Source organism: Anopheles coustani, chromosome 3 (assembly GCF_943734705.1).
Source record: "Anopheles coustani chromosome 3, idAnoCousDA_361_x.2, whole genome shotgun sequence".
NCBI lineage: Eukaryota > Metazoa > Arthropoda > Insecta > Diptera > Culicidae > Anopheles > Anopheles coustani.
In genome coordinates, this window is record NC_071288.1 from 7,407,815 (window position 1) to 7,530,000 (window position 122,186).

The 122,186-nt window shown below is 46.2% G+C and overlaps 13 protein-coding genes and 2 non-coding genes across 20 annotated transcripts; 9 read left to right on the forward strand and 6 right to left on the reverse strand.

Moving 5' to 3' along the window:
- The first annotated feature begins 324 nt into the window (after positions 1-324).
- Positions 325-19,543, forward strand: LOC131260511 (uncharacterized). Its single transcript, XM_058262252.1, has 3 exons — positions 325-480; positions 14,348-15,394; positions 15,896-19,543. The coding sequence occupies exons 1-3, from the start codon at positions 325-327 to the stop codon at positions 19,541-19,543; spliced, it is 4,851 nt and encodes a 1,616-aa protein (XP_058118235.1).
- A 3,294-nt stretch (positions 19,544-22,837) lies between these two features.
- On the reverse strand, positions 22,838-27,993 carry LOC131260516 (integrin alpha-PS3-like). The gene is made up of 5 exons (XM_058262257.1): positions 27,800-27,993; positions 25,452-26,551; positions 23,993-25,097; positions 23,002-23,926; positions 22,838-22,928 (listed from the first exon to the last, which is right to left on the reverse strand). Exons 1-5 carry the CDS (start codon positions 27,991-27,993, stop codon positions 22,854-22,856), a joined length of 3,399 nt encoding a protein of 1,132 aa, XP_058118240.1. The 3' UTR covers positions 22,838-22,853.
- Positions 27,994-30,731: 2,738 nt separating this feature from the next.
- Trnav-aac (transfer RNA valine (anticodon AAC)) lies at positions 30,732-30,804 on the forward strand. The gene has a single exon. It is a non-coding gene; the product is annotated as a tRNA-Val (tRNA).
- Positions 30,805-33,751: 2,947 nt separating this feature from the next.
- On the reverse strand, positions 33,752-85,352 carry LOC131272309 (ubiquitin-like protein 3). Of its 5 annotated transcripts, none has more exons than XM_058273995.1 (5): positions 85,307-85,352; positions 83,678-84,617; positions 38,701-38,809; positions 35,099-35,263; positions 33,752-35,016 (listed from the first exon to the last, which is right to left on the reverse strand). In XM_058273995.1, the coding sequence occupies exons 2-5, from the start codon at positions 83,705-83,707 to the stop codon at positions 34,952-34,954; spliced, it is 369 nt and encodes a 122-aa protein (XP_058129978.1). In that variant the 5' UTR covers positions 83,708-84,617; positions 85,307-85,352; the 3' UTR covers positions 33,752-34,951. The 5 variants fall into 5 exon arrangements, with proteins under 5 accessions (XP_058129978.1, XP_058129975.1, XP_058129980.1 ...); XM_058273992.1 differs by having other exon boundaries at positions 85,200-85,343; XM_058273997.1 differs by having other exon boundaries at positions 83,678-84,296; positions 85,161-85,343.
- On the forward strand, positions 35,422-35,493 carry Trnaq-cug (transfer RNA glutamine (anticodon CUG)). The gene has a single exon. It is a non-coding gene; the product is annotated as a tRNA-Gln (tRNA).
- Positions 85,353-86,280: 928 nt separating the features above from the next.
- On the forward strand, positions 86,281-88,252 carry LOC131261335 (zinc finger protein 569-like). The gene is made up of 3 exons (XM_058263344.1): positions 86,281-86,465; positions 86,523-86,701; positions 86,766-88,252. The coding sequence occupies exons 1-3, from the start codon at positions 86,337-86,339 to the stop codon at positions 88,171-88,173; spliced, it is 1,716 nt and encodes a 571-aa protein (XP_058119327.1). The 5' UTR covers positions 86,281-86,336; the 3' UTR covers positions 88,174-88,252.
- A 57-nt stretch (positions 88,253-88,309) lies between these two features.
- On the reverse strand, positions 88,310-90,565 carry LOC131261334 (DNA-dependent metalloprotease SPRTN-like). Its single transcript, XM_058263343.1, has 2 exons — positions 90,077-90,565; positions 88,310-90,001 (listed from the first exon to the last, which is right to left on the reverse strand). The coding sequence occupies exons 1-2, from the start codon at positions 90,476-90,478 to the stop codon at positions 88,310-88,312; spliced, it is 2,094 nt and encodes a 697-aa protein (XP_058119326.1). The 5' UTR covers positions 90,479-90,565.
- Positions 90,566-93,873: 3,308 nt separating this feature from the next.
- Positions 93,874-96,365, forward strand: LOC131259057 (RUN domain-containing protein 1). The gene is made up of 3 exons (XM_058260472.1): positions 93,874-95,634; positions 95,700-95,797; positions 95,865-96,365. The coding sequence occupies exons 1-3, from the start codon at positions 93,874-93,876 to the stop codon at positions 96,067-96,069; spliced, it is 2,064 nt and encodes a 687-aa protein (XP_058116455.1). The 3' UTR covers positions 96,070-96,365.
- Positions 96,366-97,570: 1,205 nt separating this feature from the next.
- LOC131258435 (low molecular weight phosphotyrosine protein phosphatase 1-like) lies at positions 97,571-98,270 on the forward strand. The gene is made up of 2 exons (XM_058259756.1): positions 97,571-97,703; positions 97,768-98,270. The coding sequence occupies exons 1-2, from the start codon at positions 97,667-97,669 to the stop codon at positions 98,214-98,216; spliced, it is 486 nt and encodes a 161-aa protein (XP_058115739.1). The 5' UTR covers positions 97,571-97,666; the 3' UTR covers positions 98,217-98,270.
- Positions 98,271-98,470: 200 nt separating this feature from the next.
- LOC131259875 (DNA topoisomerase I, mitochondrial) lies at positions 98,471-108,123 on the forward strand. The gene is made up of 8 exons (XM_058261482.1): positions 98,471-98,943; positions 101,692-102,011; positions 102,089-103,268; positions 103,434-103,540; positions 104,552-105,681; positions 105,754-106,004; positions 106,106-106,287; positions 106,359-108,123. Exons 1-8 carry the CDS (start codon positions 98,896-98,898, stop codon positions 106,459-106,461), a joined length of 3,321 nt encoding a protein of 1,106 aa, XP_058117465.1. The 5' UTR covers positions 98,471-98,895; the 3' UTR covers positions 106,462-108,123.
- A 3,236-nt stretch (positions 108,124-111,359) lies between these two features.
- On the reverse strand, positions 111,360-113,103 carry LOC131258463 (protein BCAP-like). 2 transcript variants are annotated; one of them, XM_058259788.1, is made up of 4 exons: positions 112,742-113,103; positions 112,481-112,650; positions 111,691-112,409; positions 111,360-111,590 (listed from the first exon to the last, which is right to left on the reverse strand). In XM_058259788.1, the coding sequence occupies exons 1-4, from the start codon at positions 113,038-113,040 to the stop codon at positions 111,504-111,506; spliced, it is 1,275 nt and encodes a 424-aa protein (XP_058115771.1). In that variant the 5' UTR covers positions 113,041-113,103; the 3' UTR covers positions 111,360-111,503. The 2 variants fall into 2 exon arrangements, with proteins under 2 accessions (XP_058115771.1, XP_058115772.1); XM_058259789.1 differs by having other exon boundaries at positions 111,687-112,409.
- A 242-nt stretch (positions 113,104-113,345) lies between these two features.
- On the forward strand, positions 113,346-114,120 carry LOC131259022 (uncharacterized). Its single transcript, XM_058260432.1, has 2 exons — positions 113,346-113,406; positions 113,475-114,120. The coding sequence occupies exons 1-2, from the start codon at positions 113,393-113,395 to the stop codon at positions 114,118-114,120; spliced, it is 660 nt and encodes a 219-aa protein (XP_058116415.1). The 5' UTR covers positions 113,346-113,392.
- Positions 114,121-114,298: 178 nt separating this feature from the next.
- LOC131258914 (kinectin-like) lies at positions 114,299-116,030 on the reverse strand. Its single transcript, XM_058260309.1, has 4 exons — positions 115,619-116,030; positions 115,394-115,563; positions 114,628-115,319; positions 114,299-114,547 (listed from the first exon to the last, which is right to left on the reverse strand). The coding sequence occupies exons 1-4, from the start codon at positions 115,915-115,917 to the stop codon at positions 114,458-114,460; spliced, it is 1,251 nt and encodes a 416-aa protein (XP_058116292.1). The 5' UTR covers positions 115,918-116,030; the 3' UTR covers positions 114,299-114,457.
- A 268-nt stretch (positions 116,031-116,298) lies between these two features.
- LOC131260543 (uncharacterized) lies at positions 116,299-118,133 on the reverse strand. The gene has a single exon (XM_058262294.1). It carries the CDS (start codon positions 118,131-118,133, stop codon positions 116,361-116,363), a length of 1,773 nt encoding a protein of 590 aa, XP_058118277.1. The 3' UTR covers positions 116,299-116,360.
- A 1,572-nt stretch (positions 118,134-119,705) lies between these two features.
- Positions 119,706-120,145, forward strand: LOC131259354 (uncharacterized). The gene is made up of 2 exons (XM_058260826.1): positions 119,706-119,820; positions 119,893-120,145. The coding sequence occupies exons 1-2, from the start codon at positions 119,726-119,728 to the stop codon at positions 120,143-120,145; spliced, it is 348 nt and encodes a 115-aa protein (XP_058116809.1). The 5' UTR covers positions 119,706-119,725.
- The last annotated feature ends 2,041 nt before the right edge of the window (positions 120,146-122,186 follow it).

The window sequence follows — 122,186 nt, forward strand, 5'->3', positions numbered from 1 at the left end:
TGCCAAATGGACCAGTTTCGGCAGTCGACTCCATTCAACCACACTGATACCCGCGTTATGACACCGAAAAGGGTGGTGAAAAAATGAGGTCATAGACCATGTCACCAAGGCCGACACAGGAAGGACCAGATCGAAGAGGGTTCAACTAATCCTTACTAAAGAAACGTCACCTGCTGCCGGAACTAGCACGATCGTCTGCAAGCATGGTTTTCTGAACGAGGAAGCGCTGATTAAGATAGAACGATCTTCTAGGAGCAGGATCCAGAAAATAGTGTTGAAAATATCCATTGAAGCATTCCTGTACACCCCACCCCCCGGTCAAGGATGTACGAGTCCGATCTCCGGCTGACTCCCCACGATGGCCAGTTCTGCCGGCTGTGCTTTAGCAAGTCGGACGACCTCTGCCCGCTGTTTGCCTCGGCGAACAACATGCCGAACAAAGTGCTGCTTCATAAGATTTTCGACTGCACCACCATAACGGTAAGTGACGTCCTCTGGCCAAGAAGTAGTTCAAACGACGAGCATATTTTTCTTCGATTTGCACGACTAGCAAGAAGGAAAGAGACAGAGAGAAGACACAACACAACCGAGATAGCGCTATTACAAAAGTGCTTCTTTAATGGGAGTAACAGAAAAACGATCATTTAAATTTGTATTTTTTTAAACTTCCCTTTTACAATGGGCGTCGGTGTTGGTGGTGATGATGACGGTGCATAGATTAGACTTTTAAAAAAAAAAACTATACCGGTTTTCTAGCTCGCATGGCCCCGCCAGCTTACACCACTTCTTTCTGATGGCAATAGAGAAGTTTGCGTTTGTTCGCCTTCCATGCCGAAAGCGAGCGAATGCGGCGCATACTTGGGCATGCCTTGTTCTTGGGGTTTCCTTTTTTGCTGCTCCTTTCTTTCATAATAAATACACACAATGGACGTAGTAGTTAACGCGAAGCACAAAAACCCTGGGCACCTTTAAGAGAAAAAAGCGAGATGAATGAGCGGAAAATGATTTTTCGAACAAACCGAGAGTAGCGAGAAAAGTCACAATTTCCAATTCACCTTTATTATTTTTATTCCTCCGCCCCGCTCTTCAATATCGCCCGTTTCCGCTCCTTAAATCGGTTTGTTTTCCAGGGGTTTCAAATCATTGTGCAACATTGATAGTGTCGCGATCGCGTTCTCGCCGTCGATCGCCGTTGTTTGTTTGTCGCAAGGCGCCCGTCGGCCAAGGGGGTTGGCAAAGGGGTTGAAGCTGGGTGGGTGGGGCCGCCCCTTCTGTGGGGCAGGAAGAAAAGACGCGGGAGAATATATATGATTCCATCTCGACGAAAAAGAGTACGAGAAAACGAATGCTCACCAGCTGAAAATGACAAGATAGCGCGAGAGAGAGAGGGAGAGAGTGAGAGAGAAAGAGAGGGAAGGAGCGCGAAGAAAAGACGGCACGAGAATATGAATAAGGGAAATGGATAATTCAAAGTTTAATTGCCTGACTTGTTGTTTTTTCTATCTTTCGTAAGAAGGCCCCCTTGTGTGGAATGGAAAAAATGCACGAAATCGTTATAAAGACGGGGTAAATAAAAAAAGTTTCAACTCTAGCAAGTCTCAAGGAAGGCGAGAAATAGTGAACCTATCTATACACGGCACGTTGCGTTGTGTGCTAGTGGTGGTAGTAAGTAGTAGTAGTGGTAGTAGTTTTATGTATGTATTTTAATGCCATAGATAGATTGCGCTCGATCGAGCCAAGAAGTTGGCGTGCCAGCAGCCCGACGACTACTACGATCTGTGCAGCTCTCGATAGATGGATAGATAGTTGGAAGTAGTTTTAAGTTTATGCTTTTTTTTTCTTTCCCCCATTTTAAATTCTTTTCCGTGTATAATGATGTTCACAGAAAAGGCTAGAAAAAAACATGCAACCACATGTGTATGCGCGCGTGTGTGTGTGTATGTACGCAATAGTAACTCTAAATGATCATTCCTTTTGAGAAACGCTCCACCGTGCAGGTTTAATTTTTCATTCTCATTTTGGTCCGACGTTTCTTCACGTGCTCCATGCCGCCAGCTCGATGATTCCAGTTTTCCATCTTTGAAAACATTTTGAAGAATCCACACAAATGGAGTTTCTTTTCTTTTCAGGTTCTTTTCGCTTCGGCTTTAGCATTTTGTGTATTACTTGCCTTCCTTTGCCCTGGCCAGTTTTCCAGAAATGTGTCGGCTGGCCCGTGTTGTGGAGTTCAGCTTTTTATCTTGCTTGCCTTCCGTTTGGTTTCTCCGCAGCAACCCGGGGGTTGAATCGGTATGGCGGATGCCCTCGACGGACAATTGAAACCAGAGCGCGAGCCGTCGTCAATTGTCGTCGTCGTCGTCGTCGTCGTCGTCTTGGCTTCTCGCGGCTTTGGTTACGTTCCCATTTTTACACTATGTTGTGAAAAATATCGCTATATTGCTACAACCCGTTCCCCATTCACGGTTCCTCACTCTCCCGTGCTCCTCGTAAGTCTTTTATGTTGCACTAAAAAGCATATCAACCGGCTGTTGTCTGTATGTGTCGGTGACGGAGGAGGAGCAAGGGGGGACCATTCCGACGGTATGCCATAGTAATGATGGGGTGGGAAAACATACTGCCAGGGAACCCGGTCAAAAGTATCAATTATAATAAAAATACATGAAAACTCTTTTAGTCCTGAAAGTTTTCATAATGGAAAGTAATGGAAAATCAATAACTGTATTTAAGGTTGTGTTTGAAAAAATTGTTTCATTATTTTTTAAAGTTAATTGTGTTTTATAGTTAATTGTATTGTATTTATAATTTTTATAACAACTTCAGTTTTTCTAAGTATCATCTTGTCTTGATACAAATGTTCTATTTAATCTATTTGGCATCTGAAGCAACTTGTTTACATGTTCGTTCTATTTGAATAATCTATTTATGTAGAACCACGTAGCACGACTGATTTCAAAACATGCTCTCGTTTTAGTTTCATACCACTCCATACCTGATGGCTATAAAATATAACTATACATGAAACGTATTCAGACTCTTTGAGGTGAAGTGCAAGCCTAGCATGTGAAAAAGAAACACACATCGACTCAAAGGCATTCTATCTTTTATGCCAACTCTCTCAACTAGCCCACTCCATCCAGCCTCCGTCCCCCAGCCGGGTTCTGCATTTCCTTCGCCACTCCACGATCGCCTTCCTGCCTACACTTTGAAGTGTGCTGTAGTGTTGTAGCGCTGTCAGTCAGTCAGACAAACGTTAAGTTAGTCAGTCACAGTTAGTCCGTCACATCGTTACCATTCTCCATATTTGCTCAATTCACAAGAGCGTACCACGAGAGGCACCATCATCCAGTAGCACGACAACCCATCCAACCCTCCCCTCCCCGTACGCCCGGTCCACGGACTTATGCTATCCACTTAAACAGCAGCATAAAATCCCTCCCTCCGTTTTCTGCTTTGCATCATCATGCTTCTTCGACCCGGCCGCTAATACCGACGCAAATACGCTCATAACTCCAATAGCCCATTTTCATGAAGTTACAAAAGTGTAATTTAGTTTCATGAGTTTTTGTAAAACACTCGCTCGCTCGCTCCCCCTTCCCCCCGCCAGCCCGTCCGTCTTTCTGTCTAACCCACTACCGGGGGCATGGACTGGTGTTGGTAAAAAGAGTCGATACATACACTCAGGTTTATGTGTGTTCAAGTGCGTGAATGCTCTGGGCATCCATGGCATTAGACTGTGTTGTACAAATAAAACAAAAAAAAACAGTCAGAAACTAGAGACCGAGGATAAGGAAGGACGCCAAGGAGGCAAGCCGGGCGGTGCGAGCGAACAAAACAGAAAATATGTTGCATCTGGCGTCTCGCTCGCGTCTTGCGGTAACGATTTACCTCACTTGATCTTCCATCCCGCCTTGCTTCCATCCTCTCCACCAGCTCCGACGTCTTGTCTTATGCTCCGGTTTCATATTTCTCGCGCTCCGATTCTCCGTCTTTACGAATCCATCGTGTCTTTCTCTCAGGGAGTTGCCTTCTTCAAAGTGATGCTTTTCGGATTTGTTTTGCTTCTCCTTTCCCAAGGCAAAGCACAGACTAGGATGACGCGCGTGGTAATCGGATAAGCGCGAGAGAGCGAGCTGGCCGCATGGAGCGTGTACCATCGGTTCATCCTACTCTAGCATTATTTTTTCCGTTTTTGTTGTATTGAGGCAAAGAAAATGTGCATTTTATAGACGATCATTAATCTTCGTACTTCTCTCGACTCATGTATTCAGGTTTTTTCAACTTCTATCTGTGTTTTTTTATGTTTTTTCTGTTTCCATACACACTAGCACCGCGGTACACAATCTACTTCTCTATTTCGTACGTCGTTTTTTCCTACTTTTTCTTGTTTTTCATTGCCCGTAGTCTCTTCTCAGTTCAGTGCTCTTTTTTCCCTCTTTTAATACCAACAATTTTACATTCCATCGGGAAGTTGTTTTTTTATATTTTTTTACTTTCTGCTCGCTCCTCGCCTTCAATCTTCTCGTATTAACGTAAATTGAACTTGGTCTTTGCCAGCAGCGCGCAGTGATGATGATGGTGTATGGTGCGGGAATGGTTTTTTCCGTTCTTAACGAGTTTTTATTTTTACTACCAACCCGTGTATTCTTTCTCCATTAAAAACTCCTCCGTCATGTGAACGTCATTCGCGCCGTGAATGTTATGTGTGCTACTTCTTTCTTAGATTTCCGTTCTCGCTACGAGTTCCGCCAGAATTCCGTCTCAAATCACACCAATTTAGCTCTGGGGAAGATGAAGTTTCTCGCGCATATCTCGATGAGACCCGCATTGTTAAACTATTCTACTCGCGCTTATCTAGGAATATCACCCGCTTGATTGTGTGTGCGCACACATGCACACTCCTCGAACACAGCGCAATTTGATGCTGGTTTCGAGTGGTAAGTGAAATAAATTGCTCGAACTTCATTCCGTGTAGATGTGTTTGTAGAATAATTGACATCAATGCGCGTTTGTTGATGAGGATGGAAATAAAATCGTTAAAAGCCATATCCAGGACACTCGTTTCGAAAATATTTCATTACCCCCCCCCCCCCCCCCCCCCTCCCCCCTCCGCGCGATCTTTACCAGCGTCCCATTTCGAAGCAGGACTTCGCACACGAAAGCGCTCCGGAAATGATCATCAATTTATTCCGCCTTTTTATGTACCAACATGGCATGAGAGCATGAGAGGAGCATAACAGAACATGGTGAGAGAAAGGCCCGTCAGAGCAGGCGAGAGCGAGGCGAATTAGAAGAAAGGTCAAAGTATGTCATATTTGTTTTATCGTCGTCTCTGCTCCCCTCCGCGATCCTCTCCTCTTCAACCTTTTCAAGGCGCTCTCTTTTTCGCGCATGGTGTTGGGATGCTGTGCTCTTTTTCTTTCTCAGAGAGGGAGAGAGAGGGAGCGCAGAGAGTCCGTTTATTGCATCCCCGGCAAAGTGTCATCGTTCGACGTCCGTCGTCGTCGTCGTCGTCGTCGTCGTCGTCGTCGTCGCCGCGGGGGGCTTCTTTTCCGCTGGATCTGGATCTGTCCGTCTAGCTACCGTCTACCGTCGCGCGTGCTTCCCTTCCCTTCGTTCCCTCCGCCCACCCGCAAATCCACCCGAGAGAATCGGTTATCCTCGGCGATTCGCTTCTTTGCGGCGGACTCCGCTAGCCAAGCATAGAAAGAAGGTGCATTCATGGTGCAACACATGGCGTTCTCGTGCGCCTGTGGTTAATTTTATGATGCACAGCAGAACGCCGTTAGAGATCATCCCCTCATTCGCCCCCCGCCACCTTTGGCCATACCCGTCAGCAGCGTCTGCACGATCTTTAACAACTTCCACTTGATGAGAATCCATGTATTTGTTTGTGTGCATGCATGCATGTACCCTTCCCGATTCCATGAAGGGGTACAATAGGTTTTTACAAGATTCTTTCCCATTCTCTGATTTGTTCCTCCATCGTTCATTGCATTGATTGAATTGATTGGATGTTGCTTTGCTGTTTTATTTTTAACCCCCGTTCGCGCGGATGTGGTTCAGTCCCGCTGGCTGTTACCATTTGTTGCGAAGTGGTTTCAAATTCCATCTTTATATCCTTTCCCACTATTGCCATCGCTATTAGCAACATCAACCGCGGTAGCAATAATACTGCTGTGTGCAAAAGGCAGCATAGTAAGCGGTGCGCAATACGAAATGATGGTATTTGCGTTTTCTGGTCCAACAAAGCGTTGGTAGTGGTGTTGGAATCACACTGGGTGTTTGTAGTTTTCTTAGGAGATTTAAACATCTGTTTTGAATAAAAACGCCTTTACGGGCACGTAAAGCGGACACGTAAACAGCTTAAAGACATATTTTTCGATAAACTGCTCAACTTACCTTGAAACTGGGCATGTAAATTATATTCGTATCTAGCAAACAATGATTGTCAACCAGGATCAATTAAATTGATCAGCTTTACGATAGATTGGTGGCGTCATTTTTTACCGTGAAAACTTAAATTGCAATGTAAAATCGTTATAAGTAAAATTTTTATTTTTTAATAATCACACATGATAATTTTCGTAGTAAACTATCCTATTTAACGTACGACACCCATATTGAATAAAGCCATGATATGGAAACCTTTTATGAAACCCCCCTAGGAACCCCCTCCCTTCCCATACATATCCCATTTGCGCGTTGTGTGTGGCAATGTGCGCGTTTCTATTGCCGGTCGGGCATATAACAGCCATTTTTGTACAGTTACGGATTTTTATTACTATCATCATTTGCTTTAAGGCCCTCGTCACGGCATATACAGTATTATTTCTGTGTGTACCTTTCCTGCTGGTTACTTTTGTCCCCCTATCCCATCCCCCCTCCGTCCCTACGGTCTTCACAATCGCTCGACGAATGCATCTAAACTACACCAATAACAACTCTCAATTGTACTGTTGCTGCCGCTGCTGGGTCGATAAATGGTGCTTCTAAAGTTTCATCCCCTCCCCGTGGGGCAACCTGCCAACCCCTTGCTGTCCTCCAGGCCACCCCGCCCGAAGCACACGTACATTTGGCCATCAAGCCCACAAACACAAAAGCACCCAGTGAACTGTTCTCGGACATGCTCTTGTCGACAACTTCTCGTCAATTTCTTTCCGTACTTGGCAAGTTGTTTCATTTATACAATTTCTGTTTCCTTCTTCATCTCTCAGCTTCCCTCCCGTTCGCTCATTAATTGTATATTCCATGCACATTTCCCGTAGTTTAAATAGAGAAAGACGGAGAACGAGCATGAAAAGAGGGAGGCGGTCCACCTCTTTCTCTCTCATCGATTCACTTCCGTCTCTCTCGCTCCCCCCGGGTGGTGCTCGTTTATGTCTTGTCGTCAGCATAATCAAACGGCAGTATGATCAATATCATAATTGTGGTGTTCGCTACATCATCTCTTCTCTGCGCCCGTCCGCCTCGTATTAATATCATGGCAGTATGTTGGGAATTGAAAATGTCGATCTGTAGGAATGTTTTACTATGCTTTTTTCGTTTTTAAATCCCATCAATCCCGAACATGGTGCTGCGCGGTGTGAATGTATGCGTTTTTGACGCGCGTTGCTTTGATTAATATTTTTCCCTATCCATCAATTCAACCCCCAGTCCCTTAGTCCCTTTCCCCATGCACTATTATTACATAACATGCCCGGTCGTTCGAATTCGATTTATGTCGCCATGTGAATCATCCTTGATTCGGTTTGGGTAGCGCGCTCCCTCCGTCCAAATGTTCGCCCAACATAGAGTGCATAAGCGGACGCGAAAGCAGGAGCATTAAAGTGGACACAGACAGTCGCAAATTCATCCCACTTTTGAACGGACGATCAGCATCGCACCACCATCCCGGGGGCAGGGTTCGATGGAGGTTCGTCGCGCAATCAATCGATGTTGTGTGGCGGATAAAGTGGGCGCCCAAACGGCATGTAAATAGTATCGCTAATAGCAATAACAACACCGCGAACGGTAATAATAATCATAAAACAAACCGTCGAAACAGACTCGGCACACACAACGCCACGTGCCTACGACACCGTGGCGACGAATCAAAATCACAACGACCACCGAGCAAGCGCTGGAAGCAGTGATTCTCAACCGATCACTTCGAACCAATAGAACTGACGTATGTTGCAATGAATACAATTGGCTTAATTGAATAAGTATACTCTCATTTGATAAATTTTGTTTTGATGTACTCGATAATTTAAGAGTGTCATATTTTCAAGTGATGCTAGTACAACAATCATCTAGTTTACGATGTATTAATTTACGATTTCAATCGTCTAGGTATGAGTGAAATTATCTAAAAACTTTGAGAATCATCCCTGTCTCGTATTGTGTAGTCCAATGTGTGTTTTTTCCATCTTACTAAAACTTGTTGACAGATTGTTTGATAAAACTGGTCAAAGCTGCATGAGAAAAATGCTTTTAATTTGCAGTTAACCTGAAACATTTTTTACAAAAAACAAAGATGAAAAAAAGTTTGAACAATTTGAATTTGTGAAATTGTCTATCCATTTACGAATTTATGTATCTTGTTGTTTACGATGAGAATCTCTGCGAACGAACGCGAATCGCGAACCGAATTCATCGAACACGGATGAACCGGCAGGTCGTCGCTCGCTCGATGGGAAGATAGAAAAGGTGAAGAAGCTTTCGAAAACAAAAATAAAATAAAACATGAAAATCATAATAAGCGTGTGCTTTAGCCGATCTGGCCGGAGTTTGGTGGGTGGTACAGGAATATTTAAAGTCTCTGAAGAAGGCGACAGGAAGAGGACGGGGGAAGGGGGCCGATTGATGAAGATTGAAACGATGCCAGGGGGATGGGTTGTGGCCGCTGCCGAGAGTGGTGTTTGCAGAGAGGTGTTTCGATACATACGGAAAAAGCGAACGATAGAATACATTTCGAAAACGAGAACATGGAAAAAGTTCGAAAAAATAAAAATGGGGCCATATGGAAAAACAACAAGAACGAACAGACAACAGAAAAATATAACACTCACAGACACACACAAACCCACACCATACAAACAGAAAAGTCAGAAATGAAAATAAAAGCATCATAATGCTTTTCGTCCAAGTATGTGGACCACGACGACTACGATGACGACGATGGGTGGTGGTGATGATGGGCGCGCCCGGTGGTGGGGAGAGGACGAGTCAAATTTCCTTTTTCCACGCCCTCGTTCCGCCACCATCCTCCTCGGTCAACCCTGCCAGTATGAGAAATGATGAAATATTGCTCATTTTTATTATGTACGGAAATTCGAGACTTTGACGTTTCGGCTCGTCGTTTGCCTTACTTTCTGTTCTCTGTTTGACTTTTGAACAATTTCTTTTCATTTCACTCCCATAGCTCGGCCGCTGCTCTCTTCCGAGGCCAGCCTTGTTCTTATTATGGTTTTGTAAATTGTTGAAACGAAATGGGTGTTTCTTTTTTTTACAAAAAGAGTCTCAAGGCTTCTTTCGTGCTTTGAGATTTCCTCCGCGTTGCAAAACAAATGGAAGCATCGCCCGGCAGTTGGTCCGTGGCTTGGTTTAAAAAGTCAAACGTTTGGTTGCTGATTGCCCATCCACCGGGAGCAATAGAAAGGATGGCTCAGCTTTACGTCGAAAATAACACATCTCGACCGGTTCGCCGATTTGTTCCATTTTTGTTTGATTTTGAACAACGTAAAAGCACACATTAAATGATGCTTGCTCGCTTTTGTAACAATCTTTTTTTGAATGTGTTATTTCTCCTCATTGTCTTTCCTTTACGGTATGTGTGTATTTGTGCGCAATGGACGTACTACATAAAAACCGTTGTGTGCTGGCGCACTGTTTATGGCTGCGCTGAAATAAATTGTGCCTTTAGAGCGAACGGTGTCTGTTTGTCTTATACTTAGCTCGAAGTTTTGTAATGCAAAAATGGAAAAACATAGAGAGAGAGTGAGAGAGAGAGGGAAACCATGGAGAGAACGTACTCTGTGGCGGTGTGAGGGAGAGGAAAAGCATAATAAATTGGCATTCCAATACCAGCCCTGGCGGATGGATGGCGAGGGGGTGGACCAGGGGCTGGTTGGAGATGCGATTGAATGCGATTGTGTGCTGGCAAATGGCAACATATTTTCACAGACAAACACGCATTGGCCCAGCACACCGAAAAGAAGTCAGGAGGAGGTGTACTACCTCCGGTTGGTGGTACGCACCACCCGACAAGCATCGCAAAAACAGTAACGAACAGAAAAAGCACGGAAAATGCAAATCCAAACCTCATACAGGCGCACACACACACACACGAAAACGAAGCGCTAGCCAACATGCACATCTTGTAGTAGATTGAAGCAATCTTCAACCATGTCTTGAAGATCTTTCCACTAGCCTTCGGTTGGTCTAGAATATCTTGTTATTCGTCTTTGCGTTTGCGTTTTGAACATACATCGTCCTCCTTACCGGGGACCGGGCCCTCACCTCGATGCCGCCATCCCGCCAGCTCGAGCCACACAATTGGACGTGACTTAGCATTTTGCATCAGTAATCGTATGCTGGAACCCCCTGGGCCGATGGTATCGACGTAAGCGCATAGTTCAACATTTTCTTATACAGCTTTTTTTAAAAGTGTTTGTACTATCGAAACGTTTCCGTTCGCTCTTTGGAATATTCCAGCCAGCTTCTTTCAAGCTCCAGCCTAGTACTAGCACGCCTTTTATAGATCGAACGCAACCGAACTAGATCGTGTGCAGTTGGTTTTGCGATAGTTGAAGAAAGGAAAGAAAAAGATTAGCGTGTGTAAAAATTGCGCAATGCTTGCTCAGCCTTTTTTCTGCCAGTCGGAAGAAACTTGTGATGGTTTACACCATTTTCATAGATGATCTTCATATTGTTCGTTTGTATTTTCCTCATCAGAGCTTTTAATGTTATAAAGGGGGAATAAGTGGCGCCACGCATTTCCCTTGAAAACATACTAAGTATATTTGAAAACATACTAAGTACGTGAACAATCTTCTTACTATAAAAATCTTAAAAATTGCTGCGCATCGCTGCCAATGAATATTATTTACAAATCTACCAGAAACCACTCTCGTAGCCAGGGTTTAGTCAAAGTCCATCTGTTCATCTTAAAGTCTTCACAAAAAGTGAAGGTCAGCCATCTTTTTCTTTCCAGACTAAGCCATTAAACTCTATTCCGGTTTCTACACGAATCGCTTCAAACCGTGGAAAAGAGCAAATACCAGCCAAAACCATAAAACTATTTGCTAGCCGGAGTTATTTGTGTAACAAAGGAGGATTCGTGCTGAAGTAAACGTTGTTGTCGAGTAAAAGTTGAACGACTTCCAAACAAAAAAAAAGTAAAAAATTAGCCCAGAAAAACAGTGCGCTGGAAAGCGGTTGCGGAAAACGCGCATTTAAGAAAAAGTTTATATTTTTACGATGAAAAATGGCGCCAAAATCGATCACAAAGTTCGATACTAACGCAAATTTCCATAGTATGGAACCAAGCTTAGCATGGAAACCAACTTTGAAAACTGAAACTTTGTGGATGAGTTGTGGGATTATTTTGCATCGTAAAAATATAAACTTTGTTTTTGTTCCTGTGTGGTTTTGAATCAACTATATAGTACATACTTTTTTTTCCCCAAAAGTTATTCAAGTTTTTCTCGACAACAAGGTTTACTCCGACTCGATCATTTTTTTGTCTTTTTAACGAACCAGCGCGCAATGACGCAAAATCATGCAGACAAAATAATTACATCACTTGAAGGATTCTAAATGTACCTTTTAAATACCATTTGAAAACCTTGAAAACATCTCGAAAAAGCCTAAAATAGTTTCACCAAATTGACGCACTCGGTATAATTAGATTTGCATTTGTGTGAAGGTGTAATTAGAGATAGTAAAAACACATAAAAAACCCCACTCATTTAAATAGTTGATATTTCATTCATATGAGGCCGAGAAATAAGTTAATTTTTTCTTTCGTATGCGCAATGTCTAGTTTTATTCAACTGTTATGTAACGTTGTCCTTATCTTCAACTCGTTTTTTTTTGTGTGAAAATAAATATGTTTCTTCTTGTATTTGTTAAACATTATTTTTAAACTTATCTTTGTGTTTTGTGGAAAACCCATAGCAAAATCATTTCTCCATGTGCTTTACGTTAAAAGCAAGAATGAAATACTATGTTATCAACAAAACAAACGCACTGGCCTTACAAATATTTGCTGATAGTATGCGAGTGGCCTATTTTTTTTTTCCTGTACGAAATAGGATAATAGTGAATTGAGGTTCGTTAAAACAGCCATAAAATTATGAACGGTTTCTTACCACCTCGTCTGCACACACTACCACCAGTTTTATCAAAACATTTCCGGCCATTCGAAAACATAAGGGGTGAGATGAGGAGAGGGAGAGGGGGTGGGGGGGCGGGTGGTGAGGTAACAAAAATGTGTATGATAAAAGGCGATCTTTTCTAACGCTCGAAGAGTTTGTCATTGTGGGTTTTTCGATATTTTTTTCTATGTTTTCATGGGACTGCTTAAAGGAATAAATTCCTTTAATTGGGACGAACAGCAGTGTTCGAGTTCAGTTGTTGTTTTTCTGCCGGTCACTGTACCTCCTCCATTCACGCATACCACGGTGGCGCCCGGTATGCCAAGTCTTTCTTCAGTGCCTTTTTTATACGCCAGGAGAGCGATAAACATATTTTTACCTACACACACAAACACACAAATCCATGAAGTGATCGATGTTCCTCGTCGTTTCGGAGCGGATTAAAAAGTTGATTATATTTCTTTCTTGAGTATTATTTTTTTTTTTGCGATTCCCTTGCGCCCGCTGCTTTCTATCACGGGTTTTCGTCTCTGTTTTTTGTGAAACAACCGAGTATAAAATTGAAACGTAAAACCGAATGTTCGATGTTCGGTTCGGTTTTACGTTGCACAATTAGCGTAATTAGACGAGTCGGAGTAAAAGAAACCAACAACGGTGGGAAGGGGGTAAAAACACAATTCATTTGCATTAGATAGAGCGAAATAATAATCGAGTGCGGTTTGCGTGGCGGGGATGATATGTGTTGTAATAGTAGGAAGCATAAAATCGGCCAACCGCGAAGAAGCTATACGGTGCCTCCTGGTTTCCTTCTTCTTTCGCTCTTGGTCTTCTTCATGGCGTGCATAAATAACACAGCCAGACACACACACACACACACGATCGGAGCCCATCGGAATAGCTGGCTGGCTGGCTGACAGGCTGGGCATATCTCCCTTTTTGGATTGGAGTAGATTTTCATGAAATTCTAGATGCGGCCGGTGTTCGTTTCGAGTCCGTTATTCAAATATACCCTTTTTCGCTCGCCTCATGCTCCTCGTGTCGCGACATGCGGTTCGTTTCCGAATCGATATGTCAATATTTAAATAGAGAATTCATCGTTACGCAACTGCAGCGCGACACCCAACGTAGCCGGTTCCAACCGATCTCCCCTCACGGCACCCTACTCCTGGGGCCGTTCCCAGCAGGTTACTATCAAGTGTAACTGTGTGTAACTATGGGCTGATTTTCTATTACGTTTTTTCTTGCGTGTACCGTGGCATATTTTTTCAAATAAAGATTGATTCTTTTTAATCATTTTTTTTTTTTGTTCGGATGTACCGTACCATCATCACACACACCCCATATCGCCACCGCTTCAGAGCTGGCAAGTCAAGCACACTCCCAAAGAAACGGCGACAGCAATTCCCTTATCTTTTGAAAGAAATCTTACAATATCCCTCGTCCCTCCGGCAGACGTCCCTATCGGACGGGGACCATTCGCTACCCTCTTCGCTCCGACGGTGTTCCATATTGCGTTTACAATAGTATTGTTGTCTCGGGGTGGCGGCCAAACGCTGATTGACAGTGTTAAAAATGCCCAATACTCCAAAATTATCGCCCTTATTTTTTCGTCTTTTTTTTTGTTGGATCCCAAGATCGGGGTTTTCGTTTTTCTTTTTCGGGGTGTAGCTGTACAAGTTGCCCAATGCACACGCTTTATCTCTATGCAAACGATTTTAGAAAACCTCTTCACTTGCTGTGGCGGTTGGGAGTGGGAAAAGGGGGAGGAAATAAGTGAAGCAACGTGCAAGATACCCATAATATGATTTATGATTTGTGTGACCCCGCTGTAAACTTCTTTTGTAACATTTGTTATCTTTTCTTTTTCAAATCTTTCTTCCTTCCACAAACCTGTGGAACCAACCTACCATCTTGTGCCATGTGGTGTGTGGTAACTCGATCCCTTGTCGTCACCATGGCGACGGCGCTAACATGGTTGCGAAATGCAGCTCAGCTTTCGCGACGATCACGATGCCAACATCTGCGCCAACTGTATCGTCAGCATCGAGGCCTTCTACAAGTACAAAGCGAAGTGCGTGGAGAACGATCGGCTGCTGCGCAAGAAGCGGGTCAGTTTCTTCGCCGGGCTAGGCCTGGCCGTGGGGACGGATCCCCACGGTAACGGGGCGGAAGAGGAGGCCGATGCGCGCCAGCAGATCCTGGCCCAGTGTAAGCGGCGTCGGTTGAGCGACGGTGACGATGTGGACCACCGAAGCCACCGCGGTACGGTCGGTGGTGAAGCGGGGAAGCCTTTCAATGGAACCGGAGGAGAAGGAGGAGGGGCGGACGATGGTTTCGATGACGACGAGGAAGCGAATCGAGGGCAGCCCCGGTATCGTGTGAAGCAGGAAGTGATTGATGAGCAGGAGGAAGCCATTGGCCACAAGCACGAGCCGCAGCAGGAGCAGCCCGAGGGGGAAGAGGACGACGACGAGGAAGAGTTCTTCAATCCGAACCAGTTCCTGGCGCAAGAGACGCAGATCGACGAGGGTGAGCACGAGGTCAGCTCCGACGGTGGCGTCGGTGGCGATGGGTTGACGGCCAACGGGAGTAGCAACGATGAGGCGGCCAGTTCCGCGTCGTATGATCGTCCCTGGAAGACGACGGAATTCGCGCCCCAACCGGGTGCGTCCGGGCTGAGGACGCTCAAGATTACCGACTACTCGAACGTGACCGGCAAGCGGGGACGTCCTCAGCGGTTCGAGACGGGTGACATGCTGCCGGCAGGTGGTGGTAGTAGCGGTAGCAGCAACAACCTGCTGGCGTACCACCAACGGGAAGCGGTCTACCGGGAGCTCCAGAGGTTGAACGGGATGGTTGCGAGCGGAGGCGGTGGGGTGATGGGACGGATGGCGATGGTCGTATCCCCGCAGGGACCGCACCGGCGTGCCAGTGGCGGAACGATCGAGCCGACGAAGAAGGTGCAAAAGTTCCTGGACGACGGTCTACGGGAGCTGATTTATAATGCCGGCGCACCGAATCCAAACTACTCTCGGGTACGTAAACTACCAAATGTCTTTCACACTCAAATTTACTTAAGGTAGAGATCTCGATTCTGTCTTTCAAGCTTATACAAATTTGCTGTTTTGCTTATTGCTGTGAGATCCATAAATGTTTATTTGTAAGAAGAAGATGAATATGATAAAAACAATATATGAAATACTATTTGAAGATCATGAAGAAAATGGTACCATAATGTTCTAGTATCAGCACTTACATTTTTGCAGCAACTTTAGTAAAGCCATGAACATTTATCATTTTCACGAAGGAAACCTGTAAAAGCGTGATCCCTTGAACAAATAAAAGCAAAGCAACATTTCTAAGATTGAATATAAATGTAACTTTTAAATCAAATTAAGAAAAACTTAAATGGGAAAAATGAGTATAAATATCGCATAAACCGACCGTGATTGAAAAAAAAGTATAGGAATACGAAATTGTAATACTGTATTTTAAAATCCATGGCAAACACTGATGAAATTTCTCTCCCTTTTTAGGATGGAGGATCGACCAACTTCATGGTAGTGAAAGCACGCTTCAACTCGTACAACATAATCTTCGACGACAATCGGTTTCTGCGACGGAACAAATCGGTCAGCGGGTTACCGAAGTGGTACTGGGCGTGCAGCGTCACCGGATGCCCGGTGAAGATCTGCAGCTACGCCGGTCGGTTGTTTAAAACCAACGAACTATCGCACACCCACCCGCCGACCGAACCGGACGCCGACAAGCGCTACGAAACGATCCAACCGGATCCGCTCGAGGCGGAACAGCTCCAGCGGCAACTTCTCCTCCAGCAGCAACAGCAGCACCAGGCGCAACAGGAGCGTCTGCTCCGGCAGCAGCAACAGCAGCAGATGCTTCGCCAACGACAGATGGAACTGGCCCAGCGGAGAGTGATAGCGACGGCTGCGCTGATGGCCGCAGCGGCCGCATCCGCCAACCACAACGAGGAGCTGGAGCGTTTGAGAAAGGAATCGCTAGCTGCTGGCGCTGAAGATCTTGCTGACCGGAAGTGCCACTACGAGCTTCGGAGGGCGGACGATGGTACGGAGCTGCTTATTTACGCTGGCCACAGCCACGGGTTGATCATGACGCGCAAGGATGGTGTGCGGATTTACCGGTGCACGAGCGACGGAGAGCAATCCTGTACGGACACCGTATTCCTACGGCCGGACGGACGGGTGGCAAAGGTTTGCAAGGAGACGAACGTCAACTACGACATGGAGCTGCCGGACGAACGGAAGGATGACGGAGCAGGTGGGGAAGGAGCCGTGGTTACCGAAGAGGAGGACAAAAAACGCCGACCACAGAAGATCATCGTGTACGAGGGCTACCGATACAAGTACTGCCACGCGCGCCCCGAGGGCAGCTTCTACTGGCGGTGCGTCCTGCGCCACGAAAAGGACTGCCTTGCGTCGATACAGACGAAGCGAAACCTTGAGTTTCTCAATGTGAACGATCAGCCGCACAATCACGATCCTCCGGATCCGTCCGAGCCGCACGAGAACGCAATGCTGTGCGAAATCCGCCTACCAGCGAAGGGCGAAGAAGCGGAAGGCTCGACCGACTTCAAGCTGGTTAAGAGTGGCCAAAAGCGAGAGTTTCTCATCTACAAGGGCTACCGGTACTACTTCCAGTACGAGTCGAAAAACGGTCGACGATCGTATCGGTGCACGATGTTTAAAAACTGTCCCGCCGGAGCATTCCTGCTACCGAACAGCACCATTCAGGAGGCGAAAAATTTCATCCACACCCACCCACCGGTGGAGGACATGGAGAAGTACATCACGAAGGATAGTTTAATAACGAGCCCGATCAAGCTGTCCGTCGATGGTGGCGATCCGGCTGCAATGGCCGCGTGGAAAGCGGCCCAAACGGCAGCAGAGAGCGGGCCGTCCAATACCGGACCGTCGGGTGGAGTGGAGCCGCTGAGTAAGGACCCGGAGGTGGCCCGAAGGAACGGCTATCGGATCATCAAAAACTACAAAAACAAGGAAATCATGATCTACCTCGGTTGGCGCTACTTTGAGGATTACAAGAAGAAAAGTGGTGGCCAGGTGTGGCGCTGCTCGTCCCATCGGTTGTGTCGTGGCTCGGTACATCTGTTCCCGGATGGTTCAATTAATTTCGCCAAACTTGTCGATCACAATCATTCCCCGCCGAAAAAGATCCTAAGCCACTCGTCGGTGGGTGGTGGCGGGATGGGCAAGGCTGATGACCTGGACGGTTCGAACGAGCAGCTAGATAGCGCGGGGGGCGATGTGTTCCCGCGTGGCGGTGGCATCGGTGGAGCTTACCATCGGTACATCACACACCAGGGTCATCGTTTCCGGTTCGCGACACGAAAGCGCGAGGGAACCATCTACTGGCGGTGCGCAATGAGACTCGAGACAAAGTGTCCAGTGTCGTTCCATACGCGAGAAGACTCGTACGAGCTGGTGAGCACACGCAATCACGAACACAATCATCCCATTCCGACGGTTTGGCCTGAGGTGGCCGGTGGGCAGATCGACGAGGAGCTACCGAAGGTTCGGCTCCCGGCGGAAGAGATTGGCACGACGGATTTCATCCTAACGAAAAACTCGAAAGGGCGCGATTTGGTTATCTACCGAAACGGCCGGTTCTATCTCGACTATTCGCGCAAGGATGGTAAAATTGTGTTCCGCTGTTCGGCCGTGTCCGGGTGTCGGGCAACGGTGCTTTTGCTCCCGAACAAAACGCTCCAGGTTCCGGAAGACTTTAGCCACAACCATCCCACGGTGGACAGCTGGGGAGCCGAGCAGGGCTCGACCGCTACGAACCGTGCGCAAAAGTCGGAAGAAGAGGAAGAGGATGTTGAGGAAATAATAGGCAATGGGGTCGGATCCTTCGAGGGTGGTTTCGATCGGGCTTTGTCGAAGATCGTCCTTCACAACGGCTTCCAGTATCGTTTCGTGACGCGCCACCCGACGGAACGGAGTGCATTCTATCGATGTTGCAATTTCGATGTCAAGAAGCAGCAGTGTCACGCGTCGCTCTACACCGACCTAAACGGGGTCGTCATCCAGGCGAGTCAGCAGCCGCACAATCACGCCCCGGGTGACTACCTTCAAGGGCCGGCCAAAACACCCAGCCCTCAGCAACAGCAACACGACACATCCGATCTGATCGGGACACGCGATTACAAGATCGTGAAGAATTGGAAAAATCGTGACGTGCTGGTGTTCCAGAACTGTCGCTACTTCCTGCACTACGTGCGCAAGGACGGTCGTAAGGTGTGGCGATGTTCGGCCATTCGGAGTTGCCACGCAGCGGTGTATCTGAACGCGGACGGCACGGTCGATCAGTTCCGTGGACAACACGTGCACGAAATACGTCCCGAGGGTGAACCACGGCGTCGCCGGCGCAGACGCAAGGCCGAACTGATGTATCCCTTTGGGGCGGCGGTCAGTGGTGGTGGACCTACCAGCGTGTCCGGTGCGAATCGAGCGGCCGCTGCTGCTGCGATGGCTGGAATGTTTGCCAATGGAGGGATGGTCACACCGGCGGAACTATTGGCTCGCACAGGAGGAGGAGCAGGAGGGGGGTCGGCGATGAATGGCACATCGGGTGCGCCGGCAGGCATGATGAACGGAGCGTCGATACAGGCAATGGCCGCGGCGATCAATGGTATCACAAATGGGCATACCGGTGGTGGGGGGAACGAATGGATCGATTACAGCGATTACGGTATACAGATGAGTGCCCCGGACACAGCCCATGGTCAGACAGGTGGTCGGTCGCACGAGGAAAACCAATCCCTCTGGGATCAGTTCCATCCCCATCAGGGAATGGCGGAGAATAGTGGGGAGGGCGAGTCGTTCGACTTCAACTACCACTCGGTGTTTGGCAACCAGGAGGCCTTCAATTCCTACACCGCCCATGCCTTGGCGCAACATCATCTTCAACAGCAGCAGCAGCATCATCGCACCATACAACAACAACTTCAGCAGCGAATGCAGCAACTGAACGGCGGTGGCCCGCACCAGCAAGAACCGTCGCAACCCTTACTGATCGACAGCAGTGACGCGGAGGAAGAAGATCACGCACCGTCGCGGGAGGAAAGTGACGACGATCAACCGATCATCGTGCCCGAGGTGAAAATGGAAACCGACGATCTGTGATCTATGGCTTGCAATCGTTCGTCCGCGCAAAAGCAAGCGCAGGCCGCCACATGAACTTTTAATGCAATAATCAACATCACTAGGCATGACTGCTGCTCTTGTTCTACTTCAAGTAGTTCTATTCAGCTAAAGACAAACATGCCGTGGCCCCCCTTTTTGCCACCATCACTAATAAGCAAAGCAATGCAAAGCTTGAACGAAAGTATACGCGCCGTACCGGGCGGCAGGGAGAAAAGATAGATAGATCGTATAGACGATGGAGATCGTGCAAAATTCGTCAAGTGTCCTTCCGTTTTCCGTGGATCATTTTATTAGTTTCTTATATCTCTAAGCTAACACACGAGCCATTTAGTAAAATTACCCTTTAAGGCAAGAGCACAGCAATATACTTCCCTGTAGAACCATTCCGCTTGGCCAAATCCAGTCAAAATTAGTCTATCGACGAGAAGGTGGTAGAAGATACGGACGCAAGGTAGAAGAAGGAAACATAAATTTTACACACTACGCAGGGGTCCTTTAGAGTAATTTAGTTAGTGTCTTTTTATTGTTTACCTCCTCTGGACAAGTTGTTGCATTGTTCGTAAAATCTTTATGGAGACTGCTCGCCCCAAAACTCTCCATCACGGAACATTAGAGATTAGATGAAAACTGAAACTTTTTAAGGAAAAGAAAAACAATATTCTAATAAGCTATACATTTAATAGGAGCTCCCATATTCCGGGCAGACGGATTTGCAGTGGATGCGTATTTGTTTTCATTTCTTCCAGCATATTTTTAAATAGGTAATTAATTCTAGCCACATAAGCTGCAGAGACAACTTTCGCCTCTGCGTGTTTAATGCCAGTGAGACTACTAGAGAAGACAGCAAATAGCCATTTAGTAGACTGTGTTTCGGGAGGATGGGTGTAGCAAAATTTGTTATTCTAATTGGCTTCATTAACGGGAGATATTTATAAAAGAGTGAAGGTGATCACTTTCTGAATCCCCATATCGGTTTGAGACAACGGTTAGGGAATTGATAAGGGATACACGAATGTTTAAATTCTCCTTTGGAAAAGTTGTTATGTTATGTAAGTCTGAGTGTTCGTGCAGTGACAATGTCCTTAAGAAATTCATTTTTTTTTATGTACACCGTAAAACGATTCATTATTGAAATACATGAGGCTATGGGACGACACCCAGTTCAAGGTTTGAGGAAAATTGTTACTACTTTGTATGGGAATGGGAAACGAAAGTGGCCAAACGGAGAGAGAGAGAGTCCCCTACATTTAGGTATTTAGAAAGGACGTAACACAGAATTCCTATTTTATGATTTATAGTTCGAAACTAAAGTAAAAAAAAATACACTCCCGTATGGCTAGTAGAAATTATTCACAAGTTGAAGCAAAAAAGCATTAGAAAATATGTTAGAAATATATAATGAAATTGGAGCAAAAAGTTATATCTTAGCAAAAGAACGCAAACAACACATTGTGTTTGAAGTATGTGGCAATTTTTATCGATTACATTATATTGTATTTTGATTTTGACCTTTTAGTGAATTCAAACGACACACGCAAAGCCGAGATAGCTCGGGAAGCGCAACATAACCGAGAGTAGCAATAGGATATGAATGACAGAAAAAAATAAACCTAAAGTAAATCAAAACATGTTCAAACCATGTAAGAAAAGACACTCAACCTGCTGGTAAGGGGAATAAAAAAAAACATACAGTAAATACCCAGTGACACAACTCTTCCAAGCGTACACGCCTAAATATACTCAAACAAGCGACAAGCCAACAGCCAACGTATACTCGTAAACTCACCACCAAGGCGCACTCATTTAATAGTACGGGACATCATTCACCTTATCGAAACACTGCTTGCAATCGTAAATGATAACGAGAAAACGTACATTCTATAGATATAGTGGTCGTTCACGCCAACGAGGCCAACCCCTCCTAGAAGTAAAAGAGAATGCTACAATGTACTTTGCGAGTATAAGTGTACTAACTAATGCAATAAAAATAAGGGATGAGAAAGAAGACAAACTGAGTCGAAAACGATCGTTCCACTGTGAACAGCACCTCATACGCCGTAAAACATAGAACTATTAACTAACAGAAAAAAGCAAAACACAATAGTAGCAACATAAATACACCAACGTCTACCATTTCTACTTGACAACAGCATAATAGCAATCAAATAAACCTTAAAACATCAGACAAGAAGCCGATATGTAATAGGGTTAGAGTTTAGAGTAAAGCAGAGGCACACGTATTAAATTATGAAAAAGATATACAAATATACATATATATAAAACATATATAGTGCGATGTTTACAACATGCAAACAAAACAATAGCAACGGCGAAAGTGGTAAACAGACACTGAAATAGAAAAAGAGAAAAACACAAATAAAAGGTATTTATTATTAATTGTGTGTTGATTTTATCTCCATTTGTGCAAGCACAGAAAGAATAAGTATCAACCACGCAAGCTGTACGAGAAAAGGGTGTCTTTTTATTTCATTTCTTACAGTTTGATAAAGGTGAAGTGTAACCATTTTTTGACACGACATTTTGAAATGGATAACTGTTTATAATCTTTAACACAGCTTAAACGCTTAAGTGTTGGTTTACCAATGATTTAATATTCCATGGAGCGAGCAATGCAAGGTGAGTTCTGTGTCATAAAACCTATGCTTCTACATCACGCTACACTTTGTTACACAATCTCATAAGTTTCACTCTAACTCGAGCAAAGATATGAAGGCGGATGATAAGATTATGAATCAGCACATTGAGGTATTGGTGTTGTACAATTTGTTTTCGTATTTCAACAATGCACTCTCCGCAACTCTATAGAAATAATTTATCGACCAATGATAACATTTTTTACAGCTAAACGATGCGTATATCATAAATGAAATATCATACAACAAATAAGTTTAAAAGCAAATCTAGACTAGAAAAAATACTACTATTTAAACTGTATGCGTTTGTTCATACATTTTTTTCTTATTGAATCTGCTAATCGTCGTATTTGTTTAGGTTTAGGTAGTAAACCGAAGCAAAATCTCAGTGTAGGAGCGCCATTCGTAGCGATAAAATATATATTAAGCTAAGAGAACATGTAAACATTTAGCTACCTAAACATCAGTACAATTATGAATCAGTACGCTGTCAATTCACATGGAACCATTCGCTTCCTTTTTCGGAAGTCTTCTTCATATTGGAGGATGTTTGATTGACTGTTGTGTACCATTAACTAAACAAAATTCATTTTGGTATCGGTAAAATGCAAACAGTGCAGTTTGCAGAATGGGGCTCAGTTTGAACGCAGCTCCGCGGTTGGCTCCGATGGCGTTTGCGACGTAGGTTCCGGTTCGTTCAAACGAGTGCTCTGTGAATGGAGTGAAAGGGGACGTTATTTGTAGTACGTACGGACTAGTACGGATTTTTCGCCGATGACTTACCTCACGATATTGCTTCTCCATCTCCTCCTTGGTGGCCCGTTTGAAGAACCCGGCCCGATAGAGACCGTACGTGATCGAGCCGAGCAGCAGTAGGCCACCGAGTGCGGACACGATGTACACCCAGATCGGTGTACTGGAGGTGGAGTATCGGTAGACGACGGTGAACGGATTGGAGCGGGTCAGTTGGAACGTGGTGCCGGATGGGTCGTCCTTTTTCTGCACGTCGGCCGCCATTACCAGGACGAAGATGTCTTCCCGCTCGAGGAAGGCCTCGTTGATCGCATCGAGATCGAGTGGGAAGTTGATGGTGATGCTGATCGGCACGTTGGTCGGTCGGAAGATATCGACGAGCACCGTTAGCCGGGCACACTCGATGGCGATCGAGTCGTCCTCGGCACAGCTGAAGAACAGCGTCCGGTTGCCAGGGAGTCCCTGAAGGATGGCACTGTTCATCGGCGCCAGGCTACGGCGAACACGCGAATGCTCCTCAACCTGACCAAGGTATCGGTTGAAGTCGGAGGACGCCTGACGCCTTCGACGGCGAAGACTCATTGAGTCGTGATCCATACTGCCCCCGGTGGAGAGAAGATCGAAGTCACTCGGCTGCCGATGGAGTGCATCGACGTCGACCGGTCCAGGATGGACGGAACCGTGCTCGATCGGGTTGGGCAACAGCGTGACGTCGTTCTGCGTCCATTCATACTCGAGCGTTTTGTAGCTATATAAACCCTGCACGATGATTTCGTTGAAGTTGATGATTTTGTAAGATTTTCCCGAGCTTGGTTTGTGGTAAATCAGTGGAACATCCAGTGTGAAGGTCAGATTCCGGAACATGCTCGGACCGTTACTGTGAACTTGGATCTCGTAAGAGATGTTCTGTATTCCGGACTGCTGTTCTAGGTACAACTCGGATACGGAAGTTTTTCTGCAAAGAACCAAAACAAGGGAAGGTCATTCTCAATTATCACGATCAGCTAGCGACTGAGCTTACCCTATAATCTCGATATCACTAAACTCCTGCAGGGTTAGCGTTTCCTCGAGGAAGTTATCGTCCTGTGCCGACTCCTCGCTGGAACTGAGTGCCTCGGCTCGGATCTCCGCACTTGTCCCCTCGAGTCTCGTCATATCCAGGATAAGCGTATACTTGGCAGTATGGGACGCTCTCAGAGGCAATCCGTTGTTCAGCTCGCACAGAACGTTCACAAAGTCGTTCGTTTCCGTCTGGCGACACTCGGAAGTCAGCCTCGCCAGTTTGAGGCGGGCCGGTGTAAGAGTGACATTCAGCTGCGGCAGGTACGCATTCTCACCGCCGTTGTACACTTCGAACTCGATCGATGCCTTCTTGGTGCTGCCAAGAACGTACACCGGCGTAATGTCCAACCAACGGGAAGTTAACCGTAGGTCAGACACACACACCTCACCTAGACAGCCGGTCTTGAAGGAGATCTTCTGGAACACGCGATTCGGCACGGTCGGATCGAGTAGGGCACTGTGCGAGTTGAACTCACCAAGCCCACCAGAATCTCCCGAGTACGGTTGGGACACGAGCTCGTACACAAGCTCCACTACCACCGGCTTATAGATGCTAGCGGCGGTCGCCTTCAGACGTGCCTCGATACGCTGACATTCGTTGGTGCTGGTCACGGTGACGGTATCATTGCGATGTCCTCCTACTCCTCCCGGCAGCGTCACGCGTCCAACCTGTGCGTCAACACTCAGACTATACCGCAGCTGCACGTCGAACGGAGTGCCGGCAGGAAAGAGTGCCTCCAGGCAGATGGCCAGCTCGAACGACGTGTCCTCGAGGGTTAGTTCACGCTTGGTGGAGGACACTTCCGTCGCGATGCGTACCACCGGGTACGTGCGGTAGACATAAACTTTCTCGTCGTTTGGAGAACCGATCGCCAGATCGTTGTAACCATTCGCGTCAATATCGCTTCCACGGGAAATAGCATGCCCGAACATGGGCTGGGGTGTGAGGAGTTCGTTCGCTGGAGGCGTCAAACGTTGGCTCGGTTTCGACTGTAGCCCATCGGCGGAACCCAGGAATATGTACACGGCGCCATTCTCCTCAAACGGTGCACCAATGGCAATGTCTGTGGAAAAAGGGTGAACAGAAATAACAGATTATAACCAAGCCAATATCGTACTCCATATCTTAATCTGAACAATAATTAAAGCACAATAAGCTAGAGTCTTCAGCACAACGTCCCTTGCCTCTTCGAAAGATATGTAATACATGATCATGGACTCGTAACTCGTTTCCTACGAGATAAATGTATCAAAGAACTAGTAATTTTGAGGAAGACATATGATTCGAATGCCTGACATCTGATACGTTTGATATTTTCTTCGGACCCCACACTGATACATCATTGGTGAGTGGTCTCGGACATACTGAAAAAGGCTTATCTTGGGTGCGATTTCGTTAGATTTACAGTTCAGCTTACCATTGTATCCATCCCGGTTGATATCGCCAATCTTCGCCAAGGCCGTTCCGAATCGTCCGGCTAGGTCGTATCCAGAGGAAAGTTTGGTCTGCAGCTGAAAGTTTAGCTGACCCTCGTTCAAGAACACATACACGACGCCATTATCATAGTCCCCGTTGCGGCTATGCATGGGTGCGGCGATGGCCAGATCCGGTAACCCATCGGCGTTGAAGTCCTCCGTCAGTAGCGTGTAACCAAAGTACTCGCCCTGTTGCTGGCCAGGGAACGTATAGTACACCTTAGTCTGCGTCTCGACAAAAGCCTCCGTGTTGATCAGATCGAAGATGAACACTTCACCGACCTGCCCGGCCGATTGCGGTGCACTGGCCACGTACAGTGTCTTCTCAGCGTCACCCAGGAAGCGGGCCGAACTGACCGCGTACCCAAAGTACGAATCATCCTGCAGCGTGCTAAAGAACGGGTTCGGCACGTCACTCACGTACTGCACGATCTGCCGCCGATGGCGGTTCGAATGGTGGCCCCCCTCGACCGCATCCCGTCGACTGAGGCCTCCCATGTCATCGCTCACTCGTTTCTTGTATCGCACCACCGTGCCGCGCCAGTTGAAAACCCCCGGTGCCCCGATCAGCACCTCCTCGCCGTCGTCCGTCACGTGCACGCTGACACCCTGCTCGCCGTACATGTAATTGTAGAACTGCACGGACCCCAGCTTGTACAGCTGCTTGTCCTTGGCGCGCAGCGGGATGATCTTGCGCACATCCTTGGGCTCGCTGTAGATCGGTTCGGTGCCATCGGTAATGTAGCAGATACCATGGAGCAGGTAGTAGTCTACCAGCTCGCTGATCGCCTTCGGGGCGCACACCACGAACCGATCGCCATCCGTACCGTGCCCGTCCATGCTGGCGCCCAGCATCTGGAAGTCCTTCTTCTCCGAGTTGTACGCAAAGTCCGACTGCTCCGCGAAGGTGTTGCCCAGTTTGTCGAAGTAGTACGGGGCGCATACGCCATCGTCGAACCGGCACCGGTAGATGGCACCGGTTTCGTTTACCTTTCGCTGCGCGGCCAGATCCGATTGGGCCCGTGGAGCGCCGATGATCACTCTGCGGAAAAACGGAAGCGCAAGTGAAAGGATTAAAAATGAATACATATAGTTTGTTTTATTTTTGACGGAATGTTTAAAAACTCGGCTGAAGGTCGAGGAATTTAAGAAATTAATTTATAAACCAGTGACTGGTACTCGAGCATTTATCATAGCAAATTAACAAAGTATAACTGTGATGACCACAATTTAAAAGGCCACACTTAGACACAATTGTGTAAATTGCCTATCGACCATCAGACTAGAAAGTTTCCTTAAGGTGTAAATAATGCCAGCATCTTCACCAAGATAATTTAAAGCAGTTATTAAAATGCGTGACCTTCAAACTTACATCCACCGACATTGTTGCATTTTCATAAGTCGTGGTTTTGCTACATTTTTGTGTTATTGTTCGAAAAACTTTCGACTGTAAATATTAATCTTATATTCTTGAAACAAGTCAAATTTGTTTTTAAAACATTGTCAATCCATTTGTTCAAGTTTTTACGTACTTTCTCTTTCTGTTGACGTCAGTTAACATTTCATTTCTTAGTCGACAGATAAACCCCCTGCTTTCGGGGGGAGTGTCTTTAATGTTTCGTTCCGGTTTTGTATGATATTTTGCCGGTGCTAATTTTCCATTGCGTAATTATTTTATGTTAATAAAGCCAGCCAGTCGAATTTGTCGTGACAATCACCCGTTGGGGAGTTGGATTGAAAATGAAAGCGAGTGTGGCGCAAGAGGTGGTACCGGTCGTCGTCGTGCAAATATTATAATTTCCACAGGGACAAGACACGTTCGTATAAAGGTGAATCGCTACAGAACCGAGGCTGACGTACACATACCTTGCCAACAGAATATCGAGAGAAATACAGTGGCTTTGATGGCAACTGGTGGTATCCGTAATGTCCTGTACGTCTGTGTATTATAAATAATATGGGCGAAGCAGGAAACTTACCGCATTGTGTTGTTTCCAACACTCGATCATGATCAATAATTTCAAGAAAGAAACCATTTATAATAGCTTTTCATTTTTAAAGTCCTTTTGTTCCTTCTTCCGCCATGGCCCAAGGTCACAAAGAAGCATTCAAAAGAAGATGCATCCGAAGGATTCCGTGACCATTCGCTCCTTAAATAGGCATGAGTCATTAGCGAGTCCTACCTCGTTACTCGACCGCGTAATCGAAACAAACAAAGACATTCCCCTTGAGAAGCTTGAGCCGGGTATTCCCTACGCCCACCCACCCACCACCTCTTCGTACTACTTACCCTCCAGGTCGTAGGTTGAGCGAAAATCCAAAGTACGAGCTGCGCACTTTCTCCATGTAAATCGGCAGGGTCGGCTCCCGGAACACGTAGTTCGGCAGTGGGGACAGATTGAAACCATCGTTGGAGCCCACAAGGAGGGCAACCAAGAAAGCGGCAAACGTCACGGCCGAGGTGATCCGTGTCGGTGACTTCATCGCGAGGATCGCCACTCTCGCACACAAATGGTGATATTTAAATTTTGTTTATCTCACTCACTATGGAGATTCGTCTCCGTCTCCGCTCGAAATGTGTATTCGAAGCGTATTCGAAAATCAATCAACTTTCGAAGCGGGCGCCGTTAATTGAACCGATACGCGGATGAATTCGGTCACGGTTTGCTGATGGGACACGGCCTGATTTTTTCCACAAACTTTATCTCACAGGCACAGGCACTGCTGGGCAGCGTCGCACATGGCTGAAAGGGAGAAAACAACACCTTTAATTAACTTCCCATCAATCCACCGGAACAAACGACACGGCGTTGTTTGTCCAAACCGCCCAACGATTACTGGACCAAGTCCTCTCGGAGGTCTTAGTGGGCAGTGTCGGCAGTTTGGACGTTTCTCCGCTGACGACACGGATGACAACTTGATTTGCTTCGGTTTCGCTTAGGGCTGGCCTTTTTTTTCGAGTGCGCTAGTGTATTTTGGTTTGCTGCTTTTGTTTGCGACATGACTCCGTCCGACTCGCTTTTCAATAGTCTTTCGGTAGCTGAGTGTTTTTTCTTTTCTGCTTGGCGTCCTAATTGAAATATCACGCGCGCCCGAAGCCAAGTGAATCACGCAACAGCGATGTCCCTTGGCAACTTCGCGGGTTAAGCAAATTCGTCATTCGTTCAGGTGGTCAGTGAAGATATGCCGAGGAAAAAAAACAACTGTCGGACAGGGAAGCATATGCTAGGGAACTCGTGAATCTGTAGGGTCCACACGTCAGGGTGGGCAAATCAAATGAGTCACGGTGCGAGTCACTGCCAAGGAATTACGTTCGAAAACTTCGCATGACCACAGAACCAGAGAGAGAGTAACATTTGACCATTGAATACAAGAACGGGAACGTTTAAAAAACAAAGCATGCTAAATTTCAAACCCGGAACGGAACCGGATACCATGGGGCATTGGCATGCTGGTAGGGATGGGGGTCACTGAGGAAACAGAGGTTCCGTGGACGAACGGTGAATCGATGCTTGGATAAATATCATCGCGAGGGCAAACACAAACGCATGTACACAGATTTCCGTTTTGGGTTTGGTACGCCCAAAGTAGATTTTTAAAAGCTCCTTCTTTTGCTTAAATATGATGACATTGAACTCACTTTGCACTAGATTTTTTCCATGCTCAACTTGCAGACTTGACTCAACGGGACCACACCTTAGATTGTGCTGCACTTTGGCTCGGAAAAAAGCACCTTGCAATGGAGTCCCACTCCACGATAAGACACTTTGTCACCGGATAACGCAAATAGCAACGTTGCGATAGCACACACCGAAGGCCGGCTTCCGGCAATACACACGCGCGCCTGTGTCGGTTCGCTGTCGAGGAAAGACAACCCCGCGCGTCGAGAAAAACACGTCCGCCCAGGTCGATGTCACCGGTACAATTGACCAAACAACGTGCCACGAACCGAGCGCGAGAGACTGCCGCGCGCGTGGTCAAAAAGCGCGATATGTTTCGGCGAGCCTTCGGGTAGCGAGTTGGTGAGGCTGGATATCGCAGCCAGTACGCAGCCCTAGCGGTGTCGTGACGTAAGATCGCGGCGGATCGCCTTGCGGACGTTCGCTGGAAACCGGTTTGGTTCCGTCCGTGACGTACGTTACGGGGATCGTGCTGGTGAGCAATCAACCTCGATAGATGCTCCCATCCACACCAGAGGAAGGACTTTCCCCGGCGGTCGACTTACCTTCCGCGAATTCCGCCAGCACACAGATGATTCATCTGGGAGCGCCTTAGCGGGGTGCACGAGTAAAATACCCCCCTCGGATCCATGTGGTGCAAGTGGAAACAACATTCTTGCAGGTGTTGTGTGGCATTAAGGGGACAAACAACCCGCTCGAGGGACTGTGGCTGTGTGGTACGTTGTTAATATTGATTCGGCTTTATTTGGGTGCAGCTGGTACTGTATCGGACTGTACCAGACTAGATGACTATATTTTGGAGATAGTGTGGTGATAGATGACGTTATCTGATGGAGTAGCATAACATTCCAACGTCGGGTTTGTTTTGATTTTATGCAGTTATGCAGAGCCCCCCGCTGAAAACAACACTTGATCGTGAACAACAACAATACCAACTTACTAGTTTCAAGTGTCTAATCAGGTTTATTAATTACGGAAAAAATAGTTGGATATGCAGCTTCGCACGTTTTTTTGTCTCTTCTAATGGTTCTGATTGGACTCTTCAGATGATTAGAACTAGAATTAGAATTTAAAAATGTTCTAGCAAGACTTAAGCAAAGCTATCCGAACGCCATTGGAAGATAAAACATGAGGCATGCATACGTACTCAAGCGTGTACATGCAGCACGTAGTGCACTCTTCGTCACATCAGTTTATCAGTATCCGGTTTCGATAAGCGGTTAGGGTTGATTACATTCGGATGCTTTTCGGAAACAAATTCTTAAGAGAGAAGTGAAAATGTGAACAGCACACGCAGTAACATGAAGAATCACAGTAAATGTGATGAAAAAATTAGCCTTTTTTTGCGCGATGGGTTTTATATTTCATGAAGTATGAAATACGTATTTCTGCCTACCATATGTAAAACAAGAGAGAAATCGAAGGAAAAAATTATGTTAAATATGTTTCAACAAAAATTATTAGAATGAAAATGAAAGAAAAATCATGATTTGTATCGATGCTAACATACTGAACAGTTTATAATGCCCGTCACTCATAGCTGTTTCCGTGGTGTAGTGGTTATCACATCCGCCTAACACGCGGAAGGCCCCCGGTTCGATCCCGGGCGGAAACAGGGAAACTTTTTACAATTTTTTTTGTTTTTCAGCATAGCATATGTAAACGAAATTCCCAAGTAACCGAACTCGAACCGAAATCGTAACCAACAAACATGTAACTCAAATATATTATTACATTTTTCTTTCACTTGCTTCATCAATATACATACATCGGATTTAACAATACATCTTCCGCTTTTATTATATACTCCTCCACACTGTCTTCCGGTAGTTTTTCCGCCACAAATGGGTTTCGTCCTTTTTATCGGTTTATGTGTGTGTGTGTGTGTTTGTGTCTGAATGTGTTGTATCCTTCATACCACATCTTCTTTACGTACGTACACTTCTCTGCTTCATCATTTCTGCTATCATAATCACGTATTTTAACGTCGTCCGCCCGTCCGTGGCATACTCGTTCTACATTTGCTACATTTTCTTATCACTTCTAGACGCAGGAAATACGTTCACGTTTGAATTTTTTAACATTTGTTCCTAACACATTTCCCCTCGCTTGTTCCATTTTCCGCCTCCTGTATGTATATATCTGCCTCTAATTCTATCGTCCCGTGCAATTCGTGAAGTTCGTCCCCTGTTCTCTCTCACTCACCTTCACACACGTCTAGCTCCATCGGTTTTTGTTTGCTTTGTTTACCCCCCAATTGTTTTTCTCCACTTCCGGTCGTTTTTATTTTTGTCTGAATCTAATTTTAAAATATCGCGTATTCTCTCGCCTGTCCACACTCCTCTTCACATCACTAATCGCTAAACGAAGTAAGTGTACTTTAATAGTTTGTTTCATTCTTGTCTGTTTGATTTATGTTAGCTCTTTCGTACTGCTGCCTCTGGCGATTAAAGATGCTGCCCATTCTGCTAGGAAATAGTGTTTGTTCTTTAAAATCTGAGCAAAACACAACGGAAACTACAACATTCCCAACTAGGCTTTCCATGTTGGGAGAATAGAGCAATTGGTTGAAAATAAGGTATAATATAAAAGGACGAAAGGAAACGTGAATGTTTTTTTTGTTGATTTCTATCTGTGACGTTAAGAGAAATGGATAGAGTAAAGATGCAGAGCAAGACAGAGAGAGAGAGAGAGAGAAAGGGTGTGATTTCGATGACGCAGAAACATGCGGGGGATCGGCGGTCTTATGGTCCTGGGAAAATGTGCATTATCGTTTAAAGGGGTGAGGAAAAAACACAAACATAAAAACTTTGAGATTTTGATTTACATAGATGTTCATCAGATTTCAGCCGAGATTGACCCTTATAGCTTCCTGAAAGCAGCGCACCTGGACAACCTTTCAACAGATTGGTCTCAGTGGAGTTTCGCTGTTGTCTGTCTGTTCCTTGGATTCATGTGGCTTAGTAGCTTTTGCGGTAATGAGGGGCCATGAAGTGGCGTGAGTGAGTAAATGTATCCCGTACTGTACTGTCCCGTCCACCCCCGACAGTACCGACTGGTAATCAACTGTAGTTATCAAACTCTATCTGTAACTGTCTGTTATATTTTTGTTTGTTTGTGAGTTTCTTTGTTTGCGCTGCTGCCTGTGTTGGCTTTATTTTAATGAGTTCGTAAATTATCTTGCGCGTTACGTCAAGAGGATAATAATTTGGTAGAGTGTGGGTATAGATGTGTTGTCGATACGAGCACCCAGCAGAACTGTAATTATGCTTGAATTGATTCGGAATCCTGCCTGTTCTGAGTACCGTGGTAAGTTAATGGTAGTAGATTTCGATAGTAGTTGCATCTGTTTCGCTCGCCCTAGTACGCACCGAGTTGCCATCGATCCTTTCTTACGTCTATGCTACCCGCAACAAACAGCGCAGATCTCGCATCTTTTGCCCACTTCACTTCAAGCCCACTGGTCGCTATGAAATACACCATTGCTTAAATACTAACCTAAACAGAAGAGAACAAAATAGAATCCTTTCTTTTCGCCTAAGTTAGTCAGTTTCTCAGTGTTTCCTTCTTCGCACGCGGGTCAAATTTATACCATTAAACTATTGGTAGGTTTGTTGTCCATCCAACATTCACCGAACAGGGGGGACACAACAGTGCATGTTGTATACAGTGGTATAGTGATTATTTTTGCAATTGGTTTGTTTTTGTTTTTCACTGTTTCTGTCGATTTTAAGGTAATTATATTCATACCACCATCAATAAGCTTCAGTTTTGTTATATATATGTGTTTGTGTGTGTCTGTGTGTTTTGTTTTCATATAACTACATCCATTCTACCATTCCTTGCTGGTTCGCTTCCAATAACTTTTACTTGCAGCTTCCCTCCATCTATACTACGCACCTGTACTGCAAACAACTGACTAAAGTCGTTTACGAACGCTTTCTTTGCTTTACCAAGCCCGTCCCACCTTGCCACCGTTTTTATTCCATCCCAAACTCTACACAATCGCTCATTTTCACTACAATAACAAAACAATAGCATCTAACTTACTTAACACATACGTAAAACCCACTGACTGGTGGTGGTACGATGCCTCAGATTCGGTTGAGCGGGGAGTTTTGAGTCGAGTAGAAAGTGGCAAACTTTGGCGAACAGAAAAAAGGGGAATTCAGTTCCGGGTCCGCAAAAAAACCCAAAAGATAACTAACGCTGGAGGGTATATCTGAACCGGGCGCGCTCGACTCATCGTTACAACCCTGATAAAATAAGGTAACCAGAAGGGTAGGACATACACACAGGATCGAAGAAACTGCAGTTGAAAAGATATGTGTGTACGGGAGCCGAGGGTGAGAGAAACATTAAGCAATATACTATGACTGCTGGCACGTGCCGTTTTGTTTCCTGATCGCGAAAAAATTACATTTTTCATGACCTTCCTAAACAAATCGTTCAGGGAACTCGAAGGATAAGGAATATCAGGGCCAGCTTTGACCCCCGGTGTCATTGTTGTGATGGACATTCGATGCATTCATTCATCATTCATTCATCCAAACGCGTTCACGTGTTCATCATGCGCAACATTCATTCATCAGCGGAAAGATGCTTCGTAGACATTCAACGCAAAGATATGCCATTTTCATTAGTTATCGTCATTGTTATCAGTCATCCTCACACCAGGTGAGTATTTGCAAATTTCTGTTTGATCTGCTATGGATTCCTACGTATCCTCAGAGTGAGACAAAAACAAAACTATGCAGCTTCTTTTGAACCGTGCCTTCAATTTCACTTTACTTCTGCTCCCCTCGCTGTGTTTGCTGCTGCCTCGCTTCGATCGTGTGTGCAGTTTGGGATTCGACTTTAAAAAATTGCAGTGCGTTCGGGAGATAAATGGTTCTCGCGAGTAAAACAAAATAGAATAAACATAGACACGAAGGGCTGTCAACGGAAACAAGTGTAAAAACAAACGGGACCTCCTAACGGGACGGCTCGGGAGAGGAAAAAAAAATTAATAAACGTAACACTAAATATTATCTCGACTATTACTAGTACACTATCACTCTACAAATAACATTAACCGAAATTCGCTGCTTCCCTAATAATACAAAAGTGCCTTCCGCCCGCCCACCACCACCAGCGTCCCCCCGCTGGAGTCATTGCGCGAGTTTCTGTGATCCGTAGAGCTCTGAAGAGTGTGTTTTTTTATAGTTTACTTGTACGTATACGCATATACATTTAACAGCCCTGCATCGATGAAGCTGCTGCCGCTGCTGCTACCGATGCTACTGATTGCAGATTGTGTTGCCGTCTCATATACTGTGCGGCATATCTTGGCATTTGAAATGAACCCAACGTTTGCGCGAACCTTGGAGGGCGGTCGACGCGGCCGTCTATGTTGTCGGTACTAAAAAACAACCTACGCACGCCAAAGCAACACTTTAGGACACACTCCATAGGAGATGAAAAACACATTAAGATATCGGTCTGCCTCTCTTCGTTGCTCCGCATTCTCACGCCGATCGTGCTAGGGCAGCATGTGATCAACATCATCATCATCACCATCAGTGCATCATGTTCACAGGCAAACGGCTGGCTATCAGCGGTATTCGAGGGTTTGTTATTATTCGTCGCTCTCGGAACATCGTACACTCCACGTAGACACTTCCGGCACCGGCCGCTGGTACCAGGGAGGAAACTCTCTCGGCGGTGCAGGGGTACGCACGGCGCACGCACGAACGCATCACCTTCCGTCGCGATGATGGTGGTTACAGTATACAACAACTAGTGGAACAACATCTACTGGAACCGCCTTTGCTCTTCTGTCGCTGGTCTAAAACGGGAAAGAGAAGCACGGATATAGAAAAGCGCTGCACAGGTTTGTGTCGTGGATGCAATTGTGCACGTGCACTTACCCTGCGAGTTTGGCTCGGGTAGATTATCACGCGGCACCAAATGCATCACGGTCGTTTTGCCTAGTGGTAGCCCCAGCGCGCCTAACGTGACGTTGCAGTGCAAAAAGCGTCCCTGGTAGATGAGTCTTAAGATTTCCGCCTTCGCTACCGCTTCCGCCTCCCAGTCTGTGGATGAAAGACAACAAGAAAGAAAAAAAAGCAAAACTGGGTCAGTACAGGGGACGATTGTGTGTGAAATTGTTGAACTGTTTGTGTGAGATGGTGCTTTTCACTTCGAACATCCTTCACAACTAAACCATCGTGTAGAGCGCCTTCCCTCAACCGGTTCCATGGTGTAATGGTTAGCACTTTGGACTCTGAATCCAACGATCCGAGTTCAAATCTCGGTGGAACCTGTCGAAGCCCGAATCTTTTTTTGAAACTTTTTATGCTTTTCTGCCGCTCGGAAACTGGTTTCCGGTTATAGAAACACTTTATTCTGCTATCATTTCGTTAGAAATTATAAAACAATAGTAAAAAGATTGAGGTACGAAGGTGTGTGGCTTGCATATTTAATTTTTGCTACTAATTAATTATTTACCTGCCTACCTCCTGCAAGACAGTAAGCTTTGTGCCGACTGATTATGTCTTTTTTCCTCGTAACAAAGCAATAATAACAATATTGCCAGTGCAAGGCAACACGTGGGACTTTGAGCGAAAAGCGACCATCTTTTTTCTTCGCTCGCGGGCGACATACCATACCATCGCATCGCGATATCTTGAGTCTAGACGTTAAATATGGTTGGATTGCACATTAGAGCAGAAAATAGGAAACAAAGGGCAACAGCAAAAACTAATGAGGCACCCTCGGCTACACGTGCACAACACCAAGGAGTGTCCGCTGGGAAAGCGCGTGCATGAAGAGAAGATGCTGTCGTTACCACAAAGCGCCATGCCTAACAACAATACCCCCGGACCCGCGCGCACCCCCAGGAAACCTGGTCTCTCTTCCGACTTTGATTGTAATTAATGTTGGCAATTAATCACGGTACCGTTTTCCCCTCGTACTTCACACCCGCCGTCAGGTAGTGCGCGCCCTTTTCGTCCTGCTAGAATAATGTCCTACTGACAAGGATCTATTTTCCCGTTCCTCCCGCGATGTTCATTCGCTCCCGACCCTGGCCGTTTCGTCCTACTCTGATGTCCATTTTGTTGGACTGAAGACAGCGAAGGAATGGCAAAACGAAACAACATTCCACCAGCTAGCTAAATGACGATCGGTACCGGAAACGAAAAACCGAAAGGAAGTCGCCCTTCCGAAGGAGAAACGGACCCCAGGCAACGGGGAAGGCAAATAAACTTAAGTTAAAGATGAGAGGAACCGGGCGGAGGAACCAACGAAGATTGGATAAGAAACGTCATGGACGAACACACGTGACGACGGCTGGGCGATGTCACTGGGGAATAGTTTCGCTGGCCATCTTTCCGGTGAACGTTCGATTGAAGGGATGAGAAAGCAAACCCCCACAGTGCAAACCGTGAAAAGTGCACGGACACATCGGAGGACACGTACGGATCACGGTTGAGGATAAACCCCGTCTGCACATGACACGAGGAACTGAGAGCGAGCGGTTAGGGGGTTGATGTTAGGAACCTCCTTTATGGAATAAAAAAAGACATTTGTCCGGTTGTCGCAAGGGTGGCAGGAGGATATTTACAAACGCACATAAATATATTCAACGTTTCTGCCCGCTAGCTCGGGGTAAACGATCCTGGAGGCTGAAGTTTGATACATTCGATGGAAGAAGGTTCGTTGCAGACAATACTGCCCCCTCGGAGTTGGCTGCCATCGGAAGGGCCAAAATGGAGTAAATAAACTTCGATGGGGAGAGGGCAAGGGGAACCATCGTTCGAGTGATACATGTAACGACAATTCGAAGTCGAGGCACCCTTTTCTGGCCTAGTTGTGCCTTAAAGTGGATATGCCAGAACATTGAAGAAAAGGTAAGATTGTAGTAAAGATGAACGTGAGACGATACCTTAACGACTCCTTCAAGATCGGTTATGTTTTGCGTTATTAATGTTTCCGAATAACGACAATTCTATCGTTTCCATGTGTGAATTCAATATTTTTCTATCTTTTTGCTATTTATAGCAATAAATTTAATAAATTTAAGTTGGGAAACTTAAAAAATAAAAAAAAGAGCAGGAGTTTAGAAGAGTTAAGATAAAAAAGTTAAGTTGCACTCACCAAAATTAATCGTTATTAAAGCTTTAATCGTAATTCATTTGTCTGATTGCTCTTCACAATAAGAACTCTGTAGTATTGAGGAATGTCTTGACTGATATTCCTGGTCTATCAGTTGCCTGTTCTAAGATAGTTAAACTTTCAATACGATTGGCATTTCAACTTAGAAATGTATTATCTAATCTATTTACAATTTGTTTATTGTGATACAACGATGAAATAAAAATCGGTTTTCCCGTATTTTCAAAATAAATCGGAACTCTTGTAGTAATCCAAGTGCTTCAATGTCTTGATTGCTTCTTCCAAACACGCTAATCATTTCCTCTGAAACACCGCACTACTAAAGCATTCATGCTGTTCCGATAATGGTTGAAAGCGAAACGGCATCCATCCCCGACCAACAACCATCTTCCCCTTTCCCTCCTACGACCAAGCATCCTTCACACAAATCAGCACTCCACGTGCACGCTCGCTTTGCTCGTGCGACGATACCTTTCCGAGTTTTCCGGCGCACACAACACAATGTCCCGGGCGTTCTTCCCTTGTTTCGTGTCCCCTCGGTTCCCATTCGGTTTATATTTAGCCCCAAAATGGATGGCCCGCCTATCTGTCTGTCCACTTTTCCACACGCGTCGAATTTTTCCCGGGTCCCGGGAAGAGCTTGTCGGATCCGGATCTACCTTAGCCCGGGGAAAAACAGACAAACGCATCGATGGTAGAGAAGAGCAGGTTCACCGTAAGTGAATTTTGGAGTACATGTTACAGCTCCCCCGGCCCCAACCGACCACCACCTGTGGCAACGATGGGAAGCTTGTGGGGGGGAGCTTGCATTTCGATGGGTTTTTGCCAACGGAAAAGACGCGTCTGAGCCGAGGCTTACACGCGAGAAAGAAACATTGCCCCATTCCAGAGATTTGTCTTCATTAGTGTCAAATGGAAATTCCATAATCAACTTCGATGTAACGGCAACTGGGTGACTGGATGGGGAAAAGCTTGCTCAGCAGTGGATCGAATGTTTGCTATACCCGAATCGATCCCCAATTTCACTGGGAAAACACACACACACCCGCATCAATCCTTGGCGCCAACAGGGAGAGATGCGTAAACGATGATATACTGCCTTTCGTTTCCATTTCCACCGGGGGAGGGAGGAGAGATAGCACATTGTCACGTACGGTTGTTGAAAAGTTCAATTGATTAGCATCATTTTGAAATTTCCACAATCTGCTGAGGTGAGAATACAAAGGAGGAATATTGGATCCGGGATATCTAAATCATCGTCAAATAAAGCCTTTGCATTGCAGGCAACAACGCCATGGTACCGGAAAACCTTTCGGAAAACACATTTCATCCATGTTGGCACAATCACACTTACCATCGGGCCAGTTTTCGAATACTGTCAGTGCTATATCTCCGGCCGAGTCCGTCTGACTGAAGAGGAATTCTTTCGTCTTGCCACTGACGAGTATTAGCCTCAGGTTTATCTATATTTCAAAATACGCGAAAAAGAGGAAGAAAGAGAGAAAATGGAGAAAAGATAAAATATTAGTAAACCAACATACGAATGCGCGTGCAGAGAACGTTTGCATTGATAATGTCAACAGGCAGAAGGAAAAAAAGGTAAATTTGTTTTTATAAATTTGGCTTTTTCCTCACTCGTGCCATACACAACAGCATATGCTACGAATTTTGCATCCATTTTTTTTTGTTTGTTTGTTTTGTTTTCTTTTTTGACAACATAATCTGGAAAATAAATATTGGCTTTCTGCTGTAATCCGGGAGCGTAAGGAGAAAAGCAAACGGGAACAAAGAGGGGAAAAAAACGGGATGACGAACAGAGACACACAGATTTTAATAAATGATCTCACTGGCTAAAATCAAAGAATATTGTGAACTGCGCGGCATAAATGAAACATAAAATAAATCCCAAACACACACAACACAAGCTTTCCACATACGCAAAAACCGAAAGCGTCGGATGGTTTCGACGAGAAGGTAAGGGGGAGTGTATGGAGGGGGCTTCCGCAAAGTAAATCACGAAAAACTTGCGCTACCGAAGCCGAATGCGCCGGACGGAAAACAATATTTGATCATACATAAGTAACATGTTGCAAAACGAGTGTGGATGTTTTGTTGGTGGATCTGTTCCGCTCCGCTCCGGGAGCTTCGTGGCGTGGATGGTCGTCGGGTGGAAACATGTTTGCGCGGCGGACCAACACGGGCTTGAGCCGGGCGGCCCTGGGAACCGGAAAGTATAAACCGTCCAATAAACACAACAGAAAACACACATACAGCCAAGGTGGCCCTTGTGTTGGGGCCCTTCTTCGCGCGTACCCTCGGGCTGTCGATTTCAATTATCTTCGAGCCACACAGCGGCAGCAGCGGGAGAGAGTCTGCACGGATTGCACGTCATCCAGCGGCAGCATCGGATTTTTACTCCGCGCAAGCGAAGGGAACACGCCCGGAACACACGGAACCACCACGACAGCAGCCAGCGGTCGGGAACGAAAATGGATGTGAAAATTGGCTAATCTTGGAGCGATGGCTGTCGTGCCGGCGGGCGGAGGGGAGGGACGGTTGGGTGGTGACTTTCGCAAGAGCCGTTCGAGCGGTCCGCCAATGGGAAAACCGAGAGCGTCGCAAATCCGAACGATGAATGATTGGACGCGGGGCGGTCTATTCTTGCGTGTAGCGTAAACCCTTCTGTATAAGGCGGGTGTAGGAGAGAGGGAGTGGGGTTGACGGAGACGGCGCAATGATGTATCGAAAAGATTCCTTCAGTTTTCATCATCAACATTCTGGCGCGGCGGCTGCGTAACGTTCAACCGGATTGTTGAATTGTGACCCAATTTTCATCCGCACATGAAACGGAGTAAAGATACTGGCATTAAACCCTCCGACACGGCCAATCTCAGCTATTTTGATGACTTCTGGCACTCGCTGTCTGTCGTGCCATGTGTTTTCCGTCAGTGATTACTCCCGGGCCCGGTCCAGCTGTACGTTCTGACATAAAATGAAACCTGTTACAACACCGCAGCCACAACCAACTCGCCAATAAACCTTCCACACGTTCAACGTCACAACCGAAAGGCCTCCAACTCTGGTTCAACTCGAAAGGAATTAGCATATTCAGCATAACTCCGGCGTTGCCTATCGCCAACTGCTACAGTTTGTTCACGTGTTTACAGTGAGGGAGAGCGGAAGGAAGAAAGCAGGCGGCTTCACCACTACCGTCCGTTTCCGATTGATATTTTCATCCCTCCCGTGTCAAGGCATTCCGAAGGGCATCCCATCCCCCCAGCGGTAAAGAGGGCACACACTTGATTGTTTGACGATCGGAAGACTTTTTGAAGTGCGCTCAATCACTATCACCCCGGCCCGCTTTTCCGGTTTTCTCGGGTGCCCTAAAAAAGAGGGGAGGAGCTGAAAAGCGTACTTTTACCGCAAAGGACAGTTTCTGCTGATTGCATCAAAACGGTAAGCCCTAAGGGGGACAGAAAAAAAACAAAATCGGGCGCATCGGGGCCCCCATTAGGAAATATTCAGAAAAACCATCGAGTACTATCATCTTTTTCAAAAACGGTTGGCCCATTTCCCTTAGTGGCTTGGTGAGCTTAAGAACTGAGGGGAAAAAATAGTTCAAGTAATAGGATCAAATGCTGGCCCCCGGTGCCAAGGAAACCTCATCGTGGGGGGGGGGGGGGTCCTCGGTGGAAAAATCCTTGAAAATAGTTTTTTTTTACACCCCATTCTAGCGAAAGAAGTGAATAGTTGCCATTGCCAGAACGGGCTTATGAAACATCGTCCAGAAGGCGATGTGGAGCGCCATGGACAAGTGGCGACGATGACGTTATACGCCGAATTCGTCCTTGACCGTGAAAATGAATTGGCTGTGGTTCCTTCGTCCGCTTGGTGTGCTTGTGCTGGGATTTTCCCGACTGGCTGGTTTTGAGTGGCGCTTGGTAGAAGGGCATGGTGCATCAGCGTTTTAAATGCCACTCGCTGGCAACCAAGGGGCAACTTGGTTTCATTCAGCTAAGGATCCGAACGACTTTGGCGGTGGGCGGACAGGTCGCAATAATAGGATGGAAAATTAAATCGCAGCGGGAAAAAGTAAACCATCAAACAGAATTCATAATAATAAACACAGGATGCCAGTGATAAAATGGAAACCAAAAGAAAACTTAACAAAATGAAGGGAATTGACATAGAAAACCATCCGGTTACGCCGCAACGGGCTTTTCTACTACTCACACAAACAGACACTAGACTCGCATAGTTCCTCAACTTACCTGAGAAAACAACGCCCTTTTCGCAAAGGTTAAGACCATCAAGACACTCCATCATACAAGTAGCCTGTACCGGCCCTTCGACAAAGAACCATCCAGTCGAGGGGATGGAAGTCCATTGAAGAAGTACTTCTGGTTGTTATAAGCAATACGCACACCTAACACTAAAGTGTCCTTGGTGACGCGTGTGAGGCAACACGAATGCAGTGCCAATTTCTCGGATGCACCGCGAACGGAAGTCGAACCCGCCATTTATGCATTTTTAAGGAGGATACAAAAAATGGGTTAGCAACAGATTGGCCGGTTCCGGGTGGCGGGCAATCCGATCCAGGGTTGCGATCTGGGTGAGGAGTGGGGTTTAGAAGCGACGCATGGGCGACAAAATGCGGACCTGCAGGGAAAAATCCGTGTACGAAAAGCCGGTATTCACCGTGTTTTGTTTCTTTTCTCGTTTGCGATGTATAACGTTCGTGTTTTGACAGGTGACAGGTGATAAAACGTTCGTGACAGATTTGGTTTGTGACAGGTGACAACAATCGTGGCGCGAATTGACAAAAGGAATCGCTGGCCCGCCCGGGGGTGCACAAAGGCGTTCGTGATCTTCCGTCGCCGGACTTCGAGGCGGCACGCGACGTTGCCCGCTCGTACCTTTTCCTCACTTTGACCACCGGCTTGAACGCGGACATGGCGGCGGCCGAGATGCTCTTCGGGTTGGTGGGACGCAGCAGGGGCACCAGGTAGCCGGCCGAGCTGGGCACCATCGCCGGGAAGTGGCCGATACCGTTGAACGAGAACGGTTGCAGGCAGGACAGCTTGAAGCCGAAGTTGGCCGCGGCGACGGCGGCCGAGCTCGTGACGACCGTCGAGGCATGGCTGGACACCATGGCAGCTGCGGCAGCGGCAGCAGCAGCCGCTGCGGCCGCTGCTGAAGCGGTCGTCGACGGGCTCCCGACGGTCGGGGCAATTCCGGCCGGAACGACCATCACCGGCGTGCTGATACCTCCTCCGAGGGGACCTACGGTTGGGTGTGGTGGTGGTGCTGGTGGTGGAGCCTGTACATGCTGACCCCCCGGCGCACCGGAACTGTTGGCCGATAGGAGGTGCGGGATATGGGCGAAAGGACTCGTGCTGCTGCTGCAGCTGTCACTGTTGTACGTCGCGTCGATCGGCTGTCCATCGGAGAACTCTTTCTTCGGCACCACGACGGGAGCGGTGGACGATCCGATGACCGGAAGCAGCTGATGGCGCGGTTCGGCCAGTGTCGGCGTTGGCATCACCACCATCGGGGTCGGCTTTTCCAGCGTCAAGGGTGGAGTCGCACCCGAAGTAACCGATATCGATCCGGTTCCACTGTTGCTTCCGCTGCTCGAAACGGTTGACGATTGGGACGCGATGGTGGTGGCTCCGGAGGTACTACTTCCACCACCTCCAACACCCCCACCACCACCACCACCACCACCACCACCACCACCGGCACTATTGCTGTACTTTCGTGCCGTCGAAAGGATATACCGCTTGCGCGTACCTCCATTGAACATGGCCTTCACGTCCTCCCAGGCGTACACGATCTTCTCCGGCGGGCTGCCCTGCAGCTTCAGATGACGTCGCCACGAGTTGAAGTTGGCCGCGTCCGGCTGAATGTACTTGTCGTGCGGGCTCAGCCGATGCGAGTGGAAGATGAACTTGTTCGGCGAGAAGAACAGGCTGCAGTAGGCGCACTTGATGCACTTGGCGCGCGACGAATTGTAGCGCGCCGGCGAGAACGACCCGGTGCAGCCCCAGGCGCACTCGTGGTACACGCTGAAGGCGAACCCCTCCGGCAGGGCCGGTTGCGAGCACTCGCCGAAAAACGACTTGCACAGACGTTCGGCTTCGCGGCGCGTGATCATGCCGCAACGGCGGGACGAGGCGGGCATGGCTCCCGCCCGGCGGAGAATTTCCAGCTGCACCGGCGTACACTGGATGCAGGTGATACCGAGCGCCACCCGGCGGTTGTGGATCTCGTTGTAGCTGAAGTCCTTCAGCAGCGTGCTGGAGATCTGTGCCAGGCATAGTCGCTCCTGGTTTTCCACAAACAGCGAGATGATCGGTTGACCATAGATGTACACCGTCCGGATCTGTGTGGTCCCGGTCAGGTGCACAGGTTGAAAACGTAGCCGGACAGGAAAGGATTAATCAAATGGAAAGGATTGTATTTGATTACAGTAGCTTTAGAGATTTTAAAAATATTCTGCAACCTTTAAATTTCGGAAAGATAACCTATCAATACTTTTCATGAGTTACATTTATTTTATTTGCAGCAGTTAAGGTGGTTTCAAAGATCTCCTTCCCTAATGACTTGCATTGAGAATGCGTTGGTAACATCAGCGTCATAATATACATCACACTGCATCGTGTATCATTTTTCCAATTATAAACGCTTTTATAATCCGAGTCCGTTTCCATCCGTCCGTTACCACAAAAAATCCCCTCCGTATCGCGATTGAGAAAACGTTTGCCAAGCAGCGCAACACGTCCCGAGGAAAGTCAAGGACCATTGCGCCCATTCCGATGGACGCGTGAAAAGGAAGAGAAAAACTGTTCACCGAGAACCGTACAAGTGCTTCTGCATGATGTACCGTGGCTCATCAGGCACTTCGTACCGGATAGGAAGAGCGTAACCGAGGATGCCGCCAACCGAGAGGCACAGTGAGGCCGCCCCTGGAGAAACCTAAAACCACCAAATGCTGTTGTACGTATGCTGGTGCTCGTTTCCCCTAAAACCAAACAAGCAGGACATGAGCAAGGCGGTGGGTTGGAGGCCGATGTGAAGTGTAAGTAATTTGAGCCTGTTTCGAGGCACTGGTTCTTGAAGCTCCGATGGGTTGGTTTCTTTTTTCCCCCATATAGCGCGTTCTTTGTTTGCATTTGTTCGCAATCTTTTCACTTGGCGTGCGCCTGCCGCCCTTGGGAAGGATGGAGGGAGGGGCGGCATTGTCCATGGGCTGAAACCGTTGGGGGCAGGAAACCGCCACAAAGCAATAAATACGGTAATAACGATTTATTTATTGAGCTCACAAACCACCAGCAGGTCGCGGCTCGCAAGGGGCTTCGTCTTGGCCGGATGCGGCCACCGTGCAGCTAACATCATCCCATCCTGCCTTCGACTTCCCAGGCCGGTCGACGGCCACCACACCACAGCACCGTATCTCGGTGTAGTGTTACGCGTGCAATCGGCGTGGTGTAACATGGTAGCGCTCTCGTTTGATTCGTGGCGGCTTGGAAACTTCTTGACCGCACCGAGGGGAGGTCTATTGTCACTCGGGGAGGGCCTCGGGTCGTGGCTAATCGGTTTTAATTAATCCCGTGGGAAAGTGGAGGGCAGCGGTCACACACCACTCCAGTAGCTTAACATCTTAATGGCTCTCTCTCTCTCCTTCTTGCAGCACAACTGTTGTTGTTATCTTGGCGAACAAATCTGCCCGTGGTCTAGAATGTTAATGTATTAAACTTAAATTAAACACGCATAGGATGAACTTCGCCTTTGATGCGAGGTCATAGACGATGGTGTTGCGGTCTCGTAACGTATCCGGAAGTGGTCCGTACTCTGCAGGATGTCCGTGCGCGATGATGTTGATGCCCGGTAGGAGCATCACCTGTTATTTGGCGCTGAAAGTGGGTTTGGTTTGCATGTAATTTATACTCGCTTCATCTTCGGTGTGTCCGTACGGTGTTCGAACCGTGAACCGTGGTGACTGCAAGTTCAACAATTCGTCAATTTAACATCATTAAGGGACCGGTTGGCGCGCGCAATCGCCCAAGACGGCGTACACGGCGTACTCTCATCAAGTCACAGCACGCACGCTTCTCGGGGAGTACTTCTGTCCTCACGGTGCAACTGCAACTCTCGAGCCCTTATTCCTCGTACGATGCACATCCCACAACGGCTGCTGCCGGCATTGGCATGCATTCGCCCGGGAGACAGCCACAACCGTCGGGAGAGTTCACTCCATTAACCCTGTTATAACCGCACGAAAGCGTATCTATCCATCGACGTGGTTCGGAGTTCCATGGATGGGGTTCAATTTAGCAAAAGATTATTAGTTTCTCTTCCTTTCCCATGGCGTCCCGTGCGGGGTGAGTCTTTCCTCGGAGATCTTATATCCATCTTTGTAGACATGTTCCCTCCATGCCAGCCTGGCTGCGGCTTTTCCGTCATTGACGAGGACAAAGACATGACGACGACCGTCGATGCCGGTGGTTCTATGCTCGATTTAACAATCCAACAACAAGCCATTGAACCGGATTAGTTAGCCCGCTCTTCCCGAGTCTGACCGGGTTGGCTCGAGGGTCATGGAGTACGCTACGTTGCGTATTAACACACCGATGGACGAGATCGCCCAGCCGTCGGGAGTGACTGTACTCTAGCAGGTCTATCTTATTCTTGTGAGACTTTTTGCGGCACGCACAAGCTGGCCATATTTATTCTCCACTCTTTCCTTGACTTTCGCCTAGATCCAGATTATTGATCTTCATTCGATTCGACTTTACCATTTTCTCGTTCCCCGTTTGCTAGTGGCCGGCGGCCGCGGCCAACCGTAACTAATCCATTTTTATGCCACTGTATCGAAATAACTGTAATTAAACATCCTTGCCGATTTGAACCGATTCGCAGTTCGTTAGGTTCGTTTGAGCCACACCACACCGTGGCTTGGGGAGCTGGTGGCTTTTTTCTTGATCCAAAGGGGAATGAACGCGCGCGCGGTCGGGTCCGAAACGAATTCGCGTAACGGAAAATGACAGCCGGCATCACCACCGGTCGCGGATGGATGGAACTGTGGCCGGCCGTCGAGTTTTGAGCTTTGTTGTCGGCTCCAGCTGCTTCTTGCACCACTTTTTTCCGTATTTTCACACCCGGTTTTCCCGCTTTTTTGTGTGCCCCGATGCTGTCGTCGATTGATTATTTGGTCCGTTACGACGTGCGCTACTTAGCTCCGCTGATTGATCAGAGAGATCAGTTGGCTCCCATTTCAGCACTCAAAGCATTCTCATGCGCTCAAGCTGGGAAAGTGTGTCGTCGAATCCAGGGTTATTATTGCTCACCGGATTACGTTTCCGTGGACACTTGTTCGCCATTCGCTGCTCATTTTCTGCCGTAATGGTCCGTGGCGTGTATTGGGTAATGTATATTTTATGCTCGGCGCAACCTCTACTCTAGGTTTTGAAACGGTTTGTTTTCCACAAATTTTAGGCCAACACTTTGACGTCCATTAAGCAGAGCTTTTAGCTTTCATTATCGCTAATCCATTGGAGTTCACCGTAGCACAAACACTTTGGCGCACTGGGGAATAAAACATATGGTTTAAAGAATGCATATTATATAGACAAAACGGAAAACTCGCCCCAAAGACGGCTGGTGACACTTCCCGAAGACGTCCAAAGCGTTCGGAACTTGAGAAGCCGGAAACCACACCGACAGCAGCTGCCAAGTGTGCCTGGCAGAATGCTTACGTGCGGAATTTCCTACCAAGATAGGTTTTCTTTAACGCATAACGCATAACGCCGGATTGCAACGTCTTCTCCCGGCGGGCGGCCTCGGCGGGGGCGACCTTGGGTGCACCGTCTTTCGTCTCGAAGTCTACACAACAGCCGCACATCACTTCCTGCCTGATTTTGTTTCTTCCCCTCTCTCTCTCATTCTCTTTCATTTTGTCCCTTCGACATCTTACAACAGCTTCAGCAGGCCGCTTCACAGATACACTCACCTGCGGAGAAAGAAAAAGAGGCCCCAGGAAAAAAAGAACCGGGCCAGAAAACGAAACCGAAAGGAAACACGCATTAGTAAGGAATTTAGCTCGCCGCGGGAGAGAGTGGCAAGTCGAAAGTCACAGGGGGTGGGGATGTGGGAAGGTGGAGTTGCGACAATGTGTCGGAAATAAAGACAGCAAAAACAAAGGGCCATGTTGCAAACCTGAAATTCAAACCACGTGCGCCTTTTCTTCCCGGAATTTTCCCTTGCCTTCAGATGTGCCGTGTGCCGGATGAGTCTTTTGCAAGAAGCCAGCGCACTCTACCTACCCTTGGGCCACGGACAATTTCACACACACACATTCCCTCTTTCTCTTTAGCCACATTTATCTGTGCAACCAGCCTTCCAAACGGATGATTGTTTCCGGTAAACTTCGCTCCTTTTCGCACCGAGGACGGTCTTCGCACTTTTCGTTTTGCAAAAATTCAAGAAGCCTCACGACGTGAAAGATGTCACCACCGGATGGGCAACGCGGGACACATCTAAGCGGTCAGTACCCCCCCTAGGACAGGGGGTAATTGGAAACTATTTGCCATTCCATGGACATTTGGCGGACGTTCCTGTGCGAGCACCTGGACGGTTCTTTTAAAGGCAATTTGTTAGCGGTAACATAAAACTGACCAATTTACATATGCTTTCAGAAGAGGCGAAACACATACGGTGTGTGTAGTTGATTCCTAAACATTTTTTAAACGTGTAGCTATCTTTCAGAAATCGATTACGACGGGTTTTTTATAAAATAGAAAAAAGTAGGGTGAATCTCGGGTTGGAAAAATATAGTCCACTCAAATATACGACGTTGCGTTACCCCTTGCTTATCCTCTGCTTTGAAGCACTTCCTGATGGGCAATCGATTAAACTGTGTCATTCAACCACTAAACATGGCGACTTGCAATCACTATCGCCATCCACAGCAGTTTGTCGGGCGTTATCAAATGCCAATATACACACTCATCGCTCGAACACAATGGAGGACAGGCGACCGAAGTCCATGCTTTATCTACCGATCTTACGACCGAGGTCGAGAGCACTACGATTTGCCCCGAATTTAGTTTCCATGCAAACCGCACACAGACACAGAGTTATATTCTGGAAGGACATGGGGGATTGTGGTTAATCATTTCACCCCGGAGTGAATCAGTGGCGCTCGTCCGGTCGTCGATCGTTCGACCGGGTTGTGATTCACAACCCAACTGCTAGCAACTACAACTTCACATGGAAAGCGTGTAGGCAGTTTGTCAATTTCAAGCGACATAACCCGCACCAACAACGGCTCTCGGTGTCCACTTTCGATAGATCCAATGAAATCTGTGCGAGTTTTTCCCGTTCGATAACCAGCCTGCTCGGCCGGTTGCCATCCCATGTCGCCTGGTTCCCGCAAAAACTCTGCCATCATCCCGAATCCCGACCACGTGTGCGCCGTAAACTCGTCACAAAAACGGAAAACCAAAGCGACATGTTTCGCTGGTGTTTTGTGGTGTGATAATGTCACTAGATTTGCTGCCAACGATGGACGGTGGGTGGAAGAGTGACCCGGAGTTCATCCCCCAGAGCGGTGGATTGGTATGTGTCGAAGTTCGATCCGTGTGAGGAACTCGGGAGGGGGCTTGCTGAAGTCTTTTCCATCACGCAGCAAGAACCACAAACAGGCACGTTTGGTCGGAGGAGCTCGGGCGTGCTTGCATTCGCCACTACGCCATCGCTCCATGGGGTAACGATAATTAACGATGATCGAACGGTGGGGGAAGAGGAGGGCGCCTGTTTTACGGAGACCTGGGGGGCTGCGGGGGAAGAACAGAACACGCCGCAACCGGGTGGGGTTCGAAGCAGCATAAAGCGAATCTCCTTTACCCACGCAACGATGCTTTGACGACGACACTAACGACGCTCACATGCGCCAAGTGCGCCGAACTAATAATATTCCCGTTCAACAGAACGGGTGTGAAAAGACAGTTTTTCCGAGGTGTTTGTGAGACGGTACAGTGCCGCATCAAAACCTTTAGCGTACGCTAATAAATCCAACATATTATTTTTCCCAATTTCCTTTCATCCGCTAACCAACATCAATCAAAATGTGTATTTTAAATATGGAGTATTTTATTTTCAAACGATTGCAATATCAACAAGACCACGGTCTGATACACATTCAAGGGTTCCTGTGCAACCTGTGCAGAGAGCGTAAGCTGGCGTAGGCCACCAAATTCGTCTACCCACCCACCCATCTCGACGGCTGCCGTGACCTACAAAATCTGCAAACTAGTTTTCCCTTTTCCAGCGGCACGTTTCGCAAACGGTCTCTCAAAGGGCGGCACACAATATTGCACACGGCTGCACACCATTAGAACCCCCCATTCGTTGCACCACAGACGTTGACGATGATGACTTCCGATCCGGGCTGCGAAGGAAAAGGAGGACTGTACCGGAGCGGGTGAAACATTTTCCCCACATTCTGGCGATTGTAGTTCCAGAGGTTTCGCAGACCATCATCAGGGTTCCCATTGCGAGCGAGAAAACTACCCTGACGCACTCACACCGTCGTGCAGTGTGCAGTTTGCCAAAAGTGCATGCTGCACCATCGACGATGCATGCAGTATAATTCACTCACACTCACAACACTGGTATGAAGCGGGCGTCTGCTGCAATCGCTGGCGTTTCTCTCGGTCACATGATGGCCGGTGGCGTTTATTTGGGTGGCACATTTTTCTCCCCCGTCTTTGTGCAACGATCCACGTCCACGGCGTCGAAGGGCGGGATTTTCCCAAAATTTCTAACCAAATGGCTAACTATTTATTTTACGGAAAAGAAATAATAAGTTAAATTTTTGTTGGAACTACTTTTAACTTTTGGAAATATGGCTTAAATTTGTTCTGCTTTGTATTCGTTTTCCATGGTCTCCAACTGGCCACAATTATCTCGTTAAATGTTTCTGAGTATAAATTCAACCCAGAGACGGTTTTGGAGACATACACCCACACACAGGACCGCAGAGATTTCCCTCGCGGTAGGTCCCAGACTCGCTGGAGAAAAAGGAAAACACGCATATTCCAGGGGGGTGAAAAACGTGCTCGTGAACCCACACTGGAAATGGAACCAGGTCTGTCTGGGGGGAGCACGGGAGGCTGAAGCGGCAGCCCCATTATCCATCCATCTTGCACGGCGTGACGATTTGTGCGCTAAATTTAGACTTCTTAATGAATAAATAAATAACGAGTTTTGTTTCATTTGCACCATATGTGCCCGAGCCCGAACACACTGCAACCCGTGGGGCGCACGTTCACTCTCCGTTGGGTGCATTTTCCCATCCCATTCTTGGTTTGTTTTTTCTGCACGACGGTGAAAATTCTGAAATTTCGCCGCCCTTTTATTGACCCGCGCATGACCTTCCCCACCACTGCACCGGGAGGGAAAATTGTTCATTTGTTGATGTTCATCGTTTTGCTAAACTTTCGGTGCTGGCGTGTGTCGAGGCGAAAATGCCCCAGCGAGCCTGCCCAATCTTCTGGCCGGGGGGAGGCGACGACAAGGGGGTGCCTGGCAGCGGGTGACCTCAATAAATAATTGTAAATTATTTTGCCAGACTTGGAGAGTTTATTTATGGCCACTTTATCTCCCTAAAAACTTGTGCACGGAACGGTCCCGCCGTTCGTTCGCGAATGGACGCCCTCGGTTCGGAGTGCAGGATAGCCTGGTTGGTGGCCTGGAGCCTCACACACACACACACATTCTGGGGAGCGGTTGTAGGGGAAATCACGATGAAGGTTCCGTTCCGTTCCGTGTTTGCAATATTAATTATGTTCGCATTTCTGCAGCCACGATGTGTTGGGCCGTTGGGCGAAGGAAGTTGAGTCTTCCTTGGTCCTTTAGGCTTCCAGGATCTAGGTTCGCTACGTACTCGTCCATTCCAAGCACAATTACGCTAAAAGCGTTCACACAGAAACCCGGGATAAGAGGCGAGAACGAGAGGCGAAAGAAAAGGCACTTCATCCCCTAACGCGAAATGTTATTGAATTTGAATACCTTCGGGCCTATTACTTTCCCGCTGGAGGTAGGTCTAAGTCGCTTAGGTAGGTCTAAGAAATCCCCCGGGGAACGCACGCGAACGAACAAACCTTATCCTAATCCGGCCGGGGTTCACCGAAGTCAAGTTGCGCCACGTTTCACACACTCAAGGTGCACGCGTACCGTTTTGTTTTGGAAAAGATTAAAAAAAAAGGCACGCCATGCGCCTTAATTTACTAACGAATAGCTCCTAAGGATCTGCTTTAAATTTTTCCAAAAAACTCCCAACCAGTAGCCAGTAGCATCAATTATTCAAAAACATCCTTTTTCTGGAGTTTCCTTTTCATTATTATCCCCCATCCTTGCTGTTGAGCGGTACGCTGGACAGATTTTCCTTCGAAGTCGTCAACTGTAGATTTTGATACTCTTCAAGTTCTATTTTCCAGGAATGCGAAATACGGCCTTCACAAATAGAACGTGGAGAAGTTCTCCGAACAATGATTTAGTTGTTCCGAGGAAGGATGACTAATTTGGAAGCGATAAAAATCATTTTACAAACTCATCTATATATTATTCAACCCTTTTGCTTGATATTCATCCATAACCACTACGCTCATAACATTCAACCCCGAGAGGAACATTACACAAACTTGCGTACTTCAATTCCATCAGGCACCCAGAAGATTTAATCCGACAAGCTTCAGTTCTTTCCCCTCTTGGCAAAGGGTTTCATTTTCCACCACTCTAACAGCGATTTCTCCATTCCGCGCGAAAACGGGGTGGAAAAAGTAATTATGTTTTCGTTGAGATTTTTCGGTTGACGATCGGTTGTCGTAATTAAATTTTTCACCACCACTTACTGCTTACTGGTGGCTCACGCGTTCAGGCCGGGTTTCTTGTGTGAGAGTGAAAAGAATCGGCATTTTTGGGAAAGCAGTCGCACAACCAAACAAACAAACCCCCTCTCCTAAGGATGGATCGAAAACTTTACAATCAAATTACACCGTCCAAAGAAAATGTGGAGAATGTTTGCTCGCTGCTGCGCGTTCTGAACACACTCACTGTGTGTTATTCACGTGGTGGAAGAATTCGATGCCCTTTTGCGGAGGGGGTGGGATGACGGAGGGATGCCAAATGGGGATTCACACCCCCTCCACTCCCCCCATGAGCCATACAATCGATAATCAGAAACCGTCAATTCGAGACGAAATGATGAGCGAGTGAAATATGAACTGCAGTCTCGCAGCATCCATTCGTCGGGCGGGATGGGTTTGTGTGTTCATGAAAAAGGGATTACTTGAGCACGTTCGCGGTTAAGGATCGACCCACGCAACAAATCTGTTAAGAGGATTAGCAACAAACGTTGGTGGATATATGTTTCGGGCAGGGATCATTAATTTTAAACTCGTGGGCCGAAACTTTCCACACCGTTCTAATACATCAAGCGATACAAAAAGCGATTGCAATGGAGCTTGCAAAATGGGTAATATTTGTAAACAAGAGCATAACCGTAAGCTGGAAAAGTGCCACAGTCTATGTGCTCGCGCCAAGCTCGGCGGAACTGATTGCTTATGACGGATTATCGTAAAATTTAATTAGTGCACACACTCTCGGCCCAACCGATTATCGGCCACCATAAGTTTTATGATGCGCGAAACCACCACAGCCGTCGGGGAAAAGGTGGAAAAATCAGCGTTAGGGAAGGGCTTGCGCCGTTTCATCTACTCAATAAACTCACATTTTCGCCAACTCCACGACGATAAACGTATTTTAATAGAGTGTGAAAAAAGCTATAATAACCACACTCATCAATGGGTGCGTTTGTATGTGTGTTTTAGAGCGTGTAATAAAATAAAAATTCAACCACGGTCATCATCCCACGTGTAATCGCGCATACCGAGCTCGATACCCAGCATGAATCCCAGGGGCGGATCCTTGTGTACGAGTAAAACATGTATGAAAATTAAATTTATTATTATGCAGAACCGTCCGCCACTCACCAGAACGCGCTTGCGGAACATGTCGGGAAGCGGGACCTTTGTGCATGTTAGCTGTCAAAACGGAAAGCAAGCTTGATGTCGTTTTTGCCATAGTCAACTCCGGCGTTGCGAAATGGGATGAGCCACGAGTGGAAATGTGGGGGGGGGGGGGGGGGGGGGGGTGAAACTGAAAGAGAAGTGGCAACCATTGTGCTTGCTCGTAGCTTAATCCCAAATCGAGCATGACATTCACATTAAACACACTGAAACGTTCCTCTCGAACGTGTTGGAACAGGAAGCGTCACTTCGTGCAACATACTTTGGATGCACGTTCCTTTAATTTGTTACCATTCGTCCTCTGGTCGGATGGGGAGTTTGCCCAGCACAGCTTCCAGGACTAGATAAAACTAAACATGTGATATAAATGCACATCACTTGTGTCTAATAACACATGTTTTTGGGGTTCCAATCATCAGCTTTACCGATGTTGCAGGCAAAACCGATGTGGTGTCCCAGGGTTCCATCGCATCGAATGGTCTAATACTTATGACAACGATGAGTTTGTAAACCTGCGTGGTTGGAAAAGATACTCCACTTGGACAGCGTCCCATAGATAAACATCAACCCGGCAGTACACTCCATGAAACCATCCTTTCTAATCCATTTCCATCGGCGGAGGTTCTGCTCGTCGCATTCCGGGTACCGGTACATCCAATATATCTGTCATGTTACAGCCACCCTGTGGAAGGGCCACCTTCGCTCCCTTTTTCCCGCACTCTGTGTAGTTGACTGCGGTTCAGGATCGATCTCGAAAGTGTTAAATTCTTCGAAGAGAGATTTGCATAAGCGGTGGGAGAAGAAAAAAAAACCCGAAGACAGACAGAGGAATGTAAAGCGTAATCAGATTTCTATTTTCTTTTCCCACCCTGCACCCCCCAGACACTTTTCTGTGGTCCTGTGTGCTTTAAGGATCGAATCACGTGTACGGCGAAACATCAGATCGGCCACAGAAGGGCGACGGCGGTGGAAATTGGGACCGGGGCTGGGAAAAGGATTACCGTTCACCGAAAGGAAAAATGGTAAACATCTCGATCAGACGCTGGGCGTAGGCGTTCCCAGTCACGTTGGTCCGGTCCCCCGATGGCCGGATATTAGCTCTCCCGGGGGAGTATGCGGAAGGACCGAGCGAGTCCACCGTTGACGTCAGGGCGAACCGGAGCGCCAATCGCCAACAACAACGCACTGGGGCTGCTTATGAAACTGTCACGTTTCAACCGATAATAAACTATTCCGCTCGGTGGATCGCAACGGGGGCACGGGGGGAGGAGAAGCACTTCGAGTGAAGTGCTGGAACCTTTTACCAATCACTGGCACTTCAACGGGAGTTCGATATTCCGTTCGATGTGTTTGGATCAGGCTCAGGAAAGGAGAGAGGGACAGATTGATTTGTATTATATTTTGCACGTCAAGTAGATGCGTCAAACGCAATCACCACACCGTTGGAAAAAAGGGCAAGGAAAGGTAATTAAAAATAAGGGAACACCCTTTTCCATGACGACACGTGCGTAACGATGGAATACTCCTCGATGAGTCAATCCGAACGACGTAAATGTTACAAATGCGCAGCGCTAACGATACCTTAGGCGTTATCTTGTTTATATCTACGACATTATTGATGAACTACAAATACGCCTCGCATTATGGCGGATAAATGGGGTTTCCATTTCACCCGGAATGCGCCGGAACCGGATCGATAGGGCCCCCGTATGGGTTTTAAATAAATGTCAATTGGAAATGCCGTGTCAAGAGCAGCAAAGGATGGGGGAAAAAGTGGACCTGAAAGCACGAAGCCCGGCTGCCCTACAGCGGATGACAGTTTCCTCTTTGTGCCAGTTATTTGTGGAAAAGCAAGTGCCGATACAGAATGCGCCACCAATCCGTCCGACATTGGGAGGGGTGACAACACCGTGCGAAGGTCGAAGGACATTCCCGGACCGACGATGACGACGGTGGCTGACACATGACCTTCAGAGGCCTTTCGCGTCATCGGCGGTAGCCTTCCCCCCCGAGGAGGTTGCTGGCCGCTGGGGACGGGGAGAAGGGAAGGGGGGGGGGGAGGCGACCGAGCTGGGGGTATATGTTGGTAGCCACCGGTAATCGGTTGCTCGTTCGCTCTCACTTCTGAACTTTTTAGTTGCGCAAGGCCGCAAGCGAGCGAGCGAACGAGCGACCGAAGCCGCGCGCGAATGTCATTTCGTTATGCAAATTTGCACCCCTCGGTCCCACCATCTTCCCACCAGGGTTGTGCAACCCATCGTGCGAGCTTCAACAAGCAACACCCTCTCTCTCTCTCCCTCTACATGGATGCACCGAAGCCGGAGCCCGCCGATGAACCTCCTTTTTGGACGATATCAGTGAACAACAATATTGTGCATATGATACACGTATTTCTTTCTTCTCCTCTTGTTAGCCACAGTCCGCTTGCCATGCTGCTTGCGTTGCACTTTCGTCTCGCATTTGCACACTCTGCTGAACCGCCGTTGTAGCCGGCGAAAGAAAAACCAATTCCCATGCTCGTTACCGCCCCCCGGGCGGGGTGGGGTTTCGTCCACTAATCGAATGCGTACGGATTAAATAACAACCGCACACACTGCCGTGATTGTGGCCATTTCCGGCTTTTCTGCTGCACTAAGCTAGCGGCTCTATACAACGTGGCTGATGTTTTGCTCCCAATGGTATGGTTTACACTCGTTCCACCGTTGGATTGGGTTTGACACCCATGGATGGTACTTTCGGGGGTGATTTGAGTCCAATACAATTTTGAGTGAAGAGGTAAAAAAAGCTTAAGAAATTATCGGAGACCCTAAACAAACGAGCATAACCTCAACCCTTGTATGGCAATAAAAAGCTAATTATAAAAATTACAGCCAGATTTACAAATCGCCATCCCATCAATTAGCTGTCACCAATTCAAATGCAAGACAGCATTAACATAAACCATTCATCAGACGAAGCTTCCTGGCGGACTTCTTTCGCCTTTCTCCACCTCCCGCCCCGCAGCCGGTAGATTCGCATCACCGTTTCGTGAAGATTACTTCATTACTAACCAGCGTGCATAACACGAACGAACATGTCACGACTTGACGGACGTGTGTGCGCCCGTTGGAGTAACAAAAGCCCCCCCCCCCCCCCCCCCCTCACCGCCCCTGTTTCTTGCCGAAAAGAAACGTTATCGCTGCGAAGACCGACCCAAAGACGTTCCTCTGCGGAAGTCGGCAAAAACATGGCGTCGCGCTTTGCATTCTAAGCTGAGACGGATCGTTTCCACCTGGCACAACGGGGCGGGGAGCACACAACACAAACACAAGCCTCCCTTTACCAGATGACTATCGCACGGAGTCGAAGGGCTACGTCGGGAGGATGCCGGTATTGGCAAGGGCTAATAAAATTGGTGCCACGGGGTCTCAATGGCCGTTGGACACGCAATGGCGATGCTAGTGCAATGCTAAACATAGTCACCACCAACACACCCGGCAGCTACCGTCAAGCCCTGAAGGTAAATAACCTCGGGTGGAAATAAAGCAAGAAAACGGCAGCGTCACGACGTCAAACGACGAGGTCCAACGAGCCGCCAGACGACACACGGAACTGCCTCCAATATGCGTCGGAAATCGGGGCTGCCGGAGGAGTTTGTCCTATCAGTCGGAGGCGGCAACGAACGACACAACATGCAATTTACACAGACATACACACACAAATTGATAACCATCAAAAGAGTGTACCGTCGTACGAGGTTCTGACTTGCCGACCGACCACGTCATCCGTCATCCTAGGGGTGAAGGGTGGACCACCCAATATGTCCTCCCACCTCAGTGGCCCATATGTCGTTTTACAGCGACTGCCACACACAACAGTCAACGGATTCGCATCGATGGAGTCATTTCTGCGTCGTCGAATTAAGAAAGAAAGTGTGCGACATCGTTTACAACAAAGCGGTGGTGGTGGTGGTAGTGGGTGGACTACCACCCTGGTAAGTGTAGGTGGTTTACTGCCGATGACACAGGGCGCACCGTTAGTCATCACCGGAACAGCCTCACCCCCGGGTAGATCTATTTATTCGCACGACCGTTTTCTTAATCCATGCGCATTAATGGCGTCGTTTTCTTTGTTTTCTCAGCGGCTTAGGGGACAAAGAGGTTCCCTGGGGTGGAACCAAGGGCCCCGAGGTAAGGGGGAGTTGTCCGCGCTCCAGCAAACAACGAAACAGGTAGTAGCCCGCCGTTGTCATCGTTGCCGTGGTGATCGTCTGCGTTTGTTTGGATAACTGTCACTGCTAGGTAACACTTTGCGCCAAACATTGTAGAAGGACGTTGGCATGAGTTTGCCAACTGTCACAGCAGTAACCAGGTTCCCATGGTGGTGCATCGCTGCAACCCCGGCAACCCAGCGTTTCCCACCAAACGAAACGTGCATAATCGACGGTTGTTCGCTACCAACACCAAACCCCAAAGCTATACGAGAGGCTAAAACTATACTATCAAACGTCACGCGCCTTCAAAACGCGGTGCGATAAGAAAACCGAACCCATTTGCCAAAACTCCTAACTGGCGACGGAAGTGTTTGCCCTTCCGGTAGCTGGGCAAAAAAAAAAAGGGAATCGACAACGATAAATCTTCATTTGACATCTTTTTCCGCCCCTCGCGCGACTCTGTGGCGGAAGGTCGCAGGGTAAGAAATCTGAACCATTCTCCTCGCCCAAAACCCCCGGTGGTTCCAGGAAGGGGGGGGGACCATCTCTGATTTGAGTTGTTTGTTGTTGTCCCTTCGACGGTCGTTGACGGAAAATGATAAAGCCGGGCTTGCGAACGCCGACTTTCGGTCTTTCGTTGGGACACACGCTGTTAAGCAATTTTTCAACATTCGCCCCTTAATTGCTGTTAGGTGCACACGTTTGAGGGTGAGCGTGGGGGGGACTGTCCTGATAAGAGACCATTTTTCATGCGACCAGTTAAAAGCCTCACTCCCATTACGGGGGGGAAATTAATTATTATGCGCTTAAAGTAAGGCAGAGAGCGAGCAGCTATCCTATCACCGGATTGTTGACAGTTTTTAAAATGTTTCAATCAAACGACTTTTTTGCCCGACAGTTAACCGTCGATAATATCAATACGATCGAACAGGATGTTACGTCAACTAACTGGGCTGGGTAAGCCTTCGTTGATCCCGCGTCCGAACACGGTGCTAACCTCGATCCACATCTCGCATGCGCCACACCTCCCTCAAACCGTCGAACTCACATCTCAACACGGTTTATCGCAAATCCAATTAGTCGGAGACTGCGCGATCAATTGCACAGAATGTAATGGCGAAGCCATCACGACACGACGCGTAAGAGCCGCCGAGCGACTGCTGTTGCCCCCTCGGTTGCAGGCATAATCAAATCCAATCCTACTCACAATAAACGCCACAACAGATCGCCGTCAAAATCTATTAACCAAACGTTAACGGTAGAACTTCGCCACCCGCGCCCCGGAACCTCCGCACCAGAGGCGGTCCGATATTCGGTGATTTATGGCGATTGGATCCGTAGTCAATAAACGCAACCTGGTGGATGTTTTACCAACTCCGGTGGAGGAGAGGGCTGCGAGTGACATCGTCGTGGTGGTGGACATACTTCCACCAGCTCCAAGAGAGGGTCACCGGGAAAAGAGGGAGGGGACCGACGTAACGGAATTACGGTCGTAAAATCTCGCCAATCCGCCAGAATGTAACCATGGCAGTCGAAGGTACCGCTGCACAAATTCGCATGACGGAGCGAGCGAGTGAACGACGGGCGCAGATGTGGCAGCTGTTAACGGCGCTCGGATATCGTCTCCATCGCAACACGTTGTCGTCGTCGTCGGCGGCGCCGTCGTTAGGCAACTGTGGTAGACCTGGCCGTGGATTGGATTGGAACACGGTCTCACCGGTCGAGTGTTCCAGTTGGCTAAACGCATCGCAAGCGTTTAAATAGTTTGCCCCGATATGGCCAACTTTGCTCAGTGACACCGTAACGCAATAGTCCGCCGGCGTGTGCACTATATCGGGTCACCAATCACGGGTGGGGTGGGGGTGTCTCAACCACTCCAACGATAGCCCGCCGTCCGTCCGTCCGTGTTGGCGGTCGATAACGCAGAAAAATATCATCATCCCAGCCGCCCGCAAGCCCGCCAATAATTAACGCTCGTTTGGACGCTGTGGTGTGCGTTTCCGTCGGCCGGTATATTTCATCATCGCACGGAGCATCAGGCATCCCTCTATCCCTCTCACTCTCACACGAGATCTTACCAAAGAAACAGGTTTTATTCCGATGGAGGCCAAAGGCTGCCACCTCGCGTCCACCGCTTTCGGTTCGGCTTCCTTGGCATTCGCGATCGAGCTTCGACGCGAACCCAACCTAACTAACCGTTACAACACCTCGCGCTAACCCCCCAACCCCCTTCCACCCCTCACCGAACCAATTGGGTGGGGATATCGAGATATCGGAAAAGTTGGATACCGCAAGTACAATAAAACTTTGCGAGTCGGAAATTGCGAACGCGAAGTGAAGAACCTCATCATGAAACGATGGGCAATTTTCTCTATTTAATTGATGCTAGGGGTAGCGATAGTGGAAATTTTACCGAAACGAGTGAGTTTGAGCGTAATGTAACCCACTGGAGGTTATAACACTTTTGGGGAGGGGGTGTGCGAGGAGTGTAACCTGTAGAAGGTAGAGTGTTCTAGTGCATATATTTTGCGCAAAACTATCAGACAGGAAGACGATAGAAAGCAATCTAGTCGTACACTAAGGGGATGTAAGTGAGTAACCGTTACATTTCCCGAGAGTTGCTGAGCACTGATGATAGCACTACCGGAACACATACAAACACACACTCCGTGAAGCTTCGCGCACATTAAACTTGAGACCGAATGGGATATTGTCATTCGGTGTTCCAATGTTCCACACACCTTGACGTACATTAGATGGAGAACCTTGGGACCTTCGGGAGCACGATGGGGGCAAGAAAAGTGGAAAACTACCCACCGCCGCAAGGGGTTTGATGAAAACGGGGAGAAAGTTTTCCGCCTTCGATAGCTCGCACTCGGTCGGTGCCATTAACGCGAGTCCTCCGCCTGGAAAGACTCTGTCACCGGGTAAGTTCGCTATCGACCGCAACCCTCCCTTAAGAAGGGATGGAATGGGCAGGATCAGACAGGTGGGACGGACGGTTAACCTAGAGGAAGGGGAGCAAAGGAGAAAGCGAACCGAGGCTGCGGTCTCTGGTGGCGCGGCGCTAATGAAACCGTCGGCATCGGAGGCTCGAGATAGGAAAATTGCGTTTCCCCCGCGGGGCCTCTGAGAACTCCGAGACACACTCACACACGCACACCAAAGTCGCCCCGGTTCGTCGGTGTTGCCGTCGTCACAAGCACGCCTCTCTCGAGTTGCACGCTTCGGAGCAGACAGCGATCCGGAAGAAAAACCCACCATCGGTCGCGGAAACACGGGCATGGCTTTGCTTCAGTGGGGACGGGTGGACCACCTCGGGAGGGAGGGGTGCGTCGGGTGACTTGGGCTTGGGGGCTGCCGGTTGCGAAATGGGTTGCGATTATGCTTACCTGCAAGAAATGGGAGAAAGGAAAAAGGGGAAAAAGAAAGTTAGTCTACCGAAGTTACACGTTCACCTGCGGGGTGAAGCTATAAGGGCACCAGCAGCAACAGTGCGAGCAATGGTGTTTCGAGGGGTCAACCGGGAGAGAAGAGCGACCAGTAAAATAAAACAAAAAAAAAATAGGTAAAAGAAAAGTCATCAAAACTCCACCGCAAAAGTTCGGTGGAAGTTATTTGAACTATTAATTAGCTGCGACCGTGCAGAGCGATTAACTCGTACACGGAATGCAAAACAGGTCTGTCAGTCTATCCGGAAAAGTTTTATACACGACGAAAACATATTACAGGGATTTTCAGACGATATCGCAACAGCAGCAGCATTATTTCTAACTGCATCAGTTGATTTTATAACGCGATCATGTTTATTATAACTTTGTCAGTTGAAATCAGAATCGTCAACAGTGTTGATCGGAAGCATTCATAGGTACAATAAACTATCAAAGCAACCCGGATTCAACTGGATTCAATCGGATTCAACCGAAGGATTCAACCGATGAATCAAGATGGATTCAACCGGTGAATCAAGATGGATTCAACCGAATTTAACAACATTCAACCGGTGAATCCGGATAGATTCAACCGGATGCAACTGGATTCAAAAGGATGCGACTGGATTCAACCGGATTCAAACGGTGAATCCGGATGGATTCAACCGAATTCAACTTAATACAACCGGTGAATCCGAATGAATTCAACCGGTGAATCCGGATGGATTCAACCGGTGAATCCGGATCCGAAAATCCCTGTAATTAGTCACTGGGAAGGAAGGGAAAGGATTTATCGGAAAGAGGGGAAAGGATTTTTATAAGGATTTTTGCTTTCGAAAAGATTTACTCCATCGCTTGCAGTTTGTAAATTCGCACACCGCACATTACTGGTGCAATTATTATTGTTTTCCCCGCTGGTCCAGTTTTATGATAAATGCAGCCACAGACATGTTGTTCAGCAGATTTCCAATGCACTTCCGGAATAAATCCGGTCCAGAGAGTGTCCTTACAAAACAGGATTTCCACACGTTTCGCATCCATCCCGTACCCTGGAGAAAAACAGGTCTGCCCCATCTCATCAAAACCTATCGAAGCTGACTGCGTGACGAAGAAGTGGGAAAAACCAGAGCAGGTCAGTGGGAAAATGGCAAAACAAAAACCCCCCCACAACGTACAATTTGCGCCAATTTCAAACGCGCCCGATCGGCCCGAGTGAAGCGACGGATGGCGAATCATGGCGTTAGTTACGGCGACGAGTACCCCACATGTGTCCCCATGAAAAACCGGAACTGCACAGCACACACCCGAGGCGCGATAAATAAAACCCCGATCATCTGGGGCGATGACGACAGCAACCACAACAACCGGGGCAGGGAAATAAGACGAACGGTGACGGTGGTCGGGTTTCCGTTCGCTTTCGCAGCAATCCGCGAGCTGATAATCACGTCCCATCACTTTCGGTGTCGGTTCCGGTTTGCTGCCGGCCGGACGGTGGTGCATTCGTGACAGGTTGTTGTTTGTGGGGCGCAAAGATTCGACAAGCGACAAACCACGGGATGGGGAAAAAAAAAGAAACCCAAAATGTTACGCTCGTGTGCCAAGCGGCTGATGTGTGGTCGTCTCCTGCTGCAAGACGTGCTTTTTCCTTCGGCATTCCCTCGAGTGTTTCGGTATCGAAGGTGGGCCTCCGCTTTAGACAGCCCGCCACCAGCGCGCGTTGTTGTTTTGTCGCATTCATTAGGAAGATTATTATCATCATCATTAGACGGCTGAAGCGATCTGAAGCCAAACGCGCCGGAGGGAACGCCAACCGCCCCGGCATAAGTAGCCCAAAAGCACAACGGTGGTTTTGGTTCACGCCACCGCCAGCGCCCCGCTCCCTCTTGGGCAATCACGACCGCCAGTCCCACTCGACCCCAACTCTTCCCCTTCGTTGGGACTAATTTTGCTGAAAAAGCACAACCTACCGGCCCCGCCAGCATGGCGCAAGAAACTCGCGCCGCCAAAACACTGACTGAACACAAGGAGCAAAAAAAAACTTGGGCGCGAAAAAAATCACACCGGAAAACGGGGGAAAAAAAAACACCTTCCACCAGACGGACGGACGGACGGGATGGAGTGTGGCAACCGCGGCGTCGGCAGGAGACAAAACAAGAGTACAAAATACACGCAATGCTACGGTAAAACAATGACCTCTTTGTAGTGCGCTCTCGCGCTATCTCGCGGCTTTTGTTTTGGCTTCCTACAATCGCGACCCGCCCGTTCCGAAGGTGTGGGCTGCTGAGGTGACAGGGGGAGGGGGTTGAGCTGGTGGCGGTATCATAATCGTCTCGACTGTGCGATCTTATTATATGTTAATTACTGTACACACTTTGCGTTTCATGGCGCTCGAAGCGGAGCTCGCCACCTACGCAGAGAGACCCCGAGAAGCACCGGAGGTGGCCGGAGGTGTTAGAGAGGGGTAGGGGGGGGGGGGGGGGGGGGAAGTGACTTAAGATTGGCCCGCCACGCTTGTTTCACTTCCTGTGTTTTTCCTCCGAAGCCAATTTCAAGGCACTGCAGACCATCATCTTTAACATATTTGCAACGAAAAGAAGAGGAAACTAGAAGTTCATGTGTAAAAAGTAAACAAAATTATCTTTTACACAAACAAAACCTCGTTAATCAACATGTAAACCGCTAATAAATAAAACCGTAATAGTCAAAAATAAATTAAATTTAGAAGTGGGTAAGGACAAAAATATAAAGGTCAAGCATTCTATGTACGATCACTATGAGAATAAAGCTGGAAGAAACTTTTTTTCGGGTAAGTCACTACGGGACAAACGAAAAAACAATAATCTTGAGAAAAGCTTACGCTGACCCTTGACAAGTTCCCTACCTTGTTTACTGTGGTGTAATCAGCGCCCTTTGATTGGCGAACTCTTCAACGAACAAACGCGTAATCATGCAACTGATGGAATGTGCAAAAAACTGAAATAAAACAAGGACATCCCCCACGTACCCTCAAGCCCGTTGTTGCCGGTTGTAGTGAGGTGGTGCACACACTCACGGCTCGCCTCCATCTTAAAGCAGTTGAAATTTGTTTACATTTTGTCCCATTTGCTTTTTCTTTTTTCTTCGTTCTTTTGCATAAATCCAAACAAACAGACGTCAAATCTCTCACCCTCAACATCACCACCATCGCGTCGTGATGAGGTCGATGTTTACTCCCACTCCACGCCTGCCACCCAGCTGACGATGACGATGATGATTATGGTGATGATGATGATGATGATGATGATTAGGAGTGGAAAATAACCAACGAACGGTAGCGGAACACGCACCGCAACAACAAAAAAGTGAACCGACTGTCAAAACCTTTTGTTTTTTGCCCATTTCTTCCGCTCTCCCACTAAAAGCTTCTGAAGGTTGCGGAGAACAAAAAACGACATCCGACCGGTAGGCCTTACACTTGGGCTTAGAAAGCCGCAATTCACGCAGTTGCGTTATTGTTCACGCCAGCCGGAGATAAGTGTTGTCGGTTCTCGCCCCGCAGCAAGTAAGACTTCGACCACCCTTTGCGAACTAAACAAATCGCAACATCTTGGTAAAGAGGTGGTGCGAAATACGTCGTACCGTACGGGACAGGGATTTTCATTTAAGTGTCCACGGCAGCACGACCAGCTGACCCCTACGTGCCGGATCGAAAGTTGTGTGCATTCCGATTTGTAGGTCACGCATCCGAAGGTCAGCAGTCGGTGGGTTTAGTTTTATGCGTCCAAGGAGCGAGGAGTTGAGTGCCGGCCGCCGGACGAGACGAGACACACAAGCGCGCTGATTGATGGCGTCGGGCTCGTTTTTCGCACAAGGCTTCGCACGTTCCGACATGATGGACCCATTCTGGTCGCAGTGGCGCAACATAAACTGGGGCAAAGACTTAGATTTATTACGGCACCATCACGTTGATAAAATGCTTCGCCATCTCTATAATTGCTGGAGTTCGATGAGGCTACTTTGTTTTACTACTTGTCAAATCCGATCTCGCGTAACGGACATCGGTTCGGTTGACAAATACGGACTCGTTGTTTCTGCAGGGTGAGTATCAATTAAATTAAAATTTCAATTCAAAGCGCCTTCCCGGACGTAACCGAAATGGTTGTGTATAAAATTCGCCAGCGAAAGGAACGTAACCAATGGCGCACCGGGAGTCCCAGCTTACATTAGTGATGGGTTCTCGGAACCGCACCCACCGCCCGGAACCGCTTCCGAGCATCTTTAAACCGGCTCCGATTCCGGCTTAGTAAAACCCACGATTCCGTCCGGAGCCGTCCGGAGCCGTCCGGAACCGTCCGGAACCGTCCGGAGCCGCTAGTCGGCAGCCGGAGCCGGGTCCGGACGGCTCCAAACGACTCCGGACGGCTCCGGACGGCTCCAAACGACTCCGGACGGCTCCGGACGGCTCCGGCTCCGGACGGTTCCGGACGGTTCCGGACGGCTCCGGACGGCTCCGGACGGCTCCGGCTCCGGTCGGTTCCGGCTGCCGACTAGCGGCTCCGGACGGTTCCGGACGGTTCCGGACGGCTCCTGACGGTTCCGAGCTCGGAGTATTGCACCTACCTTATGGAGCCGCTTCCGATATTGGTGGAGTCATTCGGAAGCGGTTCCGATTTTTTGTCGAATTTACCCACCACTAGCTTACATGCTCCATTTCCACTAGCCTAACCTAGCAACCGTTGAATAAATCCGATTCCATTTCCAGTTGCTAACGGCACACAATCCATTGCTATGTACGCCCACCTTCCGCACATAGACACACTCTGCTAACAACCCCAAACCACCCCCCGTGACAATCGCGCAGCGGAAAGGGCCATTTTCCAGTGACGACTTTTCATTCTGACTTTTTCCTAGTGACTCGCGGCACTGGCATGAGACGTGAGAAGGAAGGTGAAAATGAAAAGTAAACATTTTCGTATCCCCCCCCCCCCCCCCCCCCACCGAAACGAACCCGAAGAGCGAGCACCGTCGAAGCATTATAGACCGATTTTCTCCGGGCTGGAAAATTCAAACAAAAGCCCACCAACACCATCACCATGATTCTCAGAAGCATGGGAAAAAAACGGGGCATGGTAGGTCACGGGCGTGCGAGGGCGAAAATTGTGCGTTTCAAAAATTGAAACACATTTCCCAGCCCGAAGAAGGAATATTTTGCTGCGTCCGGTTCCGTGCCGTTGGAGCACTCCAATACCGGACGACGGCGGCGACGACGATGACGACGATGGCGGACAACAACAACAACGTGCCCTCCACATAAATTCAAATTCTCGCTCCTTTGCCGGCGTCCGAAACGCCTCCCCCCCGTGGAAGGTGTGGCAGCCATTTTGGGCACAAAATAAATCATAGATATGCCAGGAAGGAAAATTGAGCAATTTCTTCAGGCCGAGACTCTCGCCACTCGAGCACGGAAGGAATCTTTCCCCCTCCCCCGTCGATGGATTCGAAAACCATTTTTCACCCTCCAAAATCCCACCTCTCCCCACCCCCCCTTGTAGTTCACCTTCGCCATTCGCTGCTGATGAAGGTGAAGTGAAACGGGTTCCGGAATGGTCTCTCTGCCCTATTGGACGAGTTATTATAGCCTTTGCCAAATAATAAATTAATGGATTGTTGTTTTGGGCAGGTTCGGAATTCGAATCGCCGGGGTGCGAAATGCCCCCGGGTGGGAATCGGCTGGGGGATGGATTGATATCGATCTGCAATTTTCCGGACGAAGCTCCGGGAGACCGCCGGCGTTCAGTTGTGATGCTCGTGCGTGCCTGGAATTGGTGTTTGATTGCGGTGAAATGGTATTTTCTGATGCGGTGACCAATGGACGATTACTTCACGGACCGTTAGTCATCATGTGCACATATTCCCAACATAATGGCGATGGGTCGGTTTCATTTTTCGCTCAAGACAACCGATGTGCCACCACGCATCATCAGTTTCTTAAAATAAATAAATCAATTATACAGCTTTTTATTCAAACAATACGATCATAAAGTGGCCTCAAAATTTGAAATGATTTAACATTGCTCATCACAACTACCGGGAATTTTGTTTAACATCCACAAAAGACCAATTAGAGCGAATTCCCACCGAAAGCCATAAAAAGGTCGGCACTTTTTCAACCTTCAGCGAATTCAGCGAAAAGCGTAACAGTTAACAACCATACCGGGAAAGGTCAAAAAATGGCCCCCTCCGCACAAAAATGGACGCTTCAATCAGGAACAGTTGGCAAACGAATGTAATTTTCCCGGCCGCGAAACAAAATCACACAAAAAAGGGGCTTCCCACCCGGACGAACAGATGAAAAACTGTTCCAATTTTCTAGTGACTGTCTCTGCCTCTGCCTCCTGCCGGGGGATGGGATGCAAATCATCGACGTTCGATACCGTACACGATGGTTTCGCACACTCTAGAGCGGACGAGCATATGGATTTCCATTTTAATGGGTGTGTCCCAGAACGGAATGAAACAATCACGCTTCGAGCGCCATAGAGGAGTGCAATAAATGAAATTTGTTCGATATCAAAAGCAAGAAATTCGAAACTAATGAAATAGGAAACGTTTGATTGGTTTTGAGTCAAAAATAAAAGCATCCTGAGCTACCGAAATCGACACATTTTTCGCATAGACCTGTTCCCACAGGATCGTGCAGAAGGCCAAGGATAACTAACCAGGCGTTTCCAGTGCGAAAAGCTATCAACATACAGAGAACTCCCCGTTGACGACAACGGGGAGCCCCGAGAAAAGTGAACTAGAAACCTAAATAACCCATTTTCCAACTTCGCTCGTTCTATTTGCTTCTCTTCTGTTTGGTTTGCTACAGTATTTTTTAGTTTCCTTACCTCATTCAAATGCTTGAGAGGGGGGGGAGTGAGATAAAAAAGAAACCCACCACCCATGATAAACTAGTGCATTACATGTCCCCCTTTCCTCCTTCCCTCTCGTCTTGCAGTCGCAGGGTTGCAATTCACCCCCGTTTCGGTTCGCTGGCAACTTCATAAATTATTCCGCAAGGACCAAAGGACGTTCCGAGCACGTGTGTTCGGCACCAGGTGTGCAGGTGTTTTCTCATGTGGCCTCTGAGTACATCGTGTGGCCATGGGTGGCTTTGGTGCGGTTTTGCTGTGGCCCCTATCGAAACGCCTACACCGCATGCACGAGGAATGAAGACTTCATCTTTTTGCGAGATATAATTGAGCTGGCAGAGAGAAACGGTTGCCAGGGTCTGCTTCTAGTCGCGAGTGTTCTGCCACTGCAAAGGGAGACGAAAAAGTACGGCGACCATCCTGGGGGTGGAAGTACTTAAAAATCTGGCAAAAAGGAAATCGTCCAAATGATGCAAAAACCCAGGAAGAAATTAAAAAATGACTGTTCTGAATAAAAAGAGTACCGTTGCCAACAAACACAATGGCTACATATTGCTGATGCGAGCAAAAAAAAAACCCCCCGGGACTCATTGTCGAAGGCGAATGAGATCAGCACAACTGAACGGTCACACTTCGAAGATGTGCCTTGCGATACAAGCAAACCGTAAGCTGCAGCCTACCGAAGGGCGCGTAAGATGGAGACGGTAAAGCATCGATGAACGGGACACATCTCCGAAGAACGAAGAATTACTTGTGTATTGACCTACATTGCAGAGCGCATGGGACAGCAATAAAAAAAAACAAATAGATTCCTACGACGACCCCGTTCAAGCGCAAAAACCGGTTTCATTCGCTTCCTCCCCCCAGCGCAATGCACCGGTTGAATGCAACGTTGCACTATTTACCACGTGCCAACGAGATGCACGCGGAACATCGTGTGGGACGAGGGGGACGAACAGATTCCAGGCACGGGCTCTTAACCTCCCTAGCACGCTCCCTCCACCCGGTTATGTCTCATCTTTCTTCATCCCACCTTCGCTCATTATCGCGAACTGGAAAAGCACGTGGCGCATTGGGATGAGATTTGTTTTGGTTGTGCATTCGACCCTTTGAACCGCCCCCTGCGTAGGGGGTGGGTTGTTGCTTGCCTTTGCGCAAGTAAACACATCCACGGCCTTGCGGTAGCTGTAGGCCACACGGACAAAGCCATGTGGTGAAGATGCTCCAGATGCTTCCATGGGAAAGAATTAAGACCCATCCGTTAGCTTTGTGCAACGATGAGTTATAAGTTTCTGCTATTCTTGAGCGTGGTCTAGAATCACGTACGATGTGTTTGAGGATCAAAGTGGCATGCTTTCTGGTAGGTAAAGGTCGTTTTATCCCATCGTGAAGTGAGTTGTGCAGTGAGATTTTTCTATCACATATGATGAGAATGAAAAATAAAATTGTAGAAATTAACCAATGCTTTATCAAACATATAATCCCATGAGTTTTCTGACATCTTCAAACCCTCCAAATGATTGCAAAATTAACAGTAAAGCTGGTGATAGATACTTCCACCCTTCGAATCGTCATAGAGTGTATCTTTGCGACACAATTTCGCTCCATTTTGCCACAGATTATATCATTTGTACGTGCGAGATATGCGGTCGTTTTGATACACAGTTGATTCAAAATCAATTATGATACAGGCGAAAGACCCATTCCAACCGATACGTGACACACGCCTCTCGAGCACAACTTGTTGTTCGATTGAAATCGGGAGGAGGAGGATGCATCGATCACTCGAATCGATACCTCGAGCTCGCGAAAACTCGAACTCGGTTCCTCAACAAGGTGCTAAGTGCGTCACATTTCCGTGCCTAACCAAGCACCCCCCCACTCTCCCCCCCTGGTCGGTGGAGGTGGAAATTGAAACCACAACTGCTGGCGAGATCGCAGATAGACAGATGTGTCCTCCCACCCTTGAATATTTATCTACGCCTCATCGTACCCGGACCCTCGAGTCCGAGATGGAGGGTGGAGGGAGGGGATTTGGTTCCGGGAGTCTCCGTGGCCAACTGTTTGGCGTTGCGATTCATCGGTTCCATTGCAGCGAAACCAGGGCTACCACTTTCCCTTCGAGCTTCCCTCTGTATGTGTGTGTGTGCTCGACCGACCGACCGACAAACAGGTAAGAGTTGCGAGTCTGGTTTGCGAGGGTAAAACGCCGGATGGGAGGCTCCCCGACTCGACAACGACAGGCGGGAGGAACAGGAACTATGCCGACACACTCTCGCCGTACGTTCGCATAAATATGGCACTCTGGCTTGGCTCGGTTGGTTCGTTGGGAACTGGGTCAATTACGCTCCCGCTTCGGGCCGCCCCAGCGCTTAGGCTTGAGCGTTATGCACCACAACGGCGACCGCGCGCTGGAACTCGTCTGTCTTTGGCGCTGAGCCCGGGCCCGAACCTCTTCACCATTCAGCGAACGGCCGGGCGGAGGCTCAGATCAGTTCGCTACGCTAACTGAACCAGGCCACCGAGACGGTGGACGCTGAACCAGGAACGCTGCGGAACACACCAACCAAAGAGATGAAATCATTTTACGACTCGATTGTGTTATGTTATGATAATTCCATGCACTTTTTTCCCCTCTCCGCCTGCTCACGTTCACGCTTGGGAAAAGGCAGGAAAATGGAAGGATGGACGCTTCATGCCGTTAGTCGGACAATACCAAAGCCCCCTCCCGAACGGCGAGAGGTGATCGCGAGTCAGCTGACCGACGGACTTTCCTCTTCCTGACTCGGATATTACGTTGGCCGATATTATTCACTTGGAAAGGTTTTCCTTCGGCACCCAGCGAAGGAACTGTAGCCTCAATGGGAAAAGAAGTGAAACGAATGGCACCGATACGATCCTACCCGCGACGTAAATGGGTTAACACGTTAAAACCGAGTCTCATTGGAAGGGGAAACAATCGTCCAAGTAAAGTGATATAAACTTTATAGCTTCGAGGATTTACAATAAACGTCAAAATGTAGCTAAAACATGAAAACGTTTGAACTAGAGTTGTGTAATGCAGATTCAGATTCATGAATGCTGAATGATTCTTTGTGTTTTAGAGTCTCTCAACCACAGATTCATGAATCCCAAAGATGCAACCTGTGTTGGGAAAATAGGTGAAACTCATCATTATCATCATCAACTGATGAAAAGTGATGAGCCAAAAATGGGTAGAAGGACCCCTTTTGTTTTTGATCGCATGATCCACGCCAATGAAAGAATCGTGGAGATTCGTGACAGATCCATGAAATATTCATGAACATTTATTAAGGTTTCAAAAGATTCATTAAGTTTTGAAGATTCGAATCCCTAAAGATTCATGAATACATCTGAATGAATCTTAGGTGAAAGATTCGTATGAATGAATCTCACCAAAAGATTCATTAAGCACAGCACTAGTTTGAACCTTCCTTTAATTATTCTGATCCATTCTTCAAAGGATTTAAACTTGAAAATAATCGTTTTGGCGGCCTCCAACAACCTTGTTGAATGTACTGAATTTTCCCTTTTTGCACGGAAGGCGCAAGGACAAACCCGAAAGTGCAATACAGCAGCGCACCATGGCGCTTCCATGGCGTAAACTATAAATTTAGTTCTAAAAGGCCTCACACGCCTCTGCATTCGTACCATGCCATGCATGCGTGTCTCCGGCGCTGCACAACACACGGTCGGTGCATCATTCACCAGCACACACATCCGCACACGATGCATCGCAAGCCTTGCCTTTCCCCCTCCCCCCCGGAACCCCCACCAAACACCAATATAAGGGCATGTATAAATATCGCCACGAGGCAACGGATTATCGATTCCGTTTCGCACGCTCCCGCGCTAAGATCCGATCCGGGTCTCCGGTTTTGTCGTTGGCGTTTTGCGTTTTGAGGCATGTCGTGCAAGTGTTGAAGGGATGGTAGGGTGTGTATTCGAGGAGTGCCCATCCATCCGTTGGTGCATCGACGCGAAATACCAGAGGCCGCAGATTCGATTTCATCGATAGCACAAAAAACCCAGTGATGGGAAAACGCAAAATCTAAACTGTAGCCAAGGCTATAATCAGCCGAAAGGCGAGGATGATTCGGTGCACCAAAGAATATGAAAGAAATGGACGTTGAAATCGAAACTTGCCAGCGCCAATAATAGCGCCGCGCCAGAACTGGAGCGCCAGAACCTTCGTGGCGTTTGTGGGGAGGGGGGGGTGGAGGATCAACTCAGGCTGAGCATAATTAAACGGCAACATCGGCAAGCACGTAAATCGATCGACCGCGGCCTTCTTCTTCCGATAGTGAACTCCTCCTCCTCGCCTTCTAATGCAACATTGATTCCTATCATTAGAGCGGTTATTTATGTTTGAGTAGGTTTGAATTATCCACACTACTATCGGGGATAGTTGATCGGTTCGAAAGCGACCACCTACTCCTAGCGGGGAGGAGTTGATTTTCGATCCACTTAAAAGAGATTAAAATTTGAAATATCACTACTTCATTCCACATTCCGAACGGGTTCACGGATTCACTTTTGAACGCGCCCAACACTAGGTTAAACCTTGGTTGAGGAAGATGGAGAACAAGGTGTATCTTTAGCGCAAGTATGCCACATTTTACCAATTTGCATACTCCTCTACATCGCCAGCCGAAATGTCACACTGCATGGTCGCTGTTTGTCGATAACGTTCTAATGCCAGCGAAGGACATCGGAGGTAGGAATCTCTGCGCTATCGTTATGTGTTCAATTTCAGCAGATAGGAAAGCCAACCCTTGCACTGGCGTCCGACTGAGGTTCGGCTGACCTTGGAGGAATTTCGCTTCCAACAACTATCGATCCGGGACTCATTTTTTCCCTTTTTCGGTCGACAGAGAAATTGGAAAACTTTGAAATGCAAGCAGCGGGATCAGCAAAGAACAAAAAAAACAAGGAAAAGGAAAGCAGCAATTCCGGGAGGGGTTTGGTCTATTTTGGGGATTATTTAGAAGAAGAAAAAACCGGCACAAATCAATAAAAGTGATTGCGCACTTGCACTTGCGTTGTTCGCGGTTCTCTCCCAATGAAAAAACCCGTTCTAAGGGATTGACAACGAACGATTTCCATTGGCAAGGATACCTTCTACTCCTTCTCAGAAATTTCCGTTTAGTGTAGACGCAGGCGAGGTTTATGTCTCTCGTCACGTGAAACCGCGTGCTCCATCAACGCACGGGCTTTTCGATTGTTATTATTATTGTTCGACCAAATGAGAGCCGACCGTTGAGTGAGGCCCCGAATCGGGGCGCAACAATTAGGCGAGATAAATCACGACGTTGGAGGATTTATATGCGCGTGGGGTGGGGGGATACAAACCTCGCGGATTTTTAGGAATATATTAACGGAAGGTGAAATAAGAAATACGACTCAGAAACGCACACAGAAACAAGTAAGATGGCTGGAAAGAGAAGGTTAGATCGATTCGATTCACGCGCGATCGGTGCCCTTGGAACTATCATCACCATACGGTCGCCACTTTTGACACACTGGCCCCTCGATTGCGACACGTGTACACACACACACACACACACACATGGGACACGGCGATGACAAACCCCAACGGGACATGGGTGATGCTGGGCTGAGCGTTCGAACCGAGTTGTGACCGGTTAATTGAAGGCTCTGAACCAGATGTTGCCGAATGACGACACCACCGCATCGTCCGGGTCAACACGACACTACACGATGTTAAACTACGAGGAAAACGAAAAATCAGCAGCACACACACCAGCACGAATGCATTATGCTCCGCGAAGGTCACGATGATGATGATGATGGTGATGATGCTCGAGCCACGTGGGGAACCTATTGGGCTAGACCCGTCGCGCTATGTTTGCACTCCATTGTGCAACCGTAAACATTTTTCACTCCGTCTCGCGCAATAGAGTCGGAGAGCTGGCAAACGTTCACCGTATTTCAGCGATTTGGTTCCATTTGGCGCCACAAAAATAAAACCCTTTCTGCCCGGGTCCCCATTGTGTACAGAGATTGGGAAACTTCAGGAATAATCGTCCGCACGTGCGCCTGCTGTATGTATGCTGTGGCATTTTTCTTCGCCACTGGAAAACGAAAACCCCTCCCATTAAGCCGCGAGGAAAACATGAGAGAGCTATCGAAATAATGCCACCAAGCAGCCTAAATGTGGATGATTGTTGGATGGGCTCCTTGCAATTGCAAATCAATATTGATTGATTTTCCAACTCTAATTATTGCTCCACCGGGATTTGTGCCCTGTGTAACCGATCGGGTGTGCGTGCCGGTGGCGTGACAGCACACCAACACACCACCACAGGGCAGGCATGAGCATCGTAAATGGGGGATGATTTACGAGGGATTTTGGAAACATCTCATTCGCGAGTTCCTTCCCATCGAGAACGGCAAACGTTACGCCAGTCGGTTCCTCCGGTGGTTTGCATAAAACATGACCACGAGAGCGGGTGGGGGCGAAGATGGATGGAATTTGTTTGTACACGTGTGCGCTCGTTCTTTCGGTCGGTGGAAGGAAGCATACATTAAAGCCACCGTTCGAACTATGTTTTCTGTATAGATGTATGTATATTTTGGCTCGTTTCGGTTTGCGCCGAAAATTCCATGTTTTCAAACCCCAGCCAGTAGGGAGGGAGGTATTAAACACGGTGAAGATAAAGAACCAGAAAGGGCACCCAATTGATGGACACACAAATCGGAACAACATATAATCAACAAGACGCACAGTGTATGGTTAACTAATACTCGTTGTGGGCAATGATGGTAGAAAATATCAATCGATTGCTCTTCCTAGGAACTCTCCATCAGACAACCTATCGATCGACTCCGCTGGCAAACACGGATGCAGCTGATTTGCCACCATCCTCCCCGTTGCCCCAAAATGGTGAGCTCGAACGATAAGGGATCAGGTTACGTTGGCCGGCTGACCGTAACCCACGTTTTTCGGACGCCAGAAAGCTAGCCATTGACCTTTCTCGGGGAGAGTTTCGATCCCTTCTCCATTCGGGCAACTGCCCGGACACGCACCAGCAGCATTCCATGGCCCCATCGGAAGAAACTCTCTGCACCGTCTTCAACGAGCAAGCCCATAGATGGAAGGCTTGGGGAAAAGAGTGTGAGGTACCATCGTCTGACGGTTGTTTGCCTTGTGTTGGGTTGTGAAAAAAGAAAGAAATGTCCATAAGCCCCACGCCGTCCCTCACCAAACACACCTCGAACCCAGGCTTATCAACCCAAGCCAACCCCCTCCACACTGACGATCACCTGGCGGCGGTACGGTCAGCAGAGTGAAAATTGAAGGGAAATAGAAAGAGGAAATGAGAATAAAATAACACACCCCACGGCACGTCGCCGATCGGTCGAAGGCGAACGAACGGATTTCTCTCTCTCCAGACATTGTATCCATATGCACGCAGCATCTTCCGCTCGACGGAGTGCCTTAGACGATAGGAAAAAAAAGACCCACCGGGCGAGGGAGTGCTGGCTTTGATTCTGTGAAGAAAGAAAACAGAGACACACAAACCGACACTTTTTCCGAAGGCGCGATAGTGACCTCCGCGTTTCTTCGCCTTCTACAGGTTGCGATCGAAGGAAAATAAATAAGTAAGGTCTAGGAAAGAAAATAACCGACAATAAATAAAAAAAAAACCAGAAAGCCCATCGAGCGACAAACACAGGGGCAGACGAAATGCTGAAGGTGAGTCAAAAGAATGATAAACTTTCCCGATACGGACGGCGCGGCGTTAAGTAGCGACTTAGGGCCGCCCGTCGGTCAGCCCGAGCTTATTGCTGCTTTGGCTGCCGGGGATGACGATAACCTCTTCCTAGCGAGCGAGAAAAGTGCGAGGCCATGGATTATAATGTTCAGGTAAAGAAGGAAACTTTGACCGCGCGCCACCGGGGAGTCGGAAGGGAAAAGGTATCATCTATTTCAGGTAGACGGGCGCGCTTGTTTGGGCTGGCGACGAGGCTGGAGAAGCATACAGAAAAAGGAAACCCGTAAATTACCGATACTTTGTTGTGCGTGCTGTTGAACGGGATGGGAAGCGTTGCCGGCCGTGTGTGTGCTTTACCTTGTTACTGCAGCGATCCAGCACCCATCCAATGCGAATGCTCTCAAATGGTCCAGGAAGTGGCCATTTTAAGGAAACGCTCCCTAATGGGGTCCCTCGTTCTTAGGGCAGATGTACGCCCAAAAACACTCATTATTAACGCACGCAAGTAAGCAAGCAATGAGTGATCGCCCATCTGGTTCTGATTCAAATAAGCTTTTCTACTTAGTCTAATTTGGCTTTGCAGCAATACGCTTTTGCAAGCGGGAAGGTGGTTCCTCACGTTGGCATACTCAGGAAGCGCAAACATGCTTTGAATCAGCAAAGAAATTACATACAGCGCTACATCTGCATCATTTCCATTAGACACCGGGCGTGGGGGAAGGAACGGAGAGGAAAAAGCCCAAGATAATTTAAGTAAGAACGGAAGCACGATTAATTAAACTTTGACCAAAGCCTTCATCAAACAACCTCTTTCATGGCTAAGCCGTGCTTTCCACCTGTTTCTCCGATTATACAACGTCAAAAAAAAAAAAAAAAATGGGAATAAGAACCCAAGACACGATGGTGAGTTGAAAAGTTTTCTCATTTGATGGATAGAGGAAAAGGGTTCCTTTTTCTCGAAAATATGCAAACCGTGTTCAAAACTCGGGCCTGCGGGTTTGCTTGACGATTAATGGAAAAATGTATCTACTACGCGTGTTTGTGTTACCAAACATAGCACAAACGTACGCCACGGGTAACTTATGAAAGTCGAATTAGAAACATAGTAATAGAACTTTACAAAAAAAGTACAACGGTTGGCTATTACGGAAATGGGTAGGTAAAACCGTTCAATTTTCTCCAGCGCATCCACAATGTCATTGGAACTGATGGTAGGGGAAAAGAAGCTGGTTAGATAAGAAAGGCGTGCGTAACAAAACAAAAACGATGGCATCATAAAACGACCGTATGCTTAGCAAACAATACCCAATAATAACCATTGTGCCACCATGTTTCTCGATGTCCGCCACAACAGATTGGGAAACGAGCAACGAGCAATCTCCGCATGGCGTGGCGTCTTCCGCCCCGACACAAAGATATTACATTCTCGATACAACAATGTATTGGGCGAGGGGCGGTTGTCCAACATCGACCCTAGCTGCTCGCCCCCGAACCTTCCCTTTGCCCTATGTTTCCAGGGTCGCAATCCTACACACACACACACACGCATTGACGTTCACAAGAATCTCGATCATTTCGTCCGTCAAGATTCACTTTTTTTCCTAATTCAATGGTGTGTATGGTTGCGTACGCCTGTGCGAAAAGGGACGAAGAAACCTTCGCCTAACCTAACCAATTATTAGCAGTCCTATTAGTTGGAGTCGGGAGACCCCGAGCGTTCGATTAGGCAATCATCGCGGTTGCGGTGTCGAACCCCTTTTTTCTGGGTGCTCTTAAGCCCTACAGCTGAATCATGCATCGTAATGAGTCTGTGACCCAATAGGCTGCTGGATCGCAGGAATGGATTATAAAAACATCATAACCCGAAACGAAACTGTTAGGAAAGGGCTGGAGAATTGTCCCGCCGTACCCTTGGATAAAGTATTCAAACTTATTGTACGAACCTACTACTACTCCATTGTACAGCTGGTGAATGTAGTAATTTCTTTTTTAAATAGTTCTACCCTTAAGTGAAAAGATCAACAAAATCGCTCAAGTTTCACATGGCTGCTGCTGATGCGAAAGGAGACACATCCTCGACCGCAACAGACCGGGCCCGGTAATCCTCTTTCGAGGGCGACACGTAATGACACGGACTCCACTCGCCACCAGGAGCACCAACGAACCGATATCCAATTAGCGAGCGTTCAAACGTAACGCCTGCAAACGGGCCAGCCGTGGTATGGCCAAGGGCAGAAGGGTATGGCCGCTTGGGCATTGGGGTTGACGCGTGACGTGAGGGCATTCCGGGCATGGCGTTGGCGTCATGGGACATGCAAAGGTGCCTCCCATGGCGTTGTGTCGGAGCTGTTCGCAAGTATCGAACAGCAAGTGATGGTTTAAATCTCTCCCGAGTTACGATCTTTGACCGAGTAATTGAAGTCGAGGTTGGTTGTCATGGGGGATTGCATTTTTGTACGGGTGTTTGTTTGCAATGCTGGAGTTGTCTTACGCATCGGGGGTAGCAGAACGATGGTCTCTTACCTGGAAGGGAAATAAAATTTTAAAAAAACCATATTAGTAAAATTCAAGGTACATCCATCGTTCTTCAAAGTAATGTAATAGGGAAAAAATGTCACTCTCATTGCAACAATAATGCTTCAATCGTGAAAGAAATCCTTCGACAACAACCAAGTCGCGTCACAGGGGGCGCACAGACCAATCTCACAAACTGCCACCGTTAATGGCCACTCGTGCACACAGTAGCAAAACATACCATCAAACGGCGGCTTTGCACTTCTGCCAATGGAATGGAATGGAAAAATCGAGCACTCGGAAGCCGCAGGAAGAAAATCACACACCCTTTTCGCGACAAGGGGCAGCATCGATGGCAAATCTCAATTTACCAACCACCAGCTCACACACACACACACGCACACACACACGCGGTATATTTGGACAGATGGATGACGTCAAAGGAAAATTTACACGCGCAGGTTTGATGTGGAAAAAGGGGTGGTTGCATCACACAAGTCCCACGCTTTCTATCTGCTCCTCGGGTGGTGTATGCATTGGTGCACGATGACATTTGGCCATACACCCATAGCACACACAACATAGTGTTCGCCACAGTGCACCACGCATGATCAACCGGATTCCCCATCATCGGTCGGCGCTGCTCAGCTAAACAACTGCCAAAGATGTTGTTTCCAACTCGAGAATATATTCTCCCTCACGACAATATAGATACTCCTCTGTCCTTCACGCTGTTGAACATCATACCTTAAGTGACATTGCGTGTGGGTGGTTGTGTACGGTACAAGGTATTATGGCATACAGAGTTTGTTGATTCAGCAGTATAAAATGTTTGCTAAAGCAAATGATTTTCTGATATCTTTAGCTTGCTGGATTGTTACGAGATAAACCGGTCCACCAAGATACGATTATCAAATCATAAAATTGTTTAATTTAATCACACAATGATGAAAAAATAATTATATTACAGGAAACACTAAATTATCTGTAAACCCAGGGAAACATAATCATCACTTGTGAAAGAGCAAAAATAATAGCTTCTCGAGATATTAAGCGAGGCATACCCACAGAGCCAGATCATGCTCAGGTTTGATAAAAAAGCAGACTTGCTGCTTTATGGCGTCACACCCACTATGAACTTTCGTATCTGCTTGATGGTTTGTGTCGTTTTAAACTTCATAAGGATTCTGCATTCCATCGTCCGTGTCATCAAAGTCTCATCATTCTATAGGGTTCCCCTTGAAGGCGGAGCTCGGACGAAAGAATCAACACTACCTCCTTCGGATTAGGGATATTTTTTTACCTAATGCTTCACTCCGGGGATTCTTTATTTTCCTGTTTCAACAAATGGATTCAAATTTTTGCTCATGTTCCGCCCTTGCCTTATAGCCACCGCTCAGTCCATCTATTACTCATAATTTTCCTCCCGAATAAACCTTTTACCATTTGCTCTTCTCGCATCAAACCCATTTCGGCTTCCACTCTAATGGGCTTCTCATAATGTGTAAGTTTTTTTTCTTTTGCACGATTAAAAGGCATTAATGCACCATCCTTAACAGCGCGTTCGCTTGCCTTCCCCGTTCTTTGCACGAGAGCACCACATTACACTTTGTCATTTGGATGATTTTCTTGCGTACCATTATCGTTCGATATTAAATTTTCCTCCACCATTGCCATTGCCGTTCTCCTCGTTCCCTCCTTCCTCTGTTCCCTGTTACACGGCTCTCAGGCAACAATGGATTTTCCCGCCGATCGTTTTTCCACTTCCCGATTCACCATTCCTTAAACTGACAGCGACACACATTTTCCTAAATTACCAATACGCGCTCCACAACCATATTTCAGCTTTGTTCGCTGTATTGTGCACGATGCAGGGCGTTTTGGAGCTGCTTCCCGTTCCACCCCTCACGGAAGGATAAAGGGAAAGCATCTAAAAGACATTCGCCTTATCTATTTTCCCTCATTTCCAGTACATCTCCAATCGGCGCTGTGTGTGTATGTAGCTGCTGCCCGGGAGAGGGACACAATTGGGAAAATTGAAAACCTTCCACACCAGTTCCTGTTTTTCCCCCGCCCGTAGCAAGGGCTTACCGAAAAGACAGCACCGGGCGGGGGCATTCGACAAGGGGGCAGAAGTCGACGTGGTAGATCGAGCGCACATTTCTCACCCGATATTGCTGGTCGCTCTTTGGACAGGCGTGGCCCAAAGGAAAGCGTTTTTCCTGCGGTTGCGGATAACAAATCAGTCGCACGACTTCGATCTTCCTCCACCCTGACACCACCCTCGGCGTGCGGTGGAACAGTTTGATGCGCGCGAACTCGCTATTACAGAGCAGTATACGAACCACGGAAAAGCGACGACCGACACACGGCACACACCAATTTCTAGCTCTCAAGGGAAATTGTAGTCGCTGGAAATTGATGGACTTCTCTGACGGCACACCTCCAGCGCCGCTCGCCCCGCCGCTATCCATCCATCTGGAGTGGACGAGTGTAAAATGAAAATTCCAGCAGCGAGTGGAAGAATTTTTGCGAAATGCAGTGAAATGCAAGTCAAACGCGAAGAGTCGCTAAACAAACAAACAAACAAGAAGCTTAGCCTTTCGCCGGGTATTTCATCGATCAACTTCCGCGACCATAGGAATGGGTAAGCTTGTTCCAAAAGGGGTTACGCTTTAGGAACGCTTGAATGCTTGGAACAAGATTGGATGAATTTGAAAATGTTTAGTGAAAAAAAAAAACCACGGATGTAGAACTTGCTTCGCAGGCTTACGCAATGATCCTCTCTACGAATTGTTGCTTTCTTTTATTTTGATACAACATTGTGGTAAGTTTCACAAGGAAGAATATTTCAAAAGTCACGAAAGACTAACTCCCCGGGCGGTCGTTAGAGAAAATGTGTCCCTTTTGGATACCACAGACAGGACATTAGGAATGAGCACCATTACCATACTGCCGACAGCCGGCACGACTATTAGCATGTTGTCGTGTTGTAATGCTAGCTCAACAGGCCGAACCTGCCGACGCTATCGTTAAATCCTTTATCTAAGGGTCGAGGGAAGAACCAAAAAGACAACAAAAAAAAAACTTTCTTCAGCCGGAGTTTATAAAAATAAACAAAATGTCCCGTTACCAAAAAGGGTCTAGAGCCACCGAGATAACGAAACATCCATCGAGGACGATGAATATGATTGAAACATATGGTCTAAGTTTAGGCAACGACACTTGAAAAAATACTTTCAGCCAGCCCGCCACAGTTACCACCAGGACCGCGGTCTCCAAAGGGCCACCTTTTGCCACTTACAGTCCTCGCATCGATGGTGTTCCTTCGTTCCCTCCTATCCTTTCGCACGCTGAGGGGTATCTGCTTACCCCGTAGGATGGGCGCGAAAGTGGTTTATTTTAAATCCAAGTGGAAACCCTCGCGAAAGTACTCGCCACTGCGAAGCAATTTACTACAAGCTGTCACCATCCGAGATTGAGTAATCTGATCGGGATCCCAGGGAACCACGCCTTTATGAAGTAGCGCGATGGCAAACAAAGGAATGTAAATAAATAATCATTTCTTATAGCACCTGAGCCAGTAGAAGTGGACAGCTGAAAAAAATGTTGTTCGTTAAATAAAGTAAACTGAAAAACTTCATGCACTTCGGCAGACTACAACAAATATGACTAGATTTAATTAAATCCTTATACATCATTATAGAGGACTGTAAGTGCTTTGTTTATATGTTCATTTAAATGATTCGAGCATTGCCATGGATTTGTGCATGCGCAATAATTGACATCGAGGCTCGCTCGATGGTTATTACAAAATATGCCTTTTCCGTATGTAGCAACACTCATCCTGGGGCCATCGGAAAAGGCAACTGGGAGCTCGTAAAACCTCCCGAAACCAAAACTCACATGCAAATGCAAATATGCTTTCTTGCCAAACCATCCGATGCAACGCTGCAGCAGCAAGAATAGCCGATAGCCGGGCTTGCCGGATGCAGGCAAACAAAATAAACACTGTGCCAGGGCCGTGCAGCAGAGCTACCTCCCGCTGTTACTGCTTGCTGCTGCAAGTGTTCAACCACCGTAGGAGAGAAAATGCCAGCGAACGCGCGCGCCCAACCTCCAGAGGGAGGGAAAAACCTGGTGCTTACGGACGTGAAATAGAATGAAAATAAATGACTTCCAGCTATGTGTGGTTGTTCGCGCCCAAGTGTGTGTGTGTGTGCGAGGGAATGCGGAGAGAGCGAACTAAGTGCGGAGAGAACATCAGGAAGGAAATCCCGCAAGCAAAGAGAGGCAAAGGATGACTGGTTGGTCCTGGCTGTGGGACTTTCTTCCCATGTCCTGTGAGTTACATCGCGCATGCACTTCACCCCGAACTGCATGGGAAGTTCTGTTCTCCAGGCGGAACGCTTTTAGTGCTTGACGCTCCGAGTCGAAATGGGAAATCCCTTTTTCCTGACAATAATGTTTTCCGCAGCACTAGCACTGAAGGAGGCAGAATTGCATGTCTGATGCATCCAGCGAGAATAGCTCCGGAAAAGATTAAGATATGTACGAAAAATGGAAAAATATGTCTCAATTAAGTAAAAAATACAATATATATTTTAAACGTACAGCTTTTTTCATTTTAATTAAATTATCCATTATACAGTCCTTTTTTATCAAGTAAACTGTTTTATCAACAAAAACAGTTCGAAAAGCAACCACCCGTTGGAATGAATGAAAACTCTCCAGCGACAATTCCATGGACGACAGCCGACCCCGACGTGGCACAGCACAATAAAATGTCCATTAGTTTAATTAAATCGAAAACCAGCAAAAATAAATACATACGATGCGTTGGGAACTTAAATTCTGAATGTGCACATTTTAAACGTTGGTCGTAAGGAAAAGGAGGCCAAAATGTCGTAAAATGAACAAAACGGAAACGTTCCCTGAAATCGCTCGGTGTTGGAGGAGAAAGTTCGATAAAAACACACTGGAGCTATTGCTTTACTTTACCGTCGTACGCATTAGTTAATTAACGGACTGCCAACCATGGACGGAAAATGTTGATAGATACTTAAACTTATTTTCTACCGAACACGAGACAAGGCCATAGTCTTGACCGATTGTTTGAGTTTACGACTCCAAGACGTAAAAGATTTAATTTTTTCACATCTCCACTTAGATTATCGCTCAGTTTTTGTTTTCATGTCGGTCAACAGACACGGATAATGAGCAGTAGTGATTCCCAACAAAACCATGCTAGTCGAATTGGGCAATACTTGAGAATCTTAAGCAAAATCGATAATCTCATAATTTACGTTCTGACACAAAACTACTTAAAACTGTTTCCAGCATATTTTACGTTTCTATCCAGAAATAATCGCAAACAATTTTGTATATTGATTTACTATTTGAATACTATTACATATATTTCTATAATGCGTCTTGCATTCAGCACTTACCTTATCAGCAGGTATGTTTTTGGACGACATCCTTCCCTTTTCTGCAGCACGGGCGGGAACCTTAAAATGTGTGTGTATTGCTGGTTTATGATTGACTGCTCGTCTTTGTTGTCAGCCCTACTGCAGATGCTCCTTCCGATTGGGCTTCCTCAGGCCACAGCCTTAGCCTATTTTCTCGGACGCTTGCCCTTCGCCAACTCGATTTCACCTTCTTTCCGGTGCCTTGCCCCACTATCGCTCTCTGCTTCTCTCTTGCACGAGCTTCCGAAAAGCCAATCAAGAAAGAAGTCACAATCCGGTTGTTCCGGCGAGCGGATTGTGTGACGTTCCGACTGTTGGTGCTTTGTGTTTACTGGCAGAATCTACTGGTTCTTTCCCACTCGGGGAAGGAAATGCGTAGACCTTACTATTGTTCCGCAAAGCTGATGATGCTGACGGTGCCGAGACTGCGGTGGTTAAGGTGACGGATGAGAAAATATAATATAACGATGATTAAAGCTGGCTGACTTCTACTGGTGCTGCTACAGTTCTCGTTCCCAACTTGGTTGCCACAACAACACCTTGCTGGCCGTTTTCGAAGCTCAGACTTGAAACTTTTCGCCCATTTACACAAAGCAACCTGTCAAATGCAATGACAGTGAATACGAAGGCTTATTTTCAGATAACTATCGATTGGAAGTAGACCAAGGCGGGCATCTTTTTCAGTGACCTCCGTCCGATTTCGCAAGGGAGAGAAAACTATTTTTTAAGCCATCGCTTGTTTTCCGGTTGCAGACGGACGCGATTCACTTTAAATGCGAACATTAACATTCGATCGATTGCGATTGATGCCTTCTTTTATGGCTCACTGCTCTCGTGCACTATCACAACGCATTGCCTTTCATCTTTTGCGGATTTCGTTCACTTTCAACACATCCACTTTAAAACAAAACCAACAGGGCTAGAAATGAATGCGAATTAACGACACAATTAACATTGATGGAAAATATTTTGTCGGTCGATTTTTTTTTCACCAGTGGGCGTTCGCTAGACATGGTGCCATTCTGATATATTTTCACTCTACTGAGACAGACTGAAGGTACTAGAACCACGTTGATCATAACTGAACCAATAGTTCAGAAACAACAACGATGCCAGCAACCACCATCCGAACGTACTGCCGATGTAAACACCCGTGCACGAAACGGATGGATTTATTTTCAAACAACACCCCTGCCAGCTCCTGAGCGCAGGACTGCTCGGAAGATGTAAAATTTCATCCAAATCCATTTACAACAACAACACGGTGCACACGTACGCTCACACAAACACACACCCATTTCCCTCGCGCACCCCTCCCGCACACTCATGCGTATTCACGTAGTTTCGTTCTCCCCTTACGACCACCAGCACACATTTTTTCACCATCAGAAAACCAGGTGCCCCCAACTTTCTATTATTTTCAGCACCTAGAACGAGTTTCTGACGAGCACAACGCACTAACCCTCGAGGAAAAGCATAGATTTTCGAAATGGCTACCCACTGGCCACTTTTGCTTGCTCCAACACTGCACGCTTTGGTTGCGTTGCTAGCCTTCTTCGGACGACCTCAGAAAAGCACCAGGCTGGCCAAACTAGAGAAACAACGCACCGAGCATCGACCAACTCTCACTCATCACCGTTCACCATTGCGTTCCAGCACCGACTGTTTAGTAGTGAAGGGAGCTGTAACTGTATAACTAGCTACTGTTGCTAGGTATGGATAATAAAAATACTAACTAGTTACTCAAAATATTACCAAGCAGGTACTTTCGTTACTAATATATTGCTCAATATTTAAAAAATTCAGAATATTTGGTTTCCTAAAACATCGTTTGCCCATCAAACATATATCCCGGTTGACTATTTTTCATATACTGCATAATTATTGCCGGTGAACCTATGCGACGAGACGTTAGCTACAATTTACCCAGGGTACCTATGAGTCGAGTAGATAGCTACATTTTACCCAGAGTAGCTGGCCGTCGAGTTGATAGTTATAGTTTACCCAGAGTAACTGGCCGTCGAGTAGATAGCTACATTTTACCCAGTGTAGCTGGCCGTCGAGTAGATAGCTACATTTTACCCAGAGTAACTGGCCGTCGTTGTTTCCGCTGGTTGCAGTGCCTAAAATTGCCAAATCTCGCATAACTTGTTAGTTTCAGAACCGATTTTCACAATTGACCCCTCAAATGAAAGGTCTTGTAAAGAAAAACATCTTGATACAACAAAGATTCCACCTCGAAACTTTTTTTTTATGAGATTCCAGCACCGACTGTTTAGTGTTGCTAGTTTGGATCGGCACCAAGATAAATACACACTATATATTTCAGTATTTAATCATCTTGATCGGCACGGAACCTGTTCGATCCGATCCGATCCTAGCATAGTCCAAAGGGACTTTGAGGGACTAAGTCCTGGCTCGTTTATATTACAGCGTTAACACAAGGTTGCAAGTACAAATTCAAGGATGTTTAGAATGCAAAATTGTTTCTGCTTTCGGGCGATGATGTGTAAACGGAGTTGTAAAAAGCTCGTAATGTCACAACAAACAGCAGAGTTTGTTGACATTCGAAATCTGTAGCACAAACAGTACAAGAAAAGTTTATCGTAGCTTGTTTTTCAACAATTTTCTGCTCGTTATGGAGCATCATCAAAGTGAAATATGCCGTATGTGCTTAGAAAACACACCGAACCTAACATCTTTCTTTAAAAAAGACCCACAACATAACAATCTTCTATTGATCGTACGAGAGACCGTACGGTTAGATGTAAGTACAATTAAATCCTGTAAAATATAATCAACAAAATTGCATTTTCCTCCACAGATTTCAATCGACGACAACCTTCCCAAGATGATATGTGAAAGTTGTGCTGTAAAATTGCAGACAATTGAAGATTATGTGAAAATATTCCGAGAGTCTGACCGAAAGCTTCGTAACACGGTGATCGAATTGAAACCAAAAGATGATTCAAACGATTCCATAGACGTTAAGGATAATAACATGTTAGATTTTTAATGTCACGCTCTTAGTTTCATTGTGGTACTAATTTCCTGAACTACCTTCCAGGCAAAACAATTGGCGGAAAAATGTGAGCATTTGTACGAGTACGGGTATAGAGGAGACACATTCCAATTCAAATGAAAATCACAATGATCCAATTGATGAAATATACGTACAGGCTACTGATGAATCGCAAGCTGATCAAAAGCCATCTTCAGTAGCAAAGCCAAACAGTCCAGTACGTCGCTCCCAGCGATTTAGAATAAAATATAAAAGCAAGCTAAACGACTCCAGCTCGAGTGCATTTGATCAGCAGTCTGATGAAGATTTCCAACCTCCGGATGAGGATGAAGATCAAACATTTATACCAGAAAACGAAAAAATAAAAGAAGAAATTCCAACAGCAAATGAAAAACCTAGACGAAGAAAACCCCAAAAAAGGAAGCAGATCAAAGAGAAAAAGGACGATCACACCAAGACCCAAAAATTAGTCAATCTTCCATCATTGCACGATTTCAAATGCTACATTTGTACCAGTGAACCTCTAGGTACTAGGAAGGCATTAATAGAGCACTTGGCGACTCATGTTGATAAAATACCATACACTTGTGAGAAGTGCGTAATGGAATCGGTTGTGCTGACTAGAGTAAGAACACTGAATACGCATATGAAGATGCACGAACAACCGATCAAATGCGACTACTGCGATCGTCGCTACAGCAACGCCGCAGGAAAATACTACCATACGCAAACGTATCACCTAGGCGGTGGCGCACCGTGCTTGGTCAGTTGCGATATCTGCGGTAAGCAATGTGGCTCGCAGGTGGCCCTTAAGCAACACATGAAGTATCATACGACAACATTAAAATGCAGTAAGTGCGACATGGTGTTCAATCATGCCAACAAACGACGCAATCATGAGCTTACACATAACGAACATCGGGGCTACGAATGCATCGTCTGTAAGAAAGTGCTACAAACGATCGAATCGTATGATGTCCACTTGAAAAAACATTCCCAAGAGCGCAGCTATCCGTGCTCCCTCTGCCCCAAGAAATTCAACACATCGTTCAATCTTATACTGCATCTAAAAGTGCATGCCAAAAATTACAATTACCGGCCGGCAAAATCGTGGGTAGAACACTACACTATACTGAGCCGTAATCCAATGCAATACAAGTGTAATCACTGCGATAGATATGGTACCGACAAGGTGAATAATATGATATCGCATTTGCAAGCTCACTTCAAAGAGCATAAGTGTGATCGATGTAATCGGCTCTTTGCCACGGCGAAGCAACTCCGTGCACACCTCACCACGTACACAGGCGAGAAGCCGGAAATGTGTCAGCACTGTGGGAAATGCTTTTCAACGAAGAACAGTTTGCGCATTCACTTGAAAACACACGCTCGGGACGAAAGCGTGGCGGAAACGAACAGCAGCGTACAATTAGTGGTCAAAGACGAGTCGTGATCTTGTTTAAAGTATTTGGGTTAGAATATACTTACTTACGTATTAAAAGTGATAATAAATTTTAATATAATTTAGAATATACAAAAATCAATAAACTTGTTTATTACCATTTTTTAGAAAAAAAAAAAACAGCATGCTACTTCGACAGACACTGGTCGAGGTGTTGGTTAATGGCATTAAGTGCAATATTTCGGCCACAAGCGGGGCAGTCGCAACTATCTACAGCGGATATAATTTCCACATCTGCATCCAGCGCATCATCCCGCACCGCATCATCCAGTGCTCGCGTGATATCAGCCTCCGTGTAACCACAGTCTCGCAAAACTTGTTGCCGTAGGGTGTGTAAATCTGGTGCAGGCATATCATTTGGCGATGAGTCTTCTAGGACTCGCGAAATATCTGCATCGGTATAGCCACAGTCTCGCAAAAGTTGCTGTTGCGCCGTAATTATATTCGATTCTCCTTCGGGAGGTTTTTTGCTTTGCGAAGCCGATGTTTTCTTCGGAGGTTGGATTGTCGTCGCCGGCCCTCTCGATGTCGATGGCATATTCACGTTAATGGAAGTGGCAGTACTATGCGTGTTGGATTTTCCTGCGCTGGTACTCTCACCGGACAGGCGCGAATAGCAAACCTCGAGATGATCACCGATCTTACAGCGGGCCATTTTTTTAAGGCACATCGGACACGAGACAATTTCGTCATCCGGTTTTTCTACCTTCACTTTCGCATTGGTACGATTGAAATCCTCGATAAGCTCATCGCTTTCATTGAACAGCTCATCAATTACGGACCGATCCAACAGGGCATCGTCTATTGAGGCGAGTTCGTCATCGGTTAGTTCATCGTCGTAATCATCGTCAATGAGGACAATGTCATCCGTGTCTTCGCCGGTGAACGAATCAATGATTTCTTTTTTGATCGCATCCTGACGCTCCTTTTTTATATTCGCGGCCGTTTTTTCTACTTCTGCCAGATCAATATCGTCAAAAAGATAGTCGGAATCGTCCGACAGAAGGATGGTTTCGATTGTGCTGCCGGTACTGGTACTTGGTGTTTCCTCTATTCGAGGTTTTTTAGATTTTGAAGGATTTGTACTACTTGCGGGAAACTTATCCAACAATCGACTTCTTCGTTCTCCTGGTCCTGCGCTCGTAGTCGTCCCCAGCGTAACACCTTTCCCGGTAAAAAGAGGAATCGGGGAAGGTTTCGGTTTTGGCGGCCCCTCATCGTCGCTTGAAAGGTCTTTAAATTGTTTCACGTTTCGTAGATTACCCCTAATAGGAGAACGGCGCGAGGTACCAGGTACCGCACTTGGATTTGGCTGTGCCGTTGTAGTTGGTTTAACTGGTTTGGGAGTCACGGTTGATGCCTTTGTTACTGGTGGTTTTCTAACAACGAGAGTTCCTCCCCCAAAATTCGGCTTTGCACCAGGAATATGTGTTTTCTTCGGTGGTACAGATCTGACTGATGGCTTTGGAATAGCAGAACCGGATGCAGGGGTATTGGGGTTGTTAAAATAATTAGATATCACATTACTCTGACTACCAGTGATAGATTTTGTTTTGCCAGATTTGGTTGGTGTCAAAAAACCGGGATTATTTTCCTTATTCGTTGCTCGCTTTCGTTTAGGAGATGGTTCGCGTATTTTAATGAATTCTCCACCGCACGTTAGCTGATGCTCCTGCCACCAGAAATCGTACGTACCGGGTTTACGATTAGTTGTACGCTTTACCAGGCCGAAAAATGGATGCCGGTTTTGACATGGACCGTTGCATTTCCACCAGTGAGTTTTGTAAAGATTAACTTCATCATGGAAGCTATGATAGACCTAAAATTCAGATTACATCTTTGTGATTATTTTAATCTTGGTAAGCTTGTTTGTTGCTTGTCCTAGTCACCTTACCGTTATATTTGTCCCAGCAATCTTATTGATGCCATTCATGATTTTTTTAAACGTTGGTCCATGTCCACCGTTACCTTCACGAATTCCCAAAACGAAACAGTACGCATGGATCATTTCGTGCAGAAGTGTCTGGATGAGATCTTTACGAGGCCTCAACTTGAGCAGCGGTTCACTCAGTCTTATGATACAACTCTTCCCCAAGCGGTTTGACCGTTGGTAGCAAATTCCTGCACAGTTGTACATTTTCTTGCTCCACTCCAACTGAACGCATGATAACTTGCCTTGGAAGAATTTACGATCAAACAGAGGAAACAATGTGAAAATGTCCGGCGTAGGATCTAGAATTTCCCATTCTGGATGAACCAGGTTCTGGGTGCTGTTGAGATCGTTATCCTTTCCCATTGCTTTCGAATCTACCACAACGGGTAACGACTGTACAATTGATGCCAACTAATCAATTCCAATCTGGTAGGATTCCGGCAATACCACTTGTTTTCGATTAATTGCGTGTTTTATTTACACTCTATACCAAGGTTGGTACATCCATATGTCTTTCGCGATGTATAAACCTTCAGCAAGAGTTGCAAAATAATGTTTATGCTTCCGAGTTGAAGATTAATTTTCGTATATTTGGGTATTTGTCAATTATTATTTGGTAAATGCAACATAATTTATTTGAACAAAAAAAGACATTAACAAGTGACATTCATTAGATGTTTCTTACAATGAACCCCAACATCGTAATAATGAAACTAACTTGTTTTGGGAATCGCACAACGATGTAATGTAAACCCATGTGTGGCTTGGCTTATGACATCCAAGACAGCAGACGCGGTGTTAGTTTTCAGTCAAAAAAGTTGTGCGTGCCCTGGTTTGGAGGTAAAAATGGGAAGAATCTGCTTTTTTCCAAACTGCGTCCCAAAACACCGGGATTTCGTTGTTTTCCCCTTCAGACGCACGTCTGAGTTCGAGAACTGGTGGATAAAAAGTGGATGGAACAACCTGCTGAGCACCAAAAAGCTTCCCGAGAAGATCCTCATTTGTGAGGGGCATTTTGACGAAAGCCTTATCAACCGACGCTACAAGGTTCCGCGGTTGGCACTGGGGGCGCTTCCGACGCGTAACGTAGAATGTCCTGCGAGAAAGGTCGTGCCGAAAGTAGAACCTCCCAACAGTGAAGTAATGCTGCATCGTTTGTTTTGCCGCCTGTGCGGTGAAATGCAGGAAGCAAATTTAGAGGAAGATGCCCCGTTGTTGGAAAACCTGGATGATATACTGCGCCATCTACAGCTATCGGACTCATTGTTGCTGCCAATGGGAATTTGCCCGGGTTGCAAGGAAAAGGCTGAGTTTGTATTGCGGTTCTGGCAGGAGTGTAACGATGCGCAAGACAACCTGCGGGTCATTTTCAACCAAGAACACACAGTTGAACTACTTGCCACCGAAACTTCTGCAAAGGATTGCCAACAGGAACCACAGGAAGAAACGTACACGGTTGAAACTATTCCCGAACCGGAAAATATGGAGCATGATTACGACTCACGCTCAGATATATATGATGTTATTATACCGAAGGAGGAAATTGCATATAGCCAACAAGCTGAAACCGTGGTGGAAATTCAAAGCGCTCCCGAAGAGCCAGAGTCACCTAAAGAAACAAAACAAGTTGTCGAAACTAAAACATCACCAGCGGATACCAGCGTTATATGCGAATTCTGTGGTAAACTACTACGGTCGCGAGCTGCTTTGAACATACATTTCAAATCGCACTCGTCCGAACGGGCACATAGTTGTTCTACGTGCGGCAAAAGGTTCAGGCAGCGCCGAGCACTGATCGAGCATGTTCAGTCGAAACATGAAAACAGACTGTTCCCATGCCGAGTGTGTGGAGAAATTTATCGCTGGCAAAAAGGACTCGATAGACATATGAAGGTACACAAAGGGAACCAAGCGAGACATCCGTGTCAAGTGTGTGAAAAAACCTTCCCACACCCTCACCAACTAAAGCGCCATATGATGCTGCACTCCGGCGATCGAATTTACTGCGACGTCTGTGGTAAAGGCTATCGGTAAGCGGTTTTGTCTTTTTTTTTCCTCAGCGATCAGCGATTGACGGGAATAAATAAAAATTAAAAATTACCTTCTCTCAGGTTCAACTACATGCTGACACAACATAAAATCCGTGAGCACAATATGTACTTCGAAGGGGTAAAACTATACACGAAACCGAACATGAGAAACAAAAACATCCGCAAAAGAAATGTAAAGAGGGATCCAGAACAGCAAGCGAAGACCGAGTACGCAGAGGAAGGTGCTTCAGAGATAGTGGAGTATGATAGTATAGCCATCGACATCAATCCAGTGGACGGAAGTGAAATAAGCCGGGAATATATTGTCGAGCAAATTGATGATAACCATAATATCTGAATCGATGATTATCACCTCTAAAACTATGAAGTGCAGTGTACGAAGAAAGTGTTTGTAAAATTCGCGAGAATAATATCTTTGATTATTTCAGATTTGTTTCACCCCGCCAATACATTAGTAACAGGTTTATAAATAAACTTTAAGTCACTGCACCTCATCCTGCACCTGCGTGTGGTTAGCCAAGATAAAGTTAATTATGATTTAATGTAGAGTAATAACCGTTTCAGGTCATTCGATTACTTTTTCCTTTCACATACAGTGGGCAGTTAATTCTTTTCCACAGAGTGGTTTTGGTTGGGATGAGTATCCGCACCTAACGCTCGCAGGTGGTAGTATAATTATTTCTAGACAAATAATGACTAAATAATGAAAAATGATTATTCGCGAAATTTAAAGTTTGCTTTCTAAAACACTATTTTCACACCTGTTGACACGGCTTGTCCATACTGTCGTATAGCGCGTAATAAAGCTCTGACATTTTATTCTTTACTCAATAAAAAATAGTCTTAATTTTTATTTAATGAAAAGGGATGGGTCTTCTTCAATCCTTTGGGTTCAAACATTCAATATCTTACCATACCCAAATGTTGGAAATTTTTCGTAATAGGAACACTTTATCAGCCTTCATACTCTACTCCTCACCAAGTGGTGTGTCGCACGTGCTATTTGAAAGTTGAACCCTGGATGCGCATGTGCCGTTATGTATGGATTTTCCTTTGTCAAAATAAACAAAGCGCAAGTGTTGTACTAACACTGACGAAGTAAGGAAAAGCTTGGGAAATGTGGCTATCGTAGGGGTCGAAATAATAGGGCATAGCAGAGTGTAGATTGTACGTGTGCCGTCACTGTTGTATAGCATCCGTAGTGAAGCACTACGATGCAGGACGGAAAATGTAAGTTGGCCAAGTTGCCCCTGTAAGAAGATAGTTTTGGTCTGCATAGACCAGTGTGAACATTTATTCGCGAGTTTATTAATTTTACCGCCAGTGTCTTCGGCTGTGTGGGAGATTAGAAAATTGATGGAAAATTAAGCTCTTACGATTGCATATGGTATAGCGAAAAAAGAAAAAACATCGCTTTTCCCGACGTCATCGTGGCCATCGCCTACACGTTTTCCTTTTGGCCATAATTGCCCTTTACAGGTGCTTTTGTGACGTGCAAGTTTATCCAAAAACCGTCGTCTGTGCTTGGGCCGACGAGCTTGATAGAATATTGGCCTAGAAAATTGTTTATAGACATTGTGAATCATGTCCGTGGACATAAAAATCCACGAGTCGTCGAATCTCGCACCGGAGGATGAAGAAAAGCCTGCTGACGTGAAAAATGAGTATTTTTGCCACACAAGGGACGAAGGAAATGATGCAGAAGGGATGAAATATGGCCTCTATGCTGAACATGAACGTCCTGGGGCCCGAAATGGGTCGGAGGATGAGTTTGATTTTGATTCTGCATTCAGCTCCGAATCGAATCACGCGCTGACGGATGAAAGCACGATCGATCAACAAGAGGAACGGGCCATTCCGGATGGCTTAATGGAACGCGAACGCTTGAAGTCGCTCGAGGATGAGCACGAGGTGTTGTCGTCCAATCTGATTGCACTTACGTCCCACTTTGCCCAGGTACAGCTGAGGCTGCGACAAATTGTAGAGGCACCCCCGGTTGAACGCGACGGCTTGTTGAAAAACCTGGAAGAATTTGCCTTCCTCGGCATACCCGAAATACAACAGAATCCTGTGAAACAGAACATTCCGGAGATTGTGGCCAATCTCGATCGGAGTCCGGAATCGGTGGAAAATCTGCGCGAAAAGCAGCACGAACTTATCGAACACCTCAAGTCGCAGCTGTTGGATTTAGAGCGGTATGCGTACGAATCCGGCGCGGGTGTTCTTCCGCAGTCGATACTGCTTGAAAAACAAAAGGTAATCATCGAAGAGATTAAAAAGAAAATCAATCTAAACCTGAACGAGCTAGACTTGCCGCAGCTTACCTCGGAAGATTTGCGCCAGCAGGTCGACAGTGCCCTAGATGAGCTGGTAAATCCGCTCAAAATGAAGGAGCAACTGGTGACACAACTGAAGACACAGATTCAGGACTTGGAAAGGTTTATCGGCTTCTTGCAGACGAACGAAAAGGCGGAAATTAAGAAACGCTTTTTGGAACAACAGCAAAAACAGCAGCTCAGCGCCAAGGAAGCTGGACGCTCAAAAAATGTACCCGAACGCCAAACGGTCTCTAAACCTGAATCTTCGCAAAGCTCAACGATCCATAGCAATGCCAACCAAACGGCTACCAGGCGAGAATCGTTCAACAGCAAAGCTTTCGGCCTGATGGATAAAGCCGGAACGTTATTACAAATGTTTGCCCTGTCCCAGTTCAACTGCGGAAGTGATCGAAATCGGGATGCAAACTATCAGTCGAAAATGATGACACGGACCAGAGAGAATTGCTGGGGCGATATACGCGCCCGGTTGGAGTACGACGTGCAGGAGATTGCGTCTCTAGCCATGACACTACAGAGTGAGCTACCGACGACAGACCCCGATCACCAAGAAGAGGAAGACGATGATCTATCACGCCCTTCCCGAGGCAATCGGAAGAATTACGAGCTGACGCTGTTGGTTCGCAAGCGTCTTGCTAAAACGATTCAACGGTTGATGCAGCATGGGTTGAGGGGAGTGTCCGAAAACACCAGCAATAGTTTGGTACCATTCATATCGGGATGCTTTTCATCTGGTGGCACAGGCCCCAGTGGCAGCAGTAGTAATAGTGGAGCAAATCGACCCAACATGGATTCCAGATCCGACGAACGTTTTTACCGTCCGGAAGTGAGACGTAAAAGTACAGGCGCAACAACTACTGCTCCGAAAAAGCAGTCCCGATCCACCGAAGATGTGTCTATGGCAAGTGTGGAACAAAATTTGTTCTCTCAGCTTGACGACGACGATGACGATGATGAGTATATTGAGCAACGTTTCGGAGGTAGCTCCGAACCGGAAATGCATGCCTGGGAGTTGCTGTTGGTGTATTATAACATAAAAAATGGCGAACGGTACAATTCTACACCGGCGAGAAAGCTATCGGAGAGCTTCAACTTGGACATCGTGGATGGGAGACCACTATCAAACAAACAGGTACCAACAGCGCAAGCAACTGCATAAAAAGAAACTGTGATTAATCCCTTTTGTGTAATTTTCAGAGTCTTCTTAGCGCAATAGGATCGATCATTGCGCTCCATAGCCCGTACAAGCGGAGCTACGATTCACAGTTTAAGGCGTTGATCTGCGCTGGTCTCAAGTAACAAAAGTCAGCAATTATGTATGGCATTCGTGTTTTTCTCATACTCCAATTTGTATCTTTCTAGTGCCCAAAAGTTAACACAATGGCTGTACCTTATCTTCCAAAGCAAAGAGCTGGTCAGCTCGTACTATTATAGCTGGAGTTACGTAGCCAACACAGGTTTCCGTGACGCACTGAAGACCCTGGATAGTTTGACACAGTATCGCTTCGATCTACCGGTGGACTTATCTGTTCGGCAATTTAAGAACATTAAGGACGTTTTTATGTAGTTTCAAGTGCTAGAGCACCTGTTCAGTCCTAGTTTCGATAATGACCGTTGGAACTATTTGAACAGTTTTAGTTTTCTTCGGTACCTTTTCAAATTACAACTATTCCTAACGAATGCTCTGTTGAGATGCAAGTCAAATATCTAAAGCTAGCCTAAACCACAATGAAAGACATCCATCCCTGTTACCACAAACAGTTATAAATATCTTCTGTACTAGAATATTGTAATATCTATCAAAACTTTCAAAGCGGTCCAAGTAAAGAAATGTACATCGATAGAGCGAAAGAGAATGTTAACCGACTGCGTAATGTTAAAGAATATCATCGACAGAGGATCGCAAAAATAACTCCAATTGTTCCTTACTCAACTTCGCATATTGATGACAAGTTAGTTTTACCAAAATAACGTAAGATAAGGGTTGTTGAATTTGTAATATCAACTTAGCTTTTTACAAACATTTTTATGTACTTTAACCACACATTTGAAAATATATTTTTATTGCAGTTTGCTTATCACTAGGTAAAACGGCCCGGTTACACGGTCCAGTTACAGGACAGAGCCCGTTTACAGGGCCCTGTAACATGGCCCGATAACAGGACCCGTATACAGGACCCGTTTACAGAGCCTGGTAACACGGCACGTTTACAGGGCCAGTTTACAGGACCCAGTTTCAGGACTCGTTTAGAGGACCCGTTTACAGAACCAGGTAACAGGGCCCGTTGACAGGTCCCGGTAACAGGGCCCGTTGACAGGTCCCGGTTACAGGGCCCGTTTACAGGGCCCTGTAACACGGTCAATTTACAGGGCCCGGTTACACGGTCCACTTACAGGACTCAGTTTACAGGGCCCGGAAAGTCAGCCCGTTGACAATTCCCGGTTACAGGGCCCTGCTACAGGGCCTAACCTTACAGATGTAGTTTGATTATTAATTTTATTCTGCGTTGGTTATTTGCATCACGTTGCAGCACCACCTTTTTCCCAAGAGTAAATGCAACGTTCGATTTGAAATTGTCCCCAAAATCACGAAAACGTTTTATTTCCCTCCTATTAGAAACATTGAATGAAACTGTGTCTGCAGATTTGTGTTTGCTCTGTTTTATTTTCCGGCAAAGTAACCATCGATAATCAATGCAACCATCGACTACCAAAAACTCGCTCATCAAATCGTTCACCGGATCAGAGCGCAACAAAAATTTCCCCTTCATCCTTAGTATCCATAGCAAAAGCAGAACGCGTGGGAAAACTGGTATGCTGCAGTGCATCTCGCTTTCGCGCTCGCTTCGCTCGTTCGTTGCTATATTGCTATCTAAGCTTAGCGTCAGAAAAGCGTTACATCAGTGCATCTCGCTTGCGTGCTCGCTTCACTCAATCGTACTGTCTAATGGAACCACTCAGTTACTGGAGTTTGTATAGCGGATGGAAATCCTGTATGACAGTTGTGAAATATTTCGTCAATAGTTGATTTTGTTTTGTGTCAAATGAAAAATAAACACATACCGAACTTGATGCAAAACTCACCGTGACCGGGTTCTATTTGGTTGGCGAAAAATAGGGTATTTGCATAAGGCTTCCATTCAGTTCCTTCGCAAGCTTCTGCAATGAGTGATAAAAAGAAAGCCCTCTTCATTTGCCTCGGTATGTAATGGTCGTGCAACTATGTGGCCAGTTTATCGGATCACGAATTAACAAATTTCTACAGGGAACATCTGCCGGTCGCCGATCGCCGAGGCCGTGTTCCTCAAAGCAATAGTCAATGCCGGCGTAGCGGACCAGTGGGAAGTGGACAGTGCTGCAATCGGATCCTGGCATGTTGGACGTAGTCCGGACCATCGAGCGTTGGCAACAATGAAAAAACACGACCTACCGTACAGCAACAAAGCGCGTCAGATCAAGAAGGCCGACTTCGAGCACTACGACTACATCTTCGGGATGGACGGGGAAAATATTGCCGATCTGAAGGAACGTGCACCGAAGGATGGAGGCAAGGCAAAGATTTTGCTGCTCGGTGATTTCGACCCACAGCAGCCGGGTGCGATTATCCGCGATCCGTATTACGACAGTGGCTCGGAAGGATTTGAACAGTGCTATGTGCAATGCGTGAGATGTTGCGACTCCTTCTTGGCAAAGGCACAAAAGGGTGAGATTTAACGAAATAGATTTAAAATTTATTTCATAATGTACTGAAAAACGGCAATAAAGTTTTTTTTTTCATAAATTATGAGGAATGTTGAAATGAATTGTATCAATTTAAAGACAAAGATTTCAAACCTCCGATAAGATCACATGAAACAATGAACGTGAACCTTGCACTATAAACGCATTTGACTGCTTCGACAGTCGCTGACGTTCAGCTTGGAGTGGCAGACCGTTCGCTCCTTCCTGTCAGTGGCAACGTCGTCATCGTGGTTCGTTGAAAGTCGATTTTAGTGCGTTTTTACCTTCTTGCGTGCCCTTTAAAGTGTCTCTTTTGGTAAAGAAAACCTTTCACAAAAATCGTACAGTTTTTTGCGACTGGACAATTTACAAATAATCGCCGAAAACGTGACTTTCCTGTCGGCCCTCCGGAGGTATGAGGAAGCAGTGGTGTTCTGTGTGTGATGCGGCGCACTAGTGTGCGTGACAGTGACTCGAACTAGGTGCTGTATACTCTGGGACTTAGAAAATTTTTCGCAGCTCGGGTCTTGTGCTCGGACGGGCTTTGCTGAAAGTGCGAACTGACGACGGACTTGTGCTCTCTTCCGTACATCATCGTCGTCGTCGTCGTCGTTTTCGCACAGTCGTTGCCGTGTGTCCGGTGTCGTGGAAGTGAAGTTAAAATTGTGGCACCATGAGCGTGGAAACGGCCATTCCCCCAGCGGGTCATCCACAGCCAGCGGTAAGTGTTCAGATAATAAAACGAGACCTATCTGCCGAATGGCGAACCGTGTTCGAGCGGATGCATTGGTCGGTGCACGGCAGGTTGAAAATGTTCTCGAAGTTTTCTCTTGCGGCTGATCACCGAACCTCTTTTTCCCAACAACAATTATCCTTCGTAACATTGGCCAGCGTTTTTACTAGATTGATTCATAATTCCCTATTTTCTCCACAAAACAAAGGAACCCCACGTATCTTAGCGCAAAGGCGACTGATACGAGGATTTCGTCTAAGATAAAGTTTAGCTCCGAGAATAAATTACTTTTGCTATGGCAGCCCGTGAACAAGGCCATACATTCTTCGTTAAAATGTAAAATTTCCTTTTTCTTCACTCATCCACGTCTTCATCTTTCCTCTCGAAGCCGCCCGCCAGTGAAATGTTCGGTTGTCGTGCATTTCGTCCAAGTGTGGCTGGTGGCGAGCGAGCAGTACAAACGAACGAACGAGAAAAATGGCGTCCGGAGACTAAGTCCCACGTCGTACTTTGTGCAGCGGACGGTGATGTTGAAAATTTCGAGATTGAATATCTCCGCCACCGTTTGTCGTAGCGCGATGAAACATGGTGCAAAATTCGTTTCAGACAAAATGCAATCATCTGATCGATGGTTGATTTTTTCGCCTTTTTGCGACTAAGTCCCAACTTTTTCGGGGACTTAGAAAATTTTTCAACCCCTCATGCTGTTCAGGCATGGTGGTGTGTTCGGTGTCGAGAGAAGATGCTCTGACTTGATGTGTTCTTGATGCTGTTATTTTTCGACTAATGCGTCGCACAATTGCACAGGCTGTACAACGACGTAATATACGATATACATATAAATGTTTTTCGAAGGAATTATTTCTTCCTTCACCGTTAGTTGTTCGACAAAATATTTTCGTGTGTTCTATTTTACCAATGTTTAACGTCTCCCGCTAACGTTAACGTGAATCTTTTAATAAACCACGTATGCTGATTCTTATGAATAGTGTTGTCAGGACTGATGGTGTTGAAGTTACCCCAAAATGTAATATTTATTATCGACCGAAATAGTGTTTGCCCCTGCATGGCACCATTTGTGCATTCGAATGTGGGTTTATTTGATACCGGTCCCGCGGTGTAACACAAATTTATCAAACATTCAATGAACGCAAAACGCGATTCGTTTATGTCCTTGGCTGTGAATCGTCGTCGGCATGAAGTACATACTCGGTGTAGAAGAGAATGTTCCACCAGATGAAAGTAGCAGCTCTATATGACCTACTTCGGAGGAAGAAACTGCCTTTGGTGTGTCCATCTTTCTTAGGTCGAAACGAAAGAAAATACTGCATGAAATGAAGCTGTTGTTTTAACTTATCTGAGATAACATTTTATAAATTATATTCTTAAAACTTAAGTTGATTTAAATTTCTCAACAAAATATACACTTTCGTTATTTGACACTGCTGATTGTGTGAGTATCATTGAGGTATGCATGCATACATGTGGTTTTTAATAATTTATGTTTACTTTCAACACGTGTAACGGAGATCTAGAAAAGCATCGAATTGAAGTGTTATTTTTGATTTTGAAATTAAATAATTTAATTTCTGCTTCTTACTTACCACGTGGCGTGAGATGACTCTTGGCCAATGGTCCGGTCGAAAATAAACTTAAGAGTCGAACCCCACCGGTCCCTTTAACAAATTGTCATCTACAACTGCCTGCTTTAACCTGCTACTCTCGGTCATTCATAGACCAAAAACTATCAAATGTGAACACCGATGCTTCCAATCTCCCTTGCTCCGAACCACACTGCTTCACATTTGTCACCCTCCACATTGCAAGTATCGCGTGGAAGAATCAGCTGTTGCATGAACGTAGGACATGTGTGTTATTCCGATGTACTGCTCCCCCAAAACCTCGTCGGTTCAAGGTGCGTGTGTACGAAGTAGGCGTTGTTGATGGTAAATGACTATCGCGAACTACTGAACAAGCCTTTTTAAATCCATTTCTAAACCCTGCCATATAACTCGGCGGAAATCGGCGACCTCATGGTAACCACATTGTTAGCACGTGTTAAAGTCGAACGTACGCACAGAAGGGGGCTCTGTGTGTTTATTGGAGCCGAACAAGCCGGAACCCCAAAACCATCGCCGGACATCAGGGCTTCGCGATCGCGTACGAAAAATTCACGCTCACAGCTAAGGCTTCCGCCTTGTCTAGCGCAGCGTACGACGGTGCAACGTTCTCTCTGGCGTATGGTAGTAGGCCCTGCTAAGTCGCTGCCCGCGAGGGAAGGTTATCTATCAACTCCACGACGGTGTGGTAGTCATCCACGGTAATACATACATACGGTTCTGGTCTTGATAATAACCTTTTAAACATGAGCTGACACTCCTTCACTTGTTGCCGAATGGATCGAGCAATATTCGGTAGGTGAGGATTGAACCACGAATCTGACATATTTTCGCAATCCGGCAGTTCATTTTATAGATCAACTTTCACTTACGTTGCTCGAGACAAAAAAAAGCCACAGCACGGCGATCGAAAACGCACACGCTTTCCGCGGTTTGGCCGTATTGTTGGGTGGGAGAGTGTACCGGAGGCCCTACAGAAATAACTTATTTTTAAACTTCTCAATCCCGTATGTCAGTGGGCAAAAGTCGTTTCGGTTCTTTTTGGGATGTTTGTTGTTGGTTGTTGATCGTTCTTTGACTAATGTCGCGGTGACGGTTTGTGGTTGTGTCGTTACAGGATTCATTGAAGCAAATGAACGGAACAGCTGATCGGCCGAACGGAGTGAGCAACGGGCACGCGGGCAGTGGTGGTGAGAACGGTGAGCGGCAGAAGAGCAGCCACAAGAGTTCGAGCAAAGACAAACACCGAGACAAGGATCGGGACCATCATCGCTCGGATAAGGACAAAAATCGCGAAAAGGACAAAGGCCGCGATAAGGACCGCGAGCGGGAGAAGGACAAAAGCCGCGACAAGGATCGGGATAAGCATAAGAGTAGCAGTGGCACCGGCGGAAGTCATTCCTCGTCATCCAAGAGTGGTAGCGGTGGATCGTCCAAGTAAGATTATGCCTTGTCTTTTGTTGATTGATTGTTCGCAATTGTTTCACGGATATTTGACGTCTTTTATATTTTAGGGACAAGGAGCGCAGTGATAAGGACAAGCAAAGTTCCAGCGGAAGCAGCGGCAATAAAGACAAGGAAAAAACTCACCACAGCAGCTCTTCGTCGCACAAAAGCTCCAAAAGTGACAAGGACAAGGATCGTTCGAAGGATAAGGACCGGGACAAGGACAGCAAGCATCGGAGTCGCGAAGATGGCAAGGATCGTAGCGATCGCGACAAGAAGGATCGTGATAAGAGCAAATCCAGTAGCGACAAGGATAAGCACAAATCGTCCTCGTCTTCGTCGAGCAACAAGGATAAGGACCGCGAAAAGCACAAGACCAGCAGCTCGTCGTCCGGCCGGGACAAACATTCCAGCAGTAGCAGCTCGAAGCGGGACAAAGAAAAATCATCATCGTCATCTTCCTCGAAGCACAAGGACCGGCGGGATGGAAAGGAACAACGCGACAATGCTGCCTCCTCTGTGCCTGGTGAGGTGAAGATAAAGGGGGAAACGGATGCCGCTCCCCCAGGTTTCCTCAATGGCGAAGGCCATCTGGTGGCGCCCGGTGATGCCACTGCTAACAACCGGGCAGCAAAAGAGCGCGATCCGCTGGATATTTCGCAAGCCAGCTCGTGTGACTACTCTATGTCCCAGTTTCGCGCGGATGAGACCCCATTCCCGCAAAAGAATGAACCGGTGGATCACAATCAGTCGAATCAGGATGGCGAGTATCAGGACGAGGATGATGACGAAGGGGATGCCGAAAGCGGTGACAATGAAGGCTCTGGTAATGAGAATGGACACTTCAACCATCAACAACAACAACAGGCGCAACATTATCAAAATCAGGGCGGTTACTTCGGTGGAATGCAACAACAGCACGAGCAGTATCAGGCATCGATGAACCAGATCCAGATCAAACACGAGCCTCTCGATATCAAGGCAGAACCTTATGAGACGCAGATCAAACAAGAGGAAGATTCCGAGGACGAGATTCCATTGTCGAAGCGTAAGAAGAAAGATTCCGATGAGGCGTACGAGGAGGGCTCAAGCAAGAAGAAGAAGATAAAAACAGAAAAAAAAGAAAAGAAGAAGAATAAAAAAAGATCGTATGAGTCTGGCGAGGACAACGATGACGACGGAGACTACGGCAGCAAGAAGACGAAGAAGTCAAAAGTAAAGAAGGAGCCAGTGCACGAGGCACCCAAGGTACCTATCCTTTGCAATGTAGGCATCTTTATAAGCGAAACAGCTTATAGAGAGTTTTGTTGTGCTATCAGCGAAGAACTGAATAGCTGGTGTGCGAACGCTAATGGTAATTCTGTTTTTTTTCTTTTTTTTTTCTATGTTTTGCTCGCTATGCCCACAAATCAGCCCACAAAGGGAGCTCTCAAGACGGAGGTTAAAACCGAAACAACCCGAACAAAAGGTGGTCGCCAGAAGAAGAAAGAGGAAGAGGAAGAGCAGGAAGTGTGGAAATGGTAAGTCGTCGTTTAAAAAACGTAGATGCACTTTTGCCGCGAAGGTTTTACCCTCCGGCCGCTGATAGCTGTTACGTTGGAGCAGTGCGCATGGAAAACGCACGGGAATTGTTTTGAAAACACCGGGCCGGTAAAAAAAAGAAGAAAAGAAAAACAACCGGTGTCTGTGAGCGGAGCGTGCGCACTGTACGTGAACGTTTGTATGGCATTCGCTGGAGAGCATTGGGTTTTTGTTTTCCTAGCGCCGGTGCAGATATAACGGGTGAGGAAAAAATATTGTGGCATGTCGGACGAGTAGATCACTTCGTTGGACGTGCAACGAAAGTAATGGCGCTTGCAGTTCAGTTTTGAAGGTGCAATAGGCAAGCTAATGCTTACTTTGTATACGAAGAAAGGGTTGTGAAGTGTTGTATAATTTTTCAAATTAATTTCTTCAACTTTTGACCGGTGTTCGTAAAGGTTAATAGTTTTTCATGTTTTAACGCATGGGTGTTCTGCTCTTGTCACATGAGGTGTATGTACAATGGTTGGCTATCCGCAAGTAGTTCTCAAAATGTCCACCTTATGCATATTGGCGCTGTGAGCGGAAGAAATACTTTTTTCCTGTCAATATTTTGACAGGTCGCTGTTACCACTTCGCTTTGGAAAGAGCGATTGAAAGTTGTAAAACGCAAAATATTTACACCAAGTCGTGTTGAATGATTGGATGTTGGCCACTTTGCGTTCGCTGATTCCATGGAGTTTTATGTGTCGCCATGGATTAGGTGCGGTGTACCGCTCGAGAACCAAGCTAGTGCAGCATCGAAGTTGGCTAAGGGCACGTGTAGCCGGTGGTAGTCTGATAGTGCTCGATCAACGTGCCTTTAATTCTGGAATATTACATCGTCAGCGGGTTAAAAAGCGCCCGTTGCTGTCTTCTCCATCTAACCGGTGTGATTGTGTGTGCATCAATCAGCTACGCGCGGGGGCTAAAACCTATTTCTTTTCCTATTACGTCACATTATTTCCCAGGTGGGAGGAGGAGAAACGTGAAGATGGTTCCAAGTGGACCTACCTGGAGCACAAAGGACCAGTCTTTGCACCGGCCTACGAACCACTGCCCCCGAGCGTTACGTTCGAGTACGCCGGCAAAAAGATGCGACTCTCGGAGGGTGCCGAGGAGGTGGCTGGCTTCTACGCGCGGATGTTGGACCATGATTACACTTCCAAGAAGGCTTTCAACGAAAACTTCTTCAAGGATTGGCGCAAAACGATGACACAATCCGAGCGGGAAATAATTAAGGATCTGGGACAATGCAATTTCCGCTCCATGGCGTCACACTTTGCGATGGTTGCCGAACAGAACCGCAATCGTACGAAGGAGCAAAAGGCCGAGCTGAAGGCGGCAAACGATAAAATGATGAAGGAGTACGGCATCTGTGTGATCGATGGGCACAAGGAGAAGATCGGAAACTTCAAGATTGAACCGCCGGGTCTGTTCCGTGGTCGCGGTGAGCATCCGAAGATGGGCCTGGTGAAGCGACGCGTAATGCCGGAGGATGTCATCATCAATTGCTCGAAAGACAGCAAAGTGCCGGTTCCACCGGCCGGTCACAGGTGGAAGGAGGTGCGACACGATAACGGCGTGTCATGGTTGGCCTCCTGGGTTGAAAACGTTCAGGGGCAGGTGAAGTACGTCATGCTGAACCCGAGCTCGAAGCTGAAGGGTGAAAAGGATTGGCAAAAATATGAGACGGCCCGTTCCTTGTTGAAGCACATCGATCAAATTCGTAACACGTATCGCGAGGAATGGAAGAGCAAGGAGATGCGCATCCGACAACGTGCTGTGGCCATGTACTTCATCGACAAGCTGGCGCTGAGAGCGGGAAACGAAAAAGACGAAGATCAGGCCGATACGGTTGGTTGCTGTTCGCTGCGTGTCGAGCACATTCAGTTGTGTAAGGAGTTGAACGGCAAAGAAAACGTGGTCGTCTTTGATTTCCTCGGTAAGGATTCGATCCGCTACTACAACGAGGTGGCGGTGGAAAAGCGGGTCTTCAAAAATTTAGAGTTGTTCAAGGAGAACAAAAAGACAGGCGACGACCTGTTTGATCGCCTAAACACATCGGTGTTGAATGAATATTTGAAAAACCTTATGGAAGGTAAGTGGGAAAAGCGAATAATGCAAATCAACAGCCCACTTGGATACGCTAACCATGTTTCTATGTTTATAGGATTAACCGCGAAAGTGTTCCGTACTTTCAATGCCTCCTTTACGCTGCAAAAGCAATTGGAGGAGCTGACGGATCCCAATATGACGGTGCCGGAGAAATTGCTGGCCTACAACCGTGCCAATCGCGCTGTGGCTATTCTCTGCAACCATCAGCGGGCCGTCCCGAAAACGCACGAGAAAAGTATGGGCAATCTGAAGGAAAAAATTCGTCTCAAGCGCGAGCAGGTGGAGCAATGTCAGCAAGAGCTTAAGGTGAGGGGATTCGTTGCTGCTACGCTGTGTTTAACCGTAGTGTTTGGCGATGTTGTTTGAATGTGTCATTCAAATGTGTCCTACTTTATTGTATGTGTTAGGATCTCAATAAGAGCAATGTTCGTGATGCCACCGCAAAGGATAAGAAAACCAAGCAACTTGAGCGTTTAATGGAGCAACTGAAGAAGCTCGAGCTAATGGAGACGGACAAGGATGAGAACAAGACGATCGCGCTCGGCACTTCGAAGCTGAACTACTTGGATCCTCGTATTTCTGTCGCATGGTAAGACGCTCTCGCGTATGTTGCATCGGGATGAACTCCGCGATTAAACAATCGATGATTTCCATTTTCAGGTGTAAAAAGTTTGGTGTACCGATCGAGAAAATTTTCAACAAAACTCAGCGCGATAAGTTCCGTTGGGCGATCGATATGGCCGATGAGAACTATGTGTTTTAAAAGGCTTCTAGAATACCCGGGAATACCGTTGGTATCATTTTGCATTCATCTGATCAGAAATGCAGAGAGAGAGAGAGAGAGAGAAAAACAATAGGAAACGGCTGCGTCAAACAAATTATATCCTTTTCCTATATACGGAAATACTTTTCGGCGTACCCCGTCATCTGTGAACATTTAGAAAATCACTTTTGCACGATACTACGCGTGTGACGAGAGTGGACGGTCGATACCGGGTCTCAACCTCGCGGAGGCAATGTGTTTGTGACAACCGTCCACCAACATTGCTGTTTCTCTTCCCCGCTTATATTCACCATTGTGCAACATCTGGTAAAGACAATGTCGTGTGCTTTTATCAGCATTGGTTAGGAAGCATTGGATATCCTTCGAATACGAATTAAAATGTAAAATGCTTCCGAAAGCCATCGGGACACACATACACTCACACACAATATAGAGCATGATGTGGGCCGATTATCAATAATATGTACGTCCAAGGGCGTACTTTATTGCGTTAATAACAATAGGGACTAGTTTTATAACGTGTAAGAAAGTATAAACGAATAACTAGATGAATGTACCTACAGATATGAGCGAGGTATATAGAGTAGTGAAACAAGAAAAAAACGAGAACGTTTGTAAAGTTCTGCTTACTTCTTTTTTGTTGTTCTAGGAAAAATAGCCAGGCAATAAGAAAGAAACCGGACGATTAGTGGAAATCCACGCAACGGGGAGTGAGATCGAGTGACAGAGAATATTTTATTTATTTTAGCGAAATTCCATCAATCAAAATGCTCGACTATCGTTTATAATCAACTGCTTCAGGGTGGTAGGGATCCTTCCACGTGTTGTAAATGAAGATTTAGGGGGAAACCATAGGAAGGAGACACTATGAAACACACGGACACAAAAGCAAGCACCCTACAAACTGTACGCAAATTGTAATTTTAAAATTTTGTTTTTACTTTTATGTATTCTTCGGGTTTTGCGTTGGCACAGTGTCCACTGTGGTTTGCTGCCCAATCCAATTGATCCCGACTGCCGGCGGCATACGGAGAATCCCGTATGACTCTTTTAACTTACGAAAACATCTTGCTAGACAAATTACAACATCGTGTACAATCAGGTTTCTCGGGAGGGGTTTAAGTTAGGTTGTACCATGATTCCATGTCCGTCTTTGTTTTGTTCCAAGCACATGAGATACGGATGGGTCCAGTAATATAATGTCTGCAACAGCTTGCAAGGGCAACGCTCTGAAGCCTGTGGATGTATGCCAATGTGTGCGTCTTCAATGTGCACTTCAATTTTCTAGCCAATTTTCGTCAACCCCCGATACCAAACGCGAAACGTGTGTGGTGTGTTGTGTGGCACCCGGCCCTGTCCCCCTGGCCACATTTAGCACAGGAAACGTGCGTCGATCGGTAGGCCGATTAATTATTTGGTTTTGTAAGCGGTTGCATAATGATTGCGTTTTAAGTAAGCATTGTAGGGTTAAGGATCGATGCGGTATTCGTTTTGGAAAGGCAAATTGATGCTACAATTACACTCAAAACACACAAACATAGAAACGATTGTAAAATACTTTGGTAGGATATAATAACTCAGAATATATGAAAGTATATAAAAGGAAAAAAAAATAACAACAATTATCAAGTAATCGAACAACGGAAACACACGCAAATATAATGAACAGACAGACAGACTGGGGTCTATTAAGGATGTACGATCTGGTTTGTGCGTGGTCCGGTGGTTGCAATATCAGGAAAAAAAAGCTAACCACACCAACAGCAGCGCCGGAAATGCCGATGATGGAACCGGTGCGTAAGGAGTGATACGTAGTGTGCAACTGAAGAGGAAGCAGGAAAAGCAGCCGAAGAGAAAATATTCCATCAATTAGGCTTCAAGGTGAACGATGGTAAGAATGTAAAACAGTTACTTATCGTAGGAAGGAAAGCCAAAAGCGAAAGGTAAATATTAAAACAAACTAACAGAAACACAAACAGTAATGAGTTTAGGAGACAAACATAGAAACTGATAGCGATGAACAACGGTGGTAGTGGGATGTCATCGTTTCCACCGAAATATGGGGCTTTTGGCTTTCCTGTGATGCACTCGGAGGGATTTCAGACACCATCCGAACTATCCCTTTAGTGATCGTCTGCTGGGATATACAGATGGATTTATCGATGGGAAGGAGCCACGTCCTCATCGTCCTTTGTTCCTCTATGGAAAAAAAATAGTGTTAAGAAAAACAATATGATAAATATAACTGCTCCACGAGGGTAAATTATTGCGGCACAATTGAAAACCGCTAGCCACGCGCGATATAAGAGCAGCGTTTTAAAGACGGCCGTGAGCGTGAGAACATGAAGTGAACGGAAGTTTACGGAAGAACTGAACTCGAGCTCGGAGGCTTGGGAATCGAGGAAAGGAAAATTCATTAACAACACCGATTACGGAACATAAGGGTTGTGTGTTTTGGTGGTTAGAATATTTGAAACACTACAGAGTGACAAAACAAAACACAACACACACTCCCCGAGGTATCGAAAGGTGGGCAGACGCAACCAACCATTAGCAACGTAAGCAGAAGATATAGGTGATGCGGGGAGGGAGAATTAAACATGAAAATCAATTTAGGCAAACATATTGATGGAGAGAGAAGTGCGAAAAGGGCTGAGAAGAATGAGTAAATGATTCTAAGAGAAAAAAAAGATTAAAATAAACGACATTAAATGAAAACGTTCTGTTGATGGCAAATTTTTATTCCGGACGTGCTCGAAAGAAATGTTTTTGTTTTACTTCAGTTTTTATGTTATATTCTTAAGTTAGATTTTAAATAATAATTTATAATATTTCAAACGTGATGATTATATCTTTAGTCTGGGTGACGTGGGTGGAAAAATTCACCTGCCTTCTGATTAAAAGCTATCAGCGTAAGCGGAAGTTACGAAATAAGAGGTTAAAGCTACATCCTTTGAATCTTTTATTAAGCACGAGGTATTGGATAATATTTTCAAACTGACAAGCTTTTTCGTCGTTGGTGAGTTATTGCTGAGAAAAAAAAATGCAGTAGTTCAATGTTTTGCCAGATTTTTTACACGTTTATTGCAAAATTTTAAATTATCATGTCTTTGGAAGCAAATTAAAACCACATTTACCTAGTTATATCTACAGGTAAATATTGCTACATTTAGTAAATTCGTTCAACTATATCGAAAACGCTATTCTGTTCTGATTTTAAAACCTAAGTGGAGACAAATTTTAATTTTTTCGAAGGAGTAAATTGTAATCTTTTTGGAGCTGGTGTTATCGTGATTCCGATAGTTGTAGATTCTTTTTTCAGTTTTTTATGTTGTTCCTCCATGCTGTTGATTCGAATTTTGGCTGTCTTTATGTCCTCATCCAACTTAGCTGCATTATTTTCTACAATGCTCGTTTTTTCTTGCAGAGCACGAATTTCATTTTCTTCGATTTGAATACTTTCTTTTAGTATTCTAATTGCATCACAAGCATGGTGTTTTTCGTCAATCAATTTCTTTGTTTCTTGCTCTACATCGACCAGCTCTTTCCTCAAATTATTCATATTTGGCTCGTTTTTCAACTTGATTTGTTTTAAATCTTCCGCAGCGTTTTCTTGGAGGAATTTCAGTTTTGAGATGGTCTCATGCTTATCGGAAATAATACACTTCGTTTGCTTAGATTCGACCAATTTTTCCACCAGATCATCGGATAGTTTCGATTTGTTCAATTGACGCTCCGTTTTCAATGATGCATACTCAGTGGCCAATTTAATTACATCACCAGATAGGGCTTCAATTTCCTTCTCCAGTTCTGTAATACATCGTTTTAACTTTTGGATGTTGTTTAACAGTGTACGGTACTCATTCGTTTGCTGCAGTGCTGAAAGATGATAGTACGAAGTAGTAAGTACGTTCTCAGTTTACCTTCATACTACACTTGGCCTACCTTTATCTTCCAACGCGGTAAAACGTTTTTTAATGTCTCCCAGATTTACTTGATCCGTTATTACGTCGTTTCTTTCTTTTAAACGTAGCAATCCGATCTCTTCAACATACATTGCAATTTTTTGAATTTTGGCTTCTAATTGCAGTGCAAGCGCCTCACTTTGCAGGTTTCTGTAAAGGATAAAAACTATAATCTACTACTTACAATATGGTAACTATGATAAACTTACAAGTTTTCATACATGGTTTCTAAAGTTGGTTGGTGTTGGTCTTTGCTTAGAAGAAGGTGTTGTATAGACTCCTTTTCATCGGTCGTTTTTTTGAGGTTATTTGCTAGGTTATCAATATGTAGCTGCTGTTGAAAATTTCTATGTTTCAGCAAAATAAGCTCGGTTAGTACTGTCCATCGGTTTTTTGTCTTGAGACGTTTTATCTGTTGCACTTCATGTTCAAATATCTTCACCTGCTCGGCGCAGCCAGCGCTAGGATGGCTTCCATTACATTCGTCACTTTGCGTTGGTTTATCCGACATTTTTACGACCTAATAGTTTTAGTTGCTGTAAAATCGAACGAACACTTATGAAATTGTAACAACGTCCAATAAGCACACCTTTTCACCTCGACGACTTGAACCGGAGTGAGAACCACACAAGAAAAACGACGCCTACTTGCCGTATCGTTGCTAGGCAACGACTCAGGCTGGACCAGCGCCACCTTACTTAGTGGCAAAACTCACGGTGGAGCAGTGAAAAGGTCGATTCTATAAGTTGACCAATTTTTAAACAGATTTACCTACATACACTAAAAAAGACACCAAAAAAATCTTTTACCTAGTGTCCACAATTGGAAATGAAGCACACAATACATAACAGGAAATTTATGTGAATGTATGTATATGAATAAAAAATTAAAGAATAATTGAAAAGTTTCAGGTTTGCCAAAAAGTAATTTCATGTTTATTGAAAATTCAATCCAGAGCGCTATAGTAATGTATAATTGATGTTTTAATTTTAAAAACAAGTTTTTAAAGATTTAGATTACAGGGTAAAAATGAAAAAGGTAAAAAGGTGACGGCAGTTAATTATCATCCATGTCCTCTGCGGTGTCGAATCTAGAATTGAAACTCTCTACGTATCTAACGCGATTGTCGTGGTGGAATGACACCTAAAATGCAAAAAAGAATGAAGTATATAATTAAATAATGTATTAAATAAAAAAAATTTGCTAAAAAAGGCATAATATTGTTTACATAGACAAAACTTACTATGCTGATAGAATCGCTCTCCCGGTCTAGTGTCGGAATGGCACTCGAATGGTATGTTTTTTTCGTTTGAAGTGGTCGAACCGTAGCGAACTGCAGTCTTTTTGGAGCTGGTGTTATCGTGATACCGGTAGTTGAAGATTCTTTTTTCAGTTTTTTAAGTTGTTCCTCCATGCTGTTGATTCGAATTTTGGCTGTCTTTATGTCCTCATCCAATTTAGCTACATTCTTTTCTACACTGCTCGTTTTTTCTTGCAGAGCACGAATTTCATTTTCCTCGTTTTGAATACTTTCTTTTAGTATTCTAATTGCATCACAAGCATGTTGATTTTCGTCACTCAATTTCTTTGATTCTTGCTCTACGTCGACCAGTTCTTGTTTAAAATTATTCATATTTTGTTCGTTTTTCAACTTGATTTGTTTTAAATCTTCCGCAGCTTTTTCTTGCAAGAATTTCAATTTTGAGATGGTCTCATGCTTTTCGGAAATAGTACGCTTCATTTGCTCATTTTCGTACTGCATTTGTGCCACGTCGTCAGAAAGTTTTATGTTTTTCGATGCATATTCCTTTTTCAACATTTCATACTTAGATGTCGACTCATTTATGGCAGCAGATGAGGTTTCGATTTCCTTTTCCAGTTCTTCGATATTTCCAGTAAGTTCTGGCTTACATGAAGTACAGCATTTTAGTAGTGCACTGTATTCATTTGCCTGCTTGGATGCTGAAAGATAAAAGTACGGAAAAAGTACATTCCAAAGTTCAGGTGAACGTCAAAAAACTACACATCGTTACCTTTCCCTCCCATCGCAGCAATGTGTTTGTTTAATTTTTCCATTGTCACTCGATTGATTCTAACCTCATTTTTTTCCTGCAATTGAGCCTGTTCAATCTGTTTTACAAACGAATCGATTTTCTGATGTTCGGCTTCGAATTTGTGTGCAAGCTTCTGTCTTTGATGTTTTCTGTAGAGGATAAAAACAAAGAGATTGCGTTTCACGATTCCGCTGTGTATGAGTAACTTACAAAAAAAAACAGAAACATTGGACAACATACAAAGTTTCCACAGCAGATTGGTATTCTTCGTCGCTTAGAAGAAGTTGCTTTATAGCCACCATTTCTTCGATCGATTTTTCGAGCGCCTTTTCGAGGGATTCGATATACTTATGCTGCTGGATATTTTTAGACGCAACACGTACAAGTTCGACAAACACAGTTGATTTTTCTAGTGATATCAGATGCCTTATCTGTTGAACAGATTCGTGCTCCAAGATGCAGTTCCTCACCGGTTCTGCACAGCCGGCACTAGTTTGGCTTTCATTGCTTTCGTCACTTTGCATTGGTTTATCCGACATTTCGATGAGCTAATAGTTTTTAGTTGCTGTAAAATCGAACGAACACTTATGAATCTGCAACAACGTCACCTTTCCGCTTCGATGAATTGAATTCAAATGAGCAGATCTCATTCAATTCAATGACATACGTCACACAAAGCAGAACGATGCCGACTTGCCTCACCGTTGCTAAGGTAACGCCACGAAATATTTGACAGATCGTTGGAGTCTCGCGGTCAGAAGGTTCTGGTCGAATCTGAGCAATTATTTTTAGTGGCACAAAAATGTTGTAACTTATTCGTCTCTAATGTTTTGAAGCAAAGAAATTTCACATTACCCAGTAGAACGTTATACAGAGAATAGCCAAGGAAAAATGGAATCGAGCACGTAAGTGGTCTAAATCTTCAAGTAGGGAAGTGTAATGAAATGAGTACTTTTTCTTAATTTGTTTTAAGCGCAAACCAATTGGCTCGCGAAGGAATCCAACTTGCCCAAACAATCGGTACTACTGTAGAAAATCTCGAAGCTACAAAGGCTGAGTTGGAAAAGAAAAACAACAAGCTGTTAGAGGAAAATAGGCTGCTATATTTGGATCGTAATACATCGATTGCAAAATACGAAAAGTGCATCGAAAAAAGAATGTCCGAACTAACGATAACTATAGAGCAACTGCAGCAAATGAGCACGGAAGATAATCAAGTTCTGGAAGCAATAGTGAATCAGAAAAAGATTTACTGTGAAATGCAATCGGAAATCAGAAATTTAGATGAAATGGCTAGAAAATTGTCTGAAGGTTGCCAGCATGTGCTAACTGGTTTAGAAGATGAATTACACAAAAACGAAACATTTTTAAAGCAACGCTATGAAGCAAAGATTAAAGATTGTGAAAACAGAATCTGCACATTGAAAGCAACTGTAACTCACCTAAATGATGAGAAAGAGACTCTCGAAGCACAGAAAGCGAAATTAATGGATACGAACTCTGAACTGGAAGCTCGTATAACTGAATTGCAGAAACTTTTGAACGAGGCATTGATGAAAAGGCCACTAACCGACCGACCGAAGACCGAAATAGCATATGTAAAACCGAATGCCAAATAAAAACACTTTTTATAGTTTTTTTTTACAATTTAACCATAAAATTTGTGTAAACATAATGATTTGATTTAGACAACATCAGCCATACGAAAGAATTAAACAATCGCTGAAGGTCAACAATAAAGTAATTCAATAGTTTGTAGAAATTTAGAACATGTTTATTTAAAATTCAACTCATATTTAGTGTGCGTGTTTAGGAGTATTAGGTAATAGGTAATGTAATGAAACAGTGTTTAGGAGTATAAGGTAATAGGTAATGTAATGAAACAGATATGTGTTTATACAATAGTTAAACAGATAGCTTTGGATTGCAGAGGAATCAAATTGGAAAAAAGAACTCCTAATTAGCAGCATCCATTTCGCTTGTGGTATCAAATCTGGAGTTGGAACTCTCTATGTACCTAACACGGTTGTCATGATGATATGATAGCTAAAACGTAAAATAGTAATGTGGCATACAACATTAATTGAAAAATACCCAACAGAAAAATGAACGGTCATAAAACTTACTATGCTCATGGAATCGCTTTCCTGACTTCTAGTTGCATTCTTGTTTGTACTTAATGATGTAGGTGGAGGCTTCATTATGTGGGTTTTTACTCCTGGCTTCATTATGTTGGGAAACTTTGACTTCGACTTTGTTTGCTCTTTGAGGTCTTCCTCCAATGCAAGCAGTTTTTTCAATTCCTCTCCCTTGTGGGTAATAGATTCTTCGGTTTTGTTCAGATTTTCCAGTGCGGCATGCTTCCTATTTTTCAATTCTGTTAGATTTTCACGCAGTTGACGAATTTCATCGCATGCTTGTGCTTTCTCATCAAGCAGTTTATTTTTTTCCGCCTGTTTGGCTTCCAACTCTTCCCGGAAATTATTGAGAAGTTGTTCGCCACTCAGCTTGGTTTGCTTAAATTCTTCGGTTGTCTGATCTTCCGCTTGTTCTAGCTTTGTGATTGTCTCGTCAATTTCGGAAATCTCATGCTTACCGCGCTCATTTTTCTGTTGTATTCCTTTCAGCTCCTCAGATAGTGTCATTGCAGACATTTCCTGTTCCTTTATCAATGTTTCAATTTTTGTCACCATTTCAATTTGACTGGCATATCGTACGTTCTTTTCTTCCGTCAAATGCTTGATTCTTTTTTCGAGCTCCATCCTACATGCATTCCAGCGTTCCGCAAGTGTCTGGAATTCATTCGCCTGCTCGGATGCTTTAAAAAAAAGAACAGAAGATCTAAAATAAGTACATGCTATGGGTAATTAAACAAGAAACGTGAATGTCTACCTTTCTCTCCAATCACTGAAACGCCTTTGCTCAAATCTTCTATTTTCTGTCGATTAGTCCGGACCTCATTTTTAAAGTATGCACGAACCGTTTCTATCTGTTTCACAAGTGTATCAATTTTCTCCTGCTTGGCGTTTAAATTACGTGACAGTTCCTGGCGTTCTTTCGTTCTACAAAAATGGCAAATTATATACACGAATAGGAAAAAGAACAGTTCATACATACAAAGTTTGCACATCCGCTCGGCATCGTTGTTCGTTCTGCATATGTTGTTTAACCTGCTCCGATTCGAGCATTACTTTTTTCAGCGATGTTTCTAAGATGAAAATATTGTTCTGCTGCCGGTAACTTTTAATTGTTTGCCGTACATATTCGGTAAGCAAAGCTTTTTTATCTTCAAACATGAGATGGTGCAAGTCATGAGCAACTTCTTGGCTCATGGTGTTGCCTATAAAATCCTCAACACTATTTGCATTCGATTGCATTTCACTAAGCTCGTCTTTTTGCGCTTGACTATCCGACATTCCCACGTGATAAATGTTTAATTGGCAGAAAATAATGGACAAAACGTTTCCAATCTAGGAGCGAAAACTGGTGAATGTAGAACAAGAGCGCTCTGCGACCTTTACACCGCAACAACTTGTAACCGAATGAGCAGATGTCATCCACTTCAATGCAATAGAACGCCACAAAGATGAACGCGGCCTACTTGCCGTGCGTTTCCAAGTTAACGGATTGATTTGGTATAGAAGTGTTTTTTTTTTGTAGTAGCGAGAAGTTTTTGATTGTGGCTAAGATTACAATCAAGCAGAGAAAACGAATGAACAGTGGACGGAATGTAGTTTGCCGGTTATTAGATTAATATGTTATCTTTGTTTACTAACGATGTAATTTATTTTCCATTCTGTTTCTCTTCTCCACTTCAGAGAACATCGGAAGCTGATTCCTTTTCCCTTTCGGACACAGCCTATGGTACCTCATGAGAAATGTGATGTTCATAGTGGATCACCCGCTCGCTAGCGTCCGCAGGCAGCGGAAATGCTGCCGGCCGTTCTTGTCCGGTCCCCGAGCCAGTCACGAAGCTTCTGAACGAAACTGTCCGTTTAACCGTTTGCTTCTCCTTTGTCGGGCTACCGTCAAGCGTCGGTTCGAGTGCGCTGGAATCGACCATTGAACCATTCTTCCGGCGTAACGGTACGACCTTTTTCCGCTTGCGCAGCTTGCCCTCGTCGGCTGTTGGTGGTAGTGCAATCCCGGTGGCGACCTGGCGGGACTCTGAAACGTACATGCATTCCTCGTGGTTAACACCGGCCGCATCCTGGCACTGGTAGCAGGTCAACCCACCACCATCACCTCCGGTCCGTTTACCTTTACGGCATTTGGACCAATCGCGCGACTTAAACTCGGCCAGCACGCGCGCCACATCGTCCTGATCGTTGTAGTCCATGACGTAAATGTTGGGATCGTCCTCGGTCTGGCTTTCTCCGTCGCTGCCCGTTACGGCCGAACGCAGTTTCATGCTGGCCCGGTTGGAGCGAAGGTCAATGGCCGGTGGCTGATACCGGTAGCCACCCCCGTTCGTTGCCAATTGGTGTGGTTTCGACCGTAGCATCGGTTTACGAATCGGATGGGCTTTCCTGCGCCGTGGAACGGCGGCGGTGGTGGTGGTAAGGGTAGTGTCCTCATCGGATGTCTGCCGCTCCGGGCGTGACTCTGCCAGCTGCTCGTGCTCTCCGTCGTCCCCGTCTTCCGTTAGCTCCTGGTCGGCCTTTCCTCCTGCTGCCCCAGTACCATCCGGTTTCTTACTGTCGTAGTTGCGCTCCTTGACGTAGGCGTACTTCCGGTGGTGCGGTTCGGTGGCATACGCGCAGCTCTCCGACGCACTGTCGCTGGCCGGATCGTGGCACACGCTGCATACCATGCCATCTTTCTCGTATGTCCGGCAGTTCCGGGGATCCTTCGCTAGCCGCCTACTTTGCTCCTCCGATTCCGCCTTAATCCGCTCGTAGTCGTCCGACGAGGAGTAATCGAACCGATCGAACTTGTAGTCACCGTCGGACTCGTCCTCTTCGTTGCCGTCTGTCTCGTCCGCACGCCCATCCTCTTTGCTTTCCGCCCGACCTCTCGTCGGTGCCTTCCGCTGAGGGGCCGACTTCTCCCGTCGTCGCTCAACGTCATCAAAGTGTTGGGCGATGAATTTTTCATACCGTGCCGCGTAGTCCTCCACATCGCCACCAACTTCACTTTCCTCGACCTCTCCCGAGTGTGCCTTTCCCTCCTCATCCTCCTCGCCGTTGTCGTCTTCAAGCATCTCGTCCCGGTCCATCTCCTCATAGCTATGATCCTTCAGTTGTTCCCTTTTGCGTTGCTTGGTTGCACGTTTTTTCCCCATCCGATTAGCTCGCTTGGCCCGGGCCGGTATCACTTCGGCCGGCGAAATGTAGGAAGGATCGAGCGTAAACGGTGGGGTGGGTGATATCGGGCGCAGGGCCGCAAGGTTCACATCCGACTGGTAGAAGGCGCCTTCTTCAGCAGGCCCTATCACATCGTGCCCGTGGAAACTCCACGACCGCCCATCGAACAGCAGGTCCCGTTCGATGTCGTCCGCCGGAAACGGGACACTCTCGTACTCGAACTCGGGCAGCAGCAAAGCACTGGCCACCGCTAGCACCATCGATATGGACACAAACCGAACCGATTGCACGTACGGCGGGGTACCACTTGCACCCGTTCTCGCCATTTGTGGGAAATGCACGGGATCCGGCTGCTACACTGTAGGTTTTCTCCGTTTGTATGAACGGATCGTTTTGTGTTGAGTTTTCCTTAATTTTTCACGAACGGATATGGAAGCACACGATCACGTCAGCCTTCAACATTCGAAGGCCGTTTACCGACTGACTTTGGTATGCTTGTGGGACATACAATTTTATAAGTGTGAGACCCATGGTGTCTTACTTGCTGTGCCCTTTCTCGTTGGTGCAAGTTTGGTTGCACGGACGTTTATTTTCAGTTGAATAATCGACCCCCAGGAGAAGAAAGATTGAAGGGTTGAACAATAAAAAAACCCAACCGAAACATCGATCGTCACCAAACTGAAACAGATTTGCATTGCAAACCCGAGAAGGGGCGAAACAGCTCGCACGGGAGTTGGTTGGTTTTTGTTAACTATCAAACTTTTTTCGTGAGAGGGTGGAAATTGCCAATCGGGTTTATGTCGTTGTTTTCAGTCCACCAAGTCGGTGGAATAAAGCGAAACCAATCAAGCGTATCCTTCCACCGAATGGGTAGGTATACACAGGAAGGGTTGAGCGGTTTTCTTTTCGAAACGATGCCGATAAATTGATCGATTGGCCAAGCGCTCGCAAATCATTCACCCGACCACCACCTCGGTTGGTGGTCTCTGCAGGGCTACTGCGCCGGTAGAGTGCGCTTTCGTTCCAATCTGAAGCTGCGTGCAACTGCAACGGATGCACCGCCATGATCGGACCACCCGGGGAGAGGGGGGAAAAGTGTCAACCGTGCCGTAGGTAAAGCGGGACCATGTCAGGGAACTAACATTAGTTGGAAGGCATCGCATAAAAAAGTAAATTTGAGAGCAGTGATTTTTTGCGGCACCTTACATATTTCCTCTCGATACTCAAGATTACGCACTGATTACGCCGAAATTGAAAGTTTAGGTTTTTATGCACAAACCGATTTTTCATTATTTAATGTGATTGCTTCTGTAATCATTGCTTCTATTTTAGGGCGCTTTGGTTGGGTGGAGAAACAAAATTTGACGAACCCAAAAGAGTAGCTTGTGGATTTGTTATATTAATTTATTGTTACAAAACAAACTGTGATAATTTAAAAAAAATGGTTTCAGCATTAAAATGAAAAGCGGCAAGTTATCTGTTATTGAAAACCCCTATTTGTTATGATTCACGGCATAGCATGCGTTGAAACAGTCTCGTGTATGATTAAAAAATCGAAAGGCTACTTAGATTGGAGAACTGGAGTGGAGAACAAATATGAAATAAAAACCCCCGCTGCTGATGTTACCGGAAATAAATGCTCCCGACGAGTGAAACACGTGTCTTTCGATTGATCCCTTGAACCAGGATCGTCATGGTGATGGATGGGCCAACACAAACGTCCCCCCATTCGGCATCGGACACGCACTGGCAGCGGTCCATTTGGGGACGGTCAATCGAGCAAAGATCAATCAATATTGAAACGTTGGCCTGAAAAGAACCACGTGCAAACCGTAGAATTGTTCGTTGGTTGTATTTTAAACAACTTAAAGTAGCGTTTTCCGCACGATAGCAGACAGGACAGGACTTAAAAACGAAAATGAAGCACCAACAGGTGGTACCGGACTATGTGGCCATGGTGAAAACATCCGGGACGTGTCTCTGTTTGGTGTTTTCCGGCTGGGTGCTGTTCAAGTGGGCATACTCAATATCGAAACAATTTTCGACGACTTCGGTAAACGGTAAAAATATTCTCTTCTCTTACAGGCTTGTCCAGGCCATCTTCTGGCTGCCGGGCTATCTGGAGAAGAACCAGGGTCGGCTCTACGAACGGGTGGAGCTGCGATCGGGTGTTTCGGTACGTGGCGGAGACGAAGCGGATAGAAGCACAGGCGAAGAAAAACGATCAACCGTTGAAGATGATCGCGATTATGAGGAGAAAGAAAGTATGCAGAGTTTGGAGGAGAAAGGCGAGAACGATGCAATCGAGTGTGAGACTGATAGCAAGAAGGACAAGTAAATGTCGTTAGTATTTTATGATATTTAAGAATGTTTTTATAATACACTGCAAAACTGCTGTTTGAATTTCAATGGAAAAGTCTGATTCATTTTGTCACTACAAAAATAACGTCAAAAATCCGGGATGCATGTGTAATCGTTAAAATGATTCACCGGTTCAATCGCAATACGGGACCACGTTTTAATCACAACCTAGATGACGAAAGATTTGCACGGTGACGCTATCAATCAACTGATTGCTCGGCTCATGATAACCGTGCAATTCACTTTCACATTTCTTGCGTGGCTGGAATTGGAAGAATAAGTCATAATGAACGTATTTAATTCTATAGCAACTCAAAAGTGCAAAACAAAACAATATCGAATTTAACTTATTTCGGCCGATAACAATGGGATCTAAATAACTACAACGTTTCTGATTACGATGCGTTAGGTCGTAATGGTTTTATTTTAGACTGTAAATAAACAGTCCCTTTTGCGCGTTGACTCACTTTTGACCAATCGATTTTTTTTGTATTTTTAGAATGCGTAGAATGTGTCAAAGATATTTTATTTGCTGCTTGTATTTTATAATTCAAGAATTAATATGCAACCGAACTGTACCTTTATTACTTTTTGCTCTTTATTTATATATGCGTGGCTTATATTGCTGGTTTGAAAGAAAAACAACCAAACAGAAACGATACGACAGTAGCGGCATGTTCAAACCATAATCGTTGATATGAATATTAAGCTTTCTCTGTTCCATGGCGTCGCAACAAAGCTATATTATTCCTTCGTGGGCCTATTCTCAACCACATCGCGAAGCTAATACTGCATACCCCACCGTAAAAGGTAATATTTTACATAAACTTGGTGTTTTCTCTTGTGTGTACCTCGTCCACAGTATTTTGGTGTTGAAAACATTTTTGCTTTCCAATTCCTCATTACGGCAAACGATAAAACACAACTTAACTTCTTCGAAACATAGGCACAAACCCATCGACATGCATTTAATGTTTGTTTCTAATTTAATCTGGCTACAGAAAACTCCCCCTGTTTCGGTTTCGTGGTGTGAACGGGCCAGGAAACGGTTCAATTCCTTGGTTAAAAACATATTGATCATCTGGAATAGATCGATGTCATGCTCTGTGCGATAAAAGTGTGTAAGGTGCCTGTTTTGAACGACCATCTGTGAGATACGAAACCCATTTTTTTTATTTGTATGTTTCTTATTCATGTCCACCATACGCTTATTCGTGAAGAGAAAGACACACTTTTAAGCATTGCCTTTCTTTGGCACATTCTATGTTCCTTATCTTTCGAACTAGGTTTTCCATTTGTAAGATTGTTGTGAAGTCAAAACATAATATACAAATTCCCTGGATAATGCTTCAGAGAGCATTATAAAATATTACTATTTACTTCGGTGCTTCATTTTCAACTCTGAATCTTTTCCGGAAGGCAATTATAATGATTCCTTCACTCGTTAATAACTCAATCTTCCGTTATATTTTGGATTCTTTTCTTTCATTCCTTTAGAAGTGACACAAGAAAAAGTATTGTTTGTATGTAGTCTATTTTATGACAAAAAAAAAGTTAACCATTTGGAACATAACGTGGCTCGGTAGAAGCGTGTCACACGTTTCGGTAAGATGAATTGCATTATTGCTACCAGATGAGCAGAATTTTCCTTACCCTCATTCACTACCGTATGGTATCATTGATCGCCCTTTTGAAGGTCCCTTGTCTAGCTAAATTTTGCGTGCATTAGCGAATTATGTTTATCCCTCCCCTTTTTAATGATACGAGTGGTAGCGCGTAGGTTTAAGGACACAAAACGGAAAAAAAGGAAAACAATAAGCAAGCACAGTACACAATCATTAAACAAATGTAAACGTTTTTCCGCTTATAGAATATATCGGGTAGAGTTTAAGTTTTAGTCTGGGAACGCTGCTGCTCTGCTGGACAGTTTGTCCCCATGGCCACGTTATTCTTTTATGTATCCCGAACGCCACTGATACCTGATTTTTATTCTCTCTCTTTCTTCCCCTCTCTCTTTC

What these genes read in the sequence shown, in the direction of transcription:
- LOC131260511 (XM_058262252.1), top strand. Translation starts at nt 325, where the DNA reads ATGTACGAGTCCGATCTCCGGCTGACTCCCCACGATGGCCAGTTCTGC. An exon ending in TCGACTGCACCACCATAACG is followed by an intron (nt 481 to 14,347) that starts GTAAGTGACGTC and finishes TGCGAAATGCAG; the next exon opens with CTCAGCTTTCGCGACGATCA. An exon ending in CGAATCCAAACTACTCTCGG is followed by an intron (nt 15,395 to 15,895) that starts GTACGTAAACTA and finishes CTCCCTTTTTAG; the next exon opens with GATGGAGGATCGACCAACTT.
- LOC131260516 (XM_058262257.1), bottom strand. Translation starts at nt 27,993, where the DNA reads ATGAAGTCACCGACACGGATCACCTCGGCCGTGACGTTTGCCGCTTTC. An exon ending in CTCAACCTACGACCTGGAGG is followed by an intron (nt 26,552 to 27,799) that starts GTAAGTAGTACG and finishes GTTTTTCCGCAG; the next exon opens with AGTGATCATCGGCGCTCCAC. An exon ending in AGTGATATCGAGATTATAGG is followed by an intron (nt 23,927 to 23,992) that starts GTAAGCTCAGTC and finishes GGTTCTTTGCAG; the next exon opens with AAAAACTTCCGTATCCGAGT.
- LOC131272309 (XM_058273995.1), bottom strand. Translation starts at nt 83,707, where the DNA reads ATGTCGTCCAAAAACATACCTGCTGATAAG. An exon ending in AAAACATACCTGCTGATAAG is followed by an intron (nt 38,810 to 83,677) that starts GTAAGTGCTGAA and finishes TTTGAAATATAG; the next exon opens with ATAAACCTGAGGCTAATACT. An exon ending in ACCCGAGCCAAACTCGCAGG is followed by an intron (nt 35,017 to 35,098) that starts GTAAGTGCACGT and finishes TTCCCGTTTTAG; the next exon opens with ACCAGCGACAGAAGAGCAAA.
- LOC131261335 (XM_058263344.1), top strand. Translation starts at nt 86,337, where the DNA reads ATGGAGCATCATCAAAGTGAAATATGCCGTATGTGCTTAGAAAACACA. An exon ending in GAGAGACCGTACGGTTAGAT is followed by an intron (nt 86,466 to 86,522) that starts GTAAGTACAATT and finishes TTTCCTCCACAG; the next exon opens with ATTTCAATCGACGACAACCT. An exon ending in GACGTTAAGGATAATAACAT is followed by an intron (nt 86,702 to 86,765) that starts GTTAGATTTTTA and finishes ACTACCTTCCAG; the next exon opens with GCAAAACAATTGGCGGAAAA.
- LOC131261334 (XM_058263343.1), bottom strand. Translation starts at nt 90,478, where the DNA reads ATGGGAAAGGATAACGATCTCAACAGCACCCAGAACCTGGTTCATCCA. An exon ending in TTGCTGGGACAAATATAACG is followed by an intron (nt 90,002 to 90,076) that starts GTAAGGTGACTA and finishes TCTGAATTTTAG; the next exon opens with GTCTATCATAGCTTCCATGA.
- LOC131259057 (XM_058260472.1), top strand. Translation starts at nt 93,874, where the DNA reads ATGAAATATGGCCTCTATGCTGAACATGAACGTCCTGGGGCCCGAAAT. An exon ending in GACCACTATCAAACAAACAG is followed by an intron (nt 95,635 to 95,699) that starts GTACCAACAGCG and finishes TGTAATTTTCAG; the next exon opens with AGTCTTCTTAGCGCAATAGG. An exon ending in TTGATCTGCGCTGGTCTCAA is followed by an intron (nt 95,798 to 95,864) that starts GTAACAAAAGTC and finishes GTATCTTTCTAG; the next exon opens with TGCCCAAAAGTTAACACAAT.
- LOC131258435 (XM_058259756.1), top strand. Translation starts at nt 97,667, where the DNA reads ATGAGTGATAAAAAGAAAGCCCTCTTCATTTGCCTCG. An exon ending in AGCCCTCTTCATTTGCCTCG is followed by an intron (nt 97,704 to 97,767) that starts GTATGTAATGGT and finishes AAATTTCTACAG; the next exon opens with GGAACATCTGCCGGTCGCCG.
- LOC131259875 (XM_058261482.1), top strand. Translation starts at nt 98,896, where the DNA reads ATGAGCGTGGAAACGGCCATTCCCCCAGCGGGTCATCCACAGCCAGCG. An exon ending in GAGCAGGAAGTGTGGAAATG is followed by an intron (nt 103,541 to 104,551) that starts GTAAGTCGTCGT and finishes ATTATTTCCCAG; the next exon opens with GTGGGAGGAGGAGAAACGTG. An exon ending in TTTGAAAAACCTTATGGAAG is followed by an intron (nt 105,682 to 105,753) that starts GTAAGTGGGAAA and finishes CTATGTTTATAG; the next exon opens with GATTAACCGCGAAAGTGTTC.
- LOC131258463 (XM_058259788.1), bottom strand. Translation starts at nt 113,040, where the DNA reads ATGTCGGATAAACCAATGCAAAGTGACGAAAGCAATGAAAGCCAAACT. An exon ending in TGCTGCGATGGGAGGGAAAG is followed by an intron (nt 112,410 to 112,480) that starts GTAACGATGTGT and finishes TTTATCTTTCAG; the next exon opens with CATCCAAGCAGGCAAATGAA. An exon ending in AGAGCGATTCTATCAGCATA is followed by an intron (nt 111,591 to 111,690) that starts GTAAGTTTTGTC and finishes TTTGCATTTTAG; the next exon opens with GTGTCATTCCACCACGACAA.
- LOC131258914 (XM_058260309.1), bottom strand. Translation starts at nt 115,917, where the DNA reads ATGTCGGATAGTCAAGCGCAAAAAGACGAGCTTAGTGAAATGCAATCG. An exon ending in TTCAGTGATTGGAGAGAAAG is followed by an intron (nt 115,320 to 115,393) that starts GTAGACATTCAC and finishes TTTTTTTTAAAG; the next exon opens with CATCCGAGCAGGCGAATGAA. An exon ending in AAAGCGATTCCATGAGCATA is followed by an intron (nt 114,548 to 114,627) that starts GTAAGTTTTATG and finishes TTTACGTTTTAG; the next exon opens with CTATCATATCATCATGACAA.
- LOC131260543 (XM_058262294.1), bottom strand. Translation starts at nt 118,133, where the DNA reads ATGGCGAGAACGGGTGCAAGTGGTACCCCGCCGTACGTGCAATCGGTT.
- LOC131259354 (XM_058260826.1), top strand. Translation starts at nt 119,726, where the DNA reads ATGAAGCACCAACAGGTGGTACCGGACTATGTGGCCATGGTGAAAACA. An exon ending in TCCGGCTGGGTGCTGTTCAA is followed by an intron (nt 119,821 to 119,892) that starts GTGGGCATACTC and finishes CTTCTCTTACAG; the next exon opens with GCTTGTCCAGGCCATCTTCT.